Here is a 121,832-nt window from a genome sequence, read left to right on the forward strand (position 1 = left end):
ATGAGAGGACATCAGGAAGCTAAGCCCCTGGCTAGGGCTTGGGTCTTGAGCAGAAGTCACCCACTGGAAGTGACAGGAAAGAAAGGAAGGCCAGCAAGGAGCAGAAAAGGCACAGAAGAGACACCTTTGCGCTAAGGATCCAGATTCAAGTGGGACAGTTTCAACTATTAACCCAGATGTTCCATTTTCATGACAACCTCTATGCTCTTGGTCCCTCAAGGCTGCAGCTACTGCTTTCCCAGTGTGCTGTTGTCTATCTGGATGGCCAAGGTCAGGAAGCCAGCAGCAATGAGGGTCTTTTTGTTGCATCCCAACATGGTAGAGGAGATGTGGAGAGACAGACAGCAACTGTGCTAGTTCAATTTTCTCTTCTGATAAAGTCACCGGTTCCATCTTGCCACTCCCTACCATATGACGTTTTAAAATCCCAATTCCTTCCTGAAGAGCCCCACCTCTTTAGAAGGCTTTAGGGGCCACTCAAACCATGACCGATGACATGTGGAAGGGATGATAAGGAAAAAGAGAAAAGGAAAATATTTGGTTTCTGAGTTTCAAGGTAGTTGGTCCAAAACCAAGCAAAATAAAAATGAGTATTTAAAAAGGACTAAAGTCTAGAGGATGTCTCAGCGGATAAAAGTTGAATCGGATCCTTGGGACCCACATCACACTAAGAGAGAACTGACTTCCAACAGTGGCCTTCTAACTTCCACATACACACCATGGCATGGCGTGCCCCTACCCATTTAACACACGAATAAATGTAGAAATTTTAAGTGGGCTAAACATCAAAACAGACATTTCATTAAAGTAGATCCGCACATGACAAGAGTCACCTTGAGAGATAGGCAACTCTTGAGTTCCTAGAGCATTAAAAATTTATAATACAGTGGGGGCATTTCTCCATGCAACAAACTGTCAACAAATAGACAATAGCAAGTGTTGGCAAGAGGGTGGAGCAACATGAAGTCTGACTCATCGCTGGTGGGAACACAAAATGGTACAGCCATGTTGGAAGAGATTTTGGCAGTTTCTTCTCTAGTTAAGTACAGTCTTCCCGTGGGTAGCATGTGGCTTTTAAGTTGGAAACAGACACGCAACTTGGAATGGGTTCGAGGAAACTTGTTCCAGATGTAGATCTCCTTGAAGTGGCGAAACAAAGTGAAACAAAAGGGTAGCATAGGCCCAGCAGCACATGTGTGTCCAAATACCTGCGTGACCTACCAGCTTTGTGTGCCTATGACTGACAGCTCACAGTCCATGTGACTATAACGTCACACTGTGACAAAGCCCTGGCGCTTGCCTCTGACCAACTATATTTAGATCTGCTCAGAAGAAGGCACCTGCAGCAGACTGCTTGTCCAATCTTCAGGCCAACAGCAAGAAAACGTAGGAGGAAACCAGCAGAATGACCTCCTCGTGGATACGCATGTGCGCTCTTCCAGTAGGGAAGACTTTCCTAGATCAGTCACAGAGGGAGACAAAGCGAGGAAACAGTTCTGGCTGTGTGTCAGGGATGTGTTCTTTGAAGCATCTTCACTCTGCAGCTCTTGTACATGCTCACCAGATTCTTTAGGTCAATTGATGTTGATGACTCCATAAGAAAACATTCTGACACAGAAGCATACTGAGAGAAGGGTTGTTAGTAATTAAAAGCACAACCACTCCGATCCAATCCAGAGGCAACCAAGGCGACCTTCCATAGGTGAATGTGGACTGAGAAGGTGGTACAGCCATACAATAGACTATCATTCAGTGAGAAAAGAAAAAGCCTGTAGAATCACAATACAGCATGGATGAATCCATAATGTATGTATTCTTTTTTTTATTGGATATTTTCTTTATCTACATTTCAAATACCCCTTTCCAGGTCCCCTCCTCCCCCAGAAGCTCCCTATCTAATCCTCCCTCCCCCTGCTTCTATGAGGGTGTTCCCCTACCCATCCACTCCCACCTTCCTGCCCTCGCATTCCCCTACACTGGGGCATTAAATCATCATAGGACCAAGGGTCACTTTCCCCATTAATGTTCAACAAGGCTGTCCTCTGCTACATATGCAGCAGAAGCCATGTGTATTCCTTGGTTGGTGGCTTAGTCCCTGGGAGCTCTGGGGTTCGGGGAGGGTCTGGTTGGTTGATATTATTGTTCTTCCTATGGGGTGGCAAACCCCTTCAGCTTCTTCAGTCCTTTCTCTAATTTCTCCATTGGGGACCTCATGCTCCTTCCAATGGTTGGCTAAGAGCATCTTTATTTGTAAGGCTCTGGCAGAGCCTCTCAGGAGACAGCTATATCAGGCTCCTGTCAGCATGCACTTCTTGCCATTCGCAATAGTGTCTGGGTTTGTGACTGTATATGGGATGCATCTCCAGATAGGGCAGTCTCTGGATGGCCTTTCCTTCAGTCTCTGCTCCACATTTTGTCTCTGTATTTGCTCCTGTGAGTATTTTGTTCCCCCTTCTAAGAAGGACTGAAGCACCCACACTTTGGTCTTCCTTCTTCTTGAGCTTCATGTGGTCTATGAATTGTATCTTGGGTATTCTGAGCTTTTGGGCTGATATAATGTATGTATTCTAAGTGAAGTAGGCCACATCCTGTATCATATACCACCATTTTCTCCCTCCATCTACCACTATCTACAGTTAGCAACTTAAATGTCTCCCATTTGTTAAAGGGGTACTGACCAGCTTGGGATATGGTGGAAATGTCTATCACCAAAACAAAACAAAACAAAGCCAAAAAAAAAACCCAAAAAACAAACAAACAAAAAAAGCTGGACTTATGTGGTTGGAGTGAAGGCTGTTCTTCTAGAGGTCCTGCGTTCAGTTTCCACAACCACATGTTGGCTCACCACCATCCGTAATGGAATCCAATGCCCTCTTCTGGTGTGTCTAAAGACAGATACATTGTACATTTTAAATAAATAAATAAATAAGTAAATAAATTTATTTATTTATTAATTATGCATAATGGGTTTCATCATGATATTCTCATACATGTATATATTTTTATCCCGCTTACCCCCATTACCCTCTCTTGCTCCTCCCCTGTTAATGGCGATCCTGTCCCCCTCCCTGCTCATCACCCTTCTACTACCATATCTTTCATTAAGTGCTCTGCCAAGTTTCCTCAGGGTTGCTGACAGGAGATGGACATCTTACCAGCGGCTTCACCTCTGAAGAAAATGCTTCTTCCTCACCCAGCAACCACTCACTGCCGGAAGGTCTTTGGGAACAGGTGGCCTCTCCTGAGGCTGTGACAAATCTTGTGGTTGTTGATGCTATGAGTATTGGAGCTCCAGAAGTCTCCGTTTTCCTCTTTTGCTACCTGGCCATCTTGATGTGAACAGCTTTGATCCACCATGTGTGTCCTACCAAGATAGAACCAAGATACCAAGCTCCTCTGCTGGTCAAAGGGCAACAGGGCCATGCAACCACTGAATGAAACCTCATATACTTTGAGATTAAGTAAAGCTTTCCTCTTTATAAGTTGCTTAGCATGGATTTTCTTCCCGCAACAAAAACATTCTCAAAAAGGCAACAAACAAGCAAACAGAAACAAACAAACAACAACAAAATGGTCATTGGCTTCTGGGGGCTGAGAGACAGAGGTCGGGATAAGAGTCACACAGGAGGATAGGACAGTAAGACTATTCTACATGATATCATAATGGTGGATACATTAGACTATAGTCAAACCCTGTAGACTTTTACATAGAGTGAGTCTTAATGTGTGATAAAGATTTTCAGGAAGGTGATTCTCCAGGTGAAACTGAATGCAATGGAACAGTCTAACTGTACTGCGAACACAGGAAATGAGAGCTACCAACACTGTCTTTTTTTTTTGAAGTGTGACTTAGAGGTAAAGTAAGAAAATGGACTCAGGTCCTGTGGTCCAGACTGTGGCTCAGGCCTTTGACCCAGGCTGTAACTCAGGCTGTGGCTCAGGTTGTGGCTTAGGCTGTGGCTCAAGCTATCCCTACTGAAGTAGGAGGTAGCAGATAAAATGATTCATACTGAAGTCTTGTCTCCTTTGTAGAAGGGTCCCAGTGATTTTACTGAACCCCACCCAAATAATGATGGAAGATCTCCTCGTGTCCAGATCCTTAGCTGAGCCACTTGTGCAAAGTGCAGTTGTAATAGAAAGTACCACAGTCGAGGTTCTGAGGACATTTGCATCGCTGTACACCAAACATGGGTGACTAGAGAGCCACAGGCATGTATGTGTGGCTTAGCATCTATACTTATATTTTCTTAGTCTGTCAGCTGTGAAGGCTGAGAAGCCACCATAGTATCAACAAGCACACTTTACGCTAAACGCTGGGCTTCTGGAACACTCTTCTAACAAAAAGAACCAAGGGGCCCCTGGAGAAATGACAGGCGCTAGACCTAGGCACATTGCCATTTAAGAAGGTAAACTCAAAAATGCCCCTTACATCTCAGATCTGATGTATTTCACGCATGCGTGTGCTTCAAATATGTGTCCCCTGGCTGGTAGCCCTGTGTGGTGGTGGTTTTAAAAACAAAAATTCCAGTTGTTCAAGTAACACAATGAAGCCTTGGGAGCCAGACGCTGGGGTGAAAAGCTACTAGCTCAAAGGAGGCAGAGAAAGCACCCAGCTGCCCTTCCTACTGCACTAACATCCCAGAAGGAACAAGCTCTTTTTCCTCCACACTGTCTTAAATCCCCTCCAACTCAAAGACCCTCCTTTCTGTTTACTATGTTCACTCCCTGTCATCTTGGTTGCTTGCTCTGCCTCTTGATCTAGGGTTGACTTCATTTAGCTTCTGGATAAAAGGTGTGTGCTAGGGCTGAGTCATACTATAATCTTGGGGTTCACAGTGTGATCAAATATCTTTCAACAGGCAGTTGTGAGGTTTGGCTACCAGAAACGAGTCAGAAGGCATAGACCTTTGAAGGTCACCCCCAGACCCTTCCTCTACCACTGTCTCTGCTTTCTGATCCTCTGTGCTGTGAACGGTTCCTTTGTACACGTCTGCTGCCACGAACTTTCCTGCCATGGTGGACTGAAACCTTTTGTGACCACAAGCCAAAGTAAATCACTCCTCCATGTTGCTTTGTCAGGTGCTGGGTTTGCACTGATGTAGAAGTGACCAACAAACATACTCGACAATGATGGCCTTTCAGTGACAGTCAACAGCTGTGGCTTCTATTCCCACCACAACCTGAGGACTTGTCCCCAGGTAGATGGTTCCTGGAAGAAGACACTTAAGGAGACAGGGGTTGTTAGCAGAAGGCACTGAAGTACTAAATGACGGATGGACAGATGCTGCAGTCTGATGGAGAGATTCTCCCAGACTGACCCATCTTTGGCCAGAACAATATTTGATCTCTTCCTGGTTCAAAAGGCAGCCAACTCTTGCAGGGCAGCCTGTGAAACTGCTTCCCTTTCACCCTGTTCTTCCCACTTGTCTTTGAGACTGAGAAGTTGGGAATGGAGCCACGGCCACCTTTGCAATGACAGAAGATTGTCCCTTGCCTGACATAGGGCTGTCAGGGGTGGGAGTAGAGGTGCCAGCTCCTCTGTCTTCACTTGCTTTGAAGACTGAATGAGCTTTGTGTGAGCTCTTGTCATGGGAACAGTGTGAGATCCAATGCTGAAACCCAGGTCATTTGGATTATTAAAAGAACTCTGTCAAATCCATCTCTCTAACTCTAACAGGATTCTCCCACAGTGTATCGTGGAGAGGCTCCAAGCAAGCTCCTGGGCTTTCCCGGCTCTTCCGATTCACGTCTTCTATTCTCAGAAAGCAACCAACAGCGACTTACTTGACATACTCTGGCATTGACTGACCGATTATTCATTAAATGGCTCCCACCTGAGCAATGTCTACACGATCTCATGGTGGGTTAGGGATAGGTGCCACTGGGAGGCAAGGATCTCTGCCCATTGTGGCTGCATGTTCTTGCTTTTAAAAGAATGAAGATGTTTGGGGTAGAATATACCCACAAGATGAATCAGACAAAATGTGTTCCAGCTGCAGCATGAGGCATCTCTGTGATTTCCTGATAGCTGAGAGGAGGAGCCCAGCAGCAGCTTCAACTGCAGGATGGGGACTGTGGAGGCCAGAGAAGCAGTTCATGTTCTTGGTCAGTAGATAGGGGTGCCTGTGTGTGTGTGTGTGTGGTGTACATGCACATGCATTGTGTGTTCACATGCAGTGCTGACTTTTTGTACTTAAACATTTTGAATGATTCTGATGATTATAGGGGAGAGATTCTGAGATACTGTCTTGCTACATACTCCAGGCCAGCCTCAAATTCATCACGTATCCTAGGCTGGTTTCACACTTGCAATAATACTTCTGCTTCAGCCTTCCAAACGCAGAGACTACAGGGATGAGTCAACAGGTCTGGCTGGAAAAAATTTTTTTAATAAATAATAGAATATCAACAGCTAAAGATCCATGGTCATGTTGGAAGAATTTGAAAAATAGGTTAAATAGGGTTAGTTTACAACTCAAGATGTAAATAAACCCATGGGTGCTCAAACTGATATAAACAAATGAAGAAATGGGGTATAATGGTAAAATCTTTCAGGCAGAACTTTTGATGTGTGGATGCTGCCAATATGGTGGCACATGACTTTAGTCCCAGCACTTGGTCAAACAGAGGCAGGCCTGCTGTGATTTGAGGCCAGCCTGGTCTACAGAGTGAGTTCCAGGACAGTGAGGGCCACCCAGAGAAACCCTGACTTGAAAAACTAAAACCCTAGCAAACGGAATGTGTGGGCGCTTTGCACTGTGCAGCTACGGCCCAGCATCCCATCTTTAAGCTTGGCCTGTGCACAGCATCTTCCTTCTAAAGGGTGTAATACTGAAAGGAGGAAAAGAACAAATAATGCCTTCAAAATGGAGAAATCTAACATGACTTCAGACACCATGTTAACATCAACAGTACGAGTCACATCGATGTGCTCAGATGACAACGACACTTGGCCTCTGTGATCTTGCTCCTCCCAGCACACAGTCCTAGGAAAAGCATCAGGCAAGTCCTAGTGGCTGGGAATTCTGTAAGGTTTCTGCAGCAGTGCGCTCATGAACACCCCTGGCATCTGCTGGGGTCATAAAAGAACAAGGGAAATTTTAGAAAATGCCATAGCCAAGAGAAGTAACTCTAAAGGGACATGTTGCCTGAATGTGTTATGATGCCTAATGTTGCAGTAAATCTCCACCAAATATGCCCTGGCAATGAAAACACAACACAGTTAATATGATTCCATGCTGTGCGCCGAGACTGGGCAGATCTACCGCTACACTACCGCAGCTTAAGAGATCCCTTAGAACTTGCGGTTTCTCCAATCCATGTGCTTCTGCTCTGCTTTTCTCCTTCTTCCTCCTCCTCTGTGTCCTCTCCCTCTTCCATTTTCTCCTCCTCTCTCTCCCCTTCCACTCCACCTTCCCTTTTATCTGCCCAATCATCAGCTTGCCTTTAGATTACAAATTAAGGTGAGAAGCAGGTTTACAGGAAATCACCTGAGTGCTGACTCATTCCTTGTTTGCAGCCACTCGCTGGAGAACAGAATGAACTTCAAATGTAATTAGCCCAGGCTATCCCCAACAACCTAACATCAACCTGGACACCGAAGGACGTCAGGAAGTGATCAGTCTGTTGCTGAATGCTCCAAGCATTTTTTAACTTGCAGCTGCTTGGCCCCAGGCTCAGCCGTTGTCAGAGGACTTTCTCATTGTATAATCAGGTGTCTATTTCTAAATCTCTTACCTCCCCTCTCCTATATAGACCTCAGACACCATGTATAGAGCTCATCCAATCCACTGCAATCTCACTTTAACTGGATATACAGTGACAATCCTATTAAAGGATTCCCACTATCATTTGTTGAAGGATTAAAAACCTCTTATTCTTTCCCACTGACTTCTTGGCTCTTACATTTAAAAGAAGTTACGTATGTTTATTTCTATGTTTGTCTATTCTTATGCCCAATACCATAGTCTTAATTAATGCAGCTTTGTGTTAAGTTGTGAAATCAGAATGTGAATCTTTTCCAAGCTTGTTCTTTTTTTCCCCCAAGACATTTTTATATATCTAGGATCCTTATTTGTTCATATTTACTTTTCAACGTCTGGGATGAAATTGTATCTCGATTTTGTTGTAAAAGGCATTGAGCCTATAGCTCAATTTAGGGAATATTGCTAAAGTATTGGTTGAAAGTTACATCATGTCTTAAATCAGAGAACCTGTGATTGTAAGCCTGTTTAGAAAAACTTTTCCCAGACATGGTTACATTTAAGTTCCCTCAAATGAAATTATCCTGAGCCAAGCTTGGCAGCCTACCCTCAAGGCTGAGGCAGAAGGATTACAGATTCAAGGCCTGTCTGAACTACAGAAGTTCAAGTTGCATAATTCAAACCCTAATACCATTTTTTTAAAGAAGTAAGAGGGGGAGAAAGGAAGCCTGGCTATAGATGATGGTCCTGGCTATATGAATAGATGGGCCCTACATCCAATGAGAGCTGTTTTATAAAAGAGGGGTAGGAGGATGCTTGAAACTCAGACTTGCAGGACTGTAAAGATGAGAAAGACACTGGAGTCCCACAGTCCGGAGCCAAGCAATACATATTCTCACCAGCAATTGCAAGCGGCGGGCAAATTATTTCTTTCTCTAAACCTTCTGGAGGGAGACATTTATGTTGACAGCAGATTTCATATGACTGCCCTCGTCCTTATTTGTTTTTTGACTTGAACAATTTTTACGCTGATTTGAGAGCTTACCTCTGGCCTTTCTTGGGGACTTCTTGCTTTCATGTTCCCGTGTGGAGGCGAGCCTCTCATTTCTTTGCACATCACATCATTTTTATGGTTAAAAACTGGACCCCTCAAATACTTGGGTTCCCCCCAAAAGAGTGAACCCCTCAAATAGAGCACATGGATTCTGCGTTCGCTCCACACGTCAGGGTTTGCTGTCTCCAGACTAATGAATGACTTTCTGAGCTAATCGCTTAGCATCTGTCTTCCCGTTCAGCTATGGCCTCTGAACATTCAGCTCGGTTAAGTTAGAGGTGATGTAAATGATAAGACAGACATTACTTTTGATGCTAAGAATCATTATGACCCTCAGTCTTCTCGTCTAGCATGCCTGAAGTTCTCCATTCAAATTCCAAGACTGTCTCCCCACCCCACTCCTTTAAAAAAGTCTTGCCGGGGGTGGTGGCACACACCTTTAATCCCAGCACTCAGGAAGCAGAGGCAGGTGGATTTCTGAGTTTGAGGCCAGCTTGGTCTACAGAGTGAGTTCCAGGATCAGCCAGGACTATACAGAGAAGCCCTGTCTCGAAAAACCAAAAATAAAAATAAAAGTAAAATAAAAAAATAAAATAAAAAGTCTCAATGTTCGCTTGGCAGCTTGTCTTCAACTCCCAGTCAGCTAGTTCACTATTCTCCCTTTGCCTTCATTTTCTACATGAGAAAGATTTGGAGGTGAGACCATAAGATCCTTCTCAGGTCTTTCTTGGGAATGTGCACAGGCCTGGACTTACACATAGCCCTGCTATGTATCTGCATGGCTTTTTAGAGCCCCATATAGAGCCTGTTATAGTTTTAAGGTCGACTATCCTCAAATATCCATGTATCCAAAACTTGGTTCACAGGGTTATACCGTTGGTCAGGTTAGTAGTGCTACAACAAACCTTAAGGACCATTGGACGCCAGAGGGATGGTCTCCCAGGACCTCCAAATGCTCTCTGCCAGACAAGCAGCAAGGGCATTGACCAAACCAGCCAGAATCAACTTTTACAGAGCTCCGGTAATTAACCAGAGGCGATACTGTTGGGAGTGGGAGTGGTGGAAGCTTTCAGAGACGAGGACTGGTGAGAAGCTATACTGTTTAGCAACTCTGGAGGAATGGAGCTGATACCAGGAACATAAAGGAGCTTACTAGATGGGCTTACACAATAGGCTCAGAGCAGTCCAGAAAGGGCTGCCTCATGCCAACAAGCCTGAGAACCTCGTAGTTCTGTGCACAAGGCTGGGTGCCTCAACAGTGCCAGTCTGCTGCTGAAGACCTGAAGTATTCCTCAAGGAGCCACTGGTATTTAGTCTGCCTTGGGAAACAGAAGAACTTCCCTGGGGTCTGACGTTAGCGAAGGAATGCAGCAACAGCAGCCACAGATAGATACATAGATGAACTTGCCAGTGAGAGTGAAGGCAAGCAGGCCAAAGCAAGTTTCTTTCTTCCAGCTCCCTTTCTCTGGTGGTGCCCATACTTCGGGTGGATCTCCCCACTTGAAGTAATCTGGCCAAGAGAATTTCCTCACAGGAGCATGCAGCAGCTTACCTTGTAGTTGATTCCTGATGCTGTCAAGTTGAAACCTAAGATGAGCCTTGGAGAGGTCTTTAAACATTCGGGGGCCGCACGTCATCAGGAGGTGCCAACAGGCCCTAAACAACCATGCCAGCATGAATACAGACCGATAAGAAGAACTTTTTTCTCTTTATAAATTCATTATCTCTAGTATATCTCTGGGTGACTCAACACTGACTCTTAAGAGTGTTTCAAAACCTCATGTAGGCAGACCACACAGTTTCTGCTTTCACTGCCCTTCCCCACACACACTATAGTTCTCTGGGACTTTGGAGGCACTGCCTCAGTTTTGCTGTCTCTGTGGCGTCTAAGCTCCTGGTTTTCATAGCTTCCTGTGAGACAGAGAGAAGTGGGAACAGAGTGGGTCTGAATGCCACGTGATTCCCTGACCACCTTCCCTTCTCTGCAAGCATGTTGTTCCGATCTATCACTCTATTCTCTATTCCCAGAGTCCCTCACTGAACCTGACTCTAGACCAATGGTCAGCAAGCCCCACGATCCTCCTGTCTTCAAGACCTCCATAATGCCAAGGTTACAGACACAAGAGACTTTGTTTGGGGCTTTATATGGGTGCTAAGGACTTGAACGCAAGTCCTCAAATTTTCATAGCAAGCACTCTTTCCCACTGAACTATCTCCCCAACTCTCAAAGATTTTTGTTGTTGTTGTTGTTGTAGTTTTTCTTTTGTTTTGTTTGTTTTCTGTACAGGGGATTGAACCCATGTCCTCGTGTATACAAGGCAACATCTCTACCATTGACCCAGACCCAGCCCTTGATGGTCTTCCCTTTAGATCTAACTGGTTTGCTTAAAAGAGAGAAAAAAATAAAGGCTTCCCAACAGATTGCTTCAAACATCTGGTTAATGACTGGACCCCGTGAAAGTTGATCTGGCTGGTTTTGCCGTTGTCCTGATTTTTTGTCTGGAGTAGAGCATTTGAAGATACCCGGAGGCCATTCCCCTGGTGTCCTGTGGTCCTTAGATTTGTTTTTTTTTTTTTTAAGCTACACATATATTGTCAGATGTGTTCTAAACATTGAGGGCAGTGTAGTGTATGTGATTGTTTGCACTATATATGAAGAATAGCGATGAGGATCTTGCCAAAGCAAAATATCTTTTTGCACACTGAGCTGGGGGATGGGGGGGAGGGCAAAGCTGATTGGCATTTGGATGCTGTAAGTTAGCTGTGTGCCTTGGAGCTGCATGTAAATGTCAGCTGGAGAGAAGATTATTTATCTATGTAGTGAAGTAGAAACAAACACCCGGCATCCTCAAATGCCATTAATAAAACATCGGGAGTGTTACTCTGAGTTAAGCAGGTCTATGTGGCTTTGTTAAAGATGGCTGAGAAATGTTTTCCTTTATAAACTCAACTCCTTAGGGAAGCGCTGGAAATCCATTTCTCATTAAAAAAAATAGTTGTCATTCTTTCTGATAAAATGTCACAAGGAACACAATAGAACCTTTCCTACACCATTGCCTCTCTTGAAGATGGCCAGCCTTCTAGCATGTCAGAATGTGAAAGACTGGGTGAGTCACTCTGACTCTGATACCTAAACCACAGAAAGATCCAACAAAGATAGAGAACTTCAGACCAATTTCCCTTATGAATATTGATGCAAAAATACTCAATAAAATTATCGCTAACTGAATCCAAGAACACATTAAAACAATCATCCATCCTGACCAAGTAGGTTTCATTCCAGGGATACAGGAATGGTTTAATATACAGAAATCCATCAACATAATCCATTATATAAACAAACTCAAAGACAAAAACCACATGATCATCTCCTTAGATGCGGAGAAAGCATTTGACAGCAAACCAGTAGCCAACATCAAAGTAAATGGTGAGAAGCTAGAAGCAATCCCACTAAAATCAGGGACTAGACAAGGCTGCCCACTTTCTCCCTACCTATTCAACATTGTACTTGAAGTCCTAGCCAAGGCAATTCAACAACAAAAGGAGATCATGGGGATACAAATTGGAAAGTAAGAAGTCAAAATATCACTTTTTGCAGATGATATGATAGTATATATAAGTGACCCTAAAAATTCCACCAGAGAACTCCTACACCTGATAAACAGCTTCGGTGAAGTAGCTGGATATAAAATTAACTCAAACAAATCAATGGCCTTTCTCTACACAAAGAATAAACAGGCTGAGAAAGAAATTAGGGAAACAACACCCTTCTCAATAGTCACAAATAATATAAAATACCTTGGTGTGACTCTAACTAAGGAAGTGAAAGATCTGTATGATAAGAACTTCAAGTCTCTGAAGAAAGAAATTAAAGAAGATCTCAGAAGATGGAAATATCTCCCATGCTCATGGATTGGCAGGATCAACATTGTAAAAATGGCTATCTTGCCAAAAGCAATCTACAGATTCAATGCAATCCCCATCAAAATTCCAACTCAATTCTTCAATGAATTAGAAAGAGCAATCTGCAAATTCATCTGGAATAACAAAAAACCTAGGATAGCAAAAACTCTTCTCAAGGATAAAAGAACCTCTGGTGTAATCACCATGCCTGACCTAAAGCTGTACTACAGAGCAATTGTGATAAAAAAAAAAACTGCATGGTACTGGTATAGCAACAGACAAGTAGACCAATGGAATAGAATTGAAGACCCAGAAATGAACCCACACACCTATGGTCACTTGAACTTCGACAAGGGAGCTAAAACCATCCAGTGGAAAAAAGACAGTATTTTCAACAAATGGTGTTGGCACAACTGGTTGTTATCATGTAGAAGAATGCAAATTGATCCATCCCTATCTCCTTGTACTAAGGTCAAATCTAAGTGGAACTCCACATAAAACCAGAGACACTGAAACTCATAGAGGAGAAAGTGGGGAAAAGCCTCGAAGATATGAGCACAGGGGGAAAATTCCTGAACAGAACAGCAATGGCTTGTGCTGTAAGATCGAGAATCGACAAATGGGACCTCATAAAACTGCAAAGCTTCTGTAAGGCAAAAGACACCGTCAATAAGACAAAAAGGCCACCAACAGATTGGGAAAGGATCTTTTCCTATCCTAAATCAGATAGGGGACTAATATCCAATATATATAAAGAACTCAAGAAGGTGGACTCCAGAAAATCAAATAACTCCATTAAAAAATAGGGCTCAGAGCTAAAACAAAGAATTCTCACCTGAGGAATACTGAATGGCTGAGAAGCACCTGAAAAAATGTTCAACATCCTTAATCATCAGGGAAATGCAAATCAAAACAACCCTGAGATTCCATCTCACACCAGTCAGAATGGCTAAGATCAAAAATTCAGGTGACAGCAGATGCTGGCAAGGATGTGGAGAAAGAGGAACACTCCTCCATTGTTGGTGGGATTGCAAGCTTGTACAACCACTCTGGAAATCAGTTTGGCGGTTCCTCAGAAAATTGGACATAGTACTACCGGAGGATCCAGCAATACCTCTCCTGGGCATATATCCAGAAGATGTCCCAACCAGTAAGAAGGACACATGCTCCACTATGTTCATAGCAGCCTTTTTTATAATAGCCAGAAGCTGGAAAGAACCCAGACGCCCCTCAACAGAGGAATGGATACAAAAATTGTGGTACATTTACACAATGGAGTACTACTCAGCTATTAAAAAGAATAAATTCATGAAATTCCTAGGCAAATGGTTGGACCTGGAGGGCATCATCCTGAGTGAGGTAACCCAATCACAAAAGAACTCAAATGATATGTTCTCACTGATAAGTGAATATTACCCCAGATACTTAGAATACCCAAGATATAAGATACAATTTGTGAAACACATGAAACTCAAGAAGAACGAAGACCAAAGTGTGGACACTTTGCCCCTTCTTAGAATTGGGAACAAAACACCCATGGAAGGAGTTACAGAGACAAAGTTTGGAGCTGAGACAAAAGGATGGACCATCTAGAGACCGGCATATCCGGGGATCCATCCCATAATTAGCCTCCAAATGCTGACACCATTGCATACACTAGCAAGATTTTGCTGAAAGGACCCTGATATAGCTGTCTCTTGTGAGACTATGCCAGGGCCTAGCAAACACAGAAGTGGATGCTCACAGTCAGCTATTTGATGGATCACAGGGCCCCCAATAGAGGAGCTAGAGAAAGCACCCAAGGAGCTAAAGGGAACTGCAACCCTATAGGTGGAACAACAATATGAACTAACCAGTACCCTGGAGCTCTTGTCTTTAGCTGCATATGTATCAAAAGAAGGCCTAGTCGGCCATCACTGGAAAGAGAGGCCCATTGGTCATGCAAACTTTATATGCCCCAGTACAGGGGAACTCCAGGGCTAAAACGTGGGAGTGGGTGGGTAGGGGAGTGGGTGGGGGGATGGTACGGGGGACTTTTGGGATAGCATTGGAAATGTAAATGAAGAAAATACCTAATAAAAAATATTAAAAAAAACATTCACAGTAAACCTAAGATAAGTTAACTAGGAGTATTATAGATTCCATCTCAATTTTAAAAGTATGCCGTATATGTAAAACTTTTATTAAACATTGAATCACATTTATATAATTACATATTTATAAAATATAAACACTATTTCAAAATTTAAAATAAAGTGTTGAATTCTCCCTGAAGCCAATTGGATGGATGTTTGAATTCCTACTATGAGCCAAGCAAGCACTTTGCTAAGTCTGGAGAGTAAAGTACACGAACTTATCTACCCGGGGAAGACACTCTGGCAAGCCTACAGCAATTGCCATAGATGAACTGGGCACCCTAACCATCCACTCCATGGAAACTCAGAGGCCTCTTCCTCAAGGACATGCATTTGCACTCTTTAAGATAACTGATTTTTATTAGGAAACCTGTATGTGTTCTATGTGCTTTTACATACATATTCTTTTTGTGTTTGATTTGTTGGTCGGTTGGTTGGTTTTTGAGCCTGGCACACTGTGACGGACAGTTGCCAACATGCCAACAGGTTTCTTGGACTTGTGTCTCCCATCTTAAATGCGATTTAAATATTTCGCCAGCCCCTTCCCACTCCCTCCTTGCATCACACCTCTCCTAGAAGATGACTTGAGAAACACTTGGTATGCTGTGTGTGTGTGTGTGTGTGTGTGTGTGTGTGTGTGTGTGTGTGTGTGTGATCTTATCACCAAGTGTAAAGTTCGGCTCTGTCTGATATTCCCCATTCCAAGAACCATGCCAAGTTTCTGGCAGCTCACAGGGACCTGACCTTCCCTACAAGCAAGCGTGGAAAGGGGAATTCTTGTTCGCCATGCTTGAGCAGATGGAGTAATAGGAGATGTGCTGTAAGTGCTTCACGGTTCTGCCTTTTTCCAAGTGTAATTAAAATAACTGGTCTGGTGTGTAGGTTACAGCATTCGCTGGTAAGCAACTCATTGGTATGGTTCCTTTGAAACACTGGATAGCAGTGATTTAAATTCACAAGAGGCTGTTTTCTGGAATGAGCCAGTCAAGCAATGTCGTTTTGGATGCTCAACACTGAATGAGGAAAATGAAAGTGCACATCTCTTGCATCACTTTAACATACTGAGAATCTGTCTGGTATCTTTCATAGGAGAGGATTTTCACATTTCTCATAAACATTTGCCAACCTGTTAATGCCTACTATTTAAATTATTCTGTATGGCATCTATGCTGATGAATGAGGTACCAAAGATAAAAAAGCCATCTTTTTCTTTTCTTTTCTTTTCTTTTCTTTTCTTTTCTTTTCTTTTCTTTTCTTTTCTTTTCTTTTCTTTTCTTTTCCTTTTCTCTTCTCTTCTCTTCTTTTTTCCTTTCCTTTCCCTTTCTCCTTTTTTTTAAATTTTTAATATTTTTATTACATATTTTCCTCAATTACATTTCCAATGTTATCCCAAAAGTCCCCCATAGCGCCCCCCACTTCCCTACCCACCCATTCCCATTCTTTTGGCCCTGGCATTCCCCTATATTGGGGCATATAAAGTTTGCAAGTCCAATGGGCCTCTCTTTCCATTGATGGCCGACTAGACCATCTTTCGATACATATGCAGCTAGAGACAAGAGCTCCGGGGTTCTGGTTAGTACATCATGTTGTTCCAACAATAGGGTTGCAGATCCCTTTAGCTCCTTGGGTACTTTCTCTAGCTTCTCCATTGGGAGCCCTGTGATACATCCAATAGCTGACTGTGAACATCCACTCCTGTGTTTGCCAGGCCCTGGCATCGTCTCACAAGAGACAGCTATATCAGGGTCCTTTCAGCAAAATCTTGCTAGTGTATGCAATGGTGTCAGCGTTTAGAAGCTGCTTATGGGATGGATCCCTGGATACGGCAGTCTCTAAATGGTCCATCCTTTCATCACAGCTACGAACTTTGTCTCTGTAACTCCTTCCCTGGGTGTTTTGTTCCCAATTCTAAGAAGGGGCAGAGTGTCCACACTTTGGTCTTCATTCTTCTTGAGTTTCATGTGTTTAGCAAATTGTATCTCATATCTTGGGTATCCTAAGTTTTGGGCTAATATCCACTTATCAGTGAATACATATTGTGTGAGTTCTTTTGTGATTGTGTTACTTCACTCAAGATGATGCCCTCCAGGTCCATCCATTTGGCTAGGAATTTCATAAATTCATTCTTTTTAATAGCTGTGTAGTACTCCATTGTGTAAATGTACCATAATTTCTGTATCCATTCCTCTGTTGAGGGACATCTGGGTTCTTTCCAGCTTCTGGCTATTATAAATAGGGCTGCTATGAACATAGTGGAGCATGTGTCCTTTTTACCGGTTGGGACATCTTCTGGATATATGCCCAGGAGAGGTATTGCTGGATCCTCCGGTAGTACTATGTCCAATTTTCTGAGGAACCGCCAAACTGATTTCCAGAGTGGTACAAGCTTGCAATCCCACCAACAATGGAGGAGTGTTCCTCTTTCTCCACATCCTCGCCAGCATCTGCTGTCACCTGAATTTTTGATCTTAGCCATTCTGACTGGTGTGAGGTGGAATCTCAGGGTTGTTTTGATTTGCATTTCCCTGATGATTAAGGATGTTGAACATTTTTTCAGGTGCTTCTCTGCCATTCGGTATTCCTCAGGTGAGAATTCTTTGTTCAGTTCTGAGCCCCATTTTTTAATGGGGTTATTTATCTTTCTGGAGTCCACCTTCTTGAGTTCTTTATATATATTGGATATTAGTCCCTTATCTGATTTAGGATAGGTGAAGATCCTTTCCCAATCTGTTGGTGTTTTTTTTTGTCTTATTGATGGTGTCTTTAGCCTTGCAGAAGCTTTGCAGTTTCATGAGGTCCCATTTGTCAATTCTCGATCTTACAGCACAAGCCATTACTGTTCTATTCAGGAATTTTTCCCCTGTGCCCATATCTTCAAGGCTTTTCCCCACTTTCTCCTCTATAAGTTTCAGTGTCTCTGGTTTTATGTGTAGTTCCTTGATCCACTTAGACTTGACCTTAGTACAAGGAGATAGGAATGGATCGATTCGCATTCTTCTACATGTTAACAACCAGTTGTGCCAGCACCATTTGTTGAAAATGCTGTCTTTCTTCCACTGGATGTTTTTAGCTCCCTTGTCGAAGATCAAGTGACCGTAGGTGTGTGGGTTCATTTCTGGGTCTTCAATTCTATTCCATTGGTCTATTTGTCTGTCACTATACCAGTACCATGCAGTTTTTATCACAATTGCTCTGTAGTAAAGCTTTAGGTCCGGCATGGTGATTCCACCAGAGGTTCTTTTATCCTTGAGAAGAGTTTTTGCTATCCTAGGTTTTTTGTTATTCCAGATGAATTTGCAGATTGCACTTTCTAATTCGTTGAAGAATTGAGTTGGAATTTTGATGGGGATTGCATTGAATCTGTAGATTGCTTTTGGCAAGATAGCCATTTTTACAATGTTGATCCTGCCAATCCATGAGCATGGGAGATCTTTCCATCTTCTGAGATCTTCTGTAATTTCTTTCTTCAGAGACTTGAAGTTTTTATTATACAGATCTTTCACTTCCTTAGTTAGAGTCACGCCAAGATATTTTATATTATTTGTGACTATTGAGAAGGGTGTTGTTTCCCTAATTTCTTTCTCAGCCTGTTTATTCTTTGTGTAGAGAAAGGCCATTGATTTGTTTGAGTTAATTTTATATCCAGCTACTTCACCGAAGCTGTTTATCAGGTGTAGGAGTTCTCTGGTGGAATTTTTAGGGTCACTTATATATACTATCATATCATCTGCAAAAAGTGATATTTTGACTTCATCTTTTCCAATTTGTATCCCTTTGATCTCCTTTTGTTGTCAAATTGCTCTGGCTAGGACTTCAAGTACAATGTTGAATAGGTATGGAGAAAGTGGACAGCCTTGTCTAGTCCCTGATTTTAGAGGGATTGCTTCAAGCTTCTCACCATTTACTTTGATGTTGGCTACTGGTTTGCTGTAGATTGCTTTTATCATGTTTAGGTATGGGCCTTGAATTCCTGATCTTTCCAAGTCTTTTATCATGAATGGGTGTTGGATCTTGTCAAATGCTTTTTCCGCATCTAACGAGATGACCATGTGGTTTTTGTCTTTGAGTTTGTTTATATAGTGGATTACGTTGATGGATTTCCGTATATTGAACCATCCCTGCATCCCTGGGATGAAACCTACTTGGTCAGGATGGATGATTGTTTTGATGTGTTCTTGGATTCGGTTAGCAAGAACTTTATTGAGGATTTTTGCATCAATATTCATAAGGGATATTGGTCTGAAGTTTTCTATCTTTGTTGGGTCTTTTTGTGGTTTAGGTATCAGAGTAATTGTGGCTTCATAGAATGAGTTGGGTAGAGTACCTTCTGTTTCTATTTTGTGGAATAGTTTGTGAAGAACTGGGATTAGATCTTCTTTGAAGGTCTGATAGAACTCTGCACTAAACCCATCTGGTCCTGGGCTTTTTTTAGTTGGGAGACTATTAATGACTGCTTCTATTTCTTTGGGGGATATAGGGCTGTTTAGATCATTAACCTGATCTTGATTCAACTTTGGTACCTGGTATCTGTCTAGGAACTTCTCCATTTCATCCAGGTTCTCCAGTTTTGTTGAGTATAGCCTTTGGTAGAAGGATCTGATGGTGTTTTGGATGTCTTCAGGATCTGTTGTTATGTCTCCTTTTTCATTTCTGATTTTGTTAATTAGGATGCTTTCCCTGTGCCCTCTAGTGAGTCTGGCTAAGGGTTTATCTATCTTGTTGATTTTCTCAAAGAACCAGCTCCTTGATTGGTTGATTCTTCGAATAGTTCTTCTTGTTTCCACTTGGTTGATTTCACCCCTGAGTTTGATTATTTCCTGCCGTCTACTCCTCTTGGGTGAATTTGCTTCCTTTTGTTCTAGTGCTTTTAGTTATGTTGTCAAGCTGCTAATGTGTGCTCTCTCTAGTTTCCTTTTGGAGGCACTCAGAGCTATGAGTTTTCCTCTTAGAAATGCTTTCATTGCGTCCCATAAGTTTGGGTATGTTGTGGCTTCATTTTCATTGAACTCTAAAAAGTCCTTAATTTCTTTCTTTATTCCTTCCTTGACCAAGGTATCATTGAGAAGAGTGTTGTTCAGTTTCCACGTGAAGGTTGGCTTTCTATTATTTATTTTGTTATTGAAGATCAGCCTTAGTCCATGGTGATCTGATAGGATGCATGGGACAATTTCAATATTTTTGTATCTGTTGAGGCCTGTTTTGTGACCAATTATGTGGTCAATTTTGGAGAAAGTACCATGAGGTGCTGAGAAGAAGGTATATCCTTTTGTTTTAGGATAGAATGTTCTGTAGATATCTGCCAGATCCATTTGATTCATAACTTCTGTTAGTTTCACTGTGTCCCTGTTTAGTTTCTGTTTCCACAATCTGTCCATTGGTGAAAGTGGTGTGTTGAAGTCTCCCACTATTATTGTATGAGGTGCAATGTGTGCTTTGAGATTTACTAAAGTTTCTTTAATGAATGAGGCTGCCTTTGTATTTGGAGCATAGATATTCAGGATTGATAGTTCCTCTTGGAGGATTTTACCTTTGATGAGTATGAAGTGCCCCTCCCTGTCTTTTTTGATGACTTTGGGTTGGAAGTCAATCTTATCTGATATTAGAATGGCTACTCCAGCTTGTTTCTTCATACCATTTGCTTGGAAAATTGTTTTCCAGCCTTTCATTCTGAGGTAGTGTCTATCTTTTTCTCTGAGATGAATTTCTTGTAAGCAGCAAAATGTTGGGTCTTGTTTGTGTAGCCAGTTTGTTAGTCTATGTCTTTTTATCGGGGAGTTGAGTCCATTGATATTAAGAGATATTAAGGAAAAGTAATTGTTGTTTCCTGTTATTTTTGTTGTTAAAGTTGGCATTCTGTTCTTGTGGCTGTCTTCTTTTAGGTTTGTTGAGGGATTACCTTCTTGTTGTTTCTAGGGCGTGGTTCCTGTCCTTGTATTGGTTTTTTTCTGTTATTATCCTTTGAAGGGCTGGATTCGTGGAGAGATAATGTGTGAATTTGGTTTTGTCGTGGAATACTTTGGTTTCTCCATCTATGTTAATTGAGAGTTTGGCTGGGTATAGTAGCCTGGGCTGGAATTTGTGTTCTTTTAGTGTCTGTATAACATCCGTCCAGGATCTTCTGGCTTTCATAGTCTCTGGTGAAAAATCTGGTGTAATTCTGATAAGCTTGCCTTTATATGTTACTTGGCCTTTTTCTCTTACTGCTTTTAGTATTCTATCTTTATTTAGAGCATTTGTTGTTCTGATTATTATGTGTCGGGGGGTATTTCTTTTCTGGTCCAGTCTATTTGGAGTTCTGTAGGCTTCTTGTATGTTCATGGGCATCTCTTTCTTTAGATTTGGGAAGTTTTCTTCTATAATTTTGTTGAAGATGTTTGCTGGTCCTTTGAGTTGAAAATCTTCATTCTCATCCACTCCTATTATCCGTAGGTTTGGTCTTCTCATTGTGTCCTGTATTTCTTGGATGTTTTGAGTTAGGATCTTTTTGCATTTTACATTTTCCTTGATTGTTGTGCCGATGTTCTCTATGGAATCTTCTGCACCTGAGATTCTCTCTTCCATCTCTTGTATTCTGTTGCTGATGCTGGTATCTATGGTTCCAGATTTCTTTCCTAGGGTTTCTATCTCCAGTGTTGCCTCATTTTGGGTTTTCTTTATTGTGTCTACTTCCCTTTTTAGGTCTAGTATGGTTTTGTTCATTTCCCTCATCTGTTTGGATGTGTTTTCCTGTTTTTCATTAAGGACTTCTACCTGTTTGATTAGGTTATCCTGTTTTTCTTTAAGGATTTGTAACTCTTTAGCAGTGTTCTCCTGCAATTCTTTAAGGGATTTTTGTGCTCCCTCTTTAATGTCTTCTACCTGTTTAGCAGTGTTCTCCTGTATTTCTTTAAGTGTGTTATTAAAGTCCTTCTTGAAGTCCTCTACCATCATCAGGAGATATGCTTTTAGATCCGTGTCTAGCTTTTCCTGTGTGTTGGGGTGCCCTGGACTGGGCGAAGTGGGAGTGCTGGGTTCTGATGATGGTGAGTGGTCTTGGTTTCTGTTAGTAAGATTATTACGTTTACCTTTCGCCATCTGGTAATCTCTGGGGTTAGTTGTTGTCGTTGTCACTGTTTAAAGATTGGAGCAGAAGCTGTGTTCCACTCACCAGCAGTATCAAAATCCTGTGGCGGGGGGTCGTGGGTAGCTGGCGGGTGTCAGCCGACCCTGCGCCCTAGCTACACCGGTGCTGTTCCGGCCGGATGAGGCCTGTGGCCCTACTCAGGCCGGTTTCTGCTTCCCTAACTAATGCAGTCTCAGGTCCCTCGCGCAATTGGATTGGAGCAGGAGCTGTGTTCCACTCACCAGAAGTCTTAAGATCCTGTGGCAGGTGTTGTGGGTAGCTGGCAAGTGTCAGCCGACCCTGCGCCCTAGCTACCCTGGTGCTTTTCTGACCGGAAGAGGCTTGTGGCCCTACGTAGGCCGGATTTCTGCCTCCCCAACCAGAGCAGTCTCAGGTCCCGCGTGATTGGACTGGAGCAGAAGCTGTGTTCCACTCACCAGCAGTCTCAAAATCCTGTGGCGGGGGTCGTGGGTAGCTGGCGGGTGTCAGCCGACCCTGCGCTCTAGCTACACCGGTGCTGTTCCGGCCGGATGAGGCCTGTGGCCCTACTCAGGCCGGTTTCTGCTTCCCTAACTAATGCAGTCTCAGGTCCCGCGCGCAATTGGATTGGAGCAGAAGCTGTGTTCCACTCACCAGAAGTCTTAAGATCCTGTGGCGGGTGTTGTGGGTAGCTGGCGAGTGTCAGCCGACTCTGCGCCCTAGCTACCCCCGTGCTTTTCTGACCGGAAGAGGCTTGTGGCCCTAAGTAGGCCGGATTTCTGCCTCCCCAACCAGAGCAGTCTCAGGTCCCGCGTCTCCCTTTCTCCTTTTGTCCTTCCTTCCTTCCTTCCTTCCTCCCTTCTTTCCTTCCTTCCTTCCTTCCTTCCTTCCTTCCTTCCTTCCTTCCTTCCTTCCTTCCTTTCTTCTTTGTTTTGCTTGGTTTATTTTCAAGGCAGGGTTTCTCTGTGTAGTCTGGCTGTCCTGGAACTCTCTGTAGATCACACTGACCTCAAACTCAGAGATCTGCTGCCTCTACTTCCCAAGTGCCAGGATTAAAGGTGTGTGCCACCACCACCTGGCAAAAGCCATTTCTTTACCAGTACCCTATGGCCATTGTTGTCATGGTATCCTTGGCTTCCTTATAGCCATGGCTAATTTTTGATTGAGAGGACAAAGAGAATAGAAGGTGGACATCTTGGGGCCTGTAGTGGAGAGGGGAATGGTAATGGCAGCCATTATCTTCTCATAGAACTTCAGTAGTGGTATGAGCAGGGCTCTCTCTATGCTTTACAGCAGCTGTCTATCTATAACGCGTTATGGTATCAAAGCACTTTTGCAGAGATCAAGATGCATATTCTGTTTTGGAGTTGACAGAGTGTTGCTGTTCAGCCCAGTCTGGCCTCCAACTTAAAGTCCCTCTGCCTAAGAGTGCAGATGACAAGCAGGACAGAATCATGCCTCCATCACAAGTTGCACCAGTAGTGACAACATCATTTGTGAGTCTGAAACCGACCTGTCCCCACAGGGAGATGCGGTCCTCTATCAGCACCATGGACGAGGGGACTTGAAAGCCACTAAGGGGGTAGCAAGGAAGCATTAACTTTGTTCATATGACCTGCTAGTTACTAAGGAAACATTAAACTTCACTAATAATAGATATGTTCGTTAATACCAACACCCTCATTCAATCTGTAAATCAGATATCTACCACCTATGGCAGGCTAGTCTCTGGGATTCCGGGGAAAGAATGCAAACATCACAATGTACCAGGCTGAACAGTAACATTTTCAATCATGGCCGCTCATCAGACTGTGAATTGGGCAAGTTATGTACACCAAGTATAATTGATCTTTTCCAAAAAGAATGTGGCGAAAGAGTGTGACGAAGAGATCCCAGACAAAACACAACAATCACACCACAAGAAGTGCAACTTAGTAAGAAGACGAAATTAAGTGCACACATGTGAAAACCAGGTGATTGTTAAAATGATACATTGTATATATAGTTTATAGAATTTTGTCCAACCGAATGCTAAATTTTTGTAGTAGAAATTAGGAAACTTTTGAAATGACTAGTCATAGAAAATGCCACACAACAGATTTTTTTTTTTTTTTTGGATTGAAGCAAATTTTTTTACAGAGATATTTGTAATGTTAACTACTATGTTAGAGAAAAAAATCTGTTTAATTAGTTCAGCTTCTATTTTGAGAATTCATAGGAAAAAAGCAAAACCAACTCAAAGCAAATAGGTAACAAAAATGGACAGAAATTAATGTGACAGAAACATGATTATAAAATATTAACATTAGGGTCTGGCTTTTTGAAAAATAAAGTCTGTTGCTGAGTGTTTGTTTTTCTTCATGAGGTTTGGTGTTTGGTTCCCAGAACCCATGCATGGTTCCTGGAAACAGCCTACAATTCTATCTCCATGGAATCAAACGCCCTCTTTTGGACTCTATGAGTACTGCATTTATGTGCACATATCCTCACACAGACACTCACAGAGATACAGACACAAAACCAGACACACACACACACACATAATTAAAAATTAAATCTTCAAAAATATAGCAAATAGCTATAATAACTTATGACATAACATTTAGATTTTAATTTTAACAAAAAAATTAAAATAGTCTCCAGGTGGTGGTGGCACACACCTTTAATTCCAACACTTGGAAGGCAGAGGCAGGTGAATCTCTGAGTTCAAGGCCAGCCTGGTCTACAGAGTGAGTTCTAGGACAGCCAGTGCTACATAGAGGAACCCGGTCTTGAAAATTCCAAAAATAAAATATTAAAATAAAATTTAATTTTTAGTTAAAAATTAAGTTTAATTATGTTTTATTTAAAATTTAAATTTTTCATTTAAAATTGTAAAAAACTTAAAAATTGAGAAATTAAAGGTCAAATCAATTCAAGAAGAAATAGAAAATTAGAAGATGTTACAACTGTTAAAGAAATTGAATAAATTCAAATTTATTCCTAAAAAGAAAATTCTAGCTCTACAAAGGTTTTGAGGGTGAAACTTCAAAAACAAAACAAAGACAGTTTTAATAGGAAGGAATTTTAATCTCCAAAAACAATTGTGGACAAAACTAGCATATATTCTAGAACTCATAAGGGCAACATAATTTTGGTTTGAAATTCCATGGAGATGAATATATGCAAAGGAAAAAACATGGAGGAATATAAACTAATTATTAGCAATATCACAATGTCAAAGAATCAGTAGTAATCTAATTAATGTAACAGTAATAACAGTAATTTCAAGTAAAAACCTTAAAAATTAATAGTAATTATCTCTCAAAATTGAGAGAAGCATTCAATATGCAAAAGTGCCCATGTTTCAACATCAGCAACAATTGGAAAATATTTAATGACATAGAAAGTCTAGATCTTGAAGTTACAATGACAATCCTGAATATTTCATAAATAAATTTTTGTTATGTCAAAAAAGCAAACTAAGCATATTATAAAAGCCAAGTAAATGACCACATAAATCAATCAAAAGAATTAAACCATCTGATCAACTCAATACATATTGAAAAGCCTTGTGAGAAAACTCAGTATGGTCACAATGTAGGCTATTGGAAAGGTCTGAGAGCTTCCAGAGATTGATCAAGAATATTCACAAAAAGTTCAAAAGCCAAGCTCAACAGAGAAGTGGGGAAGTTTTCATTTGACATAAAGACCATGAGCAACGCTCCTGTCATACATACCAAATGGTGTTCTGGGTATTCTAACTAACACAACCAGGCAAAATCATCAGAAGATATCAAAATTAGAATGGGACCTGAGGTGGAGCTCAAGTCATAGAGGGCTTGCCTGTGTGCACATGGCGCCAAGATAAAGGCAGAGATGGTGATGAGCTCAGAGACAGACATGATAGAGGCCAAAAGATGGACATGGTGAGAGAGAAGGATAGTCATGGTCTATGGAGATCTATACAGATAAGTTACAATACTGTAGAGATTATCAAAATTGAGAGAAATGTCCAACATTCAAAGACACCTGTCATCAACATCAGCAACAATGAGAAAATATATTAAGAAAGAAATATCATTTCCTTTAACAACAAACTTTAAGCATCAGGATTTGGAAAACAAACATTCCTGAGCCCTCACAAGCAAAAGGAAGCATATTTGAAAAGAAATTAAAACTCAAAACGGATACAAATACTATGTTCGCCAAAGAATTTAGCTTTATAAAGGTGTCCATTTGAAAATGGCTCTTTAGATATAATTCAATTCTTATAAAAATTTCTAACAGTTTTTGGTTGCTTGTTTTGATTTGGGAGAACTTGGGCCAATTTTAAAATCTGTATGCAAAAGCAGAGACCCAAGACGATCTAAGACATCTTAACAAAGGAATCAAATGGAAAGATGTGCTCTTCAGTGTACTGAGACGTGTTATAAAGCCATAGCAATTGAGTCCATGGTTTTAAGGCATTAGCAAATAGGCCAATAGATAAACCAGAGTTCAAAAAAACTGCCACACGTTCCTCAATGGAGGAAAGATAGGCTATCACATAACTAGGGTTAGGCTTTTCATTCGCAAGTGCTAAGAAAAACTGAATTTTAATTTCAATTCTCACAGACTGCAATTCTAGTGTTTTAGGAGAATAGCTTTACTTTCTAAATTTTGGGCAGGAAATGATTTTTTAAAAAACAAATACAGTGGAACATTACTAATTATTGATGGATTAAATCACCTATATTAAAATTAAGAATTTGTGTTCTATTTAAAATCTTAGAAAGAGAACAAAAATAGATCTCAAGATGGGGATATGCATTTTCAGTATATGTAAGTATAGATACTAGACTCCAGACTATAAATGGATTATATGACTCAATAAGAGAGGGACAAATGACTCATCAGACATATGTACAGCAGACACAAACAGATGACAGTAAAAACCGGTACAGGAACTCATGTACTGAAAATTGGCCTCAGCAGGAATGAAAGTTTAGACCTTTCGTTTTTTAAAATTTTCTCCATATGAACGCCTGTGTTCCTGAAGGCCAGAAGAGGGCACCAGATCCCCTGGAGCTGGCGTTAAGCATTTGCAAGCCACCTAATAGGCTTGTTGGGCACTGAAATCAGGTCCTCTGCAAGAAGAATGCATGCTCTTAACTGCTGAACCATTTCTCTCCGGTTTTCTTTACATTAAAACCTTAAAATGTAGTTTCAAACTCAACAGACTTGGGGGAAAATGGCTTTGTAAAACTAGATGTAGGCAAGGCAACATAGAAGCAGAATCTAGTGCCTTGAGATATGAAGAAACAGTCAGTGGTGCCCTTATGTCACAGAAATATTTAGGTTTGCACACCAGAAAATAGAAAGAAAAAGGTACATAGTAGCATTGTGTGGGAGAAAATGCTCATATGCAACAAAGTAGCAGACTGTGGCTTACTTCTGCAATGAGCTATTAAGCAAAGATTCAAACGGATGAACCAGGATGAACCAGTGTTACACACATCACCCTGGATACTCCTCAGAGTGATAAAGATGAGTGAAAAGTTCAAGTCTGTGTGCACATACAGTGCTAACAAAGAAGACAATGGATTGCTCAGGAAATGCACTGGGCTGTTCCAGTCATAAAGATAGACAAGCGGATGACAGTGAGACAAAGTGTCCACGAGGAACCCTGCATGCTTAAGCCTGATGTGGGTTAGGCTTTTAAGGAGCTGGGAGTTGCCCTGTCTTATAGCTCCGTATTTAGCACATGTAAGTCAGCACTGTGATGATACCCAAGAGAAACAATTTAAGAGAGGGAAAGATTTGTTTTTTCTCTTTTGGCTCATGGGTTTAAAAGTTTCAGATTGTGGTGAGAAAGGAAAGAGAGAGTGATGTTGCTTGTGTGAGAGTGGGCAAGAAGCACACACAGAGAGAAGCAGGGGTGAGGGACATGGTTTATTCCACCAGAGCATGGCTCCATGAAACCACTCTAACTTCTGCTTTGCCACCTCCTGGCAGTGATGTCATCAAGTAGCTTGTCTATTGGTTGTCAGAGTCCCCATGATTTAATCACCCTCCGTGATTGGACGTTCCAACCTTCAATCTACCAGCTGGGACTAAACTTTCAGCACAGGAACTCTTTGGAGAGGCGTGTGATATGCAAACTCTGACAGGACCATTATGAACATCCTGTCTATTACAGTTCTTTAGATTGTGTATGGACTCTTTTATGAATGGGAAATATTTTACAGCAAAACTATAAGTTAGTTACAATTCTGTAAATAATTGGACATTTTCTTTGATTACTTGTAAATGTTTGACAAAACAGTGTAATAAATTAAAAATCACATTCCTAAGCTAAAATAGCATTAACATTAGAAAATGTTTTAATTTTTATAGTATTTATGGAATGCTTGGAGAATACCTAGATATTCATAGTTTTCAAGCAGGGTATAAACCACTTTCCCTTCTATTATATACAATTATTTGAAATGTAATCCTTTAATATTTTTTATGCTGATATTTACTTTGGCAGGCTATCATAAGTTGAGACAACCCCCCCTCTCTCCCTCTCTCTCTCTCTCTCTCTCTCTCTCTCTCTCTCTCTCTCTCTCTCTTTCTCTCTCTCTCTGGATTGAGGGGGAGCTGGCCTCATCCCTTCCCTGGCCAGCTCTGTACATCTGGCCCTGGTGGCATGAGTGGGAGGATGGACTGAGGGCATGAGAGTAGGAGAGCTGGGCGACACACACACACACACACACACACACACACACCCTGACCCTTGCACATACCCACTTGCAGGCTGCAGCCCTCCAGTGCCTGTGCAACACAGTAGAGCTGGCCCTGGTAACAAGGAAGCTAGAGAACTGAGGGTGTGAGAGCAGGAGAACTGGCTGGCTCCTTGCCAGCTATAGAAGTAGGGTGAGCTAGCCCCTCCCCATACTGGCGCAGGAGAGCTGGCCTGGTTGGCATAAGCTGGGCTGACCAACTCAGCTGCAACTCAGGCCCAATCCAGGGCTTTGCGTTGGCTTGCCCCAACATATTCTCCAGTTATGATCTGCTGGAATGTGAACCAGTCCAATGGCTCACTGCTATGAACATTTGTAAGTGAAGCTGTTGGGCAACTTCCACACACTGCAACTTCCATGGAGAGATTATTTTTATTTATTTTATTTTAATTTTTTGTTTTCTTTTGGGGGAGATTGCAAGGGTAAAGGGTAGATATGTGGGGGGACAGGAAGATAAGTAGGATTAGAGTGTATGTTGTAAAACTCACAAAGAATTTTTAAAAAAAAAATCTTGCTCTTTAGCCCAGACTGGCCTTGAACTCATGGCAAACCTCCTGCCTCAACCTTCCAAGTGCTTTGACACGAGCAGGTGCTACCTTGCCTAGTAAGATCTTTATTTTTATTTTGCTTCGTGGTGAGTTTCATGTCATGTACCCCAGTCCCAATCATCTCCTCCTCCCCCCCCCACACCCTAATTCTTGCAACCTCCTCCTCAACGAGAAAAAAATTCTCACTGTGGGAACTGTAGTGTGTCGCAGTGTGTCCACACTAGACCCTTTTGTTCACACGTCTTTCCTTGAAAATATTCTTTCTAATGACTTGTGGGTCTGGTATGAAGCCTCTAACTTCTGCTATTCTACCAATACAAGAACCTAACGTAGACTCCTTTTGGATATCCTATTGTTGACCCGTGTCATGGAGATCTTGTAGTTTTGGATTTGGGGGCCCAGTCCCTTCATGCACTCCAGCAGTTTGTTGATGGGATGAGCCAATTCAAAGGCCTAGATCTGGGCTTGAAAGGTACCTGAGCTGGTTAACCCACTGGCTCTCTCACTCTTAATCCTTTGGGGGAGGCTCTGCAACCTGCTGCAGTAGGTGAGCATCAGGTTCAGCTTTCCTGCCCTCATGACCCCATAGGGGCTAACTCTCCCTCACCTATGCCACCACACAGCAGACATGAGGCAGGGCAGACTCTCCCAACTCATGCCCTTGGGGCCGACTCACCCGAAACCCCCACGTCCAAGGTCAAGTCTTCTGTGCTTCCCAGGTGAGGGGCAGGGCCTCTCTCTCCAGGGCTGCAGCAGGTAAGGGACAGGATCTCCTGCCTGCTGTGGGCTGCAAGGGGTGGTAGAGATCCATCTCTTTCTCGCCCGTGTCACTGTAAGGCAGACAAGTTGCAGGCCAGCTTTCCAGATCATTTACCTCCAGGGACAGCTCTCCCACTATGCCCAGACGAGGGGTAGAGCCAGTTCTGTACAGCCCACAGACATCAGCATGTCCCCAGGCAGGGTTCCTCTAGTACCTGGCTTGTTCCCTATCCTGGGAGCTTACCCAAGTCTGTCTGGCACTAGAGTGGGGGCTGTCTCAGGCTAGCTCTCTGTCTGGGTCCTCTGGCACTGGACTTGAGGTCATTTCAGGGCATGTTAGGCTACTAATCATTCAGACATTCACAGGCCAGAACACTGAGTGTAGCTGTAGCCTCTCTCCTCTCTGCCACCTACTGTCAGGCATGTGACACAGCAGCCACACCTACAATGCCTCTAGGAGCAGGTGGGTATTTATTTTTTAAATAAAATGATAATTTTAATAAAATAATAAAGACATTTTTTCTTATGATAGAAATTTACTATGTATCCCTTGAAGTCACAATCTGCCAGGAGCCTGGGCCTCAGCCATGACCTTGTTAGAAAATTTCTAGCTTACATAAATAGCCCTGAGATAACATCTGTGGTCATGACAGGAAGAATATTTGTGGGTAGAGAGGACATTGGGACCATTGGTTCTAAGAACTGAAGATTGCCACCTGACCTTTGGAGAGCTTCCGGGCTCCCCGCCCCCCCGACTCCCTTGAAGCCTCCTCTTTCTTATATCGTCATCCCAAAATAAAGTTTTTCAGAGCTTGATCAGTCAAATTGTTTTGCTCTCATTCTTCATGTTTCTTGTCCCCCCTCCTCCCCGCCCCCACTCTCTCTCCTCTGCCCTAGGTCCCCACTGATTATCCCTGAAGGGGCAACAATCCTCCTACCTAACTTCCTGAAAGTTGGGATTACGTGTGACCGTTACCCTACTCCACTATTCAGAAACTTTCCTACTAAGCTATCTGAACATTTGTAGCCCATTGGTCAGAGCAGGGCTAAGCAGCAACCCTCAGACTGAAGATGCTTAAGACCAATAAGAGCTGCTATCATTCCATGTGGCCTCCAGGTTTCCAATCGTCCTAAAATATCAATCTTTTGAAGCACACTCCACACACGTCCTGCCACAAGTAATTAATTCACCTGCCACAATTTTGTACTCGACCCCAATTAAGAGATCTCTCGAGAGCTATATCTCTAGTCTGTACTATACAGATCTGGACATGGTGCCATTGACCCATACAGAAGGGTTCCATAAGGAAGAACCAGCCTTCACATTCATGCCAGCTATTGGAATGAGGATGCACTTGAAATGGGGGTTGTGGGGCAGATCCCGGAGCGCATACGCGTGAGTGGGGTGGCTTCTTACTGTTACGCCACCACCACTTTCTCAGAGAGCATTTAGGAGGTAGTGGTTTTTGTTTCCCATGTAGGGAATAATTATGCTATTCCTATTCTTAGTGGTACAGAGACTTGACAGTCTGGCTCTGCCCCAGCCATCTGATCCTTGGTTTAAATGGCTGTCATCACTGACAGAGGGAACCTTCTTTGGATATGAAATGACTCATTGCTAAGCCTTACCAAATGGTTGTTACATCTATCCACCCCAGCACACACACACACACACACACACACACACACACACACACACACACACGTTAGCCTACCATTTTGTTTTTAATCCTATAGACAACTGAGTGACTTCGGGATTGTTTGCTGGAGAGCTTAGTGGTCCCTCCTTGGCACTCTATGGAACTTTGCATCCCACGCCCCTGAAAGGTGCAAGTTCATTCTTACAATATCCATCCCTTTCCCCTACCTACTTGCAATATTTAAAATGTACTTTTTTTTTTTTTTTGTATTCCTGTTACTGCTTTAAAGAACTGTTGGGTGACTTTGAGAAGAAGGGGTGAGAGCAGAAGTAGGAACTGGAATGGGAGGAGACTTGAACTAGTGACCTGGCCAGGTCGGGCTTGGTAAGTTCAAGCCTGGTATCAGAGTATGTGCCTCAGCTCTCAATACACCCCATCATGAGAGCTCCTCTTCCTCTCTCGTGTTACTGACACAGCCATTTGATATGTCTACTGTAAATTCTGACAGATCAAGGTGCTCTCTGTGGCTCTGCAGTTGCTTTGGTGTTTGTGTGGTTTTGAGACAAGGTCTTGCTACGTAGCCCACCTTGGCTTTACATTCCAGAGCCTTCTGTCCCTTCCCCCCAAACGCTAGGAGTACAGGCCTGTGCCGCAGACCCCGACTCTCTATTGAGATCTAAGCACAAGCGTGTTGTTTTTGCTTGTAAAATGGTCTTTATTGCCCCATAAAACATTTGAGGTGAATGCTTTTAGTTAATTGGATTTAAAAAAAATCTCCCCATGTTTAATTTGGCTTACAACAAGGGAAGACTTCTCCAGTTTTTTCTTGGATTCGTCAGGCAAACATGGGAAGTTAATTTTAATATTCTCAAGTATCCCCAGATTGAGTTTTCTCTAGTGCTTGTGTGTGTGCATGCATGCGTGCACGTGCATATGAGGGTATGTGTGCAGGTGTGTGCACATGAGGGTATAGGTCAAAGGTCAGTCTCAGGAGTCCTTGCTCAGGCACTATCCTGGCTTGCAGCCCTGTGATTAGATGGTGCTTATCAGCCAGTGGGCTCAAGGTCTGCCTGTCTTCACCTCCACCGTCTTGTTGCCCGATTTTTGTTTTTTTGTTTTTGTTTTTGTTTTTTACCTGAGTTTAGAAAACAAACTCAGGTCCTAATATTTGCCAGGCTCTGGTTTAATTTTCATACCCTGAAGCCATCCGCAAACAACTTTGTGTGGATTGGTATCTTCAAAAGAAGCCCCAGGTCTTGTCTGGTTTGGTTTCAGTGGCTGAGAAGTTCTCATCTCTCATTCCCACCTGCTGATACCATTTAGCAGAAAGATCTAAGTGTGTTATTAATAATGGGTCGGAAATGAGCGTGTTTACATAATTTTTAATAAATGCAATCTGCTCGTTTTCTTTTCATTAATGCATTTGCCGTTCTTAGTAGCTTTTAATTTCTCTTGCCTTTTAGGAAAGCCTGCACGCTGGATGGTTTTCCTTCTTAAATGGCACTTTGGCATTCAAAAACACCAGTAAGCTCTGGGAAACTACTCCCACAAGAGACGGCTGGAAAAAAAAAAAAGCTTTTCCAGTAAAGTGAATCGGTGTTTTTTAAGATGCTAATAACTGTGCTGATTTGGGCCCTCTTTGGGTTGCTGTTAAAATTAATTGAAAAACAACAACAAAACACTCCTACATTTCACACAGAAACCAAACAGTGTCAGGAAATGGAGAGCAAGCGGAACAGATCCCGTAGTAATTAATGCCACCCTTTGGGTGGCATTGAAGACTAGTGGCTTAGCATAAGAAGATATTTTTCCTCATGTTTTTAAATAATTTATGTCAAAAGGAAAGCTAGTTTGGTTGTCATTTGTAGTGTTTTATTTTCTTTTGAGCTACACACATGCCTGCCCTTGCCTAGGTGTTGAGAGAAGCCTGTGAGTACAGTACCTGCAGAGGCCAGAAGAGGGCATCAGATTCCCTGGAGCTGGAGTTAAGGTGGTTGTGAGTTGCCTTGTGTGGGTGCCGGGAACAGAACATAGGCACTCTGTAAGACCTAGAAGCGCTCTTAAGCACGGAGCCATCTGTCCATCCCCATGGCTAGTATAGAAGTAGTTCTCCGCTGGCTACCTTCTGCACAGCTACACTACAGCAGTGCCGGATGCCATCGAGATAACACACGGTTTTAAAAACTACTGTAGAATCAGTGCACACAGAGACTCACCTATGTGGCTTAGGGATGTTCTTTTACTTGATACCTTGGGGAGCTCATTATTCCCCAGTGCATTGTACAGCTTCGCAGAAAGGCTAAATACCATGCCTGAGACCTGTTGCCCTCTGTGTGCATTCCCACCATGCTTTAAACACCCACCAACCTTGGGATCAGTCACATCACCCTTTTGAGACTCCCTGGGCTCTTTCTGACCATTCTTCGGTCTTTTAGGTTAATTTCTCCCTCTTTTGCTAATCTCTAATTTTAAAACTCTCTGTGTGTGCACATGTATGGTGGATATGGACATACACGTGCCAGAATGCATGTGTGGAAAGTCAGAAGAAAACCTATGAAGTCAGTTCTTTGCTTCCATCTTTATGTGAGCTCCTGGGAGCCAGCTCAGGTCATCAGGGTTGCAGGACCAGCCCTCTTTGTTCATTGAGCCTTATCTCAGGACCCTAATTTCTACTTTCTGTTCCTCCTATCCCAGTCTTTAGTCTATGTCTCTCTCAGTTCTGTCCAGGGTTTAAAATACCATCTAAATGTACACGGCTGCTATAAATGGCTGGTCTGATGAGTCCCTGTCATACATCCTGCTGCCTACATGACACCTCTTCTTGGATCTCTTACAGACATCTCACACTCAACACGTATAAACTCAACTCGAGATTTTCTTTCTCAGTCTACTTCAGATGTCTCCCAGATGTCAGCACATGCCCATTGGTGCAGGTCAGAAACATTCTTGTTACCCCCTTGTCCTTCAAACCCCAACTATGCCTCAGTCTCAGAGCCTCCACCCCAAAACGGAGCTCACCATCATGCACTTCACCCCACACCTATGTCCCAGGCTGAAGCCAGAGGCTGTGGGTGACTGAGTCCCTCTTATGTAGTATTTGCATAGAACCTGTCCGAGTTACTCTGAATATCCTAGCTCACCTCTGGATTACTTACAATGTATGCAACGGGCATGATATGCAAACAGTTGTGACCTTAACTTGTTTAGGCAGTATCAAAAAAAAAAAAATACTACAGCAGCCAAGTACAGTGTTGGGGAGTGCGCATGCGTGCTTACTCTTGCTAGAGCTTACTGTAGAGGTCGGAGGACAACTTTAAAAGTCAGATTTCTCAATCTGATGTGAGTTCCAGAGATTAAATTTAAGTCGTCAGGATTTCAGGGAAAGCAGTTTATCCACTGAGCCATCTCATGGCCCCTGGCATTAAAATGCTTTTTTCACTTGCCTACAGTCTTCTAGAGGCTGCCTACTGATGCCTCACATAAGTTCAGACTTCTTCTCCTGGCCTCCTTTCTGACCCTTAAACACACCAACCTAAAACATTTTTACCCATGCTGCCGTACACTTGCAAGCCACACTTACAGTGACCGGAGACCAGTGGATTCAAGTCATTTCCTGGTGCTGTAGACTATGCAGGAAGAGGTAGAAATTTTTCTCAAAATGTATATGGCTTGCAAAGGAAAGGCTTAAAGACAAATACTAAAAATGATAAGATTTGGTAAAAACGGATTTTTTTTCCTTACAATTCACCCTAAGGGCTCCCCTCCGTATCTCTCAAGTTTCAAAATGGAACCTGCCTAAAGCAAATGTCCAAGAAATAGTTTTACGACATCTGAGAGGGGGGAATTCTGGCTTTTCCTTGAGGAACAACCAATTCAACCCACGTGGATCTGTTCTAATATGTATTTGCTGTCTGTTCTAAGTAACCCATTAGCTTTCTTTTCATCGTGAAATCTTGTGTTTATTTAGAAGGAATCACATGGAGGTACTTCTCCTTCGGCCATCAGTTTAGCATCCACAGGGAATATTTTGTTAAATTCCACTTTTGTCCTCAGGGAACTCTTGTCTACAGACACTTCCTCTTTCGGTTCTTGACTGCAGCAGGTTTTTATTCAAGTCTTCAAGGCTTTGTTCTTGTAAGGTCCCCACACAGTTCAGCAAGGTGGTAATTTTATTTATCTTTGTGCTGATTAATCTTACGTCAACTCGGCACATGAGCTAGAGACCTCTGAAAGGAGGGAAACTCAACTGAGAACATGCCTCCATAAGCTCCGATGTAAGGCATTTTCTTTATTAGTGATTGATGGGGAGGGCCCAGCCCATTGTGGATGGTGTGTCTCTAGGCTGGTGGTCCTGGGCTCTATAAGAAAGCAGGCTGAGCAAATCATGGGGAGCAAGCCAGTAAGCAGCATCTCTCCACAGCCTCTGCATCAGCTCCTGCCTCCAGGGTTCTCCCCAGGCCAACCAGTCTAGCTAAGGGTCCCATGACAAATGGGGGCCACCATGGGGCTCACCTCAACCTCTGGCCCCATAGCAGTCGCTCTGTTCCTCCAAGCTGGGTTTTGTTCCGCAATTGTGCAGACTCATCTCATCCTACCCATCTCATCCTACCTTCACAAAATGAAGGGCTCCGCAGCTCACATTTCCCAACCCACATGGATCGCTTTCTTCTGGTGAGAGAACAACTCAGAATAGAACTGGCATAAATAATGTAGAGCCAGGGAAAATGCTCTCTCTCTCTCTCTCTCTCTCTCTCTCTCTCTCTCTCTCTCTCTTTCTCTCTTTCTCTCTTTCTTTTTTTCTCCAGGTATTTATACAAGAAAAATGTTAGAGAGAGATTATCAATGGTCAGTGACCCGATTGATGTTTTAAGACAGGACATACTTTTAACGAACAACTGACAGATGAAGAATTTTGTTGTCATTGTGTGTGTGTGTGTGTGTGTGTGTGTGTGTGTGTGTGTGTGTGTGTACACCTCTACCATTCTCTACCTTATTTCTTTTAGGTAGGCTCTCTTATTGAACCTGGAGCTGGGGTAATATCCAGTAAATCTCAGCAATCTTCCTGACCCTCACTTCCACAGCACTGGGTGTCAGGGCCAGGCAGCCATTCCTGGCCTTTTGAGTGGGGATTTGAACCTAGGTCCTCATGCTTGAGCAGCAAGCACTCCCACCCACCGAGTCATCCCTCCAGCAGCCCTTGTTATTTTTGTTGCTTCGGCCATACAGGAACACCTCTGAATGCTGCTTTCTGGTGACTCTGGCTAATGTACACATTTTATTGTAAAAATTACAAATCACCATATTTTCAGTCCTCTCATTTCACACTCCTTACAAAATTTGGAAAACCCTCTGAGGGTTGAATTAGAAGACCTCATCCTAGCACAGCTGATTGGTTTCCTTGGTTTTGATGAGTCCCGGTGCCTTTTGGAGGGTCTAGAAAGAATGCTAAATTCTGTTGAATCAGTGTTTTTTTTAATTATAACGCTGAAATTACAGTACAGTTCTTATGGTCATGATGATCTGAAACAGCCTATTATAATAAAAAATATTTTGAGTTGTGAGGTGGTGATCCATCTCCCTATGTTGTAGGCAGCCACTGCTCTGGGGACAATATGCTTGCTCAGCATGCTTTTAAATTAGTGGTCGTCATTGGATAAGTTGTTCACTGAGGTCCAAGGTGGTGGTGCTGAAGGTACCTGTGCCGAGGCTTCTTGCCCTCTATTAATTTAGTTTTCTGAATAAAAATTAATGAACAAAAGTGGTTTTCTATTAAAAAAAAAACCAGGTTAAAACTACTACTAGAGCATGCTAGCCTGTGGGAGACATGCCTTAAACTCTAAAATCTGCGTGGGCCAAGATTCTGCTTACCCTGCATTAATATTCAGGGTGTCGCCGGTCTTCTCTCTTGTCAGTCCCAAGTAAGCATTTAGAATCTGGAACTTTTCTTTTTAAACAGGCGACTGTGTCTGTATAACTCACAGTCCTTCCCCCCGCCCCTCATTTTGTGCTGTGAATATTCTTATATGACACCCAGGCGCCTCCACGTTAGATGCTGAATCATTTTCCCCTTGTCAAGTCGGTTTGCCAAATTGCTTTCTGATCATGACTCATCGTCCACGTGGCGGACTCCCCGCTCCGCATGGATATGGCTATACCTTCCTAACAGTATGTTGCACGCCGACACTGCGAAGATGCACGCTAAACGAGAGCAAATGAACACTAGTGACCACCACGGGTCCACATAGTAGGACATAAATCCCATGGAGGACCACCGTGAATTCTGAATTATAAATGTTTATGGAAGGTATGGTTTGAATGTGAAATGTCCACCCTCCATTGCTTAACCCCCTGGTCCCCAGCTGGTGGCGCTGTTTGGAGAGGCTGTGGAACCTTGGGGACTGTAGCCTAGCTACTGGCAGTTGGTTGTCCTCCTTGGGCTAGGAAAGGGATGTCTGTTCCAGGTTCCAGAGAGAGTGTTCTACTTTCTAGCTAGCCATGAAGTACATGAGCCATAAAACAAGATCTAGAGGTCATAGACCGAGCTACCTCATGCCTTCCTTGCTGTGAGGCACTGTAGCACTTAAACTCTGAGCCAAAATACATCCTTTCTTCCTTAAGTTACTGTGTCAAGTAATGTGTTGCGACAATAAGATAAAGAGCCAATATAGTAATAAGAGGATACTACTGGGAACTATGTCTTTTCTGCCTTGGGCTAATACATAACCTAGAAGCAAAATTCTACATGACTATAAGGTTTGTTTGTTTTTTTTTTTTAAGAAACTTTAGTAATTTGAGTAGACTCAATGCAAGTATTTGCAAGCCCCAAGGCAATTAAATATGTTACTTTCTTCAATAAAATGTTTGTATCCCAATTAAAATAGAACAACATAGTTGGAATTTTTTGTACACTGAATTATTGCATAAAGAAATTTAAGAGTTAAGAGGAAGAAGCCAAGAACTCTGGATTCCTGCTTATTAAAATATTGCTCCCATTCAAACACTTCTCATTAGGAATTGATCATTATTGAATAAATATACATGAAAAATCCCCCTACATCTATACAAGACGGTTTGTGCTTTTCCTTAGCACTTGATGCTGTTTGTCCTTTAAGTTCAATTTAACACTTCTGTAATGTCTCCTCCAACGTGCAACATGATTCAAAGCCGAACAATATTAAATACAGTGGGAAAGCATTGGTTATGGAGGATGCTACATTTGCATAATGTATTGCAATTTCATCTAATGGGAGGATATCTTAGTTCTCCAAATATTTCACAATGGATATTTTATGTTAACAAAACAACAGCTAACCTAGAGGCGATGTGCAAACAGCAGCATGCAACCAAATGTACAGTGAATATAATCTCTCCATTTGTTTTCTCAGTATACAGAATTTGATTGTCGAGTTCTTCCTGGAATGATGGCCCTTTTGTGTTTTTATTTCTATCTATAGACATTGAGATCTGTCCCTCTGCCATGGCAGTGTTTTCTTAGGAGGGAGCCATATTTCAGCGAGCATAATTAAACCATCACCAACAGAACCTTCCATTAGTCAGAGCAGAGAGCTACTGCTCTTGCTTGGTGGATACATGGCAGAGGAGTTTGCATTCTGCTTCGGGGGAAAGGCCAGTAAATATTTCATGAGCTCTTCTCGATTGGATTGTTTATTTCACAACATTTAAAAGAGATACTTAATTTTTCTCAGCAGCTATTTTTTGTCATCCAGTTAGAGAAATAGATATTAAGGACAAAATTTGCATGGGACGCCCAAAGCTGGTATTTTCTCGGAGCGAGGCTTACTGTGCGCATAAAAATAAATCTTACGGTGTTCTTCAGAAGATGCCCTTGGCATCTCCTGTGTTTCCTAAAGCTATATTCTGGTAATGTTCTGTAGCTAAGGTGTGGGGAGGCGGGGATTGTAATTTGATTGCTGTGGTTTGATATAATTCAGGTTTCACGCTATATTAAAAATGGACACTAGAGGGTGCTCTTTGATCTTCTTTTTCTCTGGCCTGGCCGCCTATGTTGGTACACCCAAGTACTGAAAATTTCCCCAGTGTTCTAAGCAGGACAAAAAACGCAGCGATACATGCGGTGCGGAGATACCCTAAGGTTTGGAAGAGAGTCATAGGGGCTCTAACAGGGCTAGCTTCTTAATTAATTCAGAATTAGTAAGAAGCAATGCTTTGTATCCCAGCCCTGGTGGCTGTTATCTTTTGATAATTACTTAATTCCTTTGGTTGCAGGAATTTTATTAGATTTCAAGCTCTTGCTAAATGTCAAACGATTCTAAAAATAGTTGGAATATTAGACTATGTTAAATAATTAGTGCTCTCAAGCTCTGCCATGAGGATTTTGAGTAAAGCACACACCTAGCACTGGTTAAGAAACCAATTATAGAATCCCCAACTGTCACAAATAGCAGCTCCCTGCTCCCCGGGTGTCTCCCTGGGTACTGAATTCCATCAAGGAGCTGTCCAACTGGCTTTGTTCTCTCCTTTCTGCCCTTTGCTGACCAGACTCTTTCCCTCTTCCCTGTTTGAGTACAAAGAATTATCTTTCCTGTTCGCTGGTTTGCGGTAGGCTCTCACACAGCCTGGAATGGCCGTGAACACCTTAGGTTACAGAACCCAGCTTTGAACTCCTGACTCCCCTGCCTCCACTTCCCAGGGATTAGGACACAAGGGATGTACCTCCATTTCTGGCGTCTGAGGTATCTTAAACTCTCGCGTGGCTATGTTTAACAAGTGTCATTTTCGAACATAAGAATCTTTGAGGGTCAGCAGGATGGCTCAGCTGGTAAAGGCCGTCAAGCCGATTACTGAATTTGATTCCTGGAATTCATTTGGGGCAGAGGATGAGAAGAGTCAGGGCTGGATCCTGGTTTTTAGAGAAATAGGCTGAAGGGCCTGCTTGTGCTGTCATTTGTGAGGGAGTATTTCTCAACTCAGAGAGACATGCTTGCCCTGAAGACAGCTTGAAAGCCATTGCTGCTGGTTTCCAGTCTCCCTTACAGGCTCAGGACAGGTTTCCAACTTATGGGGCCTCTGAAAGTTAGTTGATGGCCATGAGACTTGTGCTAGCCAATGGAATGGGAACAGCAACAAGGAGACTTCCAGGCAGAGAAGTGACAGAGGTGGAGCTGTGGGAGGGGCCTGAGCTGCTTGCACTTATTCCTTAAAGCCACCCACTCAACTGGTGGCATTATAAAATAGTGACACCACCATCAATCTCCTTTCCAGGAGACCAGCGAACGGCAGACTCCACAGACATGAACAAGAAGCAAGTCTGTGTGGCTTAAGCCTTCGAGACCTCGGGGTCTCAAACTGTGTCACCATAGTGTGGCTTGCAGCAATGGCATACAAGTGAAGGACGTCAGACACGTGAGAAAGACAAATGCCAGTGGCAAAAACATGGCCAAAGGACTAATTCATTTTATGTTCTGTATGTATGATGATACGCATGTATGTATGTGTGGTCACATACATATGATCGCATATGTGTGTGCACCTTTGTGTGCAGGCACTGGAGGCCCGGAGTTGATGTCACATGTCCTTGTATCGCTCTCCTAATGACATTGTTATGGGAATGGGTAAAGATAGATTGCTAAGTAATATTTACTGGGTGTTTTTGTTCAAGCTTTATCTAAGAAACTCAATAAGGCATTATTGTGCTTGACCCATCTGATTGGGATGCCCCAGGCTTCTCTGGGGTGAATGAAGGAGACACAACAGCTTGTCTGAGTCCTCTGCTCTCAAGGATCCAGGAGTAAACAGAATACACAGCCACCATCGGTTTCTGACCCAGCAAGGATGAGTATTGAGAATTGGCCCTTATTGGTAGTTTTGAAGTTTTCGTCCACATTCAGTATTGTCCCCAGTGACCCTAAGGTGTCCAAGCTAAAGCACACATTTCCTTCCTTCATCTGTCCCTCTTTTAGCTCCTGGGCACATGCAAATGCTCTAAGCTGCTAGGACTTTCTGGTTCTCCCAACAGGGCAGTTCAGGGGCAGCCTCTGCCTCTACCTCACTTCCTCAGCTCAGTGGCAGAGAGATGCGGGTGCTTTCACAGGTAAAATGGCAGCCATTGCTCGGGGCCCAGGTAAAAAGAAGCTGTGGGTTTCTGTTTAGTTTTTCCAGAGTTCCTAGACCAAAAAAAAAAATCTAAACTGCCACCTATTTGAATCCAATGTAACTTCAAAACAAACTTGAAGTATGGTCTACTGTGTTTCTAACCTTAGAAAGGAAGGAATTCCAGGGATTTAGCAGGCCATATATCTTATAGTTAATTACAGTATATGTTTATTTGGCACTTACAAAAGAGGATGTTGCCTGTTTCTCTTCCGCAGAGTACCTCTATGCTCTGAGGATGCCCCTTGAGCACATACCAGCAAGGACGTCACACATACATGGAAGCACGGGCTGGCCATGGCCACCCACTGCAGTGGCCACAGCTCGTTCCTTTCTGCTTTTAATCCTACCATGCTGCGACTTTATATACAGAACTCAACAACAGGAGGGAGTCCAGGAGCCAAATAACGAGAATACTTGAACACAAAGTTTATTTAAGGATAAAACACATTAAAAATTATTTGGTTGATTTGTAAAATGTGAAGGGCTGGGTTTGAGGATCAGGATGGGTGGGGTGAGGTTCTCCAGGTCTGCAAACATCATCTCCATTGACTGAAGCTGGCAAGGCAAGGTGGAGGCCACAGCAGGAGGGGGAGGAGCTAAGCAAAGTGAGCTGAGGGCAGTGTTGGCGAGGCTCCACAGAGAGAGTCGCAGCTTTAATTCAAAGTCACAGCAATAGCCTTGCCTGTAACCACGGTGTTCCAGAAACAGCGCGGGACAGACCAACTTTTCTGGCCAGCTTTCCCATCAGACTTCTGTAGCCAGAGCTTTCCCTGGCTGGCTTCTGGCCTGAACCTAGGTTCCCAGTGCCAGCTGTTTGGCATTGAGGGTAAGAGCATGCTTCCCTCCCATTAGCTTTGAGAAGCCACTATTGCATACTGTGGAAGAGGAGCCAGGAACATTGGTGTCCTCCAGATCTGACTGCTGGAGGAAGGTGGCGTGAGTGTGAGAGGCTGTTTTGACTTGGGGACACACACTTTTATACCTACAGGGACTGAAGAAAGCACCCTGAGTTCGTTATGAGGTTGCGCCTGATTTATAGACAAAATGCCACAGTGAGATCTGGGTCATGATGAGAAGAAGTGTCCAAACTTGAAGTTCCACTGAAGTATTAGAGGCTGGGGACAGAACAGAGCATAGCAAGAACATATCAGATCAGCAGGATTCCGACCTATGGGCCACCCTCACATTAAAGGGAATTCCTTGGGGAAAGGGAAAAACTCAAACGGCCTGGATTAAGGAAGGAGAAAAGCAAATTAATCCAACCTTTAAGAGAGCCCTGTAAACCTCAAAGGGAGAGCCAGGAAATCAGATGCCAATGTGATTGGCTTTCTGTCTGCTTGGCTCTATTTTCTGGACTTCATGGGTCTTCTGCCTCAACCTCCTAGTGGCTGGGATTACAGGTATGTCCCTCCCACCATGTCCAGCTGAGACTACCAACTTAACACAAGAGGACTTGGGGTCAGATTTATGGTCAACACAGCCTTTAAATTACTAAATCAATTTTGTCTTAATTGCTCACTTCTTCTAGATGAAAGACCAGGGACCCAAGAAGGTTTGGTTTTGATGGTAGGTACCAGAACTCCTTTGGTGTTTCCCTCTCTGTCTGGGATTCTCTGGGATTTGCACCTGCAAGAAGCTAACTGGGCTCCAGTGAGCTTCTCCTTGTTTGTAGGAAAGGAGCTTCCTTGGTCACTTAGCTGCCTGCCCCCTTCAGGAGAAGCCCACCTCTGCAGCTCCTTCCATCTTCTTGCAGGGATCCGGTCACACAGCTGCACAGAGGCCCGTCAACCCGGCTGGTGCAGATCTGCTCACAGCCGCCGTTGTCTTCACACCAGTCCAGCCCTGAAAACGGACATGTGGGAGACTTAATGATAGACAAAGCAGCATGGCACCATGATCAAGGCGGAGGAGGGGCTTCAAAGAGAGGGGAGAAGAAAGAGTTGTCAAAAGCCAATGAAAAGGTTTTCCTGGAGGACACAGGCAGTCCACTCATACCCCTGTCTCTCGTGTCTCCTCCTCATGGTGGACACACACCACAAGGCAGGCACACCTGAACCTCGAACTCCCACTGTTTTAGTAATCTATAGTGTGTTTTAAGGAACATACATACTTTTTCTCCTAATGGGTCCCACTGAAATGATCTGTTCTTTGTGCTCTTTTGAATAATCTGTGGCGATCCTGGAATTTTGTGGGCAATTCTGAAAGACAGAACACCAGAGGGAGATTTCACACAATTAAGCTGATAACTTATTCTCCACCATGTTTCCACCTCCAAGAGAGACGGCGGCTTCGGCCTCCAGCGCTATTGCTGCTCAGATTAATTAGAACCAATGCATTCTTGATCATCGGGCCCACTGGGACTCTAGGCTTTATGTCAAGCAGAATTAAATATACTCTCCACACCAGAATGAGATTCAAAGAGGCTCTACGCTCAGGAATGAAAATTGTTGGATCTCGTCTGATCCTAATGTATGCAGCACCATCTGTAAGTAGCTCTGACCATAATTCACATCTTGCTCCTGTAAACATGATGGAAGCATAAAGATGGACTGCAAAAGACTAGGGGTGAGATGCTAGAGCAATACAATCTTGAGGACATAGCCACCCATGATGAGGATGTCAGTCTGGCACAGAGGAGATATCGGTTTTGCCCCTCATCTGCAACCTCACCCAGTTCCAGACGATCAGACCCTAGTGCCGTTCTGATAAACTGTGAGTACTTGGATAGACAGTATTTCGAGTGGGAGAGCCAACAGAGCACAGGCTATTTAATTTAGTATGCATGACTCATTATGCCCCTTGAGACTACTGTGATGCTCCTGACCCAAGCCAATCTCATCTGTTCAGGGTATAGACACTCTTGGATACATTTTCAAGGTGTTCCAACAGTAGAATAAACACCACTGGCGTTTAGAGGCCCATAATGCTGTTAGCACCCTACACGGCACAGCTCAACTCTCCTACACAAATTACTCTGAGATGTCAGTGGCCCCAGGATGCATTGTCTAGCGTGAAGTCAATGGCCTTGTGGCATGTCAGAGACTGACTACCTGGCTGGGCATCATTCCACTATATTCTCTCCTCCAAATATGACCACCCACCCCCGAGTGCGTTTGAAGGGCTCCACTGTGGACGCCTGGTGTCCACAGTCACCGAGGAGCAGCAAGAGCAAGGTTGAACACTTGGCTTTTTGTACACTTACAATCTTGCAAGAGTATTTCTCTGAGTCACAGAGGGACACTGCACAGTGAAGATGAACTTCATCGTAGTCTCCGATGAACTTGAAGACGGTGACATGGAAACGACAGGTTAGGGACACTCCGTTCTCCTCTATGCCAATGGTGTTGTCTTTGATGTTCTGACATCTACTCAAGAAAAAGAAAACTTGATGAAACCTTAGCCTTGTTTGTATTCTTCTAGAGGTTAACCCTCGCCTTCACGTCAAGTTTCCATGTTTCACATAGAACAACCGTAAACGCTAAAATCGGTTTTGCATCTGGAAGTGACCTCTGGATGGCTTCGGTGCTCTGTTTATTATCACTCCCTCTGATTTTCACTGTTTGTTTCTCGACATCGACTGCTACTTTGAATTGTTATCCGGACTGCTACTGCCAATGAGATGTCTGTGGGGACTGCTCTCAATTTCCCCTCGCTTCGGGGATCTCAGTCCGCCCCCTCACCGTGCTGTGTTCTACAGAGGACGATTTAACAGGCACATGTCCTACATCCTCGGTTTTCCTCAGTTAATTATCAGAGTTGGCAGGGGCCCTGATTCAAACCCTTTGGGACTCTTCCCACACTGAAGTAGGTAGGAGCTGTAGGAGAGGAGGGGCAGGGTAGATGGATCCCAGGGATTGTCTGATGGACGGGGAGGGACTGCCTCTTTCCCACCTCCCCGCCTTCTTGCCATCTAGCCAATTCTCTGTTCCCGCCAGCAGCACATCCCCCAGGTTGGTTGTTTTGCTTTAACAGCCACTTAAAACCTCCCCAATGTAGTCTCTCTTGCTCATGTCTCCTCGCCATGCTTTCCCCACTGGAAGGCCTTTCTGTTCTGCTTTCTTGGGCCCCAATCAATAGCACCCACCTCCATATAAATAACCCTTACACTCATGCCTGAACCAGGCACAAGTAACATTTCCTAGATTTGACAGATGCATCCTGCTGAATTTCTCCAGTCTAGGGATCAAGTCGCAATTACCACTGTGGCTCCAGCCCACTACATGGCATATTTGAAAATCATGTCTGGATTGATGAATGAGGGAAGGAAGGAAGGAAAAAAGGAAGGAAGGAAGGAAGGGAGGGAGGGAGGGAGGGAGGGAGGGAGGGAGGGAGGGAGGGAGGAAGGAAGGAAGGAAGGAGCTGTGGCCACTGTGAGTCCACGGAACCAAAAGACTTTCAAAGTGATAAAGATTTTAAAAGGTACCCCTTTCCTGTTTGTTTCTTTCCCCTAAGCCCACAGGATTAAATAGCTCAGCAATAAGGAAAATTAAAAATTCAAGTTATCCTTCAGCGTCCCCACACCTATTAGTTTTCGTAATTAGACAAAATGCAACTTGCTTCTCAAAGCAATAGTCTCTTAAACACTTCGAACGGAAAACTAAGCGTGCCAGCTTCCGTTGTCATTATTATTCATTTGGAGGGTCTAAATCGGTTCAAGGAGTTTCAGCCTCCCAATCTTCATGGGGACCTTCCCTCTTAGCCAGGCCCCCACCTCTCTCTCATGTGGATGACATAAAGTTTAGGTGTCAAGACAATCTGGCATCAGAGCAGAAGAGAGCAGGGATAGCTGTCTGGACGCCTATCTTAAAGCAAGCAAACAAGTCTAGCATTGACCGGCATTTGTCCTTTTCCCTGTCTGGGCACTGGAACAGAAGGGAGAAGTTGCCTGGACCCCCAGATTACCAGGCTGGTGGCAGAAGCTGGTGTTGCCTCTGCCCTCCACGTAGCTGGGGAGGAAGAACTGCCCTCCCTCACCCCGTGGGTAAGGGGCTCCGTTTGGCTGTGCATCGATTCGTCTGAGCATGTTTTTCCCATGGGTTCACAGTGGTGGGAGGCAATAAGCACACCCCTCTAGTAAAGGACTGATGGATTCCAGTTCTCTCTGAGGATGAAATAATTTCCCACATAACAACAGTTTAATTTGAAGGCCTTTATTTAGACAGACCCAAGGGTAAGCCGAGATTTATGAACATGCTCGCTGGCTTGCTCTCCCTCACTGGGTCAAGCCCATTAAACACTATTTTTAAAATGCTAAATACCACCTCGTCCTTCAAAGGAGACCCGAACATTGTCATTTGGATTTGTAGAATGACTCATGTCTTAGCTCTTGTATTTCGATACAAGAATTTTGGAAGGGGAGGGAAGGAACCCAGGAGGAGAGAAAACGGCTCTGTTAATACCGTCTTCAAGGACTGAGGCACACCTAGTAATTTCTAAGTGTCTTCCTCTGTCTCTTGGAGGGCTGACCAGAAAGATGAAGGCTTTAGTGAGATCATTTGCTAGGAAACTCCATAACACACCTGGACAGTGTGCCAGATGTCACCAGGGCATTTGGGTCACTTCTCTGTCCCTTGCTGTTTGGTGGCCTTAGGTGCTTTCTGCCTAGCTTCTCTGAGGTTGTGTCATCAGCAAACAGTGGCTATTTAAACTGTCCCCAAACCAGGCCCCTCTTCTCTCAGAGCACATATTCCTTTTCCTGTACCCACAAGCTCACGATAGCTTCCGGAACTACCAGGGAGGTAGATGCAACCGGAGAAGTGCAACGGTGCCTTCTCCCAGCAAGGGTGATCCAAGATGGACAAACCACCTGCCCTTCCTGGGAATCTGAACTTGAATTAATGTGCTCTGTTCTTAATGATAGCAACAGGGTCTGAATGTGAGGCCAGCACTGCCAGCAGCTGACTAACCACATCCATGACCTAGACAGATAGATGAGTAAAGGCAAGACAGATCAGGAAGGCTTGGAATCTCCTTGAATCCATTCATCCCTGAAATTTACCCACATTTGTGATTGAGTGTGTGACCACTACATCCCTTTTTAATTTTCATGTAAGTTGAATAACCCTTGCTTCTACCAGTTATGCCAGAAAAAAAAAACTCTGACTAATATAGCTGTCCAAATGAAGAATCCTTGTAGTGGGTGACAAAACCGTCAGAGGGTCAGATGATGGTGATGCGTGCCCTTCTGCTGGCATACTAAAACGTCACTGTGTTCTACACTAGAGGCAAGTACATTTCTTTGCATATGTATGCCATGGTCGTAAAATAAATTATTAGAAAATGTATCAGCGTGTGGGTAAGTTGCCTGGCACGAGCAATGTTTTTACTCATTCCCGTTGTTAAGTCTTCTCATTCATTAGTTGAATAAATTTCGTTGTGCAGCCATCTTTCAGGAAATATATGAGGAGGTAGGCAAATGATAATGAGTGCAAGAGGATTGATGAGCACAGGAAACTCCTCATGCTACACAACCTCGCTTTCTAATAGTTTGGGTTATTTACATTCAATCCCCAGTATCCGATGGGAAAGAGTCAGAAGTGATTCATCAGGTTTGAAATTGTACGGTGTTCCTATGATCTCGTGAAGCCCTGCTCCAGCCAGCCAGCCAGGAGGTGAACCATTCCTTTGTCTAACGCGTCTGCACTGGATATGTTTCTCACACACTAGTCATATAGTAGCAGTCTTAGATACCACTCATATTGACTGTTGTGGAATCTCAGTGAGTGTGCTAGCAGTCTCTATGTAGTAGCCTGAAGCTGAGTCCCAGGGCTGACGTCATCCGCCTAGCTCCTCCCATCACGTCAGCTCTGTGTCCCTCAAGTCATCTCCATAAGATGCACCATAGTAAAATGCTTTGACAGAGACTATGCTCACACAGCTTTCATTATACTATAGTGTTTCAATAGCTCCATTTAATTATTAGTTGTGATTATTCATTCCTTATTGTGCCTAATTTACAAGTTAAACTTTATTATGTAAACATTATGCATCTACAAGGAAAAAAATGTAGGTTGTTCAGAACTATCTATGGTTGCAGGTAGTCACTGGAAGTCTTGGAATGTATCCCCTCTCAAATAAGGGGGAACCACAGTATGCTAATTTCTTTTGTTGTTGTTGTTTTTAGTATTATTGCTGTTGTTTGTTGTTGGTACTGGGAGCTGACCCCAACAGCCCTAGCACATTCTGGGAGAGAACTCTACCACTCAGCCCTATCCCTAGTCCCTCTTTCTTCTCTTTCTTCTTCCCACCTCTGTCACAGCCCTTGACCTTCAGCTACTTGCATTAAATCTTTCATTTTTCCAGAATACCGGATCCCTCTCCAATTGATGATTCAAGCAGGCAGGACAGAATCCCTTCTTTAAAGCACCGTATGATAAATGCACTATGGCAGGGGCTCTGCACTAACTTGTGTGACTGCAGACAAGTTACTGGATCATGTACAGTCTACCTCCCAGGGTACCAGAATGAGATAAATCTGATGATACAAAATGCTAGTTCTGTGGGTGTTAGCAAAAGTTAATACCCATTCCCACTCTTAAAAGACGGTGCAGAAATTTTTACACTAAAGGCTCAGAGTCGGTTGTCAATGGCGAGTTTGCCACGGCCACTCACCCTCCTTCGATGATGAAGTACCGAAGCTTGTCATTGCTGTCTCGGGAGGGGGTGGCGTAGCATTTGTTGAGTGTGAGAATCAAGTGTGTAGAGTCAGCTCCAACCACAAAGACGCCCACGTAAAGCACATCCCGAGTCGTCAGCACAACTTCCCCTTGGCGGTAAGGGTGTTTGTAGGAAGCGTTTTTATAGAGTGCCATCTTGGTGGTGAAGCTGCCCTCTTGGGTCGGAACTGTCAGGTTGATGACACTAACAAAAAAAGGAATTGTATGTGAGGCAAGGAACCAAAAATACATAAATAAAATTGGAAAAATAAAACCCCAATGTTATTTATTCAATTAACTGCCATTTTTTTTCAAGCTACAGTGTAGAGGGAAGACATGGCATGCAGTCCTCAAGTTTAAGGCTGCCTTATCTAATTTGGTCCCTACATGGGGCAATTTACATTTAAATGAAATTAAATAAAATAAAAAATTCAATTTATCAGTCCCCTGAGCCAAATTTCAAGCACTCATTGGTCACAGGTAGTTACTGTATCACATTATTCAGAAAGCAAGCCTTCCGGTCATTTAGTCTAGAGCATTTTGTTTCCAGAAACATGAATTATATTTTCCCTGGTGCTTCAAAGACAAATGCTAGCTACTCTGATGCTGCTAACCTTAGCTGTCAAGAAGAGAGAAAGCAGGAGAGCAGCCCCTGAAAAGTCTTTACCTTAGCATAGGCTTCACGACAGAGTCTAAGGAGATCTTGATATCTAGCTCATAAGCGCATGAAAATTCCACATTGATCGTGCGGTCCCTCGTGATGATGTTGCCGGTGTTGTTGGCACTTTCAATCCAGATTGTGTTTTTATACATGATATGAGTGCCATTGGACTGCAGATCAAGGGGAGGTCAGAAATCATTAAACACGGAAGTATGCGGTTAGCATTTAAAATCCATCTCCCGGAATTATAGAGAAATGGCTTCGTTCCATGCCAAACCCAGAGGCTAGAATACATCAGCATGGAACCAGTCTCTGCACCAACTTGGGGAAAGAAGTGTTGCCACTGATATTAGCAGTGCCCTTCAGATGATAACCTTGAGTACCCATGGAGGGCAGATTCCGTGGACCACTGAATTCCAACTACAATCAGATATCTGCTGGAACTTGGGCTAGAAAAAGCATGAGATACCAGCAATGCCAGGTGAACATAAATTGAATCAGAAATTCTTTTTCAGTCCTCAACTTGAAATCTCCCTTCTAACAAACCTTTTACCAGGTACACATACAAGTACCAACTGAACAAGCGAGTCTCACCTCCATAATCCATTCTCCCTCCGAGGAGAGCACTAATGAACACAGGAAGGAACACAGGCGTAGTCTTTATTACATCCCAGGAAGGGCCAAGAGGAGATGAGAGATGCTTAACTAAACCAAATCCTGGAAACAGTGGCATAAGTGTTGGGGCCTTTTGGTATTTATACATTCAGCTCCTTTCTTCACCTAATACCTGTAGGACCTAAAATGGCTGGATGAGGCTCTATTTACCTAGGAAGACACTAGAAGCATAAGAGAGCCAACGGAAGTCTTACAGATAGAGAACAAAGGACAGCAGTGGGCATTGCAAACTGAGAGAGGAAATGTACCGCTTAGAATTCTTTTTCTGTTCACTCTACCACTCAGCCCCAAATGATGATCAGCCTTCCTGCCTTTCATCTTGTCATAGTCTGTCTCTCTGCTATTCATCAATGAGTGTATTTCTATGCAGACTACCTTGGCTTTAAGGATCATCAATGCACTCCTTCCTGCCCTGTCTTCTCACCTGCACGATGTTCCCACAGTTCCCTTTGGTGTTGTTGATTTGAAAGGAGATAAAATCCTCGCCCTCGATGCCAGAGCACTGCCGGTCATTGATTCTCACGCCCTCTCTCTCAAAGCCCAGCTGAAAGAGCTTGCACTTAGATATGGACACTTCCATCTGGGCTGCCTTGCAGGTCACCTCTGCGTCGATGATGTCATGGGAATCTGGGGAAAGGGGGAACAAGCCTGTCAGCGGGAGTCTCATCTTGCTGCAGGGGAGGGCTGGGCCACCCAAGGCCATGTTTCTTTAGAGGCAGGAAACAATCTCTACTCAGAGGCTGCGAGCATTTCTAATTAAGCTTTGATCACACTAAATGAGTACATGAATTCATTCAAAGCAATATCTTGGGCGTTGGTGGAGGCTTATTAAAAAGATAAAACTGGTAATAAAGTGCCTTTTGTCTTTTCTGGAGAAACCCGGGCCTTCCTCCCACACACGCTGGTGGCAGGTACTTTTGTGTAAGTGACACACAGAATCTGTCATAGTGTGGTCTGGCTGGGGACCAGATACCCCAGCAAGAGCTGTGCTGGCTTAACCCTACCACCCGCCCTGGCTGAGCCCAGCTCAGGAGTACCTAGTGAGTCCCGGTGAGCACCAACAGAGGCCTTTTCTCTTTAATAAACACTATAGAAATAAAGAAAACTATTTTCGTGTGCCTAGGTGAGGTGCATTGCCCCCTCCTATAGAACATTCTATTCACTTGGGCTTTTGTCCTAAGTGATGCTAATTTTAATATGTGCTCATGAGCTACTTGGTTTGGAAAGGCTCATGGAGCCAAAACACAGAGCACTTCCCCTTTAAGCTGACATCCAGTTGGGCTCATCCGAAGACAAGGTCATGGCTAACCCTGGGGAGCTAAGGTTAGAGACAAGAGAGCCAGTGCTAGTTAGCTGCTGTTCACATCAAACATGTCAGCTCTGTCTCTAGGAACAAAAATCTTTGGGTCAGATAAAACTGGCTTGAAGTCAGTCTTAAGGCACCTGGCTCTCTCCTCCTATTTCCTTCTTGTTGGCATCAAACCACTTTACTTATTTGGGAGTGGAAAAGACCACTTTGGATCTCTCTGATGTTGCCTGGACTCACACGTGGTTCTGATCGATTCCATTCACATACTCATTTGCATGTTAAAGTCTACTGTTGCAAATGATGTAGCTATGCGGAGATGAACATCAGCCTACAGCAAGGCTGCCTACAGCGAGGCTGCCCAGTTGTTTCTTGGCTCTTGAAGCTTTGCTTTGGGGGTTTCTAACAGAGTGGGGAGCACACACAGCTCCTTCTCTGGCACTTCCCTCGATCATCAGCTTCTTCATCAGCCTCTTCATCAGGCTTCTGCAGTGGAGATGGCGCTAATCACTCACTGTTTCCATAGGGAGGTGGCTCAATGCAGCCACATAATTCTCCTCCGTTGTCCAGCTCGCAGGTCCTGTTGGGACAGTCCGCCCCCACACAGGGGTCTTCAACCACTCCTGCTAAAAAGGAAAACACAGAAACACACAATTTGATTTTCACACTACACACAGAGGCATCGGATTACACTCAATTTGACACAGTTCACTGGGGAATGGTCAGGTGGGCCCCTGCAAGTTGACAGACAGGATGACCTCTAAAAAATAATGACAAGTAGTGATGATTGGACGTTTCCTATGGCTCTGCACTATGCCTCGAGGTTTGACTGAATTCACATGATTGGCTCTCACAAAAACTTCCCAAGATGAGCAATGTAGCCCAAATTTCACAGCTAAAATTTACCCAAGGTCATCCAGGAAGGTGCGTTGTGGAAATAAAATATAGACTTTTCTACCAAGGAATTCTGTAATTTCTGCACCTATCCTACCACATCACAGTTAATACACCCACCACCCCATATTGTATCTAACATGGTTTGTATATATTATAATTACTTGAATTTTCTGTATTTATAGAAAAGTCACGTCCAAATAATTTGTTTCTCTGTTTCCAGCACCCAGCCATCTCAATGCTTGTTAATAACAAAATTAAGTTGTTAGCTACAGATTACAAATATTTGTTAATAACAAAAACTTAAGACTCCTAAGATCTCAGAGAGGCCCCTCCGACTGAGACTTTTTATTTTGATTCATGATGCACCTTTCCCATAAATATCTACTTTACATTATAAAAATAGGCAGATGAACAACTATACCTAATTCTCCAATTCAATCAACAGTACCATTTTGCTGAAAGGAGAAAAGAATCGAGGTAATGATCGAGGTAATGTGAAAGCTTCAAGGACATAAATGGCCACCGTGTTGCTCTGAACACTATTCCTGAAACAGATGGCTGGCTCTTTCTGCAAGAGGTTCAGCACTCCATCGGACACTCACTAACCAAGAGCATTGCCTTTTACTGATTTTCAACCTTCTTAACCCTGCCACCTTTTAGTACATTTCCTCATATTGTCATGACCCCCTCCCCCAACCATTAAATTATTTCATAACTGCATTTTTGCGACTCTTATGAATCGTAATGTCAATATCTGATATACAGAATATCTAATATGTGACACCCCCCCCCAAGGGGTCACAACCCACAGCTTGAGAACTGCTGCTTTAAGAGAGTCATTTCTTTACATGATTCTTCTTTTTACCATCCAAGGAAGAAGAAGTTTTGTTCAACATGCCATAGCCTTTTTTTGCTAAGAAAACACTTGCTGGTCATGAGCCAAGATTTCTTTGAGAGTTTTTCTGGGGCTTAGAAAGGTCACACAGGTTAGTTACAAGAAATAAGATCAGAAGATCAACCATATATGTTGTAGCAATTAATGACAAGACATTGGATGCTTTAAAACTACTAAGCACGGTGATTTCACCCCAGACACATACCAAAACAAGGTTAATAACAAAACTCAGGGGCTGGAGAGATAGCTCCGCAGTTGCAGGCATTTGCTGCTCTTTCAGGGGACCAGGTTTGGTTCCTAGCACCCATATGATTGCTCACAACCATCTGTAGCCCCAGTTGGAGAGAATTCAACTCACTCTTCTGTCCTCTTTCGACACCAGGCACACGCATGGTGCACATACATATATACAGACAAATACTCATACATAAGACAAAAGTAAGGAAATCATTTTTAAAATAAGGCCTTCTCTACCCACACCTTGTTCTATGTGGCTGTCAAGCACTTCTAGTGTAATTAATTGTTCATGGTGAGGGTACAGAAATGGCTCAGACTCATGCTGCAATTTCTAGAAAGATGAATGAGATAAGCCATCGGTATCACTTAAATCTATTTATTTTGAAAAGGCTTCCTTAAAAAAAAGATTTATTTATTTATTTATTTATTTAATGTATGTGAGTACACTGTCACTGTCTTCAGACACACCAGAAGAGGGCATCAAATCTCATTACAAATGGTGGTGAGCCACCATGTGGCTGCTGAGAACTCAGGACCTCTGGAAGAACAGTCAGTGCTCTTAACCACAAAACCATCTTTTCAGCCCCAGGCTTCTTGTTTTTTTTTAAGACCCTTTTGCTACCCACCCAGTGTGCTCCTTGTGTGGCACAGGAACAAGAACACAGAGCATAGTCAGCAAAAGGAGTCAATGGCTAATACAATAGACAATGGTCAAAGAGAGCGGGAATGGTGAACGGTATACGGCCCACAGGGAGAGCCCAGCCCAAAACCTAAACATTCATTTCTTATTTGACACACAAGGTATAAATACCCTCTGACAAAAAAGCTTGTGTGTGTGTGTGTGTATACAGACATAGTCAGACAAATTTCAAAAGTTCAAACACTTAACTTTAGCATTATTTAAGATGTGTTTCTTATGAGCACAGTGGAGTAGAATATTAGTTCCCAAACAGATTTCCAACAGGCTAGTACTTTTCTTAACAGTTTCCGGAATTACCAAATGTATATTAGAACTAACTACACCATTTGTCCTGTTTAGATTCTGAATTGAGTGTACGTCCACACTTAACCATGTTTACTCTATAGATTCACCAGTGTGCATGTGTGGTTCGGGAATGTTCCTGGACACACACTGGCTTTTAGATGCACGCAGAGTTGGTAGTGTCTGTCTGGCCACAGACACATACTGTGTTGGTCACACTATCATACTGTATGGGCACAAATATACATAGTGCCCACTTATATGTGTATGTACACATTAAGATGTACTCCACTTATTTAACTGACACAGTAAAAGGGTAAACACATCGCATAATGGAAATACTATATGCATTCTCACTGCAGAAAACAATGTATGAACTAGAAGCTGGTTTAACGGATGGACCTTGTAAACATCCATCCGCAGCTTCCTTTGAAGCTGGGTGGAGCCACCTCGGTCCAGCTCCTCTTGCCATTTGCGGTTTCCCTTTCTGGGATGGAAGTCATGGTGGAGCTGAGTTGAGAAGAATGACAGCCAGGAGTCCCAGGCTAACTAAGTCCTTCCATGAAGTCAGTAAACGGGTACTTCCCAAAGCCAGAGCCTCGTCATCAGCTCGCTCTTCAGATTCCATCACTGGACAGGGGCTACAAGTGGGTCAGGCTCCCCTGGAAATGCCCCCTCTTTGAATCTCAGGGGCAACTCACAGCCCTCTCCCCTCCACCCCATGGAGCAGGTGGGTAAGTAAATATGGGGTGGACCTGACATCAGACAATGCTACCCCCACGGTACCCATAGAAATAAAAGAATTCTCTTACAGCAATTCTCTTTCTCAATCCACTCGGTACTAAGGATGCCGAAGGAGCGGCAGGCCTCCCCGTAGGCAGCCAGGGAGCCACACAGCTGGAACTTCTTGTGGTTGTAGCAGCCATCCAGGTAACAGGACTCGTAGAACGGGAGGGGATCAAGAAGCCCATAGCAGGGCTGGAAGAAGCCCTTCATGTCGGTGAGTTTCAGGCAGTAGCCGTCACCCTGCATGGCCTGGATGTGCACATTGTCACACGTGGCTGCGTACTGTGAGAACTGTAGCTCGTTGCAGCTGGGGGCGAGAGGTCTGGTCAGAATAAGTGAAGCAAAAACAGCTATCTGAGTTCTCCCATAGAAGGTAAAACCACATCTATTGTACCTGTTGGGCTAGCCCTGAAGTTTATATACTATGCAGATATCAATGCTGCCTAGCAATGTGACCTTAGGAAAGCCAGGCCTGGGTGGTCTCTATCCACTTAATAAGGTGAAATAAAGTCTATTGTTCATCACTGGGATAGAGTGCAGATAAAACGCCAGAATGGAGGGCTGGAGCAATGGTTCAGTGGTTAAGAGCACTGACTGCTCTGCCAAAGGTTCTGAGTTCAATTCCCAGCAACCACATGGTGCTTTACAACCATCTGTAATGGGATCCGATGCCCTCTTCTAGTGTGTCTGAAGACAGCTTCATTGTACTCATATACATAAGAAAAATAAATCCCTGTCTCGGAAAAAAAAAAAAAAAGAAAAAAAGAAAAATAAATCTTTCAGCCGGGCGTGGTGGCGCACGCCTTTAATCCCAGCACTTGGGAGGCAGAGGCAGGCGGATTTCTGAGTTCGAGGCCAGCCTGGTCTATAAAGTGAGCTCCAGGACAGCCAGGGCAATACAGAGAAACCCTGTCTCGAAAAAACAAAAACAAAAACAAAAACAAAAACAAAAACAAAAAACAACAACAACAACAAAAAAAAAAAAAAACGCCAGAATGGACTAGCAGCCTAAGTGCCACATGCCAACAGGTATTTATATAACAGCCACTCCTACTTCAATATCCTTCATTGACACCATAACCATTAACAGCATATTGCCAGAATAACAATGATGATGCTTGCAGAATTAAAGACCCACAAGGAAACCCAGGAGCTTCTAGCCAGCTCCGATTTAGCTGTCTGAGATCAAAAGCAGAACTTTTGCAAGGGAGCTGTGTGTACTTGACGAGAGTTCACGGAAGGAAAAGGCAAAGAAAGGCAGGAGGAAAACAAAATAATATGAAAACAGAAACGTGGGCACCTCTGGGAGACTCAGCCCTTGCTCACTGGTGGGAAACCCAGAATGGCTGACATGTCCTGAGAGCAGCTGCACTCTACCTGAGTGGAGCTGAGGGAAGCAGAGCCAAATTAGGAGTCGGGGGACCTAGTCCTGGCTTGGTACTCACAGGAGCTCCATGCAGATAAGCCACTTAGAATGTTTCTCCAAGGGAAGAAAGATACCCAACGAGATGCTAAGGTCCTGCCCTGGTCTGGGTCCTCTCTAATTCGCAGAATAATCCTAACAAGTGATCTATTATTCAGTGTTAGCTTAGGGCAAGGCCAGGTGGTTAGAGCATCCTTTCTATAGCTGGGTACTGGGATGGTACCTGACATGTAGGGAATGAAGGGATGGAGGGATCGGGCCATGGTAGGAACAAAGGAGTGTCAGGAAGCAGAAGCATCCTGAAACTCCTCTACAGAGCCAGGGAGGTGTCCGCATGATTCTCCAGCCCAGAGGGATTCTAAATCAAGATCCTTGGCAGTAACTTGTTTAGCTCTGTCTCAGCTGGCCAGAAGGGAAGAGGCTGGTCGTCACCTCTATAACCCACATTTTCAACAAGGCTCCCTTCATTCACAGCAACTTCTGCCTACATCAGCAAAGCCTTGTAGGGGCTCCTAGGTCCCAGGTAGATAGCTGGTGACAGCTTCAGATTCTAACCCTAGGGACACGCTTCTGGGTCGCTGAGAGCAGACTCACTTGATGATTTTGAATCCTATCACCTAAACCCAGATGCCGCTGTTGGAAAAATGATTGGGGTCTCTAACGCACCTAAACTCCAAAGGCTAAACTCAAAGCTCTGTGTGACAGGAAGGGAGATGAATGTCGAGAGAACTGTGGCTCCTGTTCACGGCTCCTGTGGACGTGCGTGGGCAGATTGGAGCAATGAGTCTGTGGTTTAAACTGCTGGGGTACACGCACCTCTTCTGCATGCCGTTGGTCTTCCAGCTCTGGGCCAGCACCACACTGCTCACCACGGGTTTCCCCCGCAAGGTCACGTAGTCGTCAGTCATGTCTCCATTGAAGTTCCCACAGAGCCCACACACTTTGTTCTGCAGCCTCTCACTGATGCTGATTTTAATGACGTTGAAACCATTGTAGTATATCTGGATGTCCGGGCTGGTGTCGATCACCAGAAACCCCTCACTGCTGTAGATTTTGGTTGCCAAGCCCGTGATAAATGGAACATTTACTTGTGTGCCATTCACCTATTGGAGCCAGAGAGACAGGAAGTCGTTACCTGAGGGCTGGGTTCAGCCAATCTTTTCGGCAAAGAGCTAGATTCCGCAGGCCCTGTGATCTCTACCACAGTTATTCAACTCAGCCCTTGTTGCTGGGCCATCAACCACCATGTGTATCAAAGTGGTTTCCAATAAAGTTTTTCGGGACGCAGCTCAGTCAGCAATGTGCTTTGCTCAAAATCACAAGGACATGCGTTCACTCCTAAGAACCCACATTGGAACAGTTGGGCATAGTAGCTCATGTTTATGATTCCAGAGTTAGAGACGCTGAAAAAGAAGAATGTCTGAGATTTGGGGGACAGACAGTCTAGTCTACTTATCAAGTACCAGGCTAGTGAGAGACCCTCATCTCCAAAATTAAATAAGTAAATAAAAGTGGGTGGCACCTTTATTCATGCTTGTCCTCTGACCTCTACAAACACCAGAGCATACACGTGTGTGTGTGCACACACTAACACACAGACACGGCACATGGGTTGGCCATAGGTCATAGTCTGACGACTCCTGTGCTAAAATTTAAGACTATGCACTTTCCGTTTCCCCCACAGGAAGCAAACTATGGGAAAATAGGAGTGAAGAGAGAAGAAAACATTAGAATCAGATTGCCCTCCGTGAGTGGATAAATTTGTGTGTGTGTGTTAAACTTATACCAGCATCCACCAATTACCGAAAATGACATCATAATCTTGTTCTAAGGGTAGTCCAACCTGGTTACTATGGACCTGGGGACTACTACCCTGTTTATGGTTTCCTTGTTTATAATGTACAAACCTGAAGCCTTCCCAGATGTCTTATAAACACAATATTTTCTGCATTTGTCATTTTCCTGCTTTTTATAACATTTCTTAGCCCTTGGGACAGGATATAATATGCTTTTCCTGTACTTACAAAATAAATTGGATTTCCCCCCTCTGGTTATTAGTATCGCTGTTCCATTAAAAAAAAATGATGTGTTGTTTTTTTTTTTTTAAATCTCTTTACTTTTTGGCTAACTCAGGGTGTTATTCATCAGTGGTGTCTGTCTGGCTCTCCTGATGGCCACTTTAGCCTTCCCTTGTATTCTTGGCCAGTGAAGCTGGGTCTGTACTGGCCAGTTTGCAAAAGGAATCAGAGTGTCGAAAACAGGAGCAGCTTTCCTGGAAGCTAAAAGCCAGCAGTAAACCCTAGATTCTTTCTTTTAAGCCTGCAAGAAGCAAGCCTCTTGCCTGGCACTGTATACTAAGCTATTTGATGACTCTTTAAATAAAGGTGCACTGAGTGCTAGATTTAGCTGAGCTGGTGGTGGAAGGCACTGTATTTCAGAACATGTCAGTGTGGTATTCTCCCCTTCACATCCCACCTCCTACTTGAGCTCACTGTGAGGGAGCCTGGCTCCATCTTTTGGGTCAACCTGATGTGCCTGGTCTGGTGTAACTGACTGGGGCTCAGCAGTTCATAGGGCAGGTTAGATACTTCCTAAGTGGAGTGAGTAGGGTGTTCTAAGCAAACAGTAGTTATGGGGGTGAATAGGTCCTTCACATGTATTTACATACAGGTCTTTATAAGCAAAACCCACCAAGGCAATGGCCCCGAGGAGGAATCAAGCTAAGATAAATTCGACATTTCCTTTCAGTTGGAAAGTCACCGTGGGGCCTCTAGTAGAGGCATTTGCTTGGCTGGGCTTTATTTAGGTCCTTGCTTTCACAGGCAAGTGCTTACCTTCTCTTTATAGAGAAAGTATGGCAGAAATGAAGGTTGATCTTAGAATACGTGGGCAACGCCAAGAATAATTGCAAAGGCTCTTAAAAGCTAATGAGATGCCTTTTAGAAATTAATCCAGAGCAAAAGCTGACTTATCTACCATTTTATCTCCTGGAGCTCGATTGCTACCCTGATGTCATTACAGCCTGAGATGTTAAATTTCCTGCCTTCGGAAGCATCAGCGACAGAGGCAGTGGCTCACTCTTATACCCACAGGAGCTGCTTCCTGCTTCAGTTCTCTGATGCAAGGATACTTGGAGCAATCCATTAATATTCTTCAACTCAATTATCTGGGATAAATGACAACGAACAGCCAGCTACCCCACCCTGGCTTCCCTTGGCTCATTTTGTAAGACTCAGAATCCGGTTGTCACCTTGACAGTGTTCCGATCGTTGATGAGAATCTGCTCTTCGTTAATGTAGAAATAGACCGGTGAGATGATAGTGAGGTTGGGCGAGGACCACTTGTCGAAGTTGATGATGAGCTGGAAGGAGATGTCTGGCAATTTCTGGCAGATGGTTGAGAGCACGAAGGCACAGTTGGCAGGGAAGCGCAGGAAGGCACCATCGAACGTGCGGAAGACACCACCCCCTGCCGCTAGGCAGTAGGAGGTCTTGGTGCTGAAGCAGCCGCGCACCCCACTGCGCAGGGCGCACTCCTCATCTGACTTGCATTGGCGTGGGTCGCACTGGATCAGGTTGCGCCTGAAACAGCGGCAGCGCCGCGTGCAGTCCCCATTCCAGAATAGCTGCTTGGGCTGGAAGAGAAATGTCATAGAAGAGTTAAACTATGAACGCAGACTGCAATCAAGGTTGGAGACCCTCAAATCCAGCCTAGCCTCCCTTTAATGCAGCTTGGGTTAGCACCCAGAGCGTGGAGGGAGGCTGCCTTCGTTCAAACACTCATCCCGTTGATGCAATTCCGAGGCCAAATAATACGCAATTTAGACTTTATTGGTCTCAATCAAGGACTCTGGAATCTTTATGGCTGGGGTTGCTGAACTAATCATAGCCTACCTGAATGTGCAGCTAGCTGTTGGAACTGGGTGAAGAAGAAAAATACATTGTAGATTTTCTTAAGCCTGAGAGAGAATCAGGCTTCTAAAAAACATAGGCTCCACTTTAGGATGAAATTTAAATTCACTTGGGAATGAGAGGACAGTGCTTTAAATCTTGACCAGTCGAAAGAAAGTGATAATCAACTTGCATGATCAATCATTTATTTCATTTCCCAATAACTCGCCCTCCCAAGCACGTCCCTCACTTCAGCTGATTTCTGATTTACTTCAATCGCAAGTGCCTCTATCTCTGTGTATGTGCGCTAAAGGTGAGGTCTCTAGCTAGCGTCCTAAAGGAAAGCTCTGGGGTCAGGCCACTCATAAGTCAGCCCCGGCCCTCAGACTTCTTCAGAAGATGATTCAAAAGTGATAAAATGCCTATAGCACGGTGTGTCTTTAACAGGAAGCAACCATTATTTTATATTCCTCTGGAGATGGACAATATATAGACACAGTTCTACTCCGTAGAGTTTATATTCTTAATCTTGTACTTGCTCTACATTGGGAATATTGAGAAACACTCACAGCTGTCCACATGTGAGGACCACAATGCGTAGACAGCAAGAGATCGGCCACACTGTGCCTTCAGGATGAGCATCCCTTGTCATGAGTGCCAAGTTTAGATTTAGGAGTTTTTTTTTTTTTTTTAAACTTAGGAGTAATCGCACATATATGATGAGATATCTTGGGAATAGGACCCAGGTCCAAACATGAAATTCATTTATGTCTCATACATCCATTCTACATTCAGCCTGATAATTTAATGCAATATTTTACACATTTTGTGTCAAAGTTTCATAGTGTGAAATTTTTTTCTTGACTTATAGCTTCAGGTCGGTGCTCAAAGGGCTTTAAATTCTGCAGCATTTTAGATTTCATATTTTTGGATTAGAAATGTGTAAATTATATCAATTTACCAGACAGTCCTATTCAGAGAAGTTTTAAGATACATAAAGGGGCCTATGACTCAGTCTGGCCGCTGTTTCCTGTTTAACCACAGATTTAACAAGACCCTCGTATTGACTGATTGTGACTCAGATTCAAGGGTGAACAGAGGGCAAGCTCTCCTGAGCAGGATGTCATTCATCCTCAGAGTGAAGACATTAGAAGTCAGGTCCTCGCGCCTTCTAGATTTGTAACATCCTCGGGGTCTCAGCAGCCTCAGGAACTGACTTCGTTTCTCTTATCAGATTTATACAATAATTGAGTGGTTGGTCTGGCCTCTGTTTGATAAGAACACAGACATTACGTTGGTGGGAAGGGAGAAAAATAAGCCGATGTTTGAGGCTATGATCAGGGGTAAATAGCCCATCTACACAAGAACTTGATTGTGGAACCAGCGTCAAGGGGAGGCGTCTGGCCCCACGCTGCTTTCTTTACCTTAATTAGACATGACAACGACAGCTGGGTGATTACCCTACATGCTAATGACTAGATGTGTTCTCTCTCTATTTCCAAGGAAATCTGCTGTATAAACAAAGCCTCGGAGCTTGTTTGAATTGAGGCAAATAGATGTGGATTATTTGTTCTGTGACTTTGCCACTTCCCAGATATAAGCTGTTGTCAAAACCCACTGACTTTCTGATGAAAAGCAGATAATAACGCTTACAGTACTAATAGCTGCCAAGGGTTGTTATGGGCCTTTCTGGAGGATTCTGAGTGTTTTTATATGCACCATTTCATTAAAATGCCTGGATTTTTTTAAAAAATAAAATGTTTCTCAAGAGAGTAAGAACCACCACCATAACCAACAGGAACCACTGATTGTTGAAGGATTGGGTATCAGGTACCAGGCTGGGCAAGTAGCCTGGGGCATTCAGATGACCCCCACTGAGAAGCCACTGTGAGCCACAGTTCATTCATAGGCAAGCAAAAGGTCAGAGAAATGACAGCCAGTTCAATGTCACTCCTCCAACAGCGAGAGAGTTAGGACCAAGCTCGAGTCCTGTTCCTTCGGGCCACACTGACTTAGGAGCCCTGTGAAGGACTACAGGACATAGCTGAGAGACACGTGCGGGCCATGGCTAGGCTAGGACCAGGGTTTAGAAATGTGCTCTTTGAATCTGGAGCCTGGTTATAATGGCACCCAGATGAGGAGAACACAGAAACTTATTTTCTTCCACATGTTTTGCCTCTTCCCTTCGAATGATCTTCCTAAGGGTTAACGTGGGTCCCAGCCCTACTGAGAAGCCCTCTTGTTAGTTCTACTATTCTCTCTAATATAACCTCCAAATGTCTTTTGCAATGAAAACGAAATCGAGCATAATGCCTCCATTTCTATTCTTTTATTTATTCCCCAAATAAAGGCAGCTCAGTCAATCTCAAATGAGTCAATGCATCTTTACAGAAAGGAGACATTATTTATTTTTGCCTAGTTGAGTTCCAGTTCAGACACTTCAATTAGATTTCTGGCAAGCGCTCCCACCTTCATTTAAAATTGATCTGCTCGGCAGGGTATCATTTTTCACTTGTTGATATGTTATTTTGTAATTGTTTCCTTCTTTAAAGCATAATTTTTGTTTCTCTCCTGAGTAGGTATTTTTAAGTCAGGGAACACACTTCCTCAGCCTCCTCCACCACGCTACTTGAAGAGTGGCTTCCATACAACCAGTGCCCCATAACAGTCTACTCAAGCACATTTAACTGAGGACTGGGCTTGAGGCACAATGTCTGGCCAAGGACCTGCTCATCAAGTTTTTTTCTTAGTTGGGTGTTATGGCACATTAAATATTATAGGCTTAGTGGAATGCCTCCTAGGGTGTTCAAGAACCTGAGTTCTATCCCTAGCACTGCCTCCTCCCCAAATTTAAATAGCAAAATGATTTAGCAAGCCAATATATTTTCTTGGGGAGTGTGGGGTAGGGGAGACCCTTCATCAGCACTCCGAACCCACCCCGGGAGGAGCAAAGGGTGGGATGAAGCCCAGAGGTTAGCACGTGGGGCCTTTCTAGGAGTGATATCAGAATGACAAACGGCACATGTGTGGGAGCTTCAATAGCTGGAGAGGGAAAGCCACTCCTCCCAGCCTTCAGCCCCATATTTTCTTCTTAAAAACATCCTTAGTGGAGACAGCTACAAATGTCAGATTCACAGCCACTCTATTCCAAACTAGAGTCCCATCAGAAGCTTTCAGACCAAGATTTACAGGGAGGCAGTCCAAAGAAGGGCCTAAAGACAGGAGTGAGAGGAGGGGGCCTTGCTCATGCAGAGCCTGAGGTCCGGGTCTGGTGGAGATTCCAAATCCTCAGAACATTACTTCTGTTCTCAGCTTCAGGTCACCTACTGCACATCCATCATCATGGAGCAGGAGACCTGGGCAGTTTTGATTGCCCCCTGGGCCTTGGAGAGAAGCCAGTCTGGTGTGGAGGAAGAGGCCAGCCACCTCCTGTACCCACCTCGTAGTATTTGCCATCCGAGTAGCAGCCGCAGTTGTGGGGCAAGATGCAGCTCTTGCCATTGAGGACGTAGCCCGCATCACACTGGCAGCCCTCTACGCAGTAGTGATTACAGTCACTCTTCAGGCGGATGGCTGCGCAGCGGGGCTGGCAGACACTCACACAGCTCTCATAGTGGCTGTTGGGGGGGCAGGTAACCGCTGGAACAGAAGGGACAGTCAAGTCACAAGGAGCTGGAAATGGCTCTCTCCCATCCTCGCTCAGGAAGGTGGAAGGCAGGTGTGAGGGGAGACGTGTGGGGCTGGCTCACCCCATGCTCTTCACTTATGAAGAGCCTCTGTCCTCTGATGCCTTATTGCTTAAACAACAGGCTGCTGTGTGCAGAGGGAAGGTGCTGGAGTCTCCTCCCATAATCTTTGTCCTCTCCTTAGTGTGGGCTTTCTGCGATCTCTACTGCCTGCCATTGTGAAACTCACTGGCCTCGAGGAATCCTAACATGGGCTAGACAAGGCTTGCATACCAGCCCAGCCTCTCGGGCTTCATTCGTACCAATTCTCTTCTTCACACCCTGCTTACCCAAACACCTCATTCTTTCCATCCCACTTAGAGAATCATGAGATAGTGCCCTCCTCCTATTACAAAATGCTACTCACCCTCCCCTCCAAACCTCCACAGAACCTTTAGTCAGACCAGCAGTATATCAGCAAGAGACCCCTTAGCCACATGGTCTCTGAAAACGTGTGTGTGTGTGTGTGTGCACATGGGCAACTTGACCTGAATCAGTGTGTTCTATGCCCTGAGATGCATCTAAAACTGTGTCTATGGAAGGCAGGCAAAGTACTGGTGAATAGTGTTGAGTTGTGATAGGAAATGCAGACAAGGCTATTTAGACGCTGAGCCTCAGCTTCTTTGTGTACATAGTGCAGATACCAACAGCACAGGGATTTGCATACTTAGAAGAGCTCTGGTCACATAGTGTTCAATAAAATTAACCAATCATTAAAGCAAGACTTGCTTGAGAGTTTTATAGCAGCTGCTTTCTTAATCAATGCATACTAAAGGCACAACAACCATTTATGTGGAAATGGCTCTATAATATATGGAAGGTTGAGGGAGTGGTAAATAGAACCTTGTAGAGTGCATAGTCCTGAGAATCATAATACATGGGTATGTTTGTAGAAGCACTTCCACAGTGTTTTATATATATTTTAAAGTCTAGTTCAAAAGATAACACCCTCAGGTCATAGAGAATACAGATGGCCTGGGTGCAGTACTAACAAATTCCAGTGGATTCTTGCACAGATTACCTATGCACACAGACTCGAGCGAGTGTGTGTGTGTGTGTGCACCTTATCCACAGCTTTGGATTTTCACATGAATGTGAGCATAATCTACAAACTGTGCCATACCTTGCCGAACCCTCTCTTGCTTTTTCCTAACAATATTTCTTCTATTCAGTCTTGAACTATTGTCTTTACAACACTTCATGGTGTGTATCTTCTGTATGAATATTATGGTATGCATATTTTTCTAATAAATTAGGCTATAGAATAATATCCTAGAAGTGGAATTTTTAAGCCAAAGGATAGGTACAGCCCCTACTACCACTACCACCATCACCATCATCATCATCATGATCATCATCGTTGTCATCGTCATCATCATCATCATCATCATTGCTACTACCACTTCTACCACTACTGCTACTGCAGTGCTGGATCTCCAACCCAAGCCTCACTCTGCCACGGAGCTATGCTTCCAGCCCCTTAAGTCTTTGGCAGATCCCACTGAGCTGCCCTGTAAGGGAAGAGGTTGCACCAAAGAACAAAGAAGATTTGGTCTCCTGAGGTTTCCATGATGACAACCCAAGACTTTTGACTTCTGGAAATGTGAAAAGCAAAAGAAGAAACTCTCTTTCTGCTGTCTGTGCATTTACTTTGCATTTCTTTGAGCCTTGCTATCATTTCATTTGTTTATAATCATTTTTCTGTCTCCTGCGAACTGCCTTTTCTCATCCATAACGCACTGTGTTGTTGAAGTTTCCTCTTACTAGACTGTAAGTGCTCTTTATAAATTAAAAACACTTTTGTGTGTCACATGAATTACAAAGTATTCAACACTTGTCTCTGACTTTGCTTCTTCTTTTAAAAAATTGTATTTTTTAAATTATTTTTTTGCCATGTAGAGATGTAAAAAAATTTATGAGGTCAAATTTATCTAGTTTTCCTTAATAGGCTTATAGGCTTGTATGTGTGTGTGTGTGTGTGTGTGTGTGTGTGAGAGAGAGAGAGAGAGAGAGAGAGAGAGAGAGAGAGAGAGAGAGAGAGAGAGAGAGAGAGATTGGGGGAAAGGCAAACTCCTTTGTTTTGTTATAGTACTTTTATAATTCAATTTTTAAATGTTTAATTTTTATTCAGCCTGGATTTTATTTTGTACTGGAAATGAAGAAAAGACTAAACTCTTATTTCCCCCCACCCCAGAGAATTTTCCTAACATCTCTTCACTATGTATTATATAAATCTTCCTTTTCCTCAAGTTATTTGAAACCAGGTTGACGATTTCTAATGACTAGGATCCGAGGTTCTCAACCTTCCTAATGCTGTGACCCTTTAACACAGTGTGGCATGTTGTGGTGACCGCAAAACCATAAAATTATTTTGTTGCAGCTTTGTAACTGCAATTTTGCTGCTGTTATAAATCATAATATCGGTGTCTGATACACAGGGCATCTAATGTGTGAGCTCAGGGGGTCGCGGCCCCCAGGTTGAGAACCACCGTGTTAGATGGACAGGGCTTCTTTTCTTTTCTTTTTTTCCCGTTGACATGTTCATCTTTCTACAGCTTCCCTTCTCATCATTCTTTCGTTCTTGTTATCTTGTGCTCGCTCACTTGTTCCTGTGAGACTATTGAGTATTAATTAATTGATTAATACTATTGATATCGAGCATTAGTGGTAAAATATAGTCATTTTCACATCTGGGAAGACTTTGGATTGTTCTCTGGCATCCAAACAGCACTGACACCGTGGTAGGTGACCAAGAGACACCCGGTTGTGAAAATTTTAAATTTTCACGTTTAAAATACTGATGTATTGCTTCTCTCCCCCTCTAAATTCTCCAGCCTTGGAGAGCTGGAGAGTGATGACTGTTTAGAACATGGCTCTTGCTGAGGCCAGTAGACTTATTTAAAACTGTGCCTGTGTGGACTTGCAGGGCACACAGATCCCCTGAAAAGCAATGGAGTGGAATGGATTGGGATGGGATGGACAAGCCCTCTGGAGTCAGAGTGACCTGGCTACGAACCCTGGCTCTGCCATTAACTGGCAGGGTCACCTTGCACAAGTTCCTTATGCTCTCTGAACTCATTTTCTCCCCTATAAAGTGGGGGTGACATTGAAGCTCTCTTCCCATGAGAAGTTTGTAAGCTGCTAGCTCATCCTCCCCTCCCCTCCCCTCCCCTCCCCTCCCCTCCCCTCCCCTCCCCTCCCCTCCCCTCCTCTCCTCTCCTCTCCTCTCCCCTCCCCTCCCCTCCTCTCCTCTCCTCTCCTCTCCTCTCTATGAATAACAAAGTACTTGGGGCTTCCATGGTTTTGACAACATCACTGATGATAGGAATAGTTGTTGTAGCAATTCATTTTAAAAAACTAATCAACAAGCATTTGTTGGTTTCGCAAGGAAATAGGTAAAACAAATCCTTAGTTGCTAAGATCTGATAGAAGGGAAATCCAAAACAGTGATGCTAATCAATTTTGACTGGTCGTCTGCACTTAGAGATAGGTCAGACAGACAGCAGTTCTTGCTGCCCAGTAGGGCAATTATCTCTCTCTCTCCACACTTCCTACTTCCCCAGATTACTCTCTGAATGGGCATTACCCCCTTCTCAGCTCCCCCTCAAGAAGGGATCCACAAGTCCCCATGCTACATCCTGAACAGGGCCAGGCAGACAGGGAGAGCTATGGAGCACGTAGCTGTGATCTGTGCCTTATACCATGTTTTCAATATCTGCTGCTCCAAGTCCCTCATGGAGTGACTAAAATTAGCACAGCAGCCTTGGCTGATGGGATTTTAGGTGGGGTTTTAGTAATTAAGACAATTTATCTCTCGTTTTTCCTCCAAGGCCATTTGTTCAACGTGGGTAGAGAGGTTTTCAGTGCATTTACAAATAAGGTAATTGAGTAATAAATTATCCCATTGATAAGAACAGCCAATATTGTTGAGAAAAAATTGGCATTCTACCTTGTTTCCAATAAAGCACACATCAAATGGGCAATTTGGTTTAACCCCCTTCCCTCCCTGAAAGTACCATTCTTACACCTAACACGTGACTAATAAATTGGATTTTAGATGACCTCAACTTCCCAGAGGTCAAAGTCACCTAAGATACAAAGGACCTCATCAGGCCAGGCTTTCTTCTGAATGTCTCAAATGGGAGAGCTAAGCCACCTGCAGCCGTGCCTTGTCCTCTCCCCTGGCCACATGCCATCTTCAGTTTGTTCTCTAGTTTTTAGCTTCTTCTTTATTATTCACAACCACCATCCTCCCATCTACCCTGTCTTTTGGATCTTTATCCCTGTTTCAAAATGCCAAAAAAGAAAAATATAAGCCACTCTGCACTGGGAACCATTCTCAGTCGCCTGTTGCCTGTAGTGTGTCAGCTGGGAAGAAGCTGGGGGCAGCTGGTCTACAGCAGAGGTGGTATCCAAGGCTGGGGTGGAGGGGGGAAGACTTGAGTCTCAGTGCCACGAATAAAGTCTCCATGACTAGGTTAACCATGTGCAGAGGACACAGCCAGTGCTTCCGCAGAACTTTGAAGAAGAAAGGATGAGATTACTGGTATGGAAGACAGGAAGAAATGAGAAGTCATCTCCATATCTTCTATCACCAATCAAGCTCCGTCACAGAGTAACTTTGTCCTTGGATGGGTGGGGGAGGGTCATAGGGATCCTTAACTCAATTCTTTTTCCTTCCCATGAGTGACAAAAGCTGAGGTCATAAGTGATATTAGTTGGGGGAGAGTTCTTGTTGCTGTCAACTCCTTTAAGGCATTCCCTTGTTTGTTACAGCTAGACATGATGGCATTTGGCATTCATTATATCTGTCTGTCCCCCAAGTCCCCTGCCATTTCAGCAAACCCAGAGCATTGGAGACAATGAGCAAGACGAGAGAGAGAAAGAGAGAGAGAGAGAGAGAGAGAGAGAGAGAGACAGAGACAGAGACAGAGACAGAGAGACAGAGAGACAGAGAGACAGAGAGAGACAGAAAGACAGAGAGACAGAGACAGAGACAGAGACAGAGAGACAGAGAGACAGGGAGAGAGAGAGACAGAGAGAGAGACAGAGAGAGACAAAGACAGCGACAGATATCCCTGTGACAGACCTTAAGAAGAACCAGGCTCAGAAGTCAAGCATGACAGCCCCCCCAAGAGACCTGGACATTGTTCTAGCCCCAGACTTTTTTTTAAAGGCATGTGTGTGTATGTGTGTGTGTGGACACACATATATATATGCGTGTGTGTGTATGTAATATATGTATATGTAATGTATATATGTGTATGTGTATGTATATGTATATGTATGTATATGTATGTGTATGTATATGTGTATATATATATATATATACATACATATACACACACATTTGATTGAAGACACCAGATTTTTCTGGACAGTCATCCACAGACATCATGTCCCCCACCTTCCTTGCTCAAGAACTGAACTTGAATGATATAATCTTGGACCCTTTCCCCTCCCTCCTCTGCCCACCCCAGTTTCCATGAACCCAACGGCTGCGTGTGGAATGCAGACCAACTGATCATTAAACCACAATAGCTCTGCACCCAAATCTCCCTTTTCCAGGATGAAAATGAGAGTTTGTTCTTTGTGGAGCCTCCTGTACCCCTTATTTAAAGCTCTGAGCATCCAGCTTTGATTTGTAGCCATTTTGTACAATCAGACCTTTTATACAAAGAAATGTGCTATGGTTAATGAGGCTGGGGTAGGAAAATAGGCCCTGGCAGATTGACTAAAGGCTCACTGATTTATGTCCCCACCAACTCTTTCCTATGTGCACATGCTGAATGCAGGCGAAGACTCTAGCTAACTCTACTGTGTATAGTGCATGAGTGTGGGGTGAGAGTCAAATCCTGACCTTGCCATTGGGATTACCTAACCTTTCTCAAGTTACTTAATTCCTTTCGTCCTCAGTTTCTCCTTGTCTAATAGGGTTATTGTAAAGAAGTAATGAAATAGTGCTGATAGGGAATTTAACCGTGGGTTTAACCAGTGTAAGCCCTTAATATAATACCACCACCTAACATGGATTGTGTGCTAGGATTCCAATGACCTAATTTGATCCTTCTAGTGTTTCTGTGCATAAATGGTTCAGGCGGCATTATGGCTGCTCCTTAGAGAAGAAGCTGAGTAGCAGGAAGGGCAAGTGAGTTAGGTCAAGGTTACACTGGTCCTTAATGGCCAAGTTGAAGCTTGAATCCATAAACTTAACTCCCTTTTCTAATGTTTTTAATATTGTGCCATGTTCTACAGTCACAGAGGCTAATATATATATATATATATATATATATATATATATATATATATTTATATATATACACACACACACACACACACACACACATGCGCACACACACACGCACACACACACATATATACATATACACACACGTGCACACACACACATATATACATATACACACATGCACACACATACATACATACACACACACATACATACACACATGCACACACACACATACACACACACACACACACACACACACACACACACACGTAATGATGGACCCATTAGGTTCGAGAGCAGTGTTTCTCAGCCTGTGAGTTGCAACCCCTTTGTGGGTTGAATGACCCTTTCACAGCGGTCACATATCAGGTATCCTGAATATCAGCTGTCTACATTACAATTCACAACAGTAACAAAAATATAGTTATGAAGTAGCAATGAAAATAATTTTATGATTGAGGGTCGCTACAACACGAGGAACCACATTAAAGAGTTACAGCATTAGGCAGGTTAAGAACCACTGCCTCTTCCCCCATAGTCCCTGGAAAGCATTTTATTGTGTAGTTGAAATTCAAATGCAGCATGTGATATTCTGTGCTTTAGAGATGTGATCTTATTCTATCCTCCAGAGTAACCCATCAAATCCGTGGTGTTGATCCCTCTCTACAAAGAAAGAAAGAAGACTGTAGGAGGTTACACCTTCTGTTTCAGGTAATGGGGCTGAGTTCCAAAGAGCATATCCTAAAATCAGTCTTCCCAATGTGCCCTCACTTCTATGGAGTTGGAGGACCAGCCTCCCACACCAATCAGAAACAAGGAGGAGCAAGACAGAGAGATACTAGGAGAACTCACAACAGGACGTGTAGTTTCTCCAGCCGGTCACTGCGATTCCTTGAGTCTGGCAAGTGCTGGCATAGTTTTGTAACCAGCTGCAGGCTGTCTGCACGGCACCCCCATCGATACAGGAGTCAAACAGGCAGTTTTTGTAGAAGAAGGTGGGGTTGACTTTGCTGTGACATTTGGCAAAGCCAGCATTCTGGTTGGGGATCAGGCTGCACAGCTGCTGTACTTTGGAGAAACCTTCCACTTTGGCACAGGATGGGCAGCGGTCCCCACAGCCCACCTGGCAGAAGGTGTCCCTCTTCACCCAGCTCTGGCCAAACTCGTTGATACTCAGTGCAGGCAACCCCATGGGCATCTCAAGGTCATCATCAGGGTTGCCATTGTAGCGTCCACAGAGGCCATAGGTGCCGTTCTGCATGCTCCGGGGGACGGTGATGGACAGGAAGGTCTTCCAGTCATACACGACCTTCAGGCCAAAGTCAGTCTCCACGACCACATGAAAGCCGAATGAAAAGATGTTTATCTTCCCTTGTCCTAACTTTAGGGGCAAGTACAACCGCTCATTGTTGACCTGGAAGAGACAAAGAGAAGAACAGGAAGCCCAGTTGGCATAAACATTTCCCAGTCCTCCTAGTCACTGGTCTGCTGCAGGACACATCCCACACAGAGCTTGCCCAGGTAGAACATGAGCTTTGTGTGTAGCGCTGTTTATGCCAGTCAACTCTTATTATTAGGATTTGAACAGACTTAAATGACGATCCTTTGTACACTAATATACCTATTTATTTCAGTGCCTCCTGTTTATACAGCATTATTTTCCCCCAGGAGTTCAAATTGTTTTCTCTAAGGTAATGGGAGGATAATAAAAATTCAATTAACATTGAGAATAAAATACCAAAACCTAGAACTCCCATGTTTCTATTTCTAGCTCTACTGTGGATTTATTTTAGGCAGTCTCCAATGTATTAATTCCACTGGGATATATTTTGGAGGATGACTTCACTCTGTTGGTTCCTCTGCCTGGCAGGCCACTCACCACCCATCAATATCTCTCTCATCCTCAGGCAGGGCTCCCATGTTACCTCTTTAATAAAGCAAGATTTTCTGAGTCTCAGACCATGGCCAGTGTGATCACTCCCTTGCCTAGACAAACACAGCATGCCATATCTATAATTCTCTTATACTCTCCTCTACTTTGGGTCAAGATCAAACACATGCACATCACCAAGTGTCCATCATGGCCGGCCTCGAGTGACAACCCATTATAAGTGCTTTTGCCTCACCTGCAAGATTATAAATAACAGAGGGGCAGGAACCATTATGTCTACCGTCTCTTCAGGACCTTCTATGTACCCCCACAGTTCTGTTTCCCAAATGAACCAAGCATGCCATCCGGGCTCCATTGTCTCCTATGATTAAATATGGAAGGTGTTTTCCTTGTCCTAACAAGGACCCTCATCCCCAGTCATTGTGGCTGTAGTACAGTGATAACTCAGATGACCTTAGTCCACTCAAGGGAAACCTCTGGCTAACGAATCACCCACATTGGTGACTATCTTCATGATGTAGGTGATGTTCAGAGTGTCCAGCATCCAAATATCTAAAGCCAGTCTTTATCTATTTCCCTAGGCTTTCCCTGGCTTTTTAAAGAAGCCCCATCTTGGGGCTTGCTTTTAAGGAACCTTCTAGAAGATACCAAAGGGCATCCTCCCTTAACACTCTTTCTCTAGGTCAATTCTCTCTCCTCAACACTCAGCTCATCTTCCTCTGATTCTATTCATATTCTGCCTACACAGAATCCATTCATCTCATGGACATTAGTGTGACAACTACCTTGTACAAAGCATAGCACTAGGCTGGGGCAAAGGATGGGCCCTTTTCTCCTGCATATAACAAGGCAAGGACTTGAACAGATCCTTTAGCAAGATCATTGAGAAAAGCAGCGATGTAGGTACAGAGATGCCTCAGACTCATCAGTGGGGTCTACAGATGACAGTCGTCACATGGAATCTTAAAGGATGCATAGGGTGGGTGGGACAAGGGGGGATGAGAATCAAGATAAGGAAACTCTGAGCAAAGAGCATTCCCAAGCAAAAGCCCAGACAAGGTAGAGCATCTTAGTCATAACGAAAGATGAGTGTGCTTTAGCACTGATTGATCTCAAATACATCCTTGGGCTTGGAGGATGAATCTGAGGACAGAGAGGCTGGAAGGACTGCAGTCAAGGGTGTCTCGTTGTCGGTGTCAAGTAGGCAAAGAGGCTGTGCCAGAAAGGCTGACCTGTGACAGTCGGGCTTTGGGTGAGGGGAAGTTATCTAAGATGTTGACGGGAGAGTTTAACTGGAATAATGAGATCAGAAGTCAGATCATGAAATACACTGCACAGAAAGTGACAAGTAGGAGATCCAGAAAGGAGTCTCACAGAGTTTTGTTAGGAAGGGAGCAGGGATGGGAGAGAGCAACCAGGGATGGACAAACCTGCATGACCACCCTCAAGTTACTTGTGATAGCACGATGTAGATGCCGTGTCAACAATGCTATACCACAGTTTAGGAAAGAATGAAAAAAAATTGTGTACATACAGAACAGATACAAATGTATACATGACTTACGGCATTGGTTTGGTCTATGGATGTGAAAGCTGGGGTAGGAGCTCTGCCTTTGCTGGAAATGAGATCACGGGTTGGTGTTCCACTGATGGTTTCCTTAAACTACTAACTCTGGTTTCCTTCGGCAGACTTCAGCCTCACATCCCACACCCTGCCTTCTCTCCAGGCCTGCCCTAATGCTTCCCTGACCTAGGTGCTCTGAGCTCATTCTCTTCCTGGCAGATGGGGCAGATGGGCTCCTTCAGGTTTGGATCTGGATCATCTCTTCCAAGAAGACACACACACACACACACACACACACACACACACACACACACACACACACACACCACTCCCCCAAGCCCTAAAGCAGGTTAAGACAACTGTTGTCTTATTGGCCTTTGCGTGGCATATTTCTGCATGCTTCCTAATTACACTGACGTTAACTGCTCAGAGGTCTGTCTCTCCCATCAGACTCTGTTTCTTTCTTACGAGAGAAACCGTGCTTAATTATTTTTACTGTTTTCATTTTTTATGCCATTGTGTAAAACATTCCTTGGCTGAGGAGAGGCTCTCTGTATAACCACGAGGACCTGGATTCGAACTGCAGGAATCTGCAGAAGACTGAACATGGTAGCACATGTCCTTCATCTTGTATTCTTGTGGAAGGATGAGAAGCCCAGACAAAGGACTCTATAGCTGCATCCAGGCCAGCTAGCCTGGTGACCTCAGTGATGAGTGAGAGACACCATTCAAGGTGGATTTCAAGGACCAGCATCCAATATTGTCCTATGGCCTCCACCTGCACACTGTGGAATACAGGTGTTTGTACTCAAACATGAATGCACATGCACACATACACACTTTTTATTTTAATTTTTCACTTCTTAGTAGAGAGTAGCTTGTTGAACCAAACTGTACTAGAGTGAAGCTTCAAAGCCCAGTAAGACTGTGAGAGGGGCTCAGAGGCCTCCCTGGACACAAAGGGTGTGGGTGTGCTGGTACCTCAGGTTATGCCATGGGAGGGACCAACACTGCCCAGCTCTGGCTGCGCCCAGCAGAGCCCCAGCTACTGCAGCATCCCTGCAGTGGCTAACCTTCTGTGGCTCACCCTCAGTTGCCCTGCCTGGTCTATAGAGAGCGTGTTTACTTCTAGATTCATTTAGCCTTGTTGATTTTCTCAGTTCCTGCAGCACAGTTCGGTGCACAAGAAGGTCAGAATTGTAGAAGAGTCTCATGTCCCAGCGAGTGACTTCTATGTCACCCTCCATTTCTAAGAGCACCGGTGGTGACCTGGGGCTCTGGGCTATACAGTTTGTCCTGTGTTTTCTCTCACTCTGTCATGATGACAGCCAATTATTCTTCAGCCATGGTGACTAATAATAACATCATAGGAGAAACAAATGCAAATGACTGAATAAGCAGGTCCTGTAATGCATATTAATAATTCAAAGTAACTGCTAAATCTATCCCATGGGCTCACAGAGTAAAAAAGCCTCCAGTACATCCTGATTTGGCCTGCTCGTCAGGAGTTTGAAGGCTGTCCACTCTGTTCCCAGCATGGCACTTAGGAAGAAGGGTCCTGGCCCAGAATCCTCGTACCTCTTTTATCTCCTCATACTCAATGTTCATTTCTCTCTAGGCGCCCCTATTGTGAGTAGCAGCCCAGAAAGATACACTGAAGCCTTAGCTAGTGGTACTTGTGAAGGTAGCCTATACTGGGAAACCGTCTTTAAGGATATAACCACGATGAGATGGGGTCATGTAGGTTAAGTGGAACCCACATCCAAAAATGACTGTCCTTAAAAGGAAAGAGAGACATGATACTTGAGAAGCAGAGTACAGAGGGCCCTCATGGCTCTCATCCATCCGTGGATCTCATGAGACTGGGACAGGCGCATGCCTGGAAGGTAGACTGACTCTGTGGGGCTTAACCCTACAGTGGAAGGGAAGAAAAGTTGACACCCAAAAAGAATGAGGAACTAGTTCCTCTGACAGAGAGAGATGGCATGAAGTAGTCATGAATATGCTGCGTAGTGGTTTTGTTTGCTTGTTTTCTTCAATTTGACACAATCTAGAGCCATCTGAGAAGAAGAAACCTCAACTGGAAAAATGCCTCCATTGGATTGTTTTTAGGCAAGTCTGTGGGACATTTTCTTCATTAATGATTGATGTGGTAGGGCCCAGTGCTGCTGCCCCTGAGCTTGTGATGATATGTATATGTATGTATATGTATATATATATATGTATAGTGTATGCATGTATGTGTGTGTATATATATGTGTGTATGTATATATGCATATGTAAATGTATATGGTATAGTGTATATGTTTAGTGTATGTGTGTATGTACATGTATATGTATAGTGTATGTATATGTACATAGTGTATAGTGTATGTGTATAGTGTATGTGTGTATTGTGTATGTATGTGTATATGTAGAGTATATATATATAGTGTATGTGTGTATGTATGTGTATGTATGTGTATATGTACAGTGTATGTATATAGTGTATAGTGTATGTGTATGTATATAGTGTATAGTGTATGTGTATATATATATATCTCAAGCTAAACAAGCCAGTAAGCAGTGCTCCTCCATGATCTGTTCATCAGCTCCTGCCTGTGTTCTTCCCTTAGCTTCCTCTGTTGATGGACTGTAGGATGTAAGCCATATAAACCTTTTCTCCCCAGGTTGTTTTTGGTCACAGTGTTTATCACAGCGAGAGAAAGAGAATGAAGACAACAAGAATTCAATGGTCTGTGCACATAACTAGGAAGAGCTTACAAGTAACCTCACATATAACCTCGTATGTCTACACCTTCACTGCTGAGAGCTCGCAAGGCAGGGTGGAAGCGCGGCCTGAGTCAGGCAGCTGGACAAGGCTTATCAGCAGATGAATGTATTTTAAAGGAAAAACATCCAACAGCTTTGAAAGGCCAACCAAGAGGAAGGGTAGTGAATATCAAGGAGATAATTAACTGCACGAAAATGTATAAACCTAAGGGTGGGACTGTATCAGATGGGGGAAGCAGAGAGGGCATAGTGAGGTAATGCCCAGACGAAGCCAACGATCCCTTTGTTTTAACCTCTGATGAAAATGGAATGGACAGACGGTGTTATAATGAGTAGCTTCAACTGTAGAGACATCTGCTAGAACTTTAATCTCGGCGCTGGGGAAGTGGCAGAGTTGGTAAAGTGTTTCTGCACAAGTTCCCGGAAGCTACATAAAATGCCAGGCACCTGCTTATAAACCCAGCATTGAGATGAAGAGACGGGAGAACCCCAGAGTTAGTTGTGTTTGCAAGCTAAGCTAGCCAATTGGTGATCTCCAGGCTCAGTGAGAGAGCCAGTCTCAAAAAATAATAATTGGGGCTAGAGAGATAGCTCAATGGTTAAGAGAACTGGCTGCTCTTCCAGGAGACCCAGGTTCAAGTCTCAGCTACCCACATGGAGGCTCACAACTGTCTGTAACTTCTGTTTCAGTGGATCTGACCACAGCTCTCTATTGGCACCAGTCATACATATGTACAGGTAAATAATCCATACACTTAAGATAAAATAAAAGTGTAAAAAATAACATGCAAATCAATAAAGGAAGACAACTAGTGTTTACCTATTTCTTACAAACACAGACACACACACACATACACAGACACAAACAAACACACACACTTAGAGAGACAATGGACACCTATATACACACATGCATGGCATGCATATTGGCCCATTCAGTATCTCAGATCGCTAAAGAAGTAAACAGCAGCAGAGGGAAACCCACAGGAACCATAAAAGAAAGGGATCATAATGTCACTTCATTCATTCACTTGACAAACAGCACTGTGTAAGGGTCACAGTTCCAGTCCAGCCTGGGCACCAGAGTGGAACTCTTTGTCAGAAACAAAAGAAAAGTATACTAGCAACAAACCAAGATGCTAAATAAGCTTGTCCAATTATTGTAAACGGTAGGCAGTCCTAGAAGCTGGACCTTCTCTGTGTCAAAGCTAAAAAGATTCCCAGGAAGAAGAGAGACCAGGAGGGCTCTTCCAGTGATTCCAGCCTGTTGTGTTTAGCTTAGTCCACTTTATTTCACCATTCAAAAGAGAAAGCCTACAAGATGCCAAGGAGACCAACTGGAGATTATTATGTATACCACGGGCCTGTGGAGTCCACACTAGGCAGGTGCATCCCCTAAATCAGTGCATGTGAATCAGCTCCACAGAGTCTCCTGGCTAGCTGGCTGGTTCCAGCATCAGACTCAGATGAGACAGTGGATCCGGGAGGGCTGCTCTGCCATGGAGGCTGCTATCTACAGGCTGTTTAAGGAGTTCAGGAGACTTCTTGGCCCTGCTACTCTTGGCATCGTGGCTAAAGAAAACTTCATGGATGAATAGGTAGAAGAAGGGACCTAAGGTCCTGGTGTGTAAAGACAGTGTGAAGAGTCACCCCCACTCACAGATGTTCCAAATGTGAGCAAGACTCTGCAACTCAGACACTCTGGCTGTCAATGGGGAGAATAAAACAGTCAGGGAGGCAGCTGTCACATGGATCTCAAAGGAGGGGATGGCAACTGAGGGTACTAGTGTCATCGAGAGAACCACAGCCTGTGCCGGGCTTGTAGTTTTTTTCCAGATGAACAACAGCACTAGCAGACCACGGAATTGCCCACGGTTGCATAGTGGTTGCCAACATTAGATTTGAATCTAGATCTTTGCCCTTGGTGATGTGTCCTGCTATATGATCTAAGGTGTATTGCTCAAGCTGCCTCTGCTCTCACTTTGGTGCCTGTGACTTTGACAATCCTTTGCTCTCTGAACCTGTTTTCCTGATCTGTAAGGAAAAGCAACAGAAATCCCCTGTGATGGTTTGTACGTGCTTGGCCCAGGGAGTGGCACTATTAGGAAGTGTGGCCTTGTTGGAGTTGGTGTGTCACTATGGGTGTAGGCTTTAAGATCCTGATTCTAGCTGCCTAGAAGCCAGTCTTCGGCTAGCAGCCTTCAGATGAAGATGTAGCACTCTTAGCTCCTCCTGCACCATGCCGACCTGGATGCTGCCATACTCCTGCCTTGAGGATAATGGACTGAACCTCTGGACCTGTAATCCAGCCCCAATTAAATGTTGTCATTTATAAGACTTGTCTTGGTCATGGTGTCTGTTCACAGCAGTAAAATCCTAAGACATCCCCCAAGGCCTCTCTCTCGTTAACACACTATGATTGCCTTTGGATCCTGTTCCACTATGGCTCAGTAGCATATGCTGGCCTGGGATGCTGCCTCCATAGGGCTGAATCCACTCTGGAGGTCAGCCTTTACTACTTACCAACACAGTGTGCTTGTAAGCCCGGTGTATCACAATGCTGTAGCCAAACACGGACACGTCCACCTGCTTCACCCACAAGGCTAGAGATGGGTCCCGGTCCTCATTCTTGGCTGTTACAATAAACTTGGGGAAAGAGTCTGAGATTGGTCTGCTTCCTGTGGTGCAGAGGATAAGAGGGCAACTGGTCTGGAAGTCAAATGGGTAGCCATCAAAGGTGAGGTAGTGACCATAGCCTGAGACGATACAGGAAGCATCAGTACGGGGCTGGCAGTAGTACAAGCCACTCTCTTCCATACAGTATTCATCGTCCCTGCAGGGAATGGTCTCACAGTGGACACTGTTGTCTGTGCCATTGCAGTAGCAGAAGATCTGGCAGTCCTGATCTACCCAGAAGGTCTCATTGGTGGCAAGTTGATGCCCCTCAAAGTTGCAGCCGCACTCGCTCCGAGTGACACACTGGCTGCCCTGCAGGGCATAACCTTCATCACACTGGCATCCCTCGGAGCAGCTGTCCACACAGATGGGGCCCAAGGCCAGGGTCTCGCAGGTCTCTGTGCATGTCATACACTCCTCAAAATGGCTGTTCTCCGGGCATTCTAGAGCTGAGGGTGGTCAAAGAGAAGACAAGTTTGAAAAATGAACAGAGGGAAGAGACAGAAGCATGTGTGTATGTGCACATCTGTGTGACTGCATGTGTGTGTACAATCAGATGTGGGTTAATATTTGTGTAGGACAATGAGCTCAATGAAGCCATGGAATTGAATACCGTCACCCTCCCTGGCATAACTGAGGGCCAGAGGATTCTCCTAGGCTTCATTTCTGTACTTGATCTTCTTTGCAGAAGATTCTTTGTCTATAACCCAGCACTGAGCACCTGCTAAATGGTAACCTGGAGCTAGACCTTTTTGTCTGCCTCATCTCGGCCATCTGGATTTAGACAAGTCTTTATCGTTATTCTATAGGCGAGGATGTGGGAGATCAGTGATGCAACCTATCTACCTATAACCAGGCAGGGGTTGAAACATGTCTTGGCTTAGATTCTGGGGACAGGGTGTGATGCACTACAGAAACACTTGCCTTGTGGCCACAGAAACCTGAGGATGCTACTCTCTCAGTTCTGGCTTGTGAATATCTCTGAGCAATGGTTTCTCTCTGTTGTTGTTGTTGTTGTTAACAATAGCCATATTGACCTGGTAGGATTGTTCTGAGGATCAATAATTTAATATGCTGAGTCCACAGTAGAGGGTTAATAAACAGCATGCTTCCCTCCACCACTTTGGACCATCTTTCTCTGAAGCAGACTGCATTGGTCCAATATATGTCTCTTGGTCTTATCTTTCTCTGCATCAGGCAGCCTGTGGTCTCCTTCACCTCATCATCATGCTTTCTATGTAGTAATCCCCCTGCCTCTGCTCACACTTTCCTCTGCCTACATAGACCCCTCCAAAGCCAAGTCTTATGACTCTTTCACATTTCTTTATCCCAGAAGCCTTCCTTGTTGGATGAAGTCTCTGCCATAGAAGAGTATGAGGTTCTGGGTAAGCAACCCCCTTCACCCTGTGGCTTGGCTGGTGATAATTTGACAGGAGCATGGACCAAATCCAAGATCACGAAAATCAGCCTACAAGCCTGTGGGTTCTAAAGATCCGCAAAGGTCCCCGCCACTCTAGGAAAACAAGAGCTTCCTCATAGAACTTTCTTTGGCTCCCAGACATACCATCCTTCCTTGGCAATGTCTTACAATCCAAGGACGTGAAGGACACTACAGAGAAATAAATTGCATGGATATAATAGCTCTACCCACGAGGACTGACTCGATCATTCTGCACTGAGGACTGAAAGCCAATTCTCTTTTTTTTCCTCTAGGCTAAAGGACTCTCTCCATTTCTGTTGTCTACAATACCATACAGCCTTGGAGTTTAAGGCTAGTTCAACACGGATTATATATGTCTGGATAGAGGGATTTTCACACTTGTCTCTAAATTATGAATGCCACAGCACTGACTGCAGGTTTATGAGGAAAGCAAATAACATGACTTATTTAAATGGCTGTTGCTTATGACTTATTGTGTTGTCTGGATTTGTTTGAGAGTCTGGAACATAGAGACGTGGAGTTGTAAAACTTTCCCCTGCCCCCGAAATCACTTTGGGAAATTACTTAATTGGGGAGTTGGCTCTGCCAACAAGAGGGCTGGCTAAAAATGTCCAAACACAGGGAGCATGGTTGTCTGTTTCCAAGTTCAAAGAAGGTGCCGTTCCTTGTTTGTAGCTGTCACTTAGTCTATTTGTTAGGACCCAGTCATAATACACCCTCGTTACTCAGACAACTGTGTACACTTTGGTCATTCTCAACAGAGCTAAAAGAACCAACATAGGAAGTAAGCCAGGTGTCTGCCTGTCTTCTTCCAAATGAAACCATGATCCATGTGACCACCTCTACCCAAACCCTCCTTTAAAGGATACTTGCATGAGCTGCCTGAACTCTGCTGGCCTGAATGGGGTTTGGTGACATGTTTTTCTTAGGAAGAAGAGGAACCATTCCCATAATGCCAGGCCTGGCTAAACTGAGTGCCACCAATATGTGCTTTGCACAATACAAAACAACCCAAAAGCATTCCCTGCTAGGCAGGAGCTCATTCATTGTTTAAAAGGATGACCCGGCAGTAGCATAGATCTGGGAAAGGGAATTTGGCAATCCCACACCAAGTGTGAAATCCAGCCAGAAAGCTGGGTGTGAGAGCAGGGTCAGAAGCCATAGTAAGGCTGGAGAAAGGAGGTGTGGGTGAGCAGAGCAATGAGGAGGATTTGGGGGAGTCTTTCAAGACCCCTACTATTAGGGCAGTCAATAGGAACCCAATAGCTCTCCTGCTGAAGGTGACTTTGTAAAGAGTCCAGCCTCAGGACTCATGGCATCTGCTGCCAGTCCTTTCCGAAGGAAGGTAAGGCGCATCAGGAACAAAACTACCCTCTCCCAAGTCGACAGCCACCAGGCCTGCCACATTCTCATTGGATTTCTGAAGTTCATAAATCAGAGGTTTATGGAGTGTGTGTGTGTGTGCACGTGTGTATGTGTGTTTGTGTGTATATGTGTGTGTGTGTGTGTGTATAAAAAAGTGTGTATGTGTGTGTGCATGTGTGTATGTGTGTATGTGTGTATGTGTGTTTATCTGAGTGTATGCATGTGTGGATACGTATGTGAATGTGTATATGTGTGTGTTTATGTGTATATGTATGTGAGTGTGTGTATGTGTATATACATGTGTGTATATGTATGTATGTGAGTGTATGCATGTGTGTATGTGAGTATATGCATGTGTGTATATGTGAATGATTATGTATGTATGTGTGTGTTTAACTTTGTTGAAAGAGCTTACAGCAAAACAACGATACTCCCAAGAGCACTAGGTAACTGGTGCCTAAACGTTGATCCCCCCAGAAAACCCCTCACCAAAAGGAAGTAGGGCCCCTTACTGTAAAGGCTGACCACTGCCCAGGGAGGAGAGAACTCAGAGAGAAATATGACCCTCTTGTCTGATCAGAAAGTAAGAAAGTGCTATAAAGCAAAAAGGAGCCATGGCAAAGGATGGGGTGGGGGTGGGGGAGTTTGGAGAGCCCTACAGGCTAAACATGGAACAAGCTTAACACCAAAAATATTTTTTTAGATGACATGTGAAATATTGGACCTTAAAAATTAGCATCCATGTCCATATTGATGAGATGTGGTGAGACAGACAGGAGGTATGAGCAGATGAGTGACTCTACTGAAAGACAGGTGGGAGAGACTGGGGGAGGGGCTCTTGCCTATGGTGGGATGGCAATCCCTGACTGGTAGAGCAGGCAGGACAGCTCTGGACCTGAACCCTGTGAGATGGAAACCACAGGGCATAAAATTTAACACAAACCGAAATTGACAGTAGGTGAGAAACCAGGCAGAGACTTTGATAGACAGAAGCAGAGGTGCATGCCAAAAACCTCCCCACACTTTGCTTTTCGGTTGTAAGAGAAAAACAAGCAGGAAATTTACAGACGAGTCATCCCATTCATGCCTTGGCCTAGGCATAAGCATGCATATCACTCACAAGGGGGCAGCCTGGATATAGCCTTAGTCTGCATGGGGATCCTGTGCAGGAAGCTGAACGGGGTGCACAGCTGAGGTCCCGTGAGTGACACCAAGTCTAAATAGAAAGCCATTCTATCTTAAAGGGTAAAGAACGCTATGGCATTGTTCCAGAGTATAGACCACAGGGCACTAAAGAAACACACATTAACATGTGACCCTAGACTAGATCTGTGCAGAAGGAAAAAGGCATCAAAGGTACTACCAAGTCAGATAACAAAATTAGATTCAGGAGGTTAAATTGTTCTCTCTACATGGAATTTCCTAAAGTATATAACTGCACTGCATTGTATAACAAATGTCCTTAGTCTCGGGGAATATTGACTGAAGAACTAGTGAGGAGGGGTGGTTGATGGGGATCTCAAGTGTTCCCCAAATGTTAAAGGTTTGGTCTCCAGCACAGGTCTTTGGGAAATCAGGGATGCTCCCTGAAGTGAACGGGAACCTAGTTGTTCCTTCCTTTCTTATTCATGCAATGAACAGGTTGGCTTGCTCGTGTGAACCTCGCCATGCTGTATGCTCATCCACAGGCCCAGAAGCAATAGGGCTAACCAACCCTTGAGCTGAAACCCTGCACCAAAAATAATGCTTCTCTCTTTGTCACTTGGTTACCTTTATGCCACGGTATCAGAGGTTGACGTAAGGGACATGCTATATGCACATTACTGTTAAATTTTTGTGTACAACAGATTTAATCTAGGTAATGACTACATAGGAATGCTCAGAATTTTTGTGTAACTTTGAAATTAAAAAAAATTTTTTTAATTATAGTGGGCTGTGGCAGAGAGATACAGACTCAGAACTTGGTGTCTTCATGGTTTAGGGCAAAGTTTTTAGTGAGATAAAGTGAGGTAGTTGAGCCGTTCTTACTCCACAGTACGGCCACACTCTCAGCCTCTCCTTTCTCCTTCTGCTGCTTCTGATAAGCCGGGTGTTGGGTATCTTGTCTGCTCCGGAGTTATTCTAATGACTACTAGTATCACCACTGCCCTGCTAAGAGGGATCACATACTCTGGGGACAAAGTGAAGAGCCAAGTACATGGGACTGTCTTAATAGCCATTGTCAGGCTTGCCCCAGGGAGAAATGCTAATCTCCAACACCCTGAAAAGCTCCCCAGCTGACTGTGCCCTACCAAAATGAATGGGGTTCTTCTTTGCCCAAGGGGAAGGTACTCATGAAGTCATCACAAAGGTTTCGGCTCCTTTAACCTGGTGTTTGTGCTTTCTGTAGATAAAGACACCAGTCAATGGGGTGGCTAACTGCTCTACAATAGAAAGATACTGTGTGTTTAGTATGAACTGTGTGTTTAGTAATGAAAAGACGGGACTTGGGAGGTGGCTCAATTGATGAAGTACCTGCTACTTAAACTATAAGGCCTCAGTTCAGATCCCCAGAATACATACAAAAAAGCCTGAGTTTCTATAACCCCAGCACCGAGGGACAGGTGGATCCCTAGAGTTCTTAGATCAGTGAGTCTAGCCAGTCAGTGAGTGTTAGATTAAGTAGGAGACACTGTCTCAAAAGATAAGATTGGAGGAAAGGATAGATGGCTCACCAAGTAAGAGCATATACTGCTCTTGTGGAGGACCTGTGTTTGGTCCCATATACCCATATAAGGAAGCTCACAGTGACCTGTAACACTAACCTAAGGCATTGGCTGTCCTCTGTCTTCCAATGACACACACACACACACACTGAAATGAAAATTGAGGTAAGAAACAGCCTAGTTTGGGGTGATAAGACCAATGTCAAGCCATCAGACTCCCCATTGGGCTCAGTCCCAATAAGAAGAGAAGTCCTGACTAGGAAATCACGGTAGAACATGCTTCCCCAGCCCTAGCCACCCCTTGATGCAGCCCTAACTTACGGCAGAAGTCATAGGTCCTCCAGGGGCCCACCTCCACATCTGCATTCTTGCAAGCACTGGCATAGCGGGCCACAGAATCACACAGCTCTGACTCATTGCCTCCGCTCTGGCACAGGCGAAACAGGCAGGTGCGGTAGTAGGCGGTGACATTGACCACCCCATGGCACTCCAGGAAGGAGCTGTTGGAGGGATCGTTGATGATACCACACCGGGAGCGGCTCCGGTAGAACTTGAGCAGCTCGGAGTCATTGTTGCAGGCCTTCAGCAGGTCCCCACACTCGCCGTTGCAGATTTCCTCAAATGTCGTCCAACTCTCCAAGAACACTGCCAGGTTGTCCGTGCATTTGCCATTAGGAAGGCAGAACTCATCACTGGCATTGGCATTGAAGAAGCCACACAGGCCTCCAGTACAGTTGAAGTACATGGTGGACAGTCGGATGTACAGTAGTCCCACATCGGAGTACTGGACGGACACCACGCCCTTAGACTCCACAGTTGTGCTGTTCTTGTTTCTGTGAATCTCCAACCTCCCCGAAGGATGGAAAAAGGGTAATTCCACATCTTGACCATTTAGCTGAAAAATTAAAAGCACAACTGTTAGGGGCAGAGACCCATAGAGGATCCAGTGGTTCCAAGGCTGGGTAAGACTGGCTCTGTGCCAGGGCCAGCTCCTTGAAAACACCCAGGTATATGTAACAGATGGTATATGTAAACTTCACCCAAACACCAATGGTTTATTCACAAGCTTGTTTCTCTCTGTTGAGGTTCCCATTTTCTCATTATTTTAGTGCATCCCAGACCTTAAGCTTGTTCCACACAAACACCCTGAGTGACCTCTCCTGAGGGACAGAATTTCCCCTGCTGCCAATCACCCTTCAGGAGCCATTTCCCAGACAGCACCCTTTCTCCACACCTTTCTGGCTCCTTCTTTTGCCATTAATTTTTAATTTTCCTGTGCCCCAGACCTTTGGTGTGCATAGAGGAAAACTAATGTCTAGATGTCTATCTACCTCTTTATCTCTGCTATTCCTCTACTAGATTAGTCTCTGTCAATTTACTAATGGGGCTGAGAACACAGCCTTTCCCTTCTGTGGACATGTTTCTTGTAATCTCCTTAAGATGGTTTTTGTTTTTCAAATGCCTCTCAACTCACCTTCGACTGAGAGAAAAGAGAGTCCTTTCCTGGCACCACCTCACCTCTGCCAAATCAGCCGAGGGATGGATGCTCACCCAGCCCCTTGGAGGGATGCTCACCCAGCCCCTTGGAGGGATGCTCACCCAGCCCCTTGGAGGGATGCTCACCCAGCCCCTTGGAGGGATGCTCACCCAGCCCCTTGGAGGGATGCTCACCCAGCCCCTTGGAGGGATGCTCACCCAGACCCTTGGCACTGTCTAAGAAGTCAAACATTGCTCTAGGTGACTCCCAATATTCTTTCCAGAATAAATGAGCCTGGACACCTGATTGTGGGTATATTAGCCCGTGTCGGAGGAATAGGAGGCAGCACAGCATGCACCCTGCAATGTGCCAACGAACTTCCTTCTGGCAGCAGAAGGAATCGTACAGCATGAAGTACATAAATGACAGCAGCCAGCCTACTCGCATTTAAATCCCACTTTGAAGCTGTGTGTCCCCAGAGGAAGTTTCTTAACACTTGTGTGCCTTGGTTTCGATAGCTCTGTGATAGAGGCGATGCTACAACTTATTTCAGGAGAAAGGCTTAGCTTGGCACATAGCCTTTTGCGATGATTTGTTCTTATGGACAGTGAGTTTCATGCTATCTAATTCAGAGAATTCCAACCTGGCTCCATGTCTCCACCTGCTAGAGTCTCATTTTGGGTCAATCTCTTTTTTTAAATGCCACCATATGGGATCCATGTCCTCTTTAAGAATCAACTCCCAGCCAGAGGAAGAATGTCAAGTCAGATGAGAAGGGCACGTTCTGTCACTCCATCGAAGGAAGCAAGGGACCTTACCTTGACTTCCAAAGCCCCGACGGCTCCTATCTTGACCTCTTGGTCAGCCACGAGGATCCGAACACCCCGGAGCCAAGCCGGTCCTGCATCAGGCTTCTTCTTGTTGATGTCAATTTCCAAGTACTCAGGACGCTCAGGGCAGGTCTTGAGTAAGGTATATGATAACTCGGATGGGAATGCGTAGGCGGCGCCATCAAATGTGTGAAGCACCTGGTTCTGGCTAAGCAGGCACACCGTCTCCCGCTTGGGGAAGCAGCCCTGGTAACCGTCCTCCACAGCACACACCTCCCCACTCCGGCAGGTCTTGTTGAAGCAGTAGACATCCCCTCCCTCTTCGCATAAGCACTGCACTGTACAATTGGCCGTGGCCCAGAAGAACTCGCCCATGGTATAGTAGTGGCCATCGAAGTCACAGCCGCACTTGTGCAAAGGGACACACTGGCTGGTGCTGAGGACAAAGCCCTCGTTGCACTCGCAACCTTCCGTGCATGGTGTGGCACAGTTCTGAGAGGCCGTCAGGTCTGAGCAGGTGTCCGGACAGCTACTGGTACATACAGAGTAATGGCTGAAGCTTGGGCACCGCACGGTAGACACTGGTGCGGAGAAAGGAAGACAGCTCAGTCACGGGTGAGTAGATTGGAATCCAACCAGCACAGAGGCTGGGAGAAAATAAAAACGCTCCTCATATCATTCAGACCCCAGAGTGAAGCTCAGGTGGCCACTTACTGGGGAAGAGAATGGAGGGGACACCTGTAAGTATTGACAGGGTTCCTTTCTCTGTATGCTGGGCCGGTGAGCGCTTACCTAAGCTTGAACTCACTGAGTTTCACCTTGAGACTGTCTGTCTTTGCTACATCAGGCCTATCCCTCAATAGTTATTACTTAGTGATCCACAGTCACAGAGATGGTTTCAAATCCTCCACCAAGGACAGTGGAGATGCCTTGAGTTTTAAAAAGGATGGCCCATTCTTAGAAGGAAATAAAACCTTTCAGGAGAAATGAAAACCATACGCGTTAGAGGAGCAATTTGAAGACATGAAATTTCAAACAAGAAGGCACTTAAAATATCTGAGTGTGACGGAGGCAGACTGTGGAAATGAATTCCTGGGACATTAAAAATGAGAAAGAAGCTGAGCGATCTGCAGAGACTGCTTGCCTGCTCCTCTGGGAGGCTGGCTAGGAGCAGTCTGCCTTCCGAAGGTCTTCCGTGCCTTAGAAGCTTGCTTCTCTTATTTAAGACTGCTCAAGTCTACATAAATGTTTGAGTCTAGTTGAATCCAGCAGGCATAAGCCTAGTAAACCAGCTGTGAATTAAATATAATTCATGCCAGGAAGAGAGAGAGGGAGAGGGTTGGGGGAGGTAACAAGATGAGAACCTGGGAAAAATCATACAGCCATTATTCATAAAAATTTACTTGGGCAATTTCGATGCTCTTAGATCATATAAGGCTCAAAGTGAAGCCATATTCAACTTGAATGTGAATTGGGAGATGGCTGCCCTGGGTATAATAGAGACTGGTCAGTCAGTCAAACTCAAGGAAGATACACCGTCTCTTGGTTCCTGTGACCAAATTGTTGAGATTTGAATCTGACACATGGTGATTTATGTGAATCCAGCCCACTCTTGCAGAGGGAAGCTCCCTCTGGCCTTGGAATTCAGAGAAACTTTTAAATCTCACCTCCACAGCTTCTCAAAGGCATGGGCAGCAACTGCCTATTTACTCACGGGAAGGGAAGATGGACCACCGCTGTCTATAATCTCACTCATAGGAAGGGAACCAAGGACCAGGAAAGAGACAAGTTATTACTGTGCTTCTGTATAAGTGGGAAAGGGGAGACTTAAATAGGACAGTGGAGTGGAAAGAAACAAGTAACTAAACAGTGTGGAAAAGCTTTGTCCAAACCCCAACTGTAAAAGAACCTGGGTACCCCCACAAGTGGAAGTCAGGTGTCTCCTAACCACTCCTGGCTAAATAAGAAAAGGGCTTCCTCATTGATGGTCTACATTTCCTGTCCACAGTCCTTTCTCTCACCAGATTATATGAGATGCTGCAGAACAAATGGCACAAAAGCTATGGAACTAAGAGCCATGACAGAAGCCTCTGCCTGGGAGGAAAGCCATAACTGGAGGCAGACTCTGTCCCCTAGGCTAGTCTCTGTACTTCTTCAGCAGCCACTCCAGTGGTGGCAGCAACTCTCCCTGGCTCAGGTCTGGGCTGCTATCCCCAAAATGGAGTTCCCTCTAGTCACGCATTTTCTGTATCTAGATGCGTTAAGTTCATAGATGGCATATCGTTTCCTGCTTACGACTTTGGGTGGGGGGGGGGTGAAGGAAAGTTCTCTTCACAGTTCATTCTACATAATTTGGGACATTGCAACATCACCCTTACTCTTGGACTGTGATTCTTATCAGGGTCTGGAGGAGGAGGTCTGGAGAAGGAGGCCTGAAATCCTATCCCTGACCCCAGCACGGGAGACATCATTCATAGGATGGCATGCCAGCTTACCACACCCAGTTTGGATTCTCCAGTCTCCAATTGGGATGCCAAGGGCTTGGCACACCAAGGCGTAGGCCTGAATGGCTTGGCAGAGGAGTGTGCCGTTGTCCCTCACACTGCACAGGTCGTACACACAGCTGTGTACAAAAGCCGTGGCATCCACAACAGTGCCGCACTCCCACAGGGGGCCATCCGTCTTGTTGAGGAAGCCGCAGTAGTCAGAACCAAAGTAGAGGGCCTCGGTGGCTGCATCACACTGAGTACAATTGTCTACACAGCCAGAGCCACACTTCCAGTCAGCATGGTAGACACGCCAGCTCTCTCCTAGGTCCAGCACCGACATGGCGGGCCTGCCATCAGGGCGGAGGAAGTCATCCAGTGGATTTTTGTTGTAGTTCCCGCATAGGCCACAGGTAGAGTTTATGTAAGAGCCTGGGATGGAAATGGAGGCGTAGTGCTGGCCGTCAAACGTCACTAAGAGCCCAAAATCTGTTTCCACGGCAGTAGACATGCCACTCTGGTAGATTTTCACCGCCCCCAACTCTAAGGTGACGGGCAAAGAAGTCACTAGGTCATTAACCTGCCAACAGTAACAGTAAAAGGCAGGTAAGCAGGTGCCCATGCATGTGCCTAAGCACACGTTGGCAAGGGTTGGCAGAGCAACTATTTAGGAGAGAGTGGTCACCCCAAGTTTTCAGACTTCCACAGCCTTATTGTGGCTAATGTCTGGGGGAAATACTCAGGTAAGGGCGGGCTGTGGGCCAGAAGGCATTGGTCATTTGAGCCCAATAGCTCTGACAGTTCTAGTGCATGCCTCTGGGGACTGGCTGGCTGGCACCCTTCTTGCCTGGCTCTAGGCTGACTTCAAGCTTTTGACTGAGAGGTGGATCACCTTGATTTCCCTTTTTATTTCTCTAATGAACCATTGATGCTAGGCTATCATGTGTGTTCTCCATGATCCTCTCTCTGCCCTTTGCAGCCACTGACACTCCTACAAGATGAAACATGGTTGTACTAATTTTAGTATGCTCCAAGTTGATCTTGGAGGCCACCCTTGGCCTTCTTACTCTAAGCACGTGGTACTGTGACTACCTTCATTCAATCGTTCAACAGCAATAAATCTGAATACTTGATAAGTACCGAGCACTATGTCAGGATCTGAGAAGTGTAGGGTTAAAGAAATAATATGCACCCTTGTTCCTCAAGGAGTGCTCAGCCTCCTGAAGAAGAGGAACACAAACAGATATTTATAGTCATCAGCTTTAAATATGAATCAATGGGTGCGATGGGAGAATGGAGTGAACACTTAACCCAGCCTTGGGGACTCATACAAAGTTTTTAGAGGCAGTTAAGTCTGACTTGAGTCTTCAAAGATAAACTCAAGTTGCCAGAGAAAGGCCCCGGGTGGGTGTTGAGCAGGGAATTCCAGGACAGAAGAATAAAGGCAGAGGATTAGAGGTAACTGTGTGGAATGGGGGAAGTCATGGGATATTCAGGGCTTCGAGGGAACCAGTAACCAGAGATGAACCTGAAAACACAAGCCAAGTCCTGGGGCTTCTCTGGTGTCAAGCAATGCTCTAAGAGTTGAGGGTTACTGACAAGTGAGTTGGTCAAAATCCCCTGCCTTTGGAAACCTAGAGTTTTCCTAGAGACTAACCACTGGTGAATCAAATGGCGTCTAACATCTAATGAAGATCCCAGTGTTCAGAAAGAAAGTTTATAGCTATAAGTGAATGGTCAGGGCACTGATACATGGGAAGTTAACATTTGAGAAAGGAAGAAGCCTTAGGCTAAGGGATTCCAGGGAGGGATCTGCAGGCCCAAAGGTGTTACTGGGTGCTATAGACATCAGGGTCTCCATGTGACTGAGCTGAGCAATCAAAAGCTGGCCTCAGGCAGGGTAGCAGCCAGAAGAAGATAGGACTTTGGCTTTAGCTCTGAGCAAAATACTGATCCAAGAGAGTATTTAAAGCAAAGGACCCACAGGCTTTGACTTCCACTTTGAAAGAACCACTCTGGTTCCCACTTTGAGAACAGACCTTGAAGGGCCTTTAAGCTATGTTAAAAACAAGACAACACAAGAAGAACTGAATTTCTTCTCTAGGGAGAAAGCCCCTGAAGTGTTGTAAACAAAAAAACCACACGGGCAGGTTTGCATTTCAGGATGCTCATCCTGGCTGGAAGGAAGTACTTGCTAAACTAAGTCAAGATGAGAAGCAAAGGGGCCCAGACAGGCAGCTGCTGCCAGGGCTCAAGGGGAGCTAGGGATAAAACCTAAAACCAGACTGCAAGCAGGAGGGACAAGGGCAGCTCACTCAATTGTTCCTTGCAGCACAGTCTCTCCTGTGGTTGAATAAGAACTGGGGGAAAAGTCGAGAGTGCATCCCAGCTATCTAGAGAACATGAACAGGTGGTTTAGAATGCTACTAACAGAGAATCAGGTTTTATCTTCACACTTATGGTGCTTAGCTTCAGAAGACGCACACGTTCGAGAGCTGAGGTAGAATGGTTGGTACTGTAAGAATCCTCAGGTGGGCTTGACTTTAAGTGCATATCAACTTTCCAGGCTGACCCAGACTCATACTGGTTTTTGGCATATAGAAGGGCAGGAATCTTACCTTCTATATGGTCATTACATTCTGAATTGGAAATGATACTGATCTCAAGGTTTACTGAAGTAAATGCCACACATACCCTCAACAGGATTACCCTTAATGGTCTACTCACAGTGATGTGGCTTCAACTAGTATGTACCTCAGAACTCTTGACACCTTCTGCTCATTACCTAGTTTCAAAGCCACTACTACAATTTTTTTCTTTAGGTATTTATCACAGCAGCACCCCACTCCTGGTACCAGTGTTCTGTCTTAGCTTAAGTTGAGTTGTAATAAAATATTTATAAACTACAGAATGTTCAAGAAGCTGAGAAATCCAAGTTAGGAATGCCAACAGATTAGTGTTTGTAAATGCCAGCTTTCTGGTTGGTAGATGTACATTCATGTGATAGAAAGGGCAAAAAGCTTCCTATGGCCTTCTATAGGGCACTAGTCATATTCACGAGGGTTCTTCCTTCATCACCTAGTCAGTTCCCCCACATTCCATCTTCTAACAACACCCCCAAGAGAATTTACTAATAGAACATCAATGGATGAATGGTTAGGGCATAAACCTTCAGACTGTAGCAGTAGTGAAAAGGCTTGAACAGCCCTGAGAAAGAAACTGCCCTACAGTTAGAAGTGGAAAAACCAAGATGTTGGGTTATTTGTCTCTATTGCTTAGGTAGAGTTAAGCTAACAGGGGTGCAGAAAGCTTTTCTGTAAGGAAGGTCAACCTGCCAGAGTACAGAACAATTGGCTCTTGTCCATGTTGAGGTGTGGAAAAGTGAATCTGCAAAATGGGTATAATTTCAGATTCTAAGCACATCAATTGCTGGGTGCTTCCTTCTCTCTCCCTTAAGTTCCTGCTCCTAGCAAGGATGCAAAGCCATCAAGCGAAACCACCAGCCTCTGGATTTTTCTGCAGTCCCTGTACTCCCAAACCCCACAGGCTCTCCTGTCTCTGTTCTCAATTGGATTCTGGCTGACACCATTACAGTTGCCCATAAGTTACAGTTGGAGAACTTTTCTTCTGACCTAAGAGTGCATGGCACTTTCCTTACTCTTGGCCACAGTTAGTCACCATGCTTGTGTTCCTCTAAGGCTCAAAGCAGAACTCCTAGAGAAAAATACCCTGACCTATGATTTATTGGTTCATTCCTACATTTCATTCCCTAGCAACAGACAAACCTCTTTGCTTTTCCTCTCCATGTGTTCTAGTCATTTTCCTTGTCAACCGATCTCGAACAGGATGTGTACAGGGACAAGGTGAGGGGAGAAAAGATGAATCACAAAGTGTGAGTCTTGGAAATGGCAGTGAGGAACCAGCATGTGCTGAATGCCTACTGTGTGCCAGGCTCTGTGCTGTGTGAGACACATCTGTTTATTTAATATTTATGAAACCTTAGATTCTTATCATGTTCTCCTTTAATTGAGGATGAAGCTGGTAACTGAAGCCTGCTGAGGTCCAAATCTATCTTTCACCACTGATTCTAGCTGCCTGTATCAGCTGTGAGTGTAGGCAACCAAATCTAGGCTATAGTCTAGGGGTCCAATCTAGGGGACACACCTTCTCCCACTTGACCGACGAGAAAAATGAAGCTAGAGTCCATCCTGACAGCACTGATGTCAGGTCCCACTCCAGAGTCAAAAGTCTCCATTTTCTATGGGCTAGATATACCCTATCCCATTCTAGTTCATGTAGGGGAGGAATATGAAAACCTATAGTCACTAGAGACATTTGCTGGGTATGGATGCTTAGTTAAGCTGGCTTTCTTCGAGCTTCATTAGCATATGTAACCAGACTTGTTTATTTTATCATTTGAGAATGGATTCGGCAGAGAAAACCCTCCTTGAAAGAATGTTGCTGCCAACCCAGCAACTGGACACAGGGTTGGAGAAAGGGGGTCTGTGATTTGCAAGGACACAACTTGAGCCATTCCAGGCTTGGAACAATATGGCTGGGAAGTCAGCTGCTTCCCAGGAGTCTTGGGCTCCTTCCTGTTTCCTGGGCTTCTCCCTGGCTGTCCCCACATCACCCTGGGTCAGAGTTCTGCCTTCATCTAGCCACCCTTGCCTAGCATAGCAGGTGTATTCAGAGGCACTGGAAACCATTTGGCAAAGGGAAAAGGACGCCGTTGTTAGCTTGCAGTTGGAGTCACATAACCTTTTCTCTCTGAAACATTTATATTCACATCCACATCTCCCTGTCGCTACAGAAAATTGAGGAATCCATGCCCTATGCCTGGACGGTGGAACAGAGCCATGCAAAATTAGCAGAGCTGCTGGGCCTGAAAGAGACGACACTGTCCTTTCTTTCATTAAAAAAAAAAAAAAAAAGAAAGAAAAAAAGAAGAAGGAAAAAGTCTGAGCCCGGGTAAGAAAGAATTTTAATCAAAATGGAAAACAGGGACGAAGCATGACGCTTTCTTCTCAGCCACTGGTAGCAGACACACCTTTTTTGTTCTTTTACAATGCAAGCAAGTTGGGAAAGCTGGTGAAAAAAGTATTTAGCAGGGAATGTGTCTATCCACCAGGATAAAGATGATGCTTGGTGGCGCTATATAAATGTACAATGGAAAAACTCCAAACTTCAGTACTAGAGTCCTTCACTGATATATGAACCTGTCCCTAGAGAGAGTAACCAAATAACGAGCACATTGGCATTTCATCCATGGTCATAGCTCATTTCCCTAATTATCAAGCTGACGAACCGCACAGACTTGGGAATGGAAGAGCCAACAAGAAAAAGAAAAGTGGAATTACTTGCCTGGTTTTGCCTTTTGTTGGACATGCTTCGGCAATTAAAACTACAACACAGATTTTATTAGTTCTGGTTGATAGTCTATTTAATGACCATGTACCAGGATTAAGGATTACCTGGAGTACCGCCATCACCCCTTGTGGTCTCCAAGTTATATGATTGCCTGAATAACTACATGGTTACAGCAAGGTCTTCATTAACATTATGAAAATTAAGGCCTCTACCAATTGAGTAATTACCAGTCACTTCTGGCTTCCCCTGTGACAGGAGTCATTTGCATATGCTAAACAGACCAGCAGAGCTATGTGCTCTATGCTGTCTGTGTGGGTGGAGTGGAGGGTTTCTGTAGAATGGCATCTGGGTCAAGCTTTCCTGGGCTCTTCCCATACAGGACTCACTAAGGATGTCATGAAAGCTATTCTACGGCCATACCTGTTGGAGACCAGTCAGTGTGAAAGTTTCTCTGGGGATGAAACAGAGGCTCTTGGGCAAACGGGATGGAGGCTGAGGAGAGTTGAGGATGATGGCGCCCAAGGCTGTACTGAATTAAGGGTAGGCACTCTGTGCTTGCACTGTAGCCTGGCCATGACTGTCTAACTTTAATTATTGCAAGCCAAGTCTATGAGAAACTAAGCTTGTCATTCTGTTCCTGGGACTTCTGAGGCATACATACCTGATTGTATGTGTACACATAGACACATATAAGCAGTGTCCACCAGTGAAGGAGCTAAGAGTATGAGTATACTTCTTTTTTATTTTTTTAATATGCTCTCACTAGCTTTTGCACACAAAAACTTTGGCCCATTAAAGCATCTTAATCCCAGCACTCGGGAGGCAGAGGCAGGCGGATTTCTGAGTTCGAGGCCAGCCTGGTCTACAGAGTGAGTTCCAGGACAGCCAGGACTACACAGAGAAACCCTGTCTCAGAAAAAACAAACAAACAAACGAACAAACAAACAAAGCATCTTCCAAGCAGACAGTGCATCTAACCGTTTGGCTTATAGTAAGACAACCAACACAACAGTAGACAGAGGAAGGTTTTCCCAGGCTGAAGCACCTCTGGCCCCTCTCCATCTCCCTGTGATGTTTGGAGAGTGTCTTACCTTGACTTTCCCATAGCTTCCTTTAGGAATGAGAATCTTGTAGCCATTGACCTCGACAGAGAGCTCCTTTACCCACGAGACAGCAGAGCCCCCTCGGTGCTCATTCTTGGCCTCCACACTGAAGAAGGGGAGGCTCGAGGTTTGTAGACACTGTCGGGCCAACAGGTAAGCACACGAGCCTTGGAAGTGGAAGAGGAAGCCATCAAAGGTGTGGTAGTGTGGCTCCCCGAATACCACACAGGTACTGGTCTCCACTGGGCTGCAGTAGAAGAACCGGCCCTTGGGTTCGCACACCTCGTAGGGGCTACAGGAGGCCTCCTGACAGTAGATCTCATTGTTGAAATCCAGACAGCGGCACTTGATGGTACAGTTCAGGTCATCCCAAAACACCTCCCCTCGACGAAGGAACTGTCCTGGGAATAAGGACATGAGAGCCAACACTTACTGAGTATGTCCCCTCTGAGCCAGGTACCAGGATAAAGGCCATGCCTTCTCAACCCACTTGTCAACCCACTTAGCTAGGGATTACCGATTGTCTCCCTCATTTGACAATCAGGGAAACTGAGGCCTAAAGAGCCGTTGAATAATTCATTCAGCATCGCTCAGCAACTCAGCCAAGACTCAAAGCTGAGAGGGTCTGAATCCAGTGTTGAGCTGTTAACGCCCCAGCTGGTGAGTGAGCCCACATTCAAGCACAGACACACACATCGCCTTCATCTGTGGCAAAGTCTCTGACCCACAGGAGCCATTTCCTTTTCAAGAATATGAGCAAGGGCATTCCAAAAGAAGACCCGGCTGATAGCCTCAGAATGCGGCAATCAGTTGCTTGCTTGCTAATTTGTTCATTTAATCAACAGTATTGCAGCATGTACCCCAAAAAGGTCAACAGCACAAATTAGGAGGCAAACATAAATTGCAGCTTCCTGGGAATATTCTAGAAAAGATTGACCTCCTCTGTGCTACTTTCAAAGGTTCATAAATCCTATAGATGCTGCTTAGGCTGAACTCAAGCCCTTGCATGTTGTCTTCCCTCCAGCTCCAGGACCTGCCCAAGTCTGGTATTTCTCTCTCTTTATCTTCTGAAGAGAATTTTCTGACCAAGTCTAGGTCAGGAGGAGGGCCGGGTCATGGTTTTAAGGCATGTACTAATTTTTAATAAATACTCACTCCCATTTATTTGGCAGACATTTAATCTTTAAAATCATTTCCCTAAATAAATTATCTAAAACACACATACACGCCAAGACTCCTGAATATTCTGCAAGTTGTCCACGGCTACTAGCTTAATCCCAGCAGAAGGCAGGGGTACCTTAGGAATCGTTCTTGCTATATCTGCCTAACACGAACATGTACCAACAAGCAATTATGCCTGCTACCTGTTGAGATTTGCACCTAAAAGGAGATAATAGACGTCTTCATATTCCCAGTAGGCTGTATGCATCCGCCCTTAAAACAAGCCCTAAATCCTCTAGCACATTGGCACCAGCTCAAGGCTGCATACATTATAAAATCATTTACTCAGTATCATTTCCAGTCTCTATATCTCGAGGCTTCCAATAAATGGGAGTGAAATGTCTCTAAATAGAGGAGGTTTGGACCAAAAGGTAGATAGATGCTCTGTGATAATTTTGTTTGTGAAATGATGATTTAATAAGCCAGCACTATGGGACAGAGTCCCTTGCTTATAACCCGGGCCAAATCCCGATCTCATTAGATTGATAGACGTCCAGGGGCACATAAAAATGCACAAGTCCTGTGTGGATATTGAATTTGTCCTGCATATGAAACCCAAACACATAACTCAAGAGGAAAAGCAGGCAGCGAAAGCGAGAACATTGCACACAGCTGGCACCAGACCATGCCCCCAGCGCTGCCAGCCAATGCTGTCCATCACCACACTGTTCATTCCCGGGACTGAGGTGTGAGGTTGCCACTGAGAACTCGCATTGCAGTCCGTAGTCACTGAACTCTTCAGCGCTTGAATGAAAGGGAAGAAGTGTTGGGGAGAGAGCCTGGGAAGTCAAGAGGTGAGAGATGAAGCGACAGAGACACAGAGTCTCACACAGATGGTTAGTAATATTGTGTTGATCCTCCCACAAGGGAGAAGGAACAATCTCAGAAGTCATGGGGTAGGGGCCCTGGGACTACATCCCCTTTCCTATCCAGTTGAATACCCACTTAGCTACATAGCACTCACTTGTTATTCCAGCATGGAAGACAGAGTGCAAGGCAAAGATGCCCAGGCAGGTCAGCTTCAAACATGAGCTTGCCTTAGGGGAAGTCAGAGGTTCAGTGCTCAGTGGGAGAGAGCAGAGGGCATGGGAACTTCAGACCAGATGAAACTGGCTTTTCTCTATAGATTAAACATTTGAAGCTGAGGCAAGAGATATGTCTGGCAGCCAGCTATACAGAGCATGCTTTCTATCCAAGGAGGAGTGATCTCCTTAAATGATGCAAAGGGCTCTTACAGATCTGCAATCATTTTGTCCATCACTGCCCATGTTTCCACAATACCCTGTACCATGTGTATTATATATGCTGTGCTGTGTTGACATTACACCTATGTCTATTTTTGCCTCCATAGTATTATCATGGGCAGCGAGAATAACTACCGACATTGCTGCTATCTGAAGAGTAGCTGGGGTTCAATGGGTCTATTACATTGTTCTTTAGGACGATAAACTGTAAGTGCATAGACAGAGGTAGGCATGTGAATGGATAGGTTGATAAGAATAACACATGATTGGAGGGATGGGTGGAGAAGGGTAGATGGAGATGGGGTGGCTAGAGAGAGGGCTATTGGATGGGTGAGCCACTAGGCAAGTGGCTGGAGAAGTGGATTGATGGGAGAGTAGTGGAGATGGGTGGGCAGCTAGGTGGGCATCAGATAAACAGAGACATGTTTGCTTCTTGGGGCTGTAGCCTCTACCTCAACACGCAGAGATACTAACAGAAATCCTGTTTCCTGGATACCTTTGAATACACAGGAGCAGGAATCAATACACTGGGATGTTCCTGCGAGAACTCCCAGATTTGGTGGTTGAGAAAAGACTTCACACTACAGGGGCCAATGAACAGGGAACCCACAGAGGTGCCTCTCCACGGGCCTAAAGTGGCTCCAATTCCCCCAACCCCTGTATGTCTTTCTACCCCTGAGAGGGTTTTAGAAACTCTCAAACTCAGCTACTTTTTCTTTCTCCTGATACTAGGAGCCTCTGATTTACCATCACAGGGACCTGGCGACACTCCAAGCTCACCCACTCCTGGGGATCTACGAAGTGCAGATGGTAGAACAAGAGTAAAGATGAGGAGAGACTCTTAAAGGGATAGCAACAACAACAAAATAAGGCGAGGCAGGGGAGCTCCCTTCTGTCCATCTGCCTGAGAAATCACTCAAGGCCCTGCTTCACTCTGGAGATATTCCAAACTGTTAGCCGCATGCACATCACAGGCAAGGACTCGGAAGCCTACCACATGCAGCCTTGCTCCCTGGGTGGGGAATGTGCAGGCTAAAATTACCTTGATCTCCATCACACAGCTGAGAGATGTCATGAGGGTAAGGCATCAGGAATGGATCCTCCCTGTGGTTGGAAAGCTCGCCTGTCAATATAAGGAAACCCAGCCCCGTGCTGTCGGAGAAAAGAGGAAAGCTTTTTACCTCTAGAGGTGCAGCCATTGGCTGGGTCAATTTCCTTCCCGTCAACTTTAAATGCCCAGCGTCCTGGAACGTTGACATTTGTGGTCTCTTGAATATTTACAATCTCAGGAGTCCTTGATCCCGGAAGACTGAAGAAATTCGTGAGGTTTCCACCATTAAATCCTGCCTGGAGCACACACACAAAAAGGGGTTTGAGCACTCACCATCCCTATTCCTTAGCTGACTCGATAACATTAAGAATTCATCACACTTGGAAACAATGTATCACTTTTTCCTGGATTCCATGAGTCACCATTCAAGGTGTGGAAAGCCTGCTTAGTTCACTCCGTGCCCAGTGTAAGGTATCAAAGATAGATAAGGCTAGCCCCTCAGTATACCTACAAGATCAAAATTGTGTTTCCAGAGCAAGGGTATTAACAGGACTCTGTCCAGGATGCCCAGCAAAGCAAGCAAGAGATATGGTGATTTAAATCTGCAAGAGGATGATGCAGAGAACCTTGTACCTGTGCCATCACACCTCCAAGGCCTGTCAGCGGGTCGCCACCGCTGGCTGTCCCAGTCGTCCAGTTGATCTCATAGTAATTAAAGAGCGTGAATGTGTAGGAGCCGTCAGATACCAGCACAGCCTGGAAGGTGTTCACCTGCAGAAGGTACAGAAATCCTCATGACTCACATTCTCAGGAGGTCATCACACAGTGGTGGCTACCCTCACCCACCGCCCCCCCCACAACAACCACTCCGTGCCCCTAACCCTCCAACAGCTCTGAACTGCACCAGAGCCCAGCCCTCCTCACACCCTGCCTCTGCTCAAAATGTGTTCCCACCTCCAGTGCAGAAAAGCAAGATGTGTAAAACTGTGCATCCAGCTGAGAGGTTGCCTGAGAGAAACCTGGGGTCTGACTCAGTGCTCCCCAGCCCCAGCCCCATCTATCTTGGACCAAAACGGAAGATTCAGAGTTCCCTTTTAAGCATGTGATGCCTTGAGAACACCTATAGATGGCAGCATGAGAATAAACTATAAGAAATGTCAAGCCAGGGACCTCCGCGCAAATACCTGCACCCAGAGCAGAGTAGGCAGGGTGGAGTGGGGAGGGACACAGTGAACTCAAAGTCCTCTGGAGCGGGCTTTCTCTGTTCCTGGAAGACATCACTATTCTGGATCAGATGTCTTCCGCCCCCTCCACCCCCCTTTTAAGATGAAAGTTGGGAAGTGATTTTTAAAGAAGTTCTTTCTGGAAAGAAATTGCTCTTCTAATTGAGCATTTATGCATTAATTTGTATCTGTAAGATCCTCTCAGTACTGCAACTCAGACCAACGCTAAGATGGGCAATGGTTTGGGTTCCTTCCATTTAGAGCCGAGCAGCTAAGGACTAAGTGAAATGAGTTGCTGGAAACTGAGCAGCGACTGTGCTATGGAACACAGGACTGCAGCCAGAGCACCCAGCCTACCGCTCAGAGCATAGCGGTCACTCCAAGTTGTCTTAGCCTTAAGCTTTTAAGAGGACAGAGATGTTATAGAAAGCCAAACCTTGCAAATGGTTCTCAGAAATAAGCTGCATCCGGCCTTAGCCCTTACTATGTCCCTTTCCTCATCCCCAGCCTTGGGCCTGTGCTTTCAGGAAATGCAAATCAAAATAGAATCAAAAGTAGCAGTTCCGCCCTTTCTCTCTTCAAGCCTCTTCCTGGCTGCCTGATAGCATCCCAGTTAACATTCTGTGCAAGAGCAGAGGAAGACCCAAATTCCTATCCTGTGTAATCAGACTGGGATGGAGGATCTTGGAAACCCATTCTAGACAGTTCCAGGGAAAAGCACTTTGCTAGTAAAGAAAAGCCCTTTTTGTAAAAGAGAGCCTTCTCTTCGGGCCCTGTGCCTGACACAGCCGATGGCGTTTATGATAAAGTTGGCTCGGTATATGACTTCGTTCTTTGGGCCCGTTCAACAAAAGAGGAAAGTAGGACAAAGAGATGGATGATCAATAAACTCAAGGTTTCTACAAGATCACTAGTGGGGACAGATTTAAAGGATAGGTGCAGAGCCAGGGCCATGCACGGTTTGAAGCTGGGCCTTTTTCATCCCCGAATTCCCCTGCAGAACTGACTTTCTATCAATATTTGTTGGAATACCTTTGACTCAAGGAAATACCTTTGGGATCAACTCCCAAAATCATTCCATCCCTTCTTATCCCCACCCCGACATAAACACACACACACATACACACAGAAACACAAACACACACACACACACATACACACACAAACACAAGACAGACACACACATAAAACAGACACACAGACATATAGATACACACACCTCATCTGCTCTTACTTACACACACAACCCTACCCACACGTATTTTTTTCAATACTCATTTTAAGACTTCCCTAGATCTGGTTTTGCACAACCTTGTTTTTCAAGAATTCAGAGAGCTCCTTATGACACTTCCTGGAGGAGGCAGCTGGAGACAGTTTAGGAGCCACCCTGAAGCGTTCACTGTGATCCATTGCTCTGAGGCTTAGGAGGCCTGAATCTCTATTATGGTCACCTTGGAACACAGATGGCACTTGGGGGATTTTTATTGGGGATTAAGAAATAGCTGACTACAGGACTGACACATAGTTAAAAGTTCCGCAAACACTGGCTCTCCTGAAACACATCCATTTCATTTTCAGCTGGGACCTCTCTACCCCTTGTTTTAGTCTTGGGTAGTCTTGGGTGGAATAGGTAGGCCCATTTCAAAGGTAGGGATGGATGGGTGGACACTTTGCTGTTCTATAGAATCCATCATCTTTTCCTTTCCCTCTAAAAGCTCAAAGCCCTTCAAGGTTTCACCGTCCGTCCTCACAGAAAGAGATCGCACTTGCTTTAGAAACCCCTCCCAAACTACAAAGCAGAAAGCACCTAAATTATCTTGGCAATTTTTACAGCCAGCAGAGGGTTTAGTGGGGGAAATGGTGGTCAGCGTTTGATGGGCATCCCTTTTCTCCCCTACCCCTTCACTGACACTAAAATTTATCGATCGCTGGCACCCTGCATCCCTACGCTGTAAGATATGAGGCTTAAAGGACATAAAACATCACCCGAGGAGTCTTTAGCGATCCATAACGTGACAGAGGGAAACGTATGCTTCTTTAGAGCTTATTTCTAGCCCATGCATCTGGTGCTTAAACATGTGTCTTTCTGTTCTGCAGGACCTCTTAGCAATAAAGTGCTTCGAGCTGCTAGACAGACGATGCTAAAACCCATCCCCATTGTGTCCTAGCTATGAATTGCAAGACCAGCACTTTTTAACCCCTCTCTGCTACACAAGAATTTCTGTTCCACCCCCAAACGGTCAACTCATTGCCAGGAAAGCAGATGGAATTACACATAACCCTAAGAAAGAAGAGGATAGATTTTTTTTTTTAAGTTTCTCTGCTTGCTAGGAAACTACAGTTGAAAATGGGTGTGATTTTTGACTTCAACGTCCTCCACTATCATGGTCATCCAAACAAGCTGTATGCATTCATGGAAACTGGGGTTTTGTCCCTTTAGGCAGAAAGTTGATTATCTCTATGATATTACCAGAGATAATCTTTTTTATTTGACTTTTATTTGACTGCTCATTTGGGATTTCAGAGCAGATGTTGAAACTTTATTCAGGAATTGCTTTAACTGCCCACTCTAATTAACATCAAGTATGAATCATTTCAGCCCTGGCCACAATAAAAAAATGTCATAACATAATAAAATGAACCAGGCTGTTTGTTCCCCCAATCCAGCACCCTGTGTCTCTCTTGCTACCAGATTTTATGGAGGGAAAAAAAAGGGGGAAATTATCGATGATGAGAAACATTTGTGCCTCTGGCAAGAGAAAAAGTCCTTTGTGTCCCTCACAAGATCCATAATCACACGGCCTGGAATGAGTCGCTTGGCCTTTATCGCTCGCTCACAAAAGAGAATGCTACCTCCTGCAATAATATTATCGAGAGACTCCTTTTAGACATTGGTAATGAATTGAGACTGGGATGACACATCAGAAATGTTTCAGCTGACTAGACTGGTTCATGCTGATATTTCCCTCTACTTCCTGGAAAATGGGTGGCGAGACCTTTTAGTTTAACTCAAGTGAACCAACACTCCTCCGCCCCACCAATTACATTCCTGCTCAGTAGTGAGGATGAACAGGATGTCAGAGACCCCTTAGAAAGTGGAAAGGCTGGATGATTACAGGCGTGGTACTGCTGCCTCCGTAAAACGTGACTTCCTCCCAGGTCACAATGAAAACCCAAGTGGCAGAGAAGGTGGTCATGTCTTTGAAGTACTTCCTGATGTCCTTGGTGGCTCTTCTCAGGATGGCAGGGTCCATGGTTTCTCTGTAATAGATCTCACCCCGAATTCCATTGTGCACATCTGCCCAGAATGGAGCAATGAAGGCCCTCCCGTCCGTCAGGGGAAAGGACTCTGGTGTAAACTGGCTCACTAGCACGTTGAAGGAAACAACACCATTGTTATTGACCTACAAAAATAAGAGAGGTTTGGCACAGTGGACCTGAAAAGCAGGGAACTTCAGAGATACAAACCAAGACAGCCAGCCAATCACACAAATGAAAAGAGATTTGAAGTGCTGGCTTTGAACCCCTAAATATCAGCTCCCATCATTCTTATGAGAAGGTTTGTTTCCTACTGGACACGCTTATTGGTTTTCTGTCACTTTCAGTTTGTAATCAGTGGCGTTCCTCATTAATAGAGTCTCATTTTCATGTTCTTCATCTTATCTCTATTTGCAATTATTAAATGCTACTAGTGTGTGTGTGTATGTGTGTGAAAGAGAGAGAGAGAGAAACAGAGACAGACAGAGAGAGAGAAAGAAGGGTGAGGACGGGAGAGGAGAAAGAGGAGAGAGAGGAGAGAGAGGGAAGGAAAGAGAGGAGAGAGAAAGGGAAGAGAGGGAGGGAGAGGGAGGGAAGGAGGGGGAGGAAGGGGAGAGAGGGGGAGAAAGAGAAGCAGAGAGACAGAGACAGAGAGGTGGGGTATCAGGCCAACCTAAGAATAACGGAGACAAAAAAAGCCAAATTTGTTGAGAGTCATAGATGCAAGACAGACAGGAGAAGACAAACAAGCACAAACAGTTAACTTAATAATTGAAGAGCTCTACAGTATAGCTTGAGTCTTACTGTATAATGAAAAAGGAGGCCGAGAAAGATGAATCACCTACTCCTTTGCTGAACTCAGATCTCAGGGTGAGCCATTCAGTGTTCTGGGTGAGCCATTAAAAAACAAAACAACTTCTCTTGATGTCATAACTACTTCCTCACTCAGAAAAAGGGCAAGGTTAAGACCTAAAGATGTCCCATTTCTGTCCAGTTCTTGGCACTCGAGAGCATCTTTGTCTTTGTACCATCTCTGTATAAAACCTGAGATATGAGTGCCTCGAGTTGTACTTGTAAATGACTGACAAATAGGGAGTCCTTCATGATTTGTAAAGGGCTCTGGAAGCACAGGAAATGACAACACCTTACTGCAATGTGTCCCCTCAGTTCCCTCGGGACCTGAAATCAATCCTGTGTCTGAGAGAAACTGACTTAATCCCGAGGCTCGTAAGACTTCAGTGGCAGAAAACATCCATGCTGGGAATATTTGCAGTTCCTAGGCAGAGAAAATCTAGAGATGATTGCCCTATATATCAAGTCATTTGTTACATTCCTACCGATCAGCAAAAGGGTAGACAACAGTGACCCTAGTCCCATAGGGAAGGGCTATGCAGCTGGACTGAGGGTCCCTCTGCATGTGTTGGAAGAAAGCCTGTGAAGTTTGGGGTATGAGATGGCCAGAATAGAGGGAGATTGGGAACCTGTTCTCATCAAGAAAATAAAAAAGAGTCACCCAGAGGCCTGTCTGCAAATAATGGAAGGACTTCACTTCTCAGAGCACTGGGAAGTCAGGGCACAGTTTATGCACAAATGATGCTATCCTGAACCTGTCCATCTGCAAGGCCATGGATTTTTAAGCTCCAAGTCATACTGTATGGTAGAAGAGAAAGAAGAACTGAGTGAAATTCATGCTCTAGAGGCCTGGGGGGAGGCAAGGACACCAGAATGGAAAACATCTCATCTCCAAAAGCAGGTCAGCACACTTCAAAACTTATAGCCAGCTCCCTCAGACAGACCTGGGAGGCCCCTGATGTGAGGAGAGCATAGAAAGCAGGTTGAGATGCCAGAGTCATGTATTTGCCAGGGTGAAACAGGTGTGATGAAAACACACGGGCTCACCTGTGGAGGAAGCTGGCCGAGCCATTGTGTGTTTTGATTCTAGTCTGTGGTAGAGACCAGTGGCTCTCAGCCTTTTGTAGGCACCAGGATTACCTGGAGAGCTCATTAAGGTAGATAAGTAGGCTCTCTCCCCCTGTTTCTGAGTCAGCTAGGGTGGAAGGTGACACAGTAGGCAAAGCTGCCAGTGTTTCAGGAGCCCTTAGGTAGGTAGAGTAGTATCTGTGTGTGTGTGTGTGTGTGTGTGTGTGTGTGTGTGTGTGTGTGTGTGTGTGTGTGTGTGTGTTGGGGGTGGTGGTGATTTTCTAGCTATACACCAGAAACTGCCAAAGCATCAGTCTCAGCGGCAGATGTGGACATGCTCCAAATTTCAGTTGTTTGTTCCTCCAGGGTCGGGGACAGACCTAGGTGAGATATGGCAGACTCTAACCCTGTCTCCCTCAGTCCGTGAGGGCAGAGACAAAGAAGGGAGGGTTTAGCTGTTCCAAACCAGTCTCCACAGCAGCAGCAACCTCGAGCATCCAAACTGCACGACCTGAGACTGCCGCTGCCCGGGAGAGCTCTGAACCGCTTCCTAGCACGGGCTTCGACAGGGGTACCCTCTGGCACAGCTACAGACCTCAGGAGGGTGGCCGAATCTGCAAACAACTTGTATGCAATCCTGGATTATCCATCTCCCACTCAGCTGCTATTTGGTCAGAAGCCCAAGAAAAGCAGATGTCTAAACTTTTCACACCCCCAGAAGGGAGCAAACCACCCCCATACCGCTCCTATTGTGTTTCATTGTTTCTTTTTTTATCTTGTTGAGTAGCAGAAATAATGTGAGCGGCATTGGGCCTCTGCTTCGCTTCTGTGCTTAATCACCCACAAAGGCAATTTACTGCCCTGTACACTCCTCCACCATGAACATTAGCCATTAACTATACCTTTGACTTTCTTAATCATAAAACCCATCAGCTCATGAAATCTCAGAACTTGTCGCTTTGGCCGCCAATAAATCCCCAATCCTCGGGGCCCTGGAAGAGGGGTTTTAAAGTGTTTTCCTTAATGACAGACAGCAGGGACTTACATAGACGGTGCGGTAAGGAACACCAAAGAAGAAGACGGGGATGGCCAACTTAATCTCAGAGGAGCTTCCGTCATCTACTTTAGGGGTTCTGGTGTCATTCTGCCAAAATGGATACATGAGCTCCCTGGGCTGAGCTGTCAAGAGAGATGGTGGTTAGGTAGATTAGACGGCAGCTGCCTCTTCCGTTTGGCAAGCTACTATCCCTCCCGCTTACTAAAGTCAGCTTCTCTGAGTATGGTTTACAAGCCCAAAGCAAGGCAGCAGTCCTCAGCCTCTCCAGTCTGAGTCTATGCTATACCTAGCTGATGATCTTGTGTCGTTGGGAAAGGAAAGAACAGAAGGGACATGGTCTCTGATTAAGACAGAGACCTATGTGCTCTATTCCAGTGTGTCCAAGCATTAGAGAGACCAGCGGTGACAGTGAGTGAGGATGTCATACCACCATGGGTACCTGGAGCTCCCAGTGTCCTGGAGGTGGCCTTTAGATGTGTGGATATAACCACAGAGCACCCTCCTAATCTAAGAATTCTACAATTTGCTGAGACAGTCATGGCAGCTTTTCTTAAGACTCCTTTCTTTCCTATCACATAGCAGAAGTCATCAGAGCCCAAGAGGAGTAATTGAACCAATACAACGGGAGGAGAGGGTTGGTAGGAACTGTCTGTGAGTGACCTTGACTAAGATCGGCCGGCCCATGGAGCTCTGTCCAGCTCTATTCACAAAAAAAGCAAACATGGGATCCTGGAGGCAGCAGAGGGAGGTGCCTGTGTGCATGCATGTGTGGGTGCATATGTATGTGTGTGTTAGTAAATGTGCATGCATGCGTCCATGCACGGTGGGGTTTGGAGTGCTGGAGTACTCTGTAGGGCAGACAGTGTTCTTCCTGGTCCTCATAGTCAAAGGTGAGTCATTACACAGACCCCACCTGGGGCAGCAGCACTTCCTCCCTGGATGTTTGGAGCACAAACTCAGGAGTTTCCCATGAAAACTCTTGCAAGCTGTGGCTCAGACTGGTGGGAAAAATAAAGCAATGTCCCCAGGGCCTGTGCTACCAAGGACCCAGTACAACTGTACCTCGGAAATAATCTGCATGTCACATCTGATGTCACTTCTCTCTGCCTCTGTTCTTTCTTCTTTTGAATGAAAGGTGGACAACAGAATAGTTTTCTTCCTTTGAACATTTATCAGTTGCTTTCTGGGAGTGGGGATGGAATAGCTGATCCACGTTGGGCTGTGGCCACAGCCCTCAAGCCCGTCCAGAGAGTGATACCCAGCCTCATATCAGCTCTCTGGGAAAGTCCCCACTTTGTACTGATGGAGCCGAAAGGGTGGAGAGGAACTGGTCCCAGCTAGTTCTTCCCCTGGGAGAGCCTGTTAGTGAGCAGACAACAGCCTCCCAAAATAGCTTGCAGAATAGACAGATAGCTGCTAGGAGGGTCAGGCAAAGCTCTCTAGCTCTGGAGTAGGGAGTTGGAGCAGGTCTGTCCGGACAAAAGTATAATCTCTGTCTGAGGGAGAGCATCAGGAAAGCAGGGGAACTAGTCCAGCCATTAGTATTCACACATCGTTCCCACATCTCAGAAGTTTCTGGGAAGCTGCCCAAATCTTAACCTGTAGGAGATGCTGTGGCCGATTTAATCTCAGGAGCATTCAGCCAGTGAACTGTGTTTGATGTCACAATAAGTATTTAGAAAGGCTCTTGGAAGATTCTTATTTACAATATGGTAACAAAGTACAAATTTCTAGACCATGAAAATCTCCAAAAAATCCGTTGCCATCTTACTATGGCATTAAACATAGGCACGTATTAGATTTGAAGGTGACCGATTGTCTTGAATTACTTGTGCATAGAGCTGTCAAGCTACAGGTTTGTTTTTCCTGGGGAGCTTTTTGGGAGTCATGCCCAGTATGGAAAAGGGCTCCAGGTCACACAGCACAGTAATCACTTCCATGCAAAAGTTCATTGGTATTTTGAACAGCTCTGAGCAATCTGTCTGGAGAAGAGACAATCAAACCCCCTTTCTGAGGACACAGAAAACACTGGCAACGGGAGACCCAACTTCTCTCTGGTTCCAAGATTCCTCACTTAGTTTGTGTTTTTGAACAGAAATAACAGTTTAAAGTTTTCCGTCTGAAAAAACATTACAGATAAGTCCATCTAATACTGTACAACCTCAGGAAAGATTTGTTGAATAAAACATGGCACTCGACTAAAGGAACCAGGCAAAAACAACAACCGATTCCCATCTCAGAAGCAATTACTATTGAAAATAGAACTATTAGCACCTGGGCCAATTGATAGTGTCGAAGTTAGCAACAGAAACACTATCCCTACCCATGCTCGCTTTAAACAGGGAATCACACAATAAATATAGTTAGGTTTCCAGGACTTTGCTCTTTCACCAAAGAAAACTACGCATCTTTGGTGTAGAGGTGGAAGATGGAGTCACTGGGTTAATTGTAGGCAAACCACTCTACTGTTACTTTGGGATGTGTTGGACCACTATTAACACATTCTAGGACAATGGGCATGATCTTAAAGGGAAGGTTCATCTAGGACCTGGCACTATGCAGCAGCTGAACTCAACAGACTAAACAAAGGTGTTTTGGAATATTAGTCCTAAAAAAAACTTATGCTAATTGCCCTATCTTTCTAATCTAAAAACTCACGTACAATGGCAGGGTGGTATATGCACAGTCCTTCACTAACTTAAGAGAGATACAGAGAGAAAGAAGGGCCCATGAGGGCTGAGGGAGTCAACTAGCTTGTTTATTCGTAGCTTTCCATTGTTGGCCTATGTCCTAGGTCTCTGAGACACAAGAAATCAACACCAAGGCTACTACTGCCACTTCCTAACCCCGAGTCAAAACACAATCACTCTTTTAAGTCTCTCAACATAAGCTAAACAACTAAATGGGTATCAGCGACGAGGGAGGAGGTGGACACCCTCATCTCCTGCAAGTACTTGAGCTAGAATTAGTCTGTGTTGTTTTAAAGACTTTCGCTGGCATATACAAATTGTGTTTGAGGTTAAATAAGAGAAAGTGAGCATCATTCAAAGTTAATACATCGTACCCTTGACAACAGAATTTAATTTACTTTTTTTTTCCCTTGTTGTATCTGCAGACACATGTACACCTGCCCTTGCAATTACGGTGCCAACAAAAGTGTCTCTTTATAAATTCAAGAGCATGCTGATCAAGAGCTGTAGGAGATGCTGTCGTACTCACCTTGGTGCCGAACAAGAGCGAAGATGAAAGAGACCCAAATTCTAAGTAATGATGAATAATTCATCCTGGAATTTTAAAAAGAAAAAGGAAAAAAAGATCCCCTGCTTGCCAGAGTAAATAGAACACCAGGTGTGTTGGGTGGCAAATCCCGAGACACACCACAACCATCACAGAACAAATTCACATCCCAACACCAATCGTCCAGAGTTGGCTGTAATTCCCAGGAGGCTCACGGGTTGAGTTCAAAAGTTGGGGGACAAAGTAGACCCCCCAGAAGGTGGCTGCATAGAAGTGTAGGTTATCAGGGAGTTAGATGGGAGAAACGCAAGCTGCGAAGACCAAGGGGAAAGTGTCTACTTTGCATCTGATAAAAAAAATAGCAGTGCCCAATTCCAAAAATGCAGGTCTCAGACCATGTCTCTGGGACTCTAACTTCTGCAAGACCCAACTCTCCAAATGTCCCGAGTCTCTGTAGGGATCCAGGAAATACTGGTTAAATTATCACGTGTTTCTCCAGGTAGGAGGATTCAGAGTGTGCCATCCCTTCTCAAGGACCTGGAGCCCATCCATCATTTTACTGACCAGACGCACAGGTAGCCTAAGACTGTCTACTGACATTCCACAGTGAAATGAATGATCAATGGCTACTTTGGTGATTTAAAGAAGAAGAAGAAGAAGAAGAAGAAGAAGAAGAAGAAGAAGAAGAAGAAGAAGAAGAAGGAGGAGAAGGAGAAGGAGAAGGAGAAGGAGAAGGAGAAGGAGAAGGAGAAGGAGAAGGAGAAGAGAAGGAGAAGGAGAAGGAGAAGGAGAAGGAGAAGGAGAAGGAGAAGGAGAAGGAGAAGGAGAAGGAGAAGGAGAAGGAGAAGGAGAAGGAGAAGGAGAAGGAGAAGGAGAAGGAGAAGGAGAAGGAGAAGGAGAAGGAGAAGGAGAAGGAGAAGGAGAAGGAGAAGGAGAAGGAGAAGGAGAAGGAGAAGGAGAAGGAGAAGGAGAAAGGAAGGAAGGAAGGAAGGAAGGAAGGAAGAAAGAAAGAAAGAAAGAAAGAAAGAAAGAAAGAAAGAAAGAAAGAAAGAAAGAAAGAAAGAAAGAAAAAGCAGCACACCAGAGTAGCTCCTTGGAAATACAACAGAAATAGAGCCCCACACTCAAGCAACTCTCGTTAGTTCTGGGAAGTTAATTAAAAGAAAGAACAGCACAAAACCAAACTCATTTGCATGTTAATTTACAATCAGCTGAGCGGGTGGCATTACCCCCTGTTAGGAGCGTGGATGGTCTACACTACTCCAGAAAGCTGAGATACAAGCACACATGCAAGATCCAAGTTCACCATGCACTGGCCTGAGGACCAACATGCCGACCAGGAAACCTGCGCCTCACAGCATTCTTAAAGATAAACACCTTCTCTTATCATTTGAGGTTATCAGAATTGCTCAGCCCAACTTTTAGGCAAAAGCAATGACTCCATACTGTGAGAGTCTTGTGGCAAATCTTCAGTTGGCAGGCATGCACATTGAAGTCTCAAGCACAAAGTAAACGCTAGCCAGCTTTGTTGCAAAGGACAGAGGGCTTCAGCAGGTATCATACACAGCTCTAGGGGAGGCAGGGGCCGTACGAGCTTCAAGCCTTTGGGGGAGCAGGGCAGAGAGCAGCAGGGAGGACGATTCATTTAGACAGTTGTATTTATGAAAAACGCCACTAACCTGTTCTGTGGAGACTGGAGGAATTGAGTGAAAAGTATTAAGTCAAATCTTGGTAAGCCCGGAAAATTAGATAAGAATTCACGTCAGTTCTCCTCGCGTGGCTGCCAATTATTTCTGATCCCTGAAATCACGTCCGAATCCCATACTCTTAAAACCAAAAATTCAGTTAGTCCTGCACTAGAGTCGGGGGAGTGTTAAGTTGCAATCAAGTTGCTCTCTATTGATTAAGGAAAGGTAAATCTGAAGATCAGTTTCAGGATTGCGTGGAGAGGCTCTTTTCCTGAAAAACTAGACCTCCCCCCTCCTTTAAAAAGAGAAAAAAAAAGTGGGTTCAGATGGAAATGTCAGGTACTTGGAGCTGAAACCTTGGTTCTCTCTGATCAGAATCACTTTGCTCTGAAAAACACAAAAGAAACCCTCCCTTTCTGTCTTTGTACCCAAAAGAAGGCAACTGTCTAGCATTACAGAATTAGCATCCTCCAGCATGGGAGAAACCCAACAAAGGGGGCTCCCGGCACATTTAAATGAAGTCAGTTTCTCTCTCTCTCTCTCTCTCTCTCTCTCTCTCTCTCTCTCTCTCTCTCTCTCTCTCTCTCTCTTTCTCTCTCCCCCTCTCTTTTCTCTTTATGTCTCTTTCCTTTTTTCAAATCTATCTTTCTCTCGTTCCCTCCTCTCCTATTGTTCACATACAAGCTTTACTCTGTTTGTCCCCTACAGACATGTATAAAGTATTTAAAGAAACTTTCCCAAATGTGTCAAGGTTTCATTCCTTCTTCTCTATGACTCTTAGACAGATGAGCAGTGGCATTTCCCAGGCAGAACAAAGTGGGGAAAGAAAAATTATGTCTGTAACACCTCCACTCTTGCCCCTGAGGGTCTTCATTGGGAGGGGGGACAGGCCTCTCTTGCTCAAAGTGTCCAGGAAGAACTTTGTTCAAACAAAGGAAAACTGTGTTCAGCTTGATGCTTGCAGGATTCCAGTAAGCTAAATCCAATCCCAAGCAATTAGCCCTGGACAAATGCACATACAAGCAACATTAAATGGACTCAGTGAGTTGTATACACACACACACACACACACACACACACACACACACACGTATGTGTGTCTATCTACGAATAATAATTAAAGAAGAGCTCATGAGTCTGGAAGGGGACGTTTGAGGGAAGGAGGGAGGGAAGGAGTGATGGAGACACACTCCTCATGTACAAACATCTCTAAGAAAAATTTAAACATACAGAAGACTGTGAAAGTACCACAGAAATTAAAATACTCCAAGTGGCATTCATAAAAAGAACAAGAAGAAATAATTTGGATGCAGCAGGAAAGGTCCTTTTGTAAATCAAATCGATGGGAATTTTAAATCTGTCCAGATCTTTCTCTGGCCAGACACTGATGTGTTGCCTGGACCAGAAATAAAACTGAATCAAAACAACCCAGCTTTGTATATGCTGTGTTAAAGGCCAAGAGTGTTGGGAGAACCTGGTCTTTGCCATACATTTCCCCATCTTCAGCCAAAGCCCTGTGATAACTGTGTAGGCATCACACAATGTGTTCATTCTTTCGCTGGTAACGTGAATTCTCCCCATAGGCCCACTTACAGACGCCGAATGAATCCTTTCTTCCAAAAGGCACATATTTCTGTAACAGAAGACATAGGGTTTTGGTGTCCGTGTAAAATAGAATTAAATCCAAGTCCAAGACTCACCTAGAGAAGCCCTTGACTGGTCCTGATTAAACCTTTAGTGCGATCTCATCAGACCTAATCGTCCAGAGGCAAAACAGGGTCTTACAAGCCCTGCTGGCGGTCCGTGTTAGCTGCTTTAGTTTCCTACTCCCGTACATTCAAGGATGTCTCTACCTCAGGCCCTTTTGACCCATATTAAATTCTTTATCCTCCTTGAGGTAGGACTGCTACTGGCATGGCGACCATCTGGACAGAACCAAATTCACAAGATGGCAGCATAAATGAATAAGAAGGACTTCAGTGGGCCGGTGAGCACCAGGTGCTTGGGAAGAGGCTGGGCTGACTGCTGGCTGGCTGGGCTGGAAGCTGGTCGGCGGGGGCGTGCTCTGGTTGCACACTCAGTGGTCACAGATGGGTGGATAACAAAAGCTTCTATTCATGGCAAGACTCATTTGGTTGAAAGTGTGAGGTCCGTAGAGGTTCCTGCCAGGATTTAGATGGGAGATGGATGATGAAGTTGGAGTGGCTAGTGCCAGTTATCCAAGATATCCATGCTTTAGGGACATGGCATAGATTGATGCTGCTTCTCCGTTGACAGAAAAGACACCAGGGGAAGAAACAAACAAAAATGAACTTCCCCCAAAGCAAGTAGAACAGGTGTTATGTACTGAATATTTCTGGTTTGTGTCCTAGGTTTTCTGTGCCCTTTTTGTGAAAGAAATGGTTGGTTGGCGTGACTATGACATGGTCTAAGATGTCCTGTTGGAAAGGTTTTGCTCCAGGGACTCCTGCCATTAACAAGATTCTGTAGGAGCTTGATCAAGCAGCTTTACTACATAACATCAGTGCCTACACAGGGAAACATTATCTATCTATCTATCTATCTATCTATCTATCTATCTATCTATCTATCTATACATATATATACATAAATATATTAACTATATAATTTACACATGTATACACATATGCATATTGTATGATTCATTATAACACATATTTATGTATATCCTGTGTGTGCACATAATATATATATGTGTGTGTATATATATATCTATCTATATATATGTGTATATATAGATATATATATCTTTATATACACAGTCATGTACCACATGACACTATTTCTGTCCATAGCAAATCACATGGACAACAGTGGCTGCAAGAGATTACAATCACCAAGTTAGGTTGTAGTGGTCGTAATTTGTCTAAGACCTCTATGACATCCAGCAATACGTTTTTTGGAAAGCGGCCTCATTACTAAGTTGGGAGATACATGTGTAATGGAGAGATGCCCCCAAAGATGTTCACTTGCCTTGATTTCTCAAAACTTCTGGCCCTCAGATCCAACCCACTCTACTTCACTAGCAGCTAAAAGTCCTTTCCTGTGTACAAACATAATAGAAAGCAATTTCCCCCACAAGACAGCAGATTACCTGGCTTAAAAGCTGCTCCTTGCCTCATCTCCTGATTGCAAGGCCGAGACTCAGGCTCGAGTTGTAGTCTAACTTAGTCAGAGTTGTGAAGGTCTGTGCTCCCAATGGAGCTAGCACCTTGGCTTGAGATGACAGGGGAGAACCTAAGGGACTCTATTCTGAGGGTGCTCAGCCAAGGAGGCTGAGATCTGGCACAGAATCAGGGAGATTCATTGACTTTAGAGATAATGGCTTTAACACTGGGTCAAAGGACCCCAGGGAAGGCTCAAACACAGTCCTCAGACATTTACTAGAAGTCTGGAGAAAGTGGTGGACCAGATCCAGTAAGACTGAAGGGTCAAAATCACTGTGGCAGATGGCAGGCAAAGGCACCCAAAGGCTCCGAATGCCAGTAAGCCCTACCTTCATGAAGGAAGCTACACAGCACTGGGAAGCTCAGTGTGGTTCCCCTCTGTCGGCCAGATCGAACCAGGCACTGATCACAGAATCCAGCCCCTTGGTCGCATGGAGTTGTCTGAAACAGCAGAGGCCCCGTGATCAGGACCCGGAGCTTGGAGGGAAGCAGAGGTTAGAATTTTCATGATGTCAGAGAAGAGATCTAGAGTAATCGTCAGGGGGGTTTGATGCATAGAGAACACTGGGGATGGTTAACAAAGCACGGTGGGCAGAGAGAGGCCAGACAGCCACCAGGGGTATGTGCACTGTGTGCATCCTGCAAAGCAGAAGAATTAAACCATGACTGAGAGCAGGTTCCCTAGTCAGTTGTGATATCTTACTGAGTTCGGTGGCTCGGGCATGTCATCCCAATTACTGGAGGGACTGCAACAGGAGAATCTCAAGTTCAAGGCCTTTCTGGGCTTCTAAGTGAGCTCAGAGTCAGCCTGGGCAACCTAATAAGATACCTTCTCAAAATCAAAAGAGAAAGTGGGGCTGCAGAAGCAGCCCAGTGGTAGGGTGCTTACCCAGCATGCTTGAGACTCAAGGTTCAAGGCCCAGTCTCATAAAGGAACTAGTCACAATCTCTGTTCCACTTCTAGACACAAGCCAGTTTTCAAATCTCAAATTGGGAGGCTGAAAAAGTAAGAGATGCCCTAAAGGAAGGACTGTGCGACACTGTGACAAATATATATTTGAACAGGCCCCTCAGCTCAGCCTCATAAAGAGACTGTACACTCGGGAAAGGGGCTTCCCGGACATGTTAAGGACTTTTGGGCAAGGGGTTTAAGTCAACATCAATAGCCGAAGAATGTGGAATGAGGAACCGAGGGGAGAAAAATAATGTCCTGGCAAAGGTTGGCTTCCAGGCATCTGCAGACCCATCTAGATGACATTTTTCCTAGTCATGAAGGTAAGTGGGAAGCTTGTGAGACATTCCAGACTAGATAGTGAGTACACAAGAGGATGCACCCTGGATGGAAGGGGGGGATCAGCTGGTTACATTTAATGTCACATTAATATACAAGTCACCTTAACACATCTTACCGTACAACCTTAACGTACAACTGCCTTATCTTCACTCGAGATGGATGCTCGGGACGACTGTGAGTCACAGTTGCCTTGCCAATATGCTGTCTTTTTCAGAGCCAACTTCATGTGTGTGAGGGAAACACTGGAATGAAGGTCAGCAATGCCTTCCTTCATATGGAACAAACTGCAACACACGTTCACGGCTCTAACCCAGGGCCGTGGGAAGTCTCCTACCACTTCAGTTGGAGTATGATTTGGTGGCACTAAAGCCTGTGTTGAAGCCTTGTTTCTCAACACAGAAGTGTTGAAGGTTGGGCTTTCAGAAGCGTTTGAGCGGAGAAGTGTTTGGGGGCAAATCAACTTACTGTCCTGTGAGGGCAAGTTACAAGCCTGGTAGGACAAGGCCACAGTGAGAGTGGGTTGCTGGGTTGCTGTAGTTTCAGCTTTCTTTGTCCAAGCTCTTTTCCATAATGGCCTTTCCTCTTTTTGACACGCCTGGAATAGCATGAGTCTGCAAGAAGCTGAGCAGTGCCACCATTATGCTCCTGGACTTGGTGAATCACCAAGCCAGAAAACCTCTTTTCTTACAACTTAACTAATTGGTCTCTGGCATTCTGTTATAACAACAGACAATGGACTAAGACACCCACCTTCTTTCATAATATAATGCAAAGTGTTCTGTACCATCTGGATCTCCCAGTATATCACACTGGTTCAGTACATAGTAACAGACTTCAGTGTCCTGAGCACGGGGAGCCTTGGGTGGCAGCAGGTTAGATGTCTTGGTACCATATGCTCTAGAAAATGGAAGATAAATCCTTTAGACTCAAGGATACTGTTTTAATAAAACTTTCCAAACCTGGTAGCCAAGAACATCTCCTTCAAAGAGAAAGGCAACATATTTACTTTATAGCCATGAAAGACACTTCTTTCTTTGTTTCTTTCCTTGTCTTTGGGATCTGAAAGCTACACATTCTAGACCCAGGAAAATTGCTCTAACCATGGAACTTAGCCAGCATGGAGCTGGGCTGAGAATGGAAACAAATTCTGTAGCAGCTACAGGCTACAATGCAAACAGCTTTGCCACTTGGGCCATAGGTCTATCTGACCATTTGATGTTGAAGATGTTAGTAGTGGAAAGAGATGAAATGGGTAGATCAGAGCAAAACCCAGTGGTTCAACTACAGTACAGGCCCCTGGTGTTCTGTAGCAAGGTTACGCCTCTGGCAACAAAGAGATCTGTCTCTTCAAAATCAGTTCCTGGCATGTGACTGGGGTCTCTGGTGGGACATTTGCCCAAGAGACAAATGGCCATTTGTTCCTTTCTTTTATGATCTGAGCCCATTAGACCCAAGGTCCACAGGCAGGCAGACCCCAGAAATCTATCATAGGGTGGAAATGATACACTGAGAAGAATCATGAACAAGCTGCCTAACTAGGTAGCTCAGGCTCTGTCACCAGCCACAGTGGCAGCAAGACCCCTGCCCCAGATCTGGCCATGTAGATGAAGGTATATATAAAGTTGGTGTAGGTGGTGTGTGTGTATGTGTGTGTGTGTGTGTAGCAGATAGATGGTAGCTATGTGATAGCCTCATATGTATGTCTTGTGTGGTACTTTTGAAAACTTTCATGAGAATGTTGGTAATATTAGCAATGAGGAGGAGGCATCTTCCCAGTGTGTGGAGCTTTGGATAATACATTGTGTCATGTACTTTGTATTGAAGGAGAAGTGTTTTGAGCAGACAGCATGTATAAACTCAGAGGCGGTGCTGAACCACATTGCCAGCTGGGCAGTGGCTTAAAAAGTTGGAAAATCAGGGACAAGGATGCCTGGAGTGGAGACGTGTGAGCAGACAGCAGGGCGTAAACACATAGTGTGAAGATCTTTATGTCATGTGTAAACATTCACAAGAGCATCTGCTACAGGAGAGGGACACAGTAGGCAGAACCACTCAACCGGCTGTCATGAAGCAGGGGTTGTCAGTATTGATACAATGGGTACATTTATAAGGTGGCCACAGAAATGGGGTTGGGGTAGAGGGGACCAAGTGTATGAACTCCCATTCAGCAAGACTCTTCTAGTGCCTCTGAGCTTCAAATGTCCAATCTGTGGAGGACAGAGCACAGCTGAGTCCCTTGACATGCCACTCAGGGACAGTTACTGACCTCTTTGTAGCAAAATGATTGAAACAGAACCACTCTTATCATGGAAGAGTGAGCAGAGATAAAACCCTAGTTAAAATATTTATAGTTGAGATACGAAGTGTCCTCCAAAGGGTTTGTGTATTCAAGGCTTGGTCCAGATGCTAACGGTGTTCAGAGCTAATTCTTTGGAGAGGCAGCTGGTTTCTGAAGGCTCTGACGTTGACTAATGCTCCACGGGTTTAACATGTTTTTAAAAGTCTTGGGAAGTGACAGAGCTGTGGAGGAGAGCCAGGTAGGAGGAAATAAGTCACTTGAGGGCATGTCACTAAAGAGTACATCTGGTCCTTTGTTACTTTAACTTTTTGCTTTCCAGCTTTCATGAAGCAAGCACCCTCTGCAGCATGTCCCTGGCACCATGCTGTTCTGCCTTACCCTATGGCCCAAAGCTATGGATCTAATCCCTCGATCCGGGTAATCCGAGATTGGAACACATGAAACTGCTTCCTTCCCTCAGGTACTTGGCACAGTGATAAAGAGTCTGTCCAATGCATGAAAGCATGCTTTTCTTGCCCAGAGGCTTGAGCCAGAATAACTGATGGAAGGAAGGCTTGCAGGATGCAAGGTCCTGAACACCTCCCCCTCCTAGGAAAGGCCTTTCCCAGCAAAGGGGCTGTGAATATGGCCCCTGGGATATGCCATTAGGCTATAAAAAAACATGAATGAGATGATGCCAGCCCAGGTGAACAGTGCAGCAAATTGCTTGAGAAGCAGGTGCAGCAGATACAGAGGATGCTCCCTTAGCAGAGACCACAATCCTGGGCACCCTGGGCTCCTTGTGTCAAGACCAGCAGATGGGATGAACAGGAGGGGCATAGGGCTGAAGTCACAAAATGGGATTAAGGATGAATAGTAAAGCAGAGCTTGAGTGACTCGTTTTGGTACCTCTTGGCATTATTTTGCTTAGTTGTGGCTGAGGGACAGACTGAGCAGCACATGGTTATCAGGGCCTCAGGATGTTCTCTATTAAGGTTTGGATGAAGAGACTAGGTAAGACTAGCATACAAGAGCTGCGGAGCTCTTCGGTGGAAGGAGTCCACAGACATCAGTTATGGCCTTGAAATCGACTGCCATAGAGGGCAGCTGTACATCACTTCTCCCAGGCACCTGACCTCCCTCTTCCCAGGTCCCCCTCAGAAAGAGAGGATACTCAGAGACTAGAGGAGTTTCTCAGCTCTGTGTGGGGAGTTAGAGCTGTTCTTGCTTCAGGTAGACAGTGGAGAACAGTGAAGATGAACCTGTCAGATCCTTCAGTGATTTCCAGGAGACTGTGAGGAGTGTGGTGAGCAGATAGCTTCCAACAGCCACCCCTTCAGTGTCCTCAATACATTCAAAATGGCAGTACATTCCTGTTCTTCTATGACCTGCCCTCTTCCACTATATCCCTCTGCCACCACATCTCAACTTTTCCTTCCCAAGAAATTGAAGCTGGGACCTTGGTGTCTTGAACTCTGTAGCAATGGTTCTGATTCTGTCCTGTTCCCCAACTGGTTCTTGATCTGTCAGTAAAGAAGCCATAGGCCAATTGCTGGGCAGAAGGGATAGGTGGGACTTCCAGGTCCCTGGAGGCAAAGAGACAGACACAAGGGAGGAGAGGAGAGTTTCACCATGCTTCTGATGGAGAATGGTTGAAGGGTCGTGTGAGATCTCAAAATGGAGTGGTGATGGACATTTATCAGGGGATAAATGAGACTGAGCCACTAAAGTTTAGGGCAGGTGGGAGGTGTGGATATAAGAATAAGGAATAAGGGCACGATAGCTGTGTGCGTGTGCATGTGTGTGTGTGTGTGTGTGTGTCTAGGCTCCATAATGAGTGCATGGAGGTCAGAGGAGTACTTTCAGGAACCATCTCCCTCCTCCCACCTTTATTTATACAGGTCCCAGGTGCAGGCTGCCATGCTGCCACAACAAGTGCCTTTCCTTGCTGAGCCACCTTGCAGGCTCAGGGGTTCATTCCTAAAAACAGATTTTTAAAACACAGAGTAAACATTTTCAAATTTTCCATATTTTTCAGCAGAGTATGATGATAATCGTTAACTGCACACTGCAAATATTGAGTTTAGAAGATAAAACAAATGCTTTAGGATCCTACATTTCAAAAATTATTTCCCTAGGTTCTTTTTTTTTTCTGTTCTGGCTACATTTGTGTTCTATATTCTGGGTCTGGGCCAATATTCATATGAAAAATATGATGTTAGATCTTTGAAAAAATCAGAGTGATGCTTATTAATGTTTATTTATGAATCAGAATACTCCCTAAAGGCTCAATAACAAAAGATGTTCATATTTGAAATTTTAGTCATGTTCTAATGCCAACTTAAGTGTCTCTAATGGAAAAATTCATTATTATTCTGTGATGTTGGGATGCATCTGGGCCTCAGACA

At 44.5% G+C, this 121,832-nt stretch overlaps 1 protein-coding gene and 1 non-coding gene across 3 annotated transcripts; both read right to left on the reverse strand.

Moving 5' to 3' along the window:
- Positions 1-30,261: 30,261 nt before the first annotated feature.
- Positions 30,262-30,393, reverse strand: LOC115032034 (small nucleolar RNA SNORA17). Its single transcript, XR_003837681.1, has one exon. It is a non-coding gene; the product is annotated as a small nucleolar RNA SNORA17 (small nucleolar RNA).
- A 12,253-nt stretch (positions 30,394-42,646) lies between these two features.
- Tecta (tectorin alpha) lies at positions 42,647-111,022 on the reverse strand. 2 transcript variants are annotated; one of them, XM_021172356.2, is made up of 23 exons: positions 110,959-111,022; positions 107,728-107,861; positions 104,621-104,908; positions 100,915-101,052; positions 100,412-100,577; positions 96,754-97,166; positions 90,302-90,872; positions 87,795-88,387; positions 85,821-86,394; positions 79,836-80,437; positions 71,938-72,499; positions 64,550-64,749; positions 60,471-60,854; positions 58,037-58,323; positions 55,824-56,104; positions 52,516-52,626; positions 51,119-51,321; positions 50,026-50,189; positions 49,315-49,563; positions 44,906-45,068; positions 43,814-43,901; positions 43,429-43,545; positions 42,647-42,818 (listed from the first exon to the last, which is right to left on the reverse strand). In XM_021172356.2, the coding sequence occupies exons 1-23, from the start codon at positions 111,020-111,022 to the stop codon at positions 42,718-42,720; spliced, it is 6,453 nt and encodes a 2,150-aa protein (XP_021028015.1). In that variant the 3' UTR covers positions 42,647-42,717. The 2 variants fall into 2 exon arrangements, with proteins under 2 accessions (XP_021028015.1, XP_021028014.1); XM_021172355.2 differs by having other exon boundaries at positions 55,824-56,119.
- Positions 111,023-121,832: the final 10,810 nt, after the last annotated feature.

This window comes from Mus caroli, unplaced genomic scaffold, assembly GCF_978045245.1.
Source record: "Mus caroli unplaced genomic scaffold, Mus_caroli_1 scaffold_11, whole genome shotgun sequence".
Taxonomy (NCBI): Eukaryota; Metazoa; Chordata; class Mammalia; order Rodentia; family Muridae; genus Mus; species Mus caroli.

Bases quoted from the DNA above. Each gene is read 5' to 3' on its own strand.
- Tecta (XM_021172355.2), bottom strand. From the start codon at position 111,022: ATGAATTATTCATCATTACTTAGAATTTGGGTCTCTTTCATCTTCGCT. The intron at 50,190-51,118 runs GTGAGAAGACAG...CTTGATCTGCAG, and splicing joins ACTGTGGGAACATCGTGCAG to TCCAATGGCACTCATATCAT. The intron at 43,902-44,905 runs GTAAGTGTACAA...TCTGTCTTTCAG, and splicing joins AGAAATACTCTTGCAAGATT to AATTGCCCACAAAATTCCAG.